At 37.2% G+C, this 141,921-nt stretch overlaps 17 protein-coding genes and 1 long non-coding RNA gene across 30 annotated transcripts in view; 8 read left to right on the top strand and 10 right to left on the bottom strand.

Annotated features, from left to right (window-relative positions):
* Positions 1-17,251: 17,251 nt before the first annotated feature.
* On the top strand, positions 17,252-17,752 carry LOC112199509 (F-box protein SKIP23-like). The gene has a single exon (XM_024340518.1). It carries the CDS (start codon positions 17,252-17,254, stop codon positions 17,750-17,752), a length of 501 nt encoding a protein of 166 aa, XP_024196286.1.
* A 977-nt stretch (positions 17,753-18,729) lies between these two features.
* On the top strand, positions 18,730-20,354 carry LOC112200844 (desiccation-related protein PCC13-62). Its single transcript, XM_024341849.2, has 3 exons — positions 18,730-19,117; positions 19,258-19,483; positions 19,680-20,354. Exons 1-3 carry the CDS (start codon positions 18,783-18,785, stop codon positions 20,055-20,057), a joined length of 939 nt encoding a protein of 312 aa, XP_024197617.1. The 5' UTR covers positions 18,730-18,782; the 3' UTR covers positions 20,058-20,354.
* A 2,783-nt stretch (positions 20,355-23,137) lies between these two features.
* LOC112199508 (pentatricopeptide repeat-containing protein At3g48810-like) lies at positions 23,138-23,714 on the bottom strand. Its single transcript, XM_040517823.1, has one exon. The coding sequence runs from the start codon at positions 23,672-23,674 to the stop codon at positions 23,171-23,173; it is 504 nt and encodes a 167-aa protein (XP_040373757.1). The 5' UTR covers positions 23,675-23,714; the 3' UTR covers positions 23,138-23,170.
* A 6,351-nt stretch (positions 23,715-30,065) lies between these two features.
* Positions 30,066-35,428, bottom strand: LOC112196998. Its single transcript, XM_040518788.1, has 8 exons — positions 35,347-35,428; positions 34,990-35,057; positions 34,484-34,549; positions 34,169-34,399; positions 31,920-32,029; positions 31,558-31,609; positions 31,203-31,237; positions 30,066-30,358 (listed from the first exon to the last, which is right to left on the bottom strand). The coding sequence occupies exons 1-8, from the start codon at positions 35,426-35,428 to the stop codon at positions 30,313-30,315; spliced, it is 690 nt and encodes a 229-aa protein (XP_040374722.1). The 3' UTR covers positions 30,066-30,312.
* Positions 35,429-43,937: 8,509 nt separating this feature from the next.
* On the top strand, positions 43,938-45,393 carry LOC112196996 (desiccation-related protein PCC13-62). The gene is made up of 3 exons (XM_024337515.2): positions 43,938-44,317; positions 44,449-44,674; positions 44,889-45,393. The coding sequence occupies exons 1-3, from the start codon at positions 43,989-43,991 to the stop codon at positions 45,264-45,266; spliced, it is 933 nt and encodes a 310-aa protein (XP_024193283.1). The 5' UTR covers positions 43,938-43,988; the 3' UTR covers positions 45,267-45,393.
* A 148-nt stretch (positions 45,394-45,541) lies between these two features.
* LOC112196994 (pentatricopeptide repeat-containing protein At3g48810) lies at positions 45,542-48,329 on the bottom strand. Of its 2 annotated transcripts, XM_040517822.1 has the most exons (2): positions 47,312-48,329; positions 45,542-47,224 (listed from the first exon to the last, which is right to left on the bottom strand). In XM_040517822.1, exons 1-2 carry the CDS (start codon positions 48,132-48,134, stop codon positions 46,143-46,145), a joined length of 1,905 nt encoding a protein of 634 aa, XP_040373756.1. In that variant the 5' UTR covers positions 48,135-48,329; the 3' UTR covers positions 45,542-46,142. The 2 variants fall into 2 exon arrangements, with proteins under 2 accessions (XP_040373756.1, XP_024193282.1); XM_024337514.2 differs by having other exon boundaries at positions 45,542-48,329.
* Positions 48,330-48,438: 109 nt separating this feature from the next.
* Positions 48,439-50,348, top strand: LOC112196997 (ER membrane protein complex subunit 6). Its single transcript, XM_024337516.2, has 3 exons — positions 48,439-48,506; positions 49,220-49,362; positions 49,800-50,348. Exons 2-3 carry the CDS (start codon positions 49,253-49,255, stop codon positions 50,044-50,046), a joined length of 357 nt encoding a protein of 118 aa, XP_024193284.1. The 5' UTR covers positions 48,439-48,506; positions 49,220-49,252; the 3' UTR covers positions 50,047-50,348.
* Positions 50,349-53,966: 3,618 nt separating this feature from the next.
* Positions 53,967-54,476, bottom strand: LOC112199507 (pectinesterase inhibitor). Its single transcript, XM_024340517.1, has one exon. The coding sequence runs from the start codon at positions 54,474-54,476 to the stop codon at positions 53,967-53,969; it is 510 nt and encodes a 169-aa protein (XP_024196285.1).
* A 1,064-nt stretch (positions 54,477-55,540) lies between these two features.
* LOC112199506 (cell wall / vacuolar inhibitor of fructosidase 1) lies at positions 55,541-56,086 on the top strand. Its single transcript, XM_024340516.1, has one exon. It carries the CDS (start codon positions 55,541-55,543, stop codon positions 56,084-56,086), a length of 546 nt encoding a protein of 181 aa, XP_024196284.1.
* Positions 56,087-57,272: 1,186 nt separating this feature from the next.
* On the bottom strand, positions 57,273-61,895 carry LOC112200135 (protein REDUCED WALL ACETYLATION 2). 2 transcript variants are annotated; one of them, XM_024341149.2, is made up of 16 exons: positions 61,612-61,895; positions 61,433-61,524; positions 61,170-61,307; positions 61,028-61,084; positions 60,864-60,936; positions 60,461-60,619; positions 59,997-60,146; positions 59,656-59,911; positions 59,443-59,558; positions 59,191-59,277; positions 59,021-59,109; positions 58,867-58,929; positions 58,614-58,670; positions 57,999-58,095; positions 57,752-57,910; positions 57,273-57,594 (listed from the first exon to the last, which is right to left on the bottom strand). In XM_024341149.2, exons 1-16 carry the CDS (start codon positions 61,642-61,644, stop codon positions 57,589-57,591), a joined length of 1,632 nt encoding a protein of 543 aa, XP_024196917.1. In that variant the 5' UTR covers positions 61,645-61,895; the 3' UTR covers positions 57,273-57,588. The 2 variants fall into 2 exon arrangements, with proteins under 2 accessions (XP_024196917.1, XP_024196916.1); XM_024341148.2 differs by having other exon boundaries at positions 61,170-61,310; positions 61,612-61,894.
* Positions 61,896-62,374: 479 nt separating this feature from the next.
* Positions 62,375-65,607, bottom strand: LOC112198033 (acidic leucine-rich nuclear phosphoprotein 32-related protein). Of its 3 annotated transcripts, XR_005810392.1 has the most exons (4): positions 65,096-65,607; positions 63,748-64,036; positions 62,770-62,827; positions 62,375-62,671 (listed from the first exon to the last, which is right to left on the bottom strand). XR_005810392.1 is itself a non-coding variant. In XM_024339047.2 (3 exons), exons 1-2 carry the CDS (start codon positions 65,474-65,476, stop codon positions 63,797-63,799), a joined length of 621 nt encoding a protein of 206 aa, XP_024194815.1. In that variant the 5' UTR covers positions 65,477-65,607; the 3' UTR covers positions 63,404-63,663; positions 63,748-63,796. The 3 variants fall into 3 exon arrangements, 2 of the variants coding, with proteins under 2 accessions (XP_024194815.1, XP_024194814.1); XM_024339047.2 differs by lacking the exons at positions 62,375-62,671; positions 62,770-62,827 and adding an exon at positions 63,404-63,663; XM_024339046.2 differs by lacking the exons at positions 62,375-62,671; positions 62,770-62,827 and having other exon boundaries at positions 63,404-64,036.
* Positions 65,608-65,977: 370 nt separating this feature from the next.
* On the bottom strand, positions 65,978-67,926 carry LOC121052957. Its single transcript, XR_005810393.1, has 3 exons — positions 67,847-67,926; positions 67,685-67,728; positions 65,978-66,060 (listed from the first exon to the last, which is right to left on the bottom strand). It is a non-coding gene; the product is annotated as an uncharacterized LOC121052957 (long non-coding RNA).
* Positions 67,927-68,015: 89 nt separating this feature from the next.
* LOC112200979 lies at positions 68,016-71,626 on the top strand. Its single transcript, XM_040519154.1, has 2 exons — positions 68,016-70,093; positions 71,376-71,626. The coding sequence occupies exon 1, from the start codon at positions 68,257-68,259 to the stop codon at positions 68,518-68,520; it is 264 nt and encodes an 87-aa protein (XP_040375088.1). The 5' UTR covers positions 68,016-68,256; the 3' UTR covers positions 68,521-70,093; positions 71,376-71,626.
* Positions 71,627-86,862: 15,236 nt separating this feature from the next.
* LOC112199505 (ras-related protein RABB1c) lies at positions 86,863-97,486 on the bottom strand. 7 transcript variants are annotated; one of them, XR_005809412.1, is made up of 11 exons: positions 96,982-97,484; positions 96,142-96,253; positions 95,680-95,972; positions 94,483-94,590; positions 94,071-94,182; positions 91,632-91,970; positions 91,440-91,525; positions 90,857-91,061; positions 90,694-90,762; positions 89,119-89,178; positions 86,863-87,156 (listed from the first exon to the last, which is right to left on the bottom strand). XR_005809412.1 is itself a non-coding variant. In XM_040517798.1 (6 exons), exons 3-6 carry the CDS (start codon positions 90,986-90,988, stop codon positions 87,151-87,153), a joined length of 267 nt encoding a protein of 88 aa, XP_040373732.1. In that variant the 5' UTR covers positions 90,989-91,061; positions 91,440-91,525; positions 91,632-91,970; the 3' UTR covers positions 86,863-87,150. The 7 variants fall into 7 exon arrangements, 1 of the variants encoding a protein (XP_040373732.1); XR_005809413.1 differs by having other exon boundaries at positions 91,632-91,950; positions 95,680-96,253; positions 96,982-97,486; XR_005809410.1 differs by having other exon boundaries at positions 95,680-96,253; positions 96,982-97,485.
* Positions 97,487-119,071: 21,585 nt separating this feature from the next.
* LOC112201006 (cell wall / vacuolar inhibitor of fructosidase 1) lies at positions 119,072-120,028 on the top strand. Its single transcript, XM_024342012.2, has one exon. It carries the CDS (start codon positions 119,127-119,129, stop codon positions 119,649-119,651), a length of 525 nt encoding a protein of 174 aa, XP_024197780.1. The 5' UTR covers positions 119,072-119,126; the 3' UTR covers positions 119,652-120,028.
* A 545-nt stretch (positions 120,029-120,573) lies between these two features.
* On the bottom strand, positions 120,574-123,440 carry LOC112201005. Its single transcript, XM_024342010.2, has 4 exons — positions 123,099-123,440; positions 121,834-122,708; positions 121,299-121,443; positions 120,574-121,128 (listed from the first exon to the last, which is right to left on the bottom strand). Exons 2-4 carry the CDS (start codon positions 122,378-122,380, stop codon positions 121,068-121,070), a joined length of 753 nt encoding a protein of 250 aa, XP_024197778.1. The 5' UTR covers positions 122,381-122,708; positions 123,099-123,440; the 3' UTR covers positions 120,574-121,067.
* A 4,674-nt stretch (positions 123,441-128,114) lies between these two features.
* LOC112201004 (galactokinase) lies at positions 128,115-132,132 on the bottom strand. Its single transcript, XM_024342009.2, has 13 exons — positions 131,913-132,132; positions 131,642-131,817; positions 131,444-131,490; positions 131,085-131,179; positions 130,892-130,974; positions 130,714-130,782; positions 130,438-130,623; positions 130,028-130,162; positions 129,790-129,924; positions 129,633-129,703; positions 129,020-129,097; positions 128,577-128,718; positions 128,115-128,493 (listed from the first exon to the last, which is right to left on the bottom strand). The coding sequence occupies exons 1-13, from the start codon at positions 132,082-132,084 to the stop codon at positions 128,383-128,385; spliced, it is 1,500 nt and encodes a 499-aa protein (XP_024197777.1). The 5' UTR covers positions 132,085-132,132; the 3' UTR covers positions 128,115-128,382.
* Positions 132,133-138,460: 6,328 nt separating this feature from the next.
* The window catches only part of LOC112197236 (flowering time control protein FCA), a 9,921-nt gene continuing 6,460 nt past the window's right edge, over positions 138,461-141,921 (top strand). For all 3 annotated transcript variants that reach the window (XR_005809820.1, XR_005809819.1, XM_024337854.2), the window contains exons 1-3: positions 138,461-138,981; positions 139,210-139,280; positions 139,365-139,443. Coding sequence is in view for 1 of the 3 variants with exons in the window: in XM_024337854.2 (XP_024193622.1) it covers positions 138,867-138,981; positions 139,210-139,280; positions 139,365-139,443 (265 nt within the window). In the remaining 2 variants the exon portion in view is untranslated. The remainder of the gene's footprint in view (positions 138,982-139,209; positions 139,281-139,364; positions 139,444-141,921) is intronic.

Genomic DNA, 141,921 nt, shown 5'->3' with positions numbered 1-141,921 from the left:
GATAACTAGAAAAACTCTCTCTCATAACTGCTCCACCTGTTCCAAGTAGAACATTTCCAACCATCTGTCCGACATCACCTCATAACAATTCTACTACAGGTATGACATTATAGAAAAGTTCTAAATTCTGTATGTGTCAAATCCTCTAATGGACACATACCTCTAATGGACTATCCAACAACACTAGAAATTTCTCCAAATCTGATCCAAATCTTGACCAACAGGAAAAGAAATTCAACATTTAAAAAGGAAAAATCCTCAGGCTGGAATCTAGTCAGAGGCAACAATCCCAACCAAATTCACAGCATCCCTTGTTGACTCAATAGTTTTAAAGTATAGATATGCCCTCAAGCATTACCAAAAACTCTTAGCCACTGCTAAACAAAAATTCGTAAAAACTCTTTTGCTCAAAACAACCTGGAGAGAAAGTCGAATAAGAGCCCAAATAGAAAAACTCAAAGTCACTTAATTAAACAAATAACACTTTGTGTACCACAGAAACGGAGTCTACTTCCCAAGATAGGAAAATATGATATCGAAGAGGTTCATTGTCTGATGTTACAAGAATCAATGGAAATCAGTTATGTCAAACCACGTTGAACTTGCAAGTACTAAAATATAGCCAACTCTTTTTATTTAACTTAAGGCCAAAACTGATAAACAGCAATTGCCCTTACCAAAAAGAGGATAAGATAACCACAAATCCACTCCTCAATCGACACTTGACTTCTAAAATTTTAGTTACAACAAGGATCTCAATGACTTTCTTGTGCTAACCAAAATTGTACCAAAAACTTTCCAAATCTTTTCACCAAGAATTAATTCAATAACATAACCATAGTAGCTCAACAATTAGTACTTAAATATCTATTGAACCCTTGATAGAACATAAGCCCAATCAATTTATTTCAACTCAACTCCTACTTCCTGTTCAAGTTGTCTTAACTTTAGATAAGTGGTGACCGGATTTCACTCATACCAACAACTTCCTATACATTTCCAATTAAAGGTCACCAGGGTGGCAAAGTTCGCTCAATTCCTCCAAAGAAATCCATTACACATAATTGCTTCAAGCAATAATCAATCCCCCAAGGTAGCTAACACAATTCACAAGATCTTTCCTTTCTATAATTCATAGGACACCCGTCCAACATCTTGTAGCACACCAAGCGATATCCGGATCCGAACGTGGTCCCACCACAATAATGATCCAATTTCCTCAAAGTAATCATCACTGAAGTACATCACTTAAAACAGACTACAATACCTTCCACCCAAGATAACAAGAGTCTTGGTCAAGCCTTAACTTAAAATATTTCCAGAGCCAACAGAAAACTTATTTCCTTTAAGTTATTCCACCATCCACTAATATCATATCACAACCCATTCGTCCGGCAAACTTCCACTAAGAGTCTATCACAATTCAACCTTCAAGGCTCCGTGATTTAAAATTCGAATCAGATTCCGTATCACAAAGTAATTCCGTTTGAACTTCTAAGAACACCGAACTATGTCACTCACTATTCCCCAGATTACGTACAACCGTTTCACTCATAAATGGATAAACAAAAGAATCCGTTTGAATAATACCACATACGAAGAGTTGATTCCAACTCTCCCAATTATTTACCGACCAAAGTCGTAACTCTTTTATAAAACCTTAAGCATTCTTCCAATTCTTGCACTTCAAGCACATATCAACTGTAAAAGCCCATTCTTGTTAATCTCCCTACTCGCTACCATACAAGACTCAGATAGACAAAACTATAAGTCATGGTATCAAAAATCAATCTCTTTTATTTCGAGCAAAGCTATGCTCATACACCTTGGTTAGGTCAACGACCCAAAATGACAATTTCTAAAAATCTCGTCCTACTTATATCTCTCATTTACTGTTATCACTACTCACTTGCCATCATCAGTGACCATAGCTACTTGAAAACACAACCTCTAGACATAACAACCCAGAATAATTATTCAATTTTCTCTGTAAATGGTTTCCAACAATGAGGTTCTCAAAGAACCACCAAAAACTTCCAATAATATTTCAAATGTTACTTAACAACCAATCACATCACAAAACACCTTTCCTGAAACTTGGTTCAAAGTCAAAACCACCATTATTACCAAGTCCATTTCCACCCACAATCCTGATTCCCGAAGCAATCATATCATCTAGAGACAGCCCAAAGCTATTGTCGCTCGTCTCAGACACTCAAACACAACTCGAACTCTGGTTTCCGCACCTTAATCCCTGCCCCAACAAACTTGTTGGCATCAAAGAAAAGACAACCACAACATTTTCCTCGAATCACATTTCGTAGCACAGCTCGAAACTGTAGAGTAGTTTTACTCTACCATCACCAGGGATAGGCACAAGATAGTTAACCAATCGAATACGCAAAGAAAGTCCTAGGAGGTCGGCGTACAAGAGGCATAGCACCAGAAGAAAACCAACTGACTTTGTACCTTACACACTTGATGAATACCACAGCACCGAAGAGTACACGATGGGGAACCGCTGCAGTCGGGCCATCACTCGAGAGGTACTGGGCAACACCAAGCATATAAGGTAACAAAATAGAAACGAGTCTACAGAACCTAACAACCTAAGGCTCTGATACCAAATTGACAGGACCCGCCCCGAATTTCACCCTGAAACCCGAGGTGGCCCTGTGGGGCCCACCTTAGGGATAACTCTACCAAAAATTCGGCAGAGTCACCTCTAAAATGGACTACCCGAAAACCTGTAAAACACACAAAACTCAAATATACAAATCCCAAAGGTTATGCAGAGCAATACTACTATACACAGGGATATAACAGAGGAGTAAAGGATCAAGTGATCCTACACTGCGGAAGTAGTGACAACTATGCCTCAAATGTCATGTACGCCCGACCTCCACTAATTCGCCTGCAAACTGGGCATTAGAAACCGAAAGGCCCAGGGGAAAGTAGACGAAAAACGTTAGCGTGAGTGGACAAAAATAAACAATTTAAAGGAAAAAGGATTTCATACTTTCCCACGTTTATTCTCTTTAATAACCGATGCATGCAACAATTAGAAAAATACATTTAGCTTTAAATCCCAGAATTCCAAAACGATAAATTGACTAGCCTCGCTAGTCACCACATTCGAAAACTATATCGTAAAACCGAAATCTCATTTCTCAAGAAAATAAGACCAGCCCCGCTGGATACAGTGAAAAATCGGACTAGCCCCGCTAGTCAAGCAACAATAAAATAGGGGGAAGAAATTTCACCATACGAAATAAGGGAGCCTCTTAGGCTCGGGTCGGAGTGTCCCACACTCTGGAGCATCCCATGCTCTGCTCTTACTCGCCCACAAACACATAGTAAGTAGGGAGGAGTTCTAATAGGCTAGCTAGCAATAAATATATATATATAACGACCCAGGTATGGTGGGTAAAAACTAATAAAATCCCATAAATCTTTAAGGCTTCCCCATATCCCACGAACAAAGAAAACACGGGTACGATTCCCAACCGTACCCGGAAATTCTCGTAAAGTCGTATAAATTAACAGCGTGTCCCACACGCTAAAGGAATAAATAGGTTGTCAATGAGGCATTCCCAATGCCAAAACCAATGATCAAATAAATAAACAAGAAAATAATTCCATCGAAATCCCATTTCGAAAATCTTTCCAAACATCTCAAATCCACGAATAGGAATATAATAAAAATAGCATAATTCCGGAAATCACCTCGGAAATAATTCGTCGAAAATCAACATCAATTATAAATTCGAATCCGAGCATAACATCTTCATAACCAAAACTCACAACCGGTATAAATCATACTTGTTCATGAGAATTATTATTTAAAAGCAAATCCATAAGATCATTTGCAATCAACTTTATATGCTCGGAAAATAATATGTTGATAAAATAAAACATGCTTTAATAAATAAATGCATGCATCACTTATTTAAAACAAACGTCCACTCACAATGTACGGCTAAGCCTGCCGTCGATCCAAACCCTCCTCGAGGGAATCCTCCTCACGTCCTGTACAATATAATGTTCGTAACTTTAATTACCGGATGGAAAACTAAATTGGGATAATTAAAACCAACCCTAACATCAACTTTAATTGCCCAATTTCTCCCAATCTTCTTCAATAATATTATTCCTTTAATGTATGGCTCAAAGGCCAAACCGAGGAAATCCGATGGATGGATTCCTCGTAATTCGATTAACAATTTCACCATTCTTTGATTAACCATCAAAATTTATATTCAATTCAACTCCAAATCCATTTCCAAGCTACGATTAATAACCTAGACGTATAATTGATTAATTACATTTACAACAGGTCAAAATTCCCGGCCAAAACCCTGTCTCACGCGCCACCTACAGTGGCGGTGCGTGGGTTTCATGCGCCGGTGGCCAACCTCCACCTCCGGCCACCAAATTTCAGATACAACACCTACTCAACACACTGATTCAACTTCATAACTACAACAATTCCAAATAACAACTAGAAACAGTCGAAATCAATCCAAGAACGCAAACCCAGAAAATTTCAAGAACCCTAATTCGATCCGGCCTCTACACTTCAAATCGCGTTACAAGACCATAGGGGAAATGATCAGTGGTAAAAACCAAACCTTCGACGAAGAAATGGGGACCGGAGGTGGCCGAAATTGCCGGGAATCGGCAAAAGTCCCAAACTGCAGCCGGAGTGGTTTAGGCTTCGATCCGTGGTTTTCCGGCCAAATCGTGGAAAACCAAGGCTGCTGGGGTGCTCGGAGGGAGGAGGCGCTCCTCTGGTGACCGGTGGCACGCCCTGTGGTGGCCGGAATCACCGGAAATCGGAGGGGGAAGGAGGAGGCCGAACCGGAGAAGAGAGAGCTCGGGGGGGAGAGGAGAGAGAAAGAGCTGGGGTGGTTTCCGGAAATGGAAACCTACCCGGGTAACTTTCCATTTTTATCAAAAGTTACCATGAACAGTAACTTTACAATTTTGGTCATAACTCTCACATACGAAGTCCGATTTTTACGTACCACATATGCACGCGCTCGGTTTAACGTCCCCTACAACTTTCATGAAGAACATTTTCTCAAATTTTGACCCGAACAAAAAGTCAACTTTTAGAGCCACTAAAAGTACTAAACCCAAAGTAAACGTGAAAGTAAAGGTCGTTTACCGTCCAAATGACTAGTAAACACGTGGATTTAGGTTCGGGACGTTACACTAAGGCTTAGAGGAATATTAGCAATCATTCCAACCTCCATAGGTGTAAATAGAACCTCTAGAAGTGGGACATTCCACTCAAACTCGTTCTAAATAGGTTCCATTGTTAACGCTTAAATGAGTCATTTTGTTTAACAAGACACGAGTCACACGACCTATTTATTAAATGGGTTAAGCGGGTTGGAAACGGGTAACCCATTTAATAAATGAGTTGGGTTTGAGTTTAAATTTTTGACACGATTATTAAATGGGTTGGGTTTGGGTTTATATTTTGCAACACGACAAATACCTTGACCTGACACGAACCCAACCCGACACGACCCATTGACAGCCCTAGGGTATACCACATCCACCCGGATTGTTTCAATCCGTAAAGTGAGTGTTTCAACCTAATTGCAAACGCACTCCGTGGTTTAGAGTCACTTGACTTAGGTAATGTAAGGCCATCAGGCACTTTCATATATATCTCTGAATCTAGATTCCCATAGAGATATGCAGTAACCAAATCCATGAGCTGCATTTCCAGTCCTTCGTTCGGAAACTACTAAGCTAACTAAGTAGCCGAACGTTATAACGTCCATTATGGAAGAGAATGTCTCCTCGTAGTCAATTCTAGGGCGTTGTGAGAAACCTTGCGCCATAAGGCAAGCCTTGTACCTCAGGACTTCATTCTTCTCATTACGTTTTTTGACAAAGACTCATTTATGTCCTGCAGGCTTTACACTTGGTGAGATTAGCACTACCGGACCAAATACCTGTCTCTTTGTCAGAGAATCTAATTCTGCCTGAATTGCTTCTTTTCATTTAGGCCAATCTGCCCTTTGTTGACATTATGCAACAGAGCGTGGTTCGATATCATCGTGCTCTATGATTTCTTGAGCAACAGTGTATGTAAATACATCATCAATGTGTATGGAAGATCTTTCTATCAACTCATACACACTTTCATAATCCATTGAGATTTCTTTGTTCTCTGAAATCATTTCAAACATCGGAGAGTCCTCCAGTATTGATTCATGGACATAACTATAATCAGAGACAATCTCATGAGAGGGATTCTCTACATTGATGATTAATGGATCAGTTTGTGCCTTACTCCCCCTCTTCTTCTTTGGGTGAGTGTCAATCGAACCAAGTGGCCTCCCCCTCTTCCTTTGGGGAGCCACGACCTCAACCACACCTCCACTAAGTGTGGTTGCAGTACCTCTATCTGCGGCACTGTGCCCCTTGTTGGGGACTTCTAACCTTGCAAGAACATTTGCAGCTGGTATATGTGATCTCGTCACTTTTACGATATCAGCAAACACATCAGGCATCAAATCTGCTACGTTCTGAAGATCGATTATTCTTTTCACTTCACTTTCACTTTTGTGAAATGCGGGGATCAAAATGAGATAGAGTGGGGACAAACCACGATAATTCCTGCCGTTCCCTTGGAAAATCCTTTTTCCTATCTCCTCCTAACGATGGGAAGACTGTCTCATCAAAGTGACAATCCGCAAATCTAGCGATAAAGAGATCGTCTGTCAAGGGTTCCAAGTAGCGGATAATTGTTGGGGATTCGTATCCAACATAAATACTTAATCGTCTCTAAGGACCCATTTTGATGCTCTGTGGGGGCACAATAGGCACATATACTGCGCAACCACATATGCATAAGTGTGAAATGTCAGGCTCATATCCAGACCAACTGGTACGTTAAAAATGGTTGGCTAGCAGTGGGTCTAAAACGAATAAGTAAAGTTGCGTGCAATATTGCATAACCCCATGCAAATATAGGCAGGTTGGTGCGCATAACCAATGCCCTAGCTACCATCTGTAGCCTTTTGATGGTGGCTTCTGCGAGACCATTTTGTGTATGCACATGGGGTACAAGATGCTCTACATCGATCCCAATAGACATACAATAATCATCAAATGCTTTTGATGTAAACTCTCCAGCATTATCAAGCCTTATAGACTTGATAGGGTGATCATGGTGGTGAGCCCTTAAATGTATAATTTGTGCTAGGAGTATTGCAAATGCAGCATTTCTTGTGGACAATAAAACGGCATGTGACCAGCGTGTCGAACCATCCACTAGAACCACCAGCATTATCAAGCCTTATAGACTTGATAGGGTGATCATGGTGGTGAGCCTGTATAATCTGTGCTAGGATTTTTGCAAATGCAGCATTTCTTGTGGACAATAAAATGGCATGTGACCAGCGTGTCGAAGCATCCACCAAAACCATAAAGTACTTGATGGTCCGCATTCTGGATGGATAGGTCCACAGATATCTCCTTTTATCCTTTGTAAGAATGGAATGTTTTGTTTTGTGTTTGTAGCATAGGAAGGTCTCGATCCTGTTTTTTCTAAAGAGCAGGCTTTGCAAAACGAGTGATGTGCCTTTGAATTAGTCAATGAGGCATAATGGGAGGTAGTGCTACTGGTACTTCAGAAAGCAATGACTGCATTTGAGCAGTACTAGGACTGACACCTTGCAGTGTGGCGGATTTTTCTTCCATGTTATTTTTCCACTCTAAAGAAGGGATGTCCATATGAGTTCTTTAAAATACGGATCATCATGTCATGACCGGGATGCCTTAGGCGGTCATGCCAAAGCCTATATGAGTCAGTGTCCCACATTTCATTGTTGGTGATAGTATAGGATTCAATGATCCGAATCATAGTGAGGTACAGTCCATTAGATTGACTCATAAGTTCTTCTAAAATGTGTTTCCTTTCACATTTATTAGAGGTAATATAAAGGTATTCAGTTCCATTCTCACAGTGTGTTTTTACATGATAACCGTTGGCACGAATATCTTTGAAACTTAACAAGGTTTGATTAGCTCTTGGTGCATACAGAGCGTTTTTGACTTTAAATATGTCTCATATTCTTTAGAGTATTCTATTTTAGTAGAATGAGAATCTTTTCATTCTAATAATTTTTCTCTAGATGTATTGCTTTACATCTTTATAGTGCTATTTCGAACCATGTAAATATGTGTAGTAAATAAATTTGAATAAATTTAGTGCTTCAGAATAAAATTTGAAATTTATTAATAAGCCAACGATAATCAAATCAAGGTCTTGTTCTAATTCATCAAACCATTATTGAAATAAACTTTAAGACCAAACAATAGTCTAATTAAAAGTGAGGCATTATGCCTTCACATCTGTCTTTGGAAAAATAAATAAAGCAGATCAATCAAAGTTTGAAGCATCCATTGACGGAGCAAGTTCCTTGTTGCCATTGAAGTCTACAATAGTGAGGTTGACATCTGGGTCATGACCTTCTTCTTCCATATAGTGAGCCTCTTGTTCTTTAGACTTCCTATACCTCTTGTAAGTGGCTGTAACTATGTTGCTTGCTTGGCAGTTCTTGTACCAATGCCCAATGACTCCACACCTATAGCATGGTGCATTGCCAACTCTATCCTGTTTGACTGAAGGGTTCTTAGGTGCCCTTTGCACCTTATTGCCATGACCACTAGGGCCAGCACCACCATCTCTGCGCCATACATTGGGAGGGCCTCCACGGCCCATATCACGACCCCCACGTCCCTTGCCACATGGTGCATTGTTGCCACGAGGGTAGGGATCAGCACGTCCAACCCCCTTTGCATTAGGGTTCTTTCTACCTTTCACTTTGTCATAATTAGCCTCGGAAATTTTCTTTGTCCCAACAGGCATGACATTGTTGTTCAAAAGAACCTCATTATGCCTTTCAGCCACTTGCAGTAGGTTGATCAGCTTATTGAATGTTATGATTCTTTTGTTGTCATACTCTAGCCTATACTGGTTTGCTAGTATAATTGTTGAAGTAGGAAAAGTAGAAAGAGTCTTCTGGATCATATCATCTTCTATGAGTTCCTTTCTACAAAAATTTGGACGGTGCCTTGAGGCGCAACATAACCTTGTTGAAGTCATTGACCCTTTTATAGTCAAGCAAGCGGATTTCATTCCACTGAACGGTTAGTTCTGGGAGAAAGGTGTCATGAATGTTCCCAAAACGTTCATTTAAGGGCATCCCACAGTTCTTTGGGTGTCTTCAACTGAAGGTACTCCCAGTGTAGGCTAGGATCAATATGTCGCCTCAAAAACATTTAGGCATTTGCTTTCACCTTATTAGATAGTTCATCATCTTTGGGTTTGGTAATGGTGGCAGTGTAGTCTTTGGCCACAAAGGCAGTTTCTACATCGGAAACCCAACGGTGGTACTCAAGTCCATCTGAGTCCAAAATGTCAAATTCAGGTCGAGTTTGATCAACCATCTACATAAACAACAAGAGAGAAGAAATAAATTACGCAGTTATAAATACATCCACGTGAATTATTTTCCAAACAGATGAATTAGATTCCAAGACCAAGATTTGTAATGGTCACATTTTTTTCCGATGCTATGTGAAAATATTTTATCATGGTAAGTGTGTGTGTGTATAATGCGCATGAATTTTCATTATCATGGCAAAGCGGATTGTATATGTTGCATTCTAGAAATAACAATAGCACATTTAATAATAAATAAAACATAGCATATATAAAAATAAATTACATGGCATGCATGCTCAAAAATCACAAATATACAAAAAAATATATGCTACAAAAAAAAATAATAGCAATAATATATCATGCGTAAAATAAAATCACAAAACATGCTTAAAATTTCATAATAAAATTATAAGCAATAAAATATAAAGCATCTTAAACATAATTATAAATCATGCTTAAATATAATCATAGAAAACATAAATAATAAGGCATGCTTAAAATGATCAAAATTATCTAACTAAACATGCTTAATAACAAAATAAAAGCATAAACAATAAAGTATAAAGCATGCTTAAAAATAGAAAACATAAATAAAATTCAATGCTCGGTTCAAATAGTAAAATAAAAATAAAGAAAACATACTTGATTTCGAGAAAACAAAACGATCCTAGCACACGCGCGTGTTGATACAGGCGTGCGTAGCGATGTTTTTGGGCTTGGAAAAAAAAAACTGGGTCGTTTCCTCTTTCTTTTAAGTAGTGGGCCTTGTTTTTGTTTTTTTTTTTCTTTTCTTTCTTTTCTTTCTTTTCTGCTTTTTTTTTTTTTGGGTCACTCACTTGCTTTGGGCCGGGTCACCTTTTTTTTTTTTTAATTGAGAAATTGTTTTGCTTTGGGCCGGACCTTTTCTTTGGGCCGACTCACTTGTTTTTTTTTTCTTCTTTTCTTTTTGTTTTCCTCTTCTTCTTTTTTCTCGCGTCTTCTTCCTTCTGGGTTTCTGTCTTTCTTCAAGGCCGGAGCCGGACGCCGCAGGTGGGAGGCCGCGCCCAAGACTGAGGATGCGAGGATGCTGGACTGGGCTGGGCTACTGCAGGATGCACGTGGACGCGCGGGGCTGGGCCTGTGATCTATGCAGCAAGTGGGCTGGAAAAGAGGAGGCCGGATGAAGGATATGGAGGTCTGGCCTGATAGGAAGAAGGATCTGGGGGGCTGCAGGAATCGGTGCTGCAAGGATCAGTAATGTAGGTGAGGCTGATGAATAGTGACGAATCTGATCTAGGTCTGAGAAGGACGGCGCCGCTTGGAAAAACCGGCAGGCAGATGCGCGTTGGAGGCTGGCTGATGCGCGCAGACTGGGCTGTAAGGCCAAACGAAGACGCGCGCTTAGGGAGGAGGCTTGGTGAGGTGGCTTTGTGCACGGAGGGAGAGCCGAGGGTGGAGGCTGCTGGCACGGAATTTTTTTTCATTCCTTTTTTTTGGAATCGATGGTGGCGGCAGAAAAGAAGAAAAAGTTTTTTTCTTCCAGGGTTTTGTTTTGTTTTTTTTTTCTACGGAAAGAAACTAGAAAACTAGGTTTTTTTTCTTTGGCTATTTGCTCTGAGCTTGCTGATAACGTGTAAAAGTAAAATGACAATTGGAATTGGTCTACTCATTTCATTTCATAGTCCCTTTATATAGGGAGTGAATTATAACGGAAATATCCATTACAATGATGACATTAAATGATGATTGGTCCGTAATCGTGTTGATTGATGGTAATCACTGATTCCTTGATTCCCTCTCCGTCAGTCGCTTTGACGAAGACACATAATATGTTTTTCCTTTAATAGATGTCTGTTATTTGGCAATGTATCTTCAAAATGAATCCAACAAACTTAACTTAAATTGTATATGTGCTTTTATATGAATACCCTTACATATATATGCCGCAACGTCTTCAATAGCGTGCTTTTATAAACAAGCAATATATTCAAGAGTTTACTTGAATGTATTGATAATCATTGTAAACAAGCAATATATTCCAAAGGTTAGGGACTTCAAATGCTCTTCTTTTCTATTGATAATCATCTGTACTTTGCAATAAATTGATTACACATGCTATCAATTCACCAAGAACTAATTGACAGGGGACAAGGGGAAGACTTGGAAGGATGACGCAGTCGGAAAGATCACCTAGGTTTACAAGCAATAAACCTAAAACAAAGGTTCTTGAGTCCACCAGAGATAAAAGAGAAAACTCTCAAGTTTGATTGAAATTATGATAAAAGATAGGTTCTACAACCGTTTAAGGTTGCATATATATGAGAAAAGAAACTCTATGGCGACTAACAATGAAACCCTAAAGCCCACGGGTAAAAATAAAACAAATCCAAAACAAACTAGGAAACCGAAAATTCTGAAAAACAGTAAATTGCAGTTTTTAGGCCCTAAACAACCCTGAAAGCCCGAAAAAGCCCACACATGGTGGCATAGCAACGAGTTTTGTTCCTAGCGCAATTCCCTTTCCGGAAAGTTATGGCACGATCAAATCGGACACCGAATGCGAAGTTGCAATAGTAACTTGGGTTTTCCTTCTTTTGCACGATCAAACTGTTCTTCAATTTGGACTGTCATTCGTTCTACATCAAAGGAGTTCGTCATAAGTGTATCCACTATACCATCAGCAGTTTTCATTGTACTTTGTGTTGTCTATCTTTGGCAGGAAAGAGGATTGGAAAATGTTCAAGGTACATGGATTGATACTCTTTAATTATAATATAATTTTCTAGGATTACCAACTAAAAGTTATCTATAATTCTAACCTTGCTGCAGATGAAGAAAGAAGCCAGCATGGACTTTTACCTGAATTTTAAACCCCACTGGAGTCACAATCATAGAAGAAGACAAAATGGAAAGTTCTGAAGAACTGTTGTTCATTGATCTAGCTACTATAAGGAAAGCTACCAATGACTTTTTAGATTCAAACAAGCTTGGACAAGGTGGATTGGTGCTGTGTACAAGGTAATATATCTCTTATAGTTCTAGATGGGTGAAGTAATGGTTCATAGTTGGCTGAGTAAGACCAAATGTGTGCAATTTTGGAAGTACTCTCAGGGTTGGCTAGCTGGGAAAGAGGTAGCCGTTAAAGACTATCAAAAATGTCGTGGCAAGGCTTAGAGGAAATTGCTGTAATAGTATACAAAATGAACTTTGGCTTAAATAATTTTTGTACACATAATTTGGCTAAAAAGAAGATGTCATTATTGTGCTAACCATTTCAATTTTCTAATGAACTTTGGCTTAAAAAATTTGGTGTTTAAAAATGAGAAAAACCAATGTTTGTAAGCTGTGTTAGCCTTAGGTCTATTCTAGGTGTTTTTTTATGCAAGATAATTAGTATTTGTCTCCTCAAACTTGCAGTTTAGTTGTAATGTAGATCTTGGCTCTTGCTTTGGCCTCACTGTATAGATTAGTTTTGACGTTTTATCAATATGTACTGTCTGCAAATATATCAAGAACAAGAACATTTTTTTTAAATAATTTGCATTATTATTTCCTGAATTTGTGATCCGCCTTATCAATTCAGTTCATTAGGTAGTTTCTTTCCCTTAAAGTTTTTTTTTATATTTAATTTCTTTTAATTTTTTTTAATGCATTCATACCATAGTGGAATACATATGCTAAATGTAAACATTTGTGGCTGGTGAACAACCGAGTCAGAGAGAGTGAAGCCATTGGATCAAAATCATGTTCAGGAAAGTTCATCCAGGTTCTTCGTGGTCAATTGTACAACTGGATTTCACTTTTGTTTGTTTTTTGTTTCTTCGGTATGTGATTGTAATATATGAATGACTTTATGATGTACTTCAATTGATGCAGGGTAGCAAAAACATCTCCAAAGTTTGCTTATGAGCAACGGGTTACGATTTTTTATTTTTTTTTACAATAAAAAACAATCTAACTACTGTACATTAATCAACTGTGAAACCCGCAGCAAAGCGCGGGCACACTAACTAGTATATAATATAAATTAGGAAACTAATGATAGAGAAAAGTGAGAAATTAGGAATTTTTTTTATTACATTAGTTAGTCTTCTGTGAATTAGTCAAACTCACGACCTCCTATTTACGAATAAGAGATTTAATTATGCCATTAGATCAAATGATAGTAGGCATAAATCAAGGGAATTTTGAGTAATGGTTTTTGTATAAATTTGTTAAATCCCATTGATTTTTTCAAGTAATATATACTAGTCTTCCTCCATATATACTCTGTATGTGAAAAGTAATTATTTCTTTTAGATAATAAAAAAAAAATGTAATGAAAGAAAATAACTATTGTAGAGAGAAGATAGAGGGAGAGAAAAATGGATTGTGGATCAGTGAATATATATTTATTTATTATTTTTTTAATCGAAAGTAAAGAGCCGTCTTTTAGGAATTACAAAGATCCTATTCTAGACAAATATAACTCCACAATCCATGCACTATTCTTCTAACAAAAACCTAAATACTCATAAGCAATGAAATAATGAAACCAACTAAGTATCTGATTTTTGTGATCTCTCTCCAGTCTCCACTCAAAGAAAGAAAAACATAATGACAACTTCTTTCAAAAAAGAAAGAAGAGAAATGCAAAATTAAATAAACAAAGCCCAAATCAACTCAGTCCAACCTAAGCTCGAAGCACAAAGTGGAGCCCAACATCTCAACCTTCCTAAAACCCTATCAGTCGACAGGGACACCCTGCAACAGCCGTCGACATCTCTATTGCCCAACATGGACACATCAACGTCGTCTTGCCTGAACAGAGAAGCTTCCCCGCCAACCCACGAAGTTGAACGGTCTTTGCCAGCGACCATCCAAACCTGCGGCACCAGATCAACAACACCATCATATTTATTTATTCTTTAAAAAATTTATTTTATAATTGTCGTAATTGTCTTTGTGATTTAATTAATTCTAAAAAAAATTTATATATATTTTAGGAACATTTTTGTCAAATTTTTTTATTTTACTAACAACATCTCTTTTCTTCTTAATAGTATAAATAATATATAGTACCCTTATTTGAATTTATGTTTATGTACTCTCTTTTTTTGGTCAACTTATATATACTTTGAATTGTAGCTTGCTGAAAACCTAAATGTGCCGAAACAAGACTAAAATAAAGTGGTGACTACTCTCACCAAGTAGAGATGGTGCTCACACTTATTCTGTAAATAAAAATAATAATTTTTCTATTGGAACCTCCAAATTTACTCACTTGAATCTATGCTTTTTACACCTCTTATCAAATTTTCAAATACTAAATTTACTCACTAAACTTCCTCAAATAACCTTACTCATATAATTTGTAAACAAATTATTATCTTTAAAATAAAAAAGTTAGTCATTTCAATGATTTAATCATTCTATAAATCTTAACTAAATATACATTTCTTAATCAAGCTTGAGTTTCAAAAATTAATGTCTAATCAATAAGAAAATTCCATGAACTATTAGTTTTTAAAAAAAAAAAAATTCTATTTTAGGTATGCAAAAAAAAAAAAATTCATTTCTTTTTATTCTCAAACAAAAAAAATCATTCGTTTTTTAATGTTTATTTTTTTTCTGTATTTTTTGTACCACATGATTAATTATTTAAATACTTTTTTTTTTTGCAAATATAATGGATTGTTTAGATTTAAGTCATAAATCATAAGAGGATTTATTTTGTTTTCCCTCACCAATATGTGTTCAACAAATATATCATATACTTTTATGTCACAGTTTATTAAAAAAAAAAAACTTTTATGTCACATGATCTTAATCATATTTTTAATTCTTATTAAATATATATATATATATATATATATATATATATATATGAATGCTTTAATGAGTAAGTAGTGAAATTGAAAAATGAAAATAGATAAGGAAAATAATAAGGAATACAATCTAATATTATTGAATTAGAAAGTCTACATAAAATAAATATAATATTTTTTTTGGTATAATTATTGTCCTTAATAGTAATTTTATAATAGGTTATATATGTCATTTAATAATTCATAATAGAGTGAGGTCAAGTAAGCAGATTTGGAGGTCCCAATAGAAACTCTCTAAAAAAAAAATAAAAATAAAAAAACGATTTCAGTGTTGCATTATCTATTAAAAGATTTTTACTACGTGCACGACTTTTACAATTAACATCTCCCAAGTGTAACACTTGCTAACACTCTATAGGTAACACTTTTACAATTAGCATTTTTCGATAGATCTGTAGATGGATCGGATTTGAAGAGGATCAATCTAAATTTGAATCCGTTTAGTAATCAAAAATTTCAACCCGATCTGCTCCGTTAACCCGGTGGATCATTGATTGCTCAATCCAAATCCTTATCCGCTAGATTAACTGGTACCCGATCCGCTAATCCGATCCGTTTATAATTACAATTTTTTTTTAAAAATTTTAAATAATAATATTAAATTTTTATCATGATACCTCATAAACTATTAATAAAATATGAAAACAACATGAAGAGTATCACCAAAAGTTGAATTACATTATCAAAATGGAGTTCGAGCCTTGTGAATGGAGCAGCCAGTATTAGAAGAGCTTCCCCCCTAAATGGGGTCTGACCCGGCTCGAGAGGGATTAGTCCTTACCTACGAGTGGGGGATACCTTGATTTAACAAAAAAAAAAAAAAAAGTTGAATTACATTATCAAAATATTTTCTATAACGATAAACTAAGATAATTAAAATACTAAATTTCAAAGTATTCTTAATATTATATATATATATATATATATATATATATATTATCAAAGAGAAATTTCATTCATCAATAAAGACTATTTCCTAGAACCCTAAACTAAGGTAATTAAAATACTTTGGAAAAAAAAAGAGGTAATTAAAATACTAAATTTCAAAGTATTCTTAATATTTTATATTTTATACTTTATATTTTGAAAAATAATAATATATTAATAAAAAATAATATTTTATTATTATAAAAATGGACCGGATCATTAACGGGTCAGATTAATCTAAATCCATGTTTGATCCATAAATAAACAAGTTAAGGATCCAGATCATCCTTTAAAAAAAATAAAAAAAATTTAGCCCACCCACCTTTACATATGCTAGTGAGAATCGAACCTATGGCCTTTACAGTTTTGGATTTATAACTTACTAACAGATTATAACTCATTGGCAACCAAGGATTCAAATTTCGGTTTCAGTACTTCAAATTTAAGGAAATTTTGAAGAAAGTTTTGATTTCGGTGGAAATTTCAGTTAAAAATAAAGAAATCACATTAATTGCATTTATAAAATGATATTTTTTAATGAAACTTTTACATAGACTAAACTAACATATAATAAACCTATTTACAATGTAACCTCAATAGAATTGTGATATTTAATAGGGAAAATTTTGCAAACAGTACACCAAGTAAAGGCCACTAATAATTCTTATACATAAAGTTCCAAACCGAGCATTTCAGTACACGAAATCTAAAGTTCTACCCACTATCCGTACACGCCGTCAATGACGTCGTTAACTTTTATGTAATAATTCATTTATCAAAAGGTAATTTAGTACTCTCTCACTCTGATTTTTTTTTTGGTTAAAAAAAAAACGGATCTCTCCTCTCTCTCTCTCTCTCTCTCCACATACCTAGAAAGCTCTCTATGACCCCGACGACCACCGCATCTCCTCCACCTTCTAAATCCGCACCCACCAAACTCACCCTCATCTCCTCCACCTCGCAGCTCTGAAATTCTCTACCGGCAAACTGAACTGAAAAATCCATGGCGGACTGGTTTCTACTCCCTAAAGAACTCCTGGAGGACATCACCAAATGCCTCGGCAGCTCATTTTATCTCCTCTGTTTCCTATCCCTCTACTCATCCTGGCGATCATCAATCCCTTCCAGACCTCGCCCCTTACCCGGTCGATTCCCCTTCCTCACAAACTACGGCATCTCCGACTCCACCCTCAGTTTCCACCTCTCTAAACGCACCGTTTTCCTCATCGGACAGCCCAAAAGCCCGAATCGGTGGCTGGTCAAGATCCAAGAGGACTTGCCCGGCCGCATGCACTTGCTTAATCCCCTCTCGTGGTTACCGCTGAGTCCTCTGCCGGAGGCTTTCCCAAAGGTAATGGATTTATCGAGGTTTTGGATTTTCGATTTGGGGGAGGAGTATGTTCTTCATTGTGTGAATTTTAGGCCTTTGGTTAATGTTCTGGGCGGTGCTGCTAATTTGTATATGGAAAAGGTGGTGTTTATGTGTTTTGGGAGTTGTTGTTGAACACCGGGATTGGGATTAGAGGGTTCAGCTGGAGATTCTGGAAGAGTGGCTCTGATTTTGGACCTTTTTGTTGGATCTGAGCTTCAATTGGATCGGGATTGGGAGAATTATGGTAATGGTTGTTGATTCAGCAGAGGTGAAAAGCTGTGGATTGATGGTAATGGTTGGAATTGCAGAGGTAATCGAGATTGGGAGGGGGGAAGAGAGATGGGTGCCCAAAGAGAGAAAGGCGGGTTCTCAGAGTGAAAATATGAAGAGATCATATTACCCCTCAAATTAACGGCGTCATTGACGACATGTACGGATAGTGGGTAGGACTTTAGATTTCGTGTACCGAAATGCTCAGTTTGGAACTTTATGTATATGAATTATTAGTGGCCTTTACTTAGTGTACTGTTTGCAAAATTTTCCCTATTTAATATGGACGAGTAATTAACTAGTACTGTAGTAGATTGCTAAACTAGTGTTTTTATCTATGCATGTGTAATTATAAATGTGCACGCTGTATATTGATAATGTGAATATGATTTATTTTTTTAATTTATTTTTTGTTATAGCTGGAACCCAGTGGGAGGCTTGGTCATCACCTCTTTTTCACTAATAATTAGAAATTACAACTCCGTGGGGGATTGGACGTAACCCCGTGAATGAAAATGAACAAGTATAACAAAATAAATATTAAAGCTACTACGATGTGGTTCCTTTATACCTGGATCCTCAGTCTCATTTTTTCTAACTTGCCGCATGCAAAGATAAACTTGCTTTAGAAATTCCACACACATTACACATTTCCATCCTAATCTTCTTCTTTAATCAGCAACTGTTCTAAATCTTCATAAAGAAATTAGAAAACAAGAAGAGAAAGAAAGAAAAAAAAATAACTAAAACTCAGTGTCTCAATCAGGTGGGAAACCCAAGTTTGACTGGGTTACTCTCATTCTGCCACCCTTCCTAGGCCAAAGGCTATAAATCAGAGCAACGCCTTGAATTAGATCACACACCTCAATAGCAAAAACAGTCAAAGCAAAACATGGCACATTTTGCTCATACCAGCACCACCGCTACTCTTGCTTTCCTCATCCTCCTCCTTCTTTACTCTTCTGAGTCCATTTTGAGTGATGAGCATGGCCTTGAGTCCTCACCTGTACCAGATTCAGATGTTGATCTCTTGGAGTTTCCTCTGAACCTTGAGTACTTGGAAGCTGAGTTCTTCCTGTATGGCTCTTTGGGTTTTGGCTTGGACAAAGTCGCTCCAAACTTGACATTGGGAGGTCCAAAACCCCTTGGTGCTAAGAAAGCCAAACTGGACCCTTTCACTAGGGATGTGATAGAACAGTTTGCATGGCAAGAAGTTGGACACTTGAGGTTTTAAATCTTCTATATATGTTTTCATTTTCTTACCTATTTTTGTGTTTGAATATTTTTTTTTTCTTTTTTCTTTTTAATTTTATAGTTGACGGTATTTGGAAAGGGAATTTGAACTCAAGACCTCGTTTTGTTTGCAGAGCTATTAAAAAGACAGTGAAAGGGTTCCCAAGGCCACAATTGGATTTAAGTGCAAAATCATTTGCAGATGTGTTTAATCTTGCATTTGGGCGTGTTTTGAAGCCGCCATTTGATCCTTATGCCAATAGCTTGAACTATCTCCTTGCATCCTATTTGATCCCTTATGTTGGTCTTACTGGTTATGTTGGAGCAAACCCAAAACTCCAAGGCTCTACTTCCAAAAGGGTAATCTTCAAGCCCAATAATGACAACACTTGAACTTCTTGTCAAACAGTTTAACATATTATGTTGTGAGACGTAAAATGGATAATTAATGATTCCGTTGATTTTTTTTTTATATGTGAAATTATATTGACAGTGTAATAACATAATGTTCCTCGAGTATCTAATAGCTAGCTCTAATAGTTTGTATTGTTTTCAGCTTGTTGCAGGTCTTTTGGGTGTGGAATCAGGACAAGATGCAGTGATTCGAACATTGTTGTATGAGCAGGCTTGGATGAAAGTGCATCCATATGATATATCAGTGGCCGAATTCACAAATCGGCTTTCTGATCTGAGGAACAAGCTGGGAAAAGCAGGTTTGAAAGATGAAGGCCTTGTGGTTCCAAAATATCTAGGAGCTGAGGGAAAAATCAGTGGCAATGTTCTTGCCGGAGACGAATATTCAGTTGCATATGACAGGACACCGGAGGAGATACTGAGGATTGTATATGGATCAGGTGATGAACACGTCCCTGGGGGTTTCTATCCGAAAGGAGCTGATGGTCGTATTGCCAAATCTTATCTACAAAATGAATAGAGCTGGAAGAAATTATACATATACTAAAGTAGAATGAGATTTTTACCGTTGAGTGAGCAGTTCTAGAGGGATGAATAATAATACAATAATGCATTGGTGGTGTTAAAGTATCATTTGTAAGAATAATAGATTTCTTCAAAATAAACTAAATACGTGGACCAGTGTCTCAGGATAACGAATCTGCACGATGTTGAGGGAATAAGCTTTTTATATTTAGTAGACGTTAATCAAAGATATTATATATTGTTTTACATATTACATTTTCTGGAATTGTATAAATGGATTTTTACTGTTGAATGAGCAGTTCTACAATGATGAACAATACTACAATGATGCGGTGGTGGTGTTAAAGTATCATTTGTAAGAATAATAGATTCCTTCAAAATAAATTAAATGAGGGGCTCGAGTCTCAAGATAACGAATCCGCACGATGCTGCAGGAAGGAGTTCGTTATATTTAGTAGATGTTAACCAAAGATATTATATATTGTTTTACATATTATGTTTTGTAGAATTGTGAAAAGAGTCTTATTCATGAAAACCCAAACCGTCCATGCGCAATCTCTACTTTCATTTTGATACACAGATGAATAGTAGATTCTGGCATATATACACATTTCATAAAATAGAAGTTTTGACCAGGAGCGAGCGTTATTGACCAAACTTGTCTATTTTTTTTTTTTACAGTTTTTAAGGGAAAAAAAATGCCCCTGAGCTGTGAATTGTTGGTAAGTTATAATCCAACATTATAAAAATCATAGACTCAATTCTCACTAACATATGTAGGGATGAGTAGGCTCAGGGGTTTTATTATCATGTTTATTAAAAAATAAAAAGGTTTCAAATATTTGCAATTAGGGACAGAATGGTCAAAGAGCAAAGCAAATTGGGGGACAAAATGGGAAACACACTATTCATTAGAGAGTCTCTATCTTGAAACATAAATCGTCCAATTTCTATTCATTGAATGGATGGGTCCCAAAAATAAATGATGGGTGTTAAAATATCATTTTCGATCCCAAAATGATATTTGGGGACAATGTCAATGCGGTGACTTTTGTTCTACTCTTTCGTTAATAAGGAAAACGCAAATACGTTCCAAAACCAAGATCAAGCTATACTTGTCCAAATAAAGATAAGATGTCAAATTAGGTGGCGCGTTAGCAATGTTAGAAATATAAAGCATGTATACGTAGGCTGCTAGAACAAGACAGGCCGTGTGCCTGAGGAAGCTTCTCAAGACCAACTTCTCTTCTAAGCAAGGTGGTGTCGTACACGTACATTTGTAATCTCTCTCTCACTCATTTGTGGTTTTTTTTTTTTTTTTTTTTACATTGATTAATATGTATTGGATTTGGAACCTAGAAAAATAGACGAAGAGGTGACCACTTAATCTTTATAATATATATATATATATATATATATAATAATTTAATAAGTTCAATACGCTAATCTACATATATAATCAATTCATCTCATAATGTCAGTAAGTTTTGAATTTAAAAACTTTCACGATACCAATTATTTTAAATAACTGATAAACTACAGCTCACAACATGCTGATTTATAATACGCAATTAAAATAGCCAACTTAACAGCTGTTCACACGAATGTGAACGGCAAGCATGATCCTTAAAGACTAATAATTTCGTCGTGCGTGTTCAAACGAAATAAAAAGGAAAATTGGAACCCATGATTCCCTAAAAAAAAGACTAATAATTTTGCAGCTTCAAAACTTGAAATTGACGGCATTATCCTCATAAACTTTCACAATTGTAACCGGAGTCTATGAGACGAGCCACATGGTTAGACTTTGCTATGCAAAAGGTCACAATCGATTTGATGCATGTCGTCATCGACTGCATCAGCCTGTAGATTGTTGTTAATCACAAGACTTCTTGCAAATGCTGACGATATTCTAACGGGTACAGCACATGTTTCTTGAGGGCTAACAATCCCGTCTATTTCAATCTAGAAAACAACAATCCCATCAGCCCGTCTATTTCAATCTAGAAAACAAACAAAGTCGCTGGAGAGGCAGCCAATTGAAAATCAAATCTTCTAGGAAGGCCACATACATTAGTCTTCAGTCATCTTTTAATTTAACATATCTTTGATGTTGAAAAAAACATGCATGACAGAGTTATCCTTAGTTTGTTCAATGCACTCCCTACAAATTAACAATACTAACTAGTGGTACTAGTTCACAGTTTGTTCTTTCTCTAGACATGCAGAAATAAATGTTCTTAATGATTGTGATGAAGGAATTTGTCTCCAGCTTCATACTGTTCAGACTCCTTGTTTTTTCATTTAAATCACTAATTTAATGAAACAAAGAACAGAAATTAACCAGTAAGATTAAGATGGATACAGACTTAAAACTAGTCCAACGTTAACTCACTCATAGACTGCATGGGGTTCATATTCATATATTAGATAACAAGAAAACATGTAAACTAGATGGAAAGAAGAAGATCGATACAGCAAAAATCCATTACTGTGTTGAATAAATTCCCAAGTTTCTATTACAAACATGATACATACATAATGTGCAGACCACATGCATTACATTTTTGATCCGACAGGAGAGAAAGACCATGTGGATTACAGGAAAGATCGAGAAGTGCATATGACGGTTCCAGTGACCCGTTACCAGGCGCCACAACATGATTTCCTTGACTTTTGCCCTTAAACCAGTAATTTCTGCTGCCGTAACCATTTTGCATCACCATAGTCTACAAGGAGCACAATTGCCATTACAAAGTCACCATAAGGCCAAGCGTCACAGCATGTGAAACTTCTGCAAGCCACGAATCGGCATATGAGCTTCTACTCTAGACGTTCACAGAATCACAGGTAACAGGATTTCAATGTATGAGCACCTTCCAAGCTAGCCTGGTGCATGCACGGGTGCACCGGCCTTTGCACCCTTATGCTGTTCAGTGTTATACCGTGCTGTTAGTCCTCGGGCTTGCTCATGGCATAGGAAAGCAAACAGGATGTCACGGCAGACGCTTATGTTGAGATTAGCATGTGTCATTTCATCAACAGGTTGGATTAAGTGATAAACAGACGATTCCTTACAATAAAATCGGAGATCATGGTTCTTATCTTTCACGAAGAACCTTCACGAAGAATATCATCCAGTATGTAGATTGGCTTCCATGTGCCAATGTTGGGGTAGATACCTTCCCTTATCATCTTATCAAGATAAACCATGGCCTGGTCTAGACCTACCGAGTTACAAATCACACTTAGAAGACTAGTGTAAGCTATTACATCCGGGCACCACTCCTTTGCTGCACCAGTACTGTTGAAAAGCTGAATAGCAGTCTTTATCCTGCCTTGCTTGCAATAGAAATATATCAGTATGTTATATGTAATGGCATCAGGCTTTGTTCCCCTTGTTAGCATGTTGCTAAAAACCTGCATAGCCTCGTTGGTCATCCCAGTGCGACAAAAACCATTCAAAATGGTGTTGTATGTTACCAAATTCAGTTTCAGTCCCTTTTCATCTATCTCCCTGACAAGTCCAAATGCTTCTTCGAATCTGTTCACCTTGAACAGACCATCCGGCCAATAACTCATTATATGTCGTAATGTTGGGCAAACACCCATTTTCTCTCATCTTGTTGAGCACCTTAACAGCCCAATCTACTTCTCCATCTACACACAACCCTTTGATATATAAATGTGTTAAGCGTAACTGTATTTGGTGGACAGCATTTGGTAGTCATATTTTCTACAAGACATTGAGCTCGATTAAACATATGTTTCCTGCACAGAACATCCACCATACAGGTATATGCTATGACATTAGGACAGCAACCATGGGCCATCATATTGTTCCAAGTCTCAGATGGACCAACAAGGTTGCCAGCTTTTGCAAACCCATCAATAAGAGTGACGTGCTATATGTGCTCACATTTGGAGAGCAACCTTTTCTCTCCATCTCATGTAAAACAGATACTGCAGCTTCGTGCATATTCCTAACAGAGCAGAGACCATGTATAATAGTTGTATATGTAACAACATTGGGCCCAAATCCCTCACGAACCATGCGGTTCCACAAGTCCAGAGCTTCACTAACTCTGCCTTCCGTAAAATAACCCTTCATCAAGGAAGTAAAGGTGTGAATGTTAGGCCTACATCCCCTCACAAACGTTTTCGCCAAAACTGCAAGAGCAGACTCAACATTCCTCATATTAGAAAAAGAACTAATAATCGTCGAGTATGTAATGACATTAGGGTCTATTCCCTTACCCGCCATTTCAACCAGCAATGCCAATGCCTCTTCAAATTTGAACTCCTTGCAGATTCAACTGCCACTGAGCCACTTTCGTCTTCACACTAATAAAAAGGCGTATTTTTGGAGGGAAAAACTTTTCTTCCAAAGACAAAATGATCATGACAGTGCAACGTACCCTGCATCTCAGAGAAAATTAGGATCACAAATCCTTATACCTAATACACATTAATGCTAATCTATGGAGGGCAGTAAACAGCCAAGGAGGCTCATAGAACATCTTCAATGCCTGCTCAGCCAACCCAGCTCGCCTATAAGACTTCACCACACTTATAAACAACTCCTCAGAGCAACCAATTCAACCCCCTCCAATTTCATTTGGTGCATCAAGTACTGCACACCATCCATTTCACATTGACTCCCAAGCTTCTCAATCATGGCCTGGTAGGTCAATTGGGTGTGTTTGAAAGCTCTGGAGTTTGCAATGGACCTGAAATATTCCAATGCCAAACCCAATTGGGGCTCATGCTTCAACCATTGCAACACATCTCTCTCTTCCATTTCTCTCTCTCTCTATGTAACAAAGGGAAGAGGCCGTGAGGGTAACATAGTCTAAAAAAAAATAAAAAAAAATAAAAGACTACTTATGGAACACCTCATTAGAGGGTAACATAGTCTCAAAAATAAATAAATAAATAAAAACAAAAAAAGTAAAAGACTGAATTGGGTATTATGGAACACCTCATTAGAGTCTTTATGGGTAAGGGGGGAATTAAAAAAACTTAATGAGGTAAGTGGAAAAAAAATTCATAGAATTAGGATAAATTGACAAATGTTCAAGTAAATCCAGAATATGTGTCTGGCCCAAACTCGAGGTTACTTGCTCTAGCTGAAATAGGGTTTATATTAGAGATATTCTCAGAGAATCTTAGGAGATATCCAATCAATGTACGATTATGTTTCCATGTACAACTCTATCTCTATGCTTGTAATCCTCTATATAAAGAGGCCCCTATTATCAATGAAAGTACGACTCAATTCTTTCCCAATTCAGTTTTCCTTAAACACGTTATCAGCATGAAGCCCTAACCTTGAAACAAATAGCCAAACCCTGATTCAAGAAGCTAAAAACCTTGAATCCGAATACAAAACCTTGAAGCATTTTCTGCCTCCACCTCACACCTTGAAGAATTCGATCCCAGGAGTCCAGAACTGGTGGCCCCACCACAAGAACCGGTCGGAAACCTACTGAACCGGCCACCAGAAGCTCCATACAACTCGCAGCAAATATTCCACCGGTTCACCATCTTCCGGAGCTCCAATTTCCACCAAATTTTGGTAGCAGAAGCCTCTCAAGCTAAAGATTCAGGAATCGGAAGAAAAAGCACAAAAACCAGCCTAAAAGTTGGTGAACCGGCCGACTAAATCTTCTACAGAAAACCGGCAGAAAAGAGAAGAGAAAAAAAAAAAAGAGGAAAAGAAGGAAGCCCAAAAGCTCTGAAGCCCAGAGGCCCACTGACGCAGGGCCACTGACAAGGCCCACTGCCACGTCAGCTTCCAGGACCCACTGCCACGTCAGCATTAGACCCCACTGCCATGTCAACACCCTGGGACCCACTGCCGGTCAGCATCAGGACCCTACTGCCACGTCTGCGACGGTCAGCACCGGCAACGCCGGTTGACCGATTCCTGTCAACTTTCCGGCGACTTTTCCGGGCACTTTTCATGCCATTTTTCACTCGACTTTTTCTAACCAATTTTTCCGGCCACCTATTTCAATGTATTTTTTACTAAAAGTTTCCGTTTTTTTAGTTTTTATTCAATTTCTCTTCTTTTTCTCGGGGACTTACAACATCCCTTCTTCTACCCCCCTTTCTTCATCATAGGGGAGACCAAATTAAGCCGAACTGTGGGGGTTCGTGCTCACTCCAAACTTGGAGCTTGTAGAGTCCTCTAAACTTAGAGTTTGTTGAGATAAAACGATCGACCGCAAACATCATTGTTTCGATCTAATCCAACCCCTCTTGGAATCAAATTTCTTGGAAGCGACTACGCTCGGAAATTTCTAATTTCTTAGAAGCGACTACGCTCAGAAATTTTATTTGTTTTTGTGGTAGCCTTTTCGCTCCGAAACTAACCCTAATTTCTTGTTCTCTTTCAGGATGAGTAACCTGAACAAATTGGACTTTGCTCCATTGAGAACAACTGGCTTTGAATATCACAGGTGGGTTCGTGATGTCCGCCAGCACCTTAAGGCCGATGGAATCCTGGATACGATTCTCAAGCTTAGCCAGGACGTGCTAACTGTTGAGCAAGCTCAAGCTTTGGAAGCAAATAGAGCATCCTTAGAGGCAATTAAGGCTAAAGCCATCATCCTAATGACTATATGGATGATTCGCTCCAGTACGAGTGTATGAATGAAGAAGACCCCAGAAGGCTGTGGGTCTCACTCGAAGAAAGATTTGGCAACGTTCGTGACTCCTTGCTTCCTGACCTAAAAGTGAGATGGCATAGCCTCCGCTTCTGTGATTTCAAGTTAGTTCTTGACTACAACTCGGAAGCACTTTGCATTAAATCCTTAATGAAATTTTGTGGTAAAGAGATCACAGATGCAATGTTGATTGAGAAAACTCTCTCTACCTTCCCCGTCTCTGCATTTATGGTTGCTAAGAACTATCGAATCGATGTTGTTGCAGGATGGATCACAAGGATTTATGAGCTCATTGGAGCTATGAATGTCGCTGAAAAGCATGACAACATCCTTGTGAAGAACTATAATTCGAGATCCGTGGAAATAGAGCATATTCCGGAATCTAATTATAGTCGCGCCCCTAAGAGAAGGCGCCAAGAGCGAAACCCTAATCTTAGGGATACTTCTGGACGTTCTGGTCCATATAATCACTCTACTTGGGAACGTAACCTCCAAAATAGGCGAACACGGAACCGAAGAGGTAAACGTGGAAAGAGAGAGGGAGGCAACGCCTCTGGCCATGTTGGTGGCGCCACTAACACTAAGAGCCATCTAAATGACGCTTTCAAAGCGCCTCAATCAATGGAGTTTGAGCAAAGAGATGTATGTTCTCGATGTGGAGTGTCTGATCATTGGGCACACATTTGTAGAGCTCGTGAAGAACTAGTCACCGCCTACAAAGCATATTGCAAAGCAAGAGAAGCTCACTATGTGGAACAAGAAGATCAAGAAGATGATCTAGAGTGAAGGGTTGAAGACTACAAATCTGGCTGAGATCAATTGATCGCCAATTCTGTTTAAGTCTTTATTTTTCCAAGAGATGTAATAGGCTATTGCCATTTACTTTGTAGTAAATTTCAATGGCTTAGTCTTTCTTCAAAGTAGGCTCACCCAAAGTAAGTGTAATGTCTAGGAAGGTTATGAGATTAGTGGTACTTAAGCATCCTTTCTCCACCGACATCTCTTTACTCACCTGGTCACATTTATTTTGGAATTACCGAAATAAGTTAGACGACTACCATTGTTTTGCATTAGCTAGCATTTTGGATTAGATTTTCTTTGGTTAAAGAGACAATGATGTAACTCTGTTGGCTTATGAATAAAATTTCGAGTTCTTTTCATTATGACTCAATTTTGATTCTAACCATATTACTTTTGTGACTACGATGGCTGGGTCATCAATATTAATTCAAGGACATGGAATAGCCCAAGTTCCCCCTGCCAAATGGCACCTTGATTACTGTCACATAAACTCTCTACGATCTTAGGGTAAATCGTACCCTATGAATAGCCAAAAGATTCCATGCGAAAACGCATGTAGAGAATAGAAATGAGTTCCTTTGCAATAGCTCTAATGATTGCGAACAAAGGCGCATCTTAGAGAAGTTTATGTGTCTCTCTAGTGGACTCTATGTCACTATTCGAGCTATTAAATCCAATAAAGTTATGAGAGAAGATCTCTTGGATTTAGACACATATTGGCTTTGTCACGACAGGATAGGTCATCCTAGTCATGATATGATGATCCATCTACTAAAGACTTCACATGGACATCTTTTCTCTTGAGCGACATGAAGCATGAATCAAAAGTTGATTCCTAGACTAAGTGTGACCGACGCTGCTGCCTAGGGCACCGCCTCCGTCCACCACTAGCCTAGGGCTGGCGCAGTCCCTATCCATAACGCCATGGATGGCGTCCATCATGGTGATGGTTCCCCAGGTGATGGCTCTCCAGGTAATGCTGCAATCACCAACTTGCTTCAAAATAGCATTTCAGACGCTCAGGCCTAACCAAAATTCTCATTGGTTGCTTCTAAAGCCTCTCGCTCATTTTACAAAGCCCGTTCCTTAGGGAAATTAGGACTGAGACCGTCCTATGCAAAGGATATGAAAATACTCATTATGTTCTTACATAGAATCCGTGGGGATTCTGTGGACTAGTTCAACCAACTTGCAAACGCTTAAATATTTCATGATGTTGGTTGACACGCAAACACGCTGATCACGTGTTGTTCCATTGTCCACCTATAAATGCTGCTTATGCTCCACTCCTAGCACATATCATATGACAACGGGCTCACAGATCATCCAATTCAGTTAATTGGATTTGACTATGCTAGAGAGTTTACATCGAAAGACTTTCGATGGATATTGCAATGGGACTGATGTTGGACATCATATTCCCATGTACACACCCAAATGGTCTTGCGGAAACGACTACGATGGTAGTCCGGACATTGGTAATGCGCACCAATCTCCTTATATCCGCTTGGGGTGATGCAATATCGCATGCAGCTATGCTAATTCGTCTACGACCCACCGCCACTCAATGTACCTCTGCGTTACAGCTAGTGACTAGGTACAAGTATCGTACTTACGCATATTTAAGTGAGCCATTTATGTGCCAATTGTGCAGCCACAGCGCTCTATGATGGGTCCTTACAAACGAATGGGCAACTATGTTGGATTTGAGACTCCAACAATCGTCCGCCACTTAATGCCCTTGCAAGGTGATCTCATTACTGCTAGATTTGCGGGTTGTTACTTTGATGAGACAGTCTTCCGGTCATTAAGGGGAGATAAGAACACGGATGTTTAGCAGGAACGACAGGAATTGTCGTGGCCTGTCCCCACTATGTCTCATCTCGATCCCTGTTAAAGTGACGAGATCACACAAATATGTTCCAAACATGCCTGCAAGGGAGTACCACTACAAAAAAGAATTCATTTTGCCACGGCTTTGTGCCGTCGCGGAAAGTCTGTTTGCCGTCGCAAAAGACCAATGGCGACGGCTAGGCGACGGCAATTACACCGTTGTCGTTGGTGGCGTCGCCATTGCTCGTGGCTACGGCAAAACGCCGTCGCAACCGGATTTAGCGACGGCAACGAGAGTAGCAATCATTTGGTCGCTTATTAGGCGACGGCATGTAGCGACTGAAAACGCCGTCGCAAGTAACCTATTTGCTACGGCAGATGCCGTTGTCTGCAATAAACTTTTTTTTTTCATATTTTTTTATTTTTCCAGAAATTTTCTCTCCAAATTTGATTAGAAATAAGTAGGAAATTGATTTTCCCTCTAAAATTGCGACGGCGTCATTGCCGTCGCCACCCCAAGTATTTTTCATATGAAGCTTTAGCAACAGCTAATAACCGTCGCAACCAATTGACCACTCAATTTTTTCAAACCAAAATTTTTTCTGTCATTTTACACACTTAATCAAAAGATATCGTAAAACAATATAAAGCACCAAAATAATTCTTTCAATCATAGCTATCTCACAACTGAAATTATATAATCAAAAGATAAGTGCCAAGTTATATTCCACTACCAAGTACAAACTGAAATTAACCAAACTGCAGTCTTTCATAATTATAATGTCCTACCATACTAGATAACTGAAAGGAAAAGTTGCCAAACGTAATATTGTTCAAAAGCATCCTTGACCACAATACTATTTATCATTTACTAGAGGGGCTTGGTGAGTACTGGAGCATGCTCAATTTCTTGATCACTAGTTGAATGTGGATGAACTCCTTCTCCTATGGACTCCCTTCTAAATTCATGGCCACTGGTTGCATCTTGAACCTATCACATAATGCACAAGTATACAAATATCAAACCGGATTCACATGAAAAATGAAACATGCACAAATCAGATATTGTCACTACACGTAGTTTGAATTCAGAATCTGGGAATGTTTAAGAACTGCTACATGAATGTTATCCTCATTATATTTGTTACATAACATGATGATTTTGGCTTACTCCATACTCACATAACATGCATTTGTAATTATGAAACGAAACACATAACAAATAATACAAAATCATTGAAGCACACAAACACAGCTTCCCTTTCTTTCTTCAAAACTGGGAAAAAAAATTAACTTCCAGCAAGAGTCTCATCTACTGTCATACAATAAGCGAAATTGAAATGATATTAGACTCATACTTTTATCCTCTCAGCCATATCAAAAAGCTAAAGCTAACACAGTTTGTTCATAAACTCAAATCAACAACCAAAACTGCAGCCTAAGTCTTCAACCTATCTGAGCTAGCAATCTCAATATCTACATAGATCGTTTTATACACATTCAATATTTACATAATCATGCATATATACACACAAACATGTATATAAACAAATTTGTCGAAGATAAAAATAATAACGATATAATCATGTCCATTTTTTCCCTTATCAATATCTATGTCAGCTGGAAAAACAGTAACACAAATAGCTAAGTATGAAAATATAAACCAACTATACTAACAATAAATATCTACATTAAATGAACAACGTCACATCAAGCAGAAATAAACAAAACTAACAACGTCACATCAAGCAGAAATAAACAAAAAAGTTAATGGCAAAGAGGCCCATGCAAGTTGTTTCTGGTAACTCAGTTCCTATAAAAATATTATGGCTCACCTCTTCCATATGCTGAGACACATCATGAACCACATCTGCATGACACAATCACATAGCTAGTCAGATGAATATAGCAAGCAAGTCTTTCAAACCAGTCCAATTCCATCACTTTCTTCATTCCAAACTAACAAAATTGAACTAACAAGGAAGATAATTAGATATGATGCAGTACGAGTTTGTCAGTAAAGGCAATTAGATATGAAATGAACTGCTCATCAATCTCATAATTGTAGACTTTTTGTTTTCGTTCAGCTTATAGTAAACACAAATCTTTGGGCATCTCCGTAGACATTTCTGTGGGATCTTGAGAGCTCCTTATGGCAAAAAAAGAATTTGGGAGGTGACTAGTAGGTACCTTAGCAGGAATTAGTGTTCCAGAAGCACCCATCAGATCAATAATATATTCACTGCATGGTATGGCAAACACATTCACTCAGATCAATAACAGTTTCAGAAAATTTTAAAGCATGCATCAACCACCTTAATCTGATGGAAATGTGAATGGAATTGTAGTAGCAAGGCAAAAACAAATTGCATGTACCTTTGATTCTATTATCCTCATTTAAACATGATCGTAAATTCAAATCCTATCAGCTTAAAACTAGACGGGCATCAAATGAACATTAATGCAGAGAATACATGTAAAACAGAAAACTTAATGAATTAGTTTCACCAAAAATTATGCATAAAGAGAGATCAAGAGTTAGAGGACATTACCTTCCAATTCCACTATCAATTTTAATCAAGTTTACAGCTCCATCATCAGTACCCGTGTAGTAGCTACCTTTGACCAGCATACATGGAAGATTTATCTTATCAGCTAGTACCTAAAACCAGAGGCAAAAAAGAATGAACTACGGCAAAAATTCCTTCAAAGGCCTAGAAAACCTTCATTAGATTTAAGCATAAGGTAATAATATAGAAGAAACCAGACCAATCCTAATATATATATATATATATATATGTATGTATGTATATATGTAAAAAAACTTCCTTGATCAGTACTTTCATGTAGGAGGAATATGACAATTTCCTCTATTCCTCCAAAAAAAAAAAAAAAACCAATATATATGAGCTCCTGGAGGCACTGCATCTGATATGTGCCATGCTGCTGGAAGTGCCCCCCAACATGGCAGCTAACATCTTTGATGCAAAGTGCAGAGTGATTAGTAAGACATTCAGGTGGTGGTTGTAAATGTAAAGTGTTCTCGTTTTCTAATTTGATTACTGTTCAATTTTTGTTGGATTTGGATACTATTTGGAGCTATGGTTGTTTGGTTTTATTGCATATTTTGGTCAAACAGTATTTGACTGTATTTCAATTGCAGTTTATCATCGAGTATATTTTATATTCTATTGAAATGAGTATATTTTATCATTGAGTATACTCTTGTGTACAGGGCTTTTGTCAATGGCAAATGCTGGTCCAGACCCCAATGGTTCACAATTCTTCATCACCACTGTGACAACTAGTTGGTAATGTTATGTGTTTTCTTGTTGATGATAGTGACGATATTGATGAACATATTTGATAAACAAATTAATACTTCTGTTAAAGCTACTATCTTCTGCTGCATAATGCATTGGTTTTGTGTTCATACATTCGCACATTCATTTGCTTGATGCATCAAATTCATGAGGTTACGTATCTATATATTTACACTTTTTGTCTATCTACGTGTTAAGTGTTCTAGATCTACTAATGTATGTCTTAATGTTTGATTTAGTGAAATTAGGACTTATTCTGTTTAATCTATTTGATGGACTTGGGCATGTCTTCATATAGGTAACAAGAGCATCAAAGATGTCAAGATCCAATATAAATGTAGGTCAATTCAGAACTGGAGTTTAGTTGTTTTGGGGGAGAGAATGTAATACGTACTGGGTTTTGGGTGTTGTTGATATATTGTTGGACATTTGAACTTTAAGAGTTCAATGGAAAAAATATAAGGATTGTGTGATTACTATTCTATTGTATTATTTAGGGTTTATATCACGTCAAAATTTTATTGTACCGGACAGAATGATACCCAATTTTCAAAAGTGATTAAAGAGATACCTAAACTTATAAAAATTGATCAACTTTCATTAAAAAAAAAAATTATATATATATATATATGTATGTATGTATATATATATAATGTAAAAGACTACCAAACCTAATTGACTGCAGATGTTCAATTCCAACTGAATATTCATGAAATGGTGGCCTACTGCAGATTTTCCCAATTAATGTGAAGGGAGTGGGTGGAAGCTTGGTGGGTTTGTGAACTGGTCTGGTGCTTGGGTAGTTTCCTATACTTACAACTCTCTTATGAACTGGAGTTCCTCAGGTAAGTGTGGTTTCTTTTAGCACCAGTAGACCTGCCAAAAGCTCTTTTGACAGCTAGCAGAAATAGTTAGAAGTGTTTTTCGGGTAGGTAGGTAGAAGCACCTAAGGAAGGATGTCCAAGTGCTTTTAGAGGACACACTTACTGTGAAGTAAATATTGAAATTTTATGTGCATGTAACAAAAAGGCTTCCAGCAAAAACAGTTTACTAAAGAAAATCCCAAACAGGCCCTAAATCGTGTGAACCAAAGTTATTAGTCCAAGTGATTTATATTGTTTCACTACTGAAGTCTGATTCACTATGTACATGAATTTGATCTGCTTTACAGGAACATACTACCTATATGGTGCAGTCTGTGTCTTGACAATCCTATTTGTGGCTAAGGGAGTCCCAGAGACCAAAGAAAAAACTCTACATATCCAAAAAATGCCTTCCCCTTTCTTCCCAACAAAATCGATTATCAAAAATAGTGAATCAACAAAGATGACCAAGAGACTGTAACTTATTCAAGGCATTCTGATTTTAATCATGCATTAGTTCCAATATATAGTGTAGGGAAATAGTTTATAAACTATATCGAAAACATGTTTAGAATATGAACATACCTCAATTTCATGTTTAGAATATGAACATACCTCAATTAACTCTTTACGGGCCCCCTGCAGCTCATCATTATTGCTCCTCTCCTTGAAAATCAGTGGATTGTAAAATTCTGACAGATCAGTAAGCTCCTGCCCCTTCTCCTTTAACGTTTGTTCAAGTGCTTTAATCTTCTTCTGGGCTTCAAAATCCTCATTCACTGCCTGTTTGGCTTGGAGCTGGTCTTTCAACTCAATTATTTCTGAGTGAAGCTTCTCATTTTCTCTCTGCAATTACCAATAAAGCGCAAGAAATATCAGAGATTTATTCATCCAAATCTCAAAGTTTCGAAAAGAAAATAGACTACAAACCTTTCTCTTTTCTGCCTGCGCTATCAGATTTTCTGCTTTCGTCTGCTCTGATTCTGCTCTCTCATTCTTACATAAATAACCACAGTATTAGCTCATATCAAATAACATATGCCGAGAATATAAGCCAATCATATTGTGGCCTTTAGATTACCCAAATGAGAGAACTAAACAAATAAAAGATAAGAAAAATGATTAGAAGAAATTCAAGCATCACTCAATCCATGAAAAACAGATAGATATATATAGATAGAAGAGGACAAGATATATGATGAACGATTTATGACATTTAGATTATATATCCAAATATTCCAATGCAAATCAAAGTTACATAACAAATCAAATATTTACTATTTTTGTTAGTGCGCAAAGCCCAGAAAAACAAATATCCCATTTGATTTGTTGAAATAAAAGACCACTTCCCTGGAGTAAACCCAAGCCAAATCAAATCTTGGTTTTGATTAATTAGCTCCTAAAACATGAAAAGAAGTGAGCTTTGAGCTTCTGACCTGTTTTGAGAGTGGAGATCGACAAGATGCAGTCCACAAAGTGAGAGACAAACAGATCTGATTGATTTCTGGGTATTAGAGTTTAGGATCTGAGCAATGGAGGAGGAAGAAAAATTGGAAGGAGGCGGAGCTGAACTAGCAGATGTCGACTTCGCGGATTGCTACGGTCGACTTCGTGGATTGCTATGGTTGACTTCGTTGTCGGGACTGGATGGAGGGAGCGGGAACAAGAACAATGCTCAGAAACCCAGAGTTTTTGCCGATATGTTTAACTTTGGCACCAATATTCACCCAAAAGTCAACAAAAAAAAACAAACAAAAATGTATAAAATGAAAATAGACGACGGCAGAACCTACCGTAGTTAAAAGTAGAGAAATTTAGCGACGGAAAAAATATGCCGTAGCAATTGAAGGCACATTTATGCGACGGCGACCCCATGCCGTGGCAAATAATTTTTCTCTTTGCGACGCCGCATTTGCCGTAGCGAATTTTTGATCAATGGCGACGGCATTCTAACGCCGACGCTAACTGGTGAAGCTAAATGAATTCTTTTTTGTAGTGTACGTCCCTACAAGAGGACGTAGCGCCACCCTACACGGAGGTAGGCATGATGCCAACGCCAAAGAGAGTGGCACTCTAGCGTTATAGGCCATGGCCCCAGCTAGGATGCTTGGGAGGCCCGTGGGTTCGAAGGACACTTTGGCACATCCCAATCCTTTGATCATCAAGACTCAAAATCTGTCTCATGAGAATCTTCCTGGTTAGTGTTATCGTTGGGGGACGCCTCAACGTTAGAACTTATTCATGAGAATATAGAGCTCTATGAAAATTACACTAGTGTACATGAGACGTGGGATAGAAACTCCATCATAATTGATGATGTAGTCACGCACTTCGTTGCACATGAGTTTGTTGAGTTTGATGATATCGAACCACACTCCGTTGATGAATGAATGCCAACGTAGAGAGATTTGGCCTAAATGGAAAGATGCGATCCAAGTTAAGTTGGATTCTCTAATGAAGAGGAAGGTTTTCGAGCCAATGATGCCAACACCTCCTAACATAAAACCTATTGACTAATGGATCTTCGTTAAAAAGCGTGATGAGAAAAAGAGATTGCAATCTCGCCTTATGGCGCAAGGCTTCTCACAAAACGCCCTGGAATCAACTGCGATGAGACATATTCTCTCGTAATGGATGTCATTGCACTACACTACCTTGTCAGTTTGCACTACACTACCTTGTCAGTTTGGTAGTTTCCGAATAACTGAACATGCAGCTTACAAATGTGGTCACTATGTATCTATATGGGGATCTAGATACGGAATATACATGAAGGTTCATGGTGAACTTCATTTACCTAAGTCAAGTGGCTCTAGACCACGGAGCGCGTTTACAATAAGGTTGGAACGCTCACTAAAGTGACTACTTGATTGGGAAGGGCTATGCCCACGCGTTTCCATAACAAGTTTCAGATTCTATCGCGGTTCATGTTGGACATGATCTTCATTAGAAGCCCTTAACGAGTTAAGGGAAACCGCTGAACACTTGAAATCCGATTTTGAGATGAAGGATTATGGGAGAACACGATTATGTCTCCGTTTGGAACTTGAGCATCATGTCGATAAATGCTTAGGCATTTTGACAAGGTCAAGCCTTCAAGCTCCCCCATGATCGTCCGTAGTCTTGATCCTGAAAATGATCCTTTTCATTGAAAGGATGATAATGAAGATGTGCTAGAAGCAAGAGTGCCTTACTTGAGTACAATAGGCACATTATTGTACTTAGCTCAATGCACAAGACCGGACATCTCATTTGCCATGAACTTGTTAGCTAGATATAGCTCTGCGCCAACGCGACGCCATTGGATTGGTGTAAAATATATTTTTCGATACTTGAGATGTATGATTGATATGGGCTTGTTCTATCCCTACAAAGAGATGATAGATTCGGACCCATCACACACCAGTAACGCCGCCAACACTGGCCTGCGTCCACTATCTCCATCCCAAAACGACATGTGTTTTGGAAGGTTTTGCTGATGTTGGGTATCTCTCTGACCCATACAAAGGTCATTCCCAAAATGGTTAAGTGTTCACCATGAGTAAAGACCGTGATATCTTGGAGGTCTACTGAAATAGACCCTAGTCGCTATATCTTCGAACAATGCAGAGATTATTGCTCTTCACAAAGTGGTTAGTAAATGTATATGGATTGGATCCATAATTACGCATGTTCACACAATTGTGGTTTGAAGTCTACCACAGATGAACCTACATGCTACGTCAAAAGCGACAACACCAAGCATAATCAACAACAACAAACTCTCCTCAAGATCAAAGTGAACTAGGTTCGATCTGAGGACAGTGTGGCAGACTTTCTCACTAAGTCATTGCCTAAATTTCACTTTCGAGAAACATGTTGGTAGCATCTTTTGCGGAAGTTATCCGAACTTCCATGACCGTTGTCGTCAGGGGGAGATGCAGACATCAGGGGGAGATGTCTATATATATGGTCTCGGAACGTGAATGGTGTGTTGTGCTCTTTTTCCCCTTCAACCGAGGTTATTTTTGTCCCACAGAGTTTTTGTTACTCGGCAAGGTTTTTAATAAGACAACGAGAGGAGCACCACGTTTGGGCGACACAAGGGGGAGTGTTCAAGTAAATTCAGAATATGTGTTTGGCCCAAACTCGAGGTTACTTGCTCTAGTTGAAATAGGGTTTATATTAGAGATATTCTCGGAGAATCTTAGGAGATATCCAATCAATGTACGATTATGTTTCCATGTACAACTCTATCTCTATGCTTGTAATCCTCTATATAAAGAGGCCCCTATTATCAATGAAAGTACGACTCAATTTTCTCCCAATTCAGTTTTCCTTAAACAACAAAAACTTTTTTTTCAATGCATTATATTCGAAAAATAAAAAGAATTGTCAGTATGGTAAATTAATAATATATAGGATGCTCGAAACAGCTTCATATAGATCACAATGGGCAATGATATGGGGCCTCAATGAGGACTAAGATTTATAACCTCAAATCTTAGGTGTCATGCCATGTAAGTAAATAAAAATTTATTTTCAATTTCATATAATATATCTTGCCAAATCATACTATTTCAACACTAAATTTACCATTTTATATTTCCTTTTAGATATTAGGGGGTGAATCAATTACATTAATGAATTTAGTTAGGTGACACACAAAAATCAGCTATTAATCATATATTAATTTAAGAGATATGTATACAGATTTTTTGATCAATATTTTTCTTCATTTAATGAAATTCTTTCCTTTAATTTGTCTTCCCAAATGACATTAATATATTGAATTATATGTCAAGAAATAGACGTTAACTTTTCTTTCCAAAATATTGATTAATTTCATCCAAAATAAAAAATTTGTGCATAGTAAATTAATAATTTATAGGATGCTCGAAACAGCTTCATATAGATCATAATGGGCAATGATATGGGGTCTCAATGAGGCCTAAGATTTGTAGCCTCAAATCTTAGGTGTCAAGTCATGTAAGTAAATAAAAATTTATTTTCAATTCCATATAATATATCTTGTCACATCATACTATTTCAACACTAACTTTATCATTTTACATTTCCTTTTGGATGTTAGGGGGTGAATCAATTACATTAATGAATTTAATTAGGTGACAAAAAAAATATAAGCTATTAATAAGAGATATGTCTATAGATTCTTGTATCAATATTTTTCTTCATTTAATTAAATTCTTTCCTTTAATTTTTCTTTCCAGATGTCATTAATATATAGAATTATATGTCAAGAAATAGACGTTAACTTTTCTTTCCAAATGTTGATTAATTTCATCCAAAAAATAAATAAAAAGAATTGTCAGTATAGTAAATTAATAATATATAGGATGCTCGAAATAGCTTCATATAGATCACAATGGGCAATCCATGATATGGGGCATCAATCAAGCCTAAGATTTGTGAGGCTACATCTTAGGTGTCATGCCATGTAAGTAAATAAAAATTTATTTTCAATTCCACATAATATATTTTGCCACATCATACTATTTCAACACTGACTTTACCCTTTTATATTTCCTTTTAGATATTAGGGGGTGAATCAATTACATTAATGAATTTAATTAGGTGACAAAAAAAATCAGCTATTAATTATATATTAATTTAAGAGATATGTCTACAGATTCTTTGATCAATATTTTTCTTCATTTAATTAAATTCTTTTCTTTAATTTTTCTTCCCAAATGGCATTAATATATTGAGTTATATGTCAAGAAATAGTCGTTAAATTTTCTTTCCAAATATTGATTAATTTCATCCAAAAAAAATAAAAAAAATTTGTTAGCATAGTAAATTAATAATATATAGGATGCTCGAAACAGCTTCATATAGGTCATAATGGGCAATGATATGGGGCATCAATGATGCTTAAGATTTGTAGCCTCAAATCTTAGGACAAATCTTAGGTGTCATGCCATGTAAGTAAATAAAAATTTATTTTCAATTCCATATAATATATCTTGCCACATCATACTATTTCAACACTAACTTTACCCTTTTATATTTCATTTTAGATGTTAGGGAGTGAATCAATTACATTAATAAATTTAATTAGGTGACAAAAAAAAATATCAGCTATTAATAAGAGATATGTCCACAGATTCTTTTGTCAATATTTTTCTTCATTTAATTAAATTCTTTCCTTTAATTTTTCTTCCCAAATGGCATTAATATATAGAATTATATGTCAAGAAATAGACGTTAACTTTTCTTTCCAAATATTGATTAATTTCATCCAAACAAAAAATATAGCATTAGTAAATTGAATTTGAGATATACTTATGTCTAAATTAAGAGGTAAGAAAAAATTACACGTTAGCAGCCATTAATTAACATTTACAATCTAAATATAAGGGAAAGACAAATAAAAAATAATAAATTCAGATCTAACGTTTAGACCCTAGCTACATAAAGAGAAAACAATTAACAAAATATGTATATAGTATGAAGTGGTGTTAGTTTGATCCTTCTCCTTGCATCCTATTTTGATCCCTTATATATGTTGGTCTTACTGGTTATGTTGGAGCAAACCCAAAACTCCAAGGCTCTACTTCCAAAAGGGTAATCTTCGAACCCAATAATAACAACACTTGAAAACGTCTTCTTGTCAAACAGTTTAACATATTATGTTGTTAGACGTCAAATGAATCACGATTAATGATTCCGCTGATTATGTTGTTAGCATAGTAAATTAATAATATATAGGATGCTCAAAACAGCTTCATATAGGTCATAATGGGCAATGATATGGGGCATCAATGATGCCTAAGATTTGTAGCCTCAAATCTTAGGACAAATCTTAGGTGTCATGCCATGTAAGTAAATAAAAATTTAGGGTTATTATCACAAATGATACCTGAACTTATCATCTATTTTATCGATGGTACCTAAACTTCAATTTTGATCACAACTAGTACCCGAACTTTTTGATTTCATTTTAAATGGTACCTAGAGCCACTTTCGGTCACTATTCCGGCCAAAAAAGCCAAATCCAAAAAAAAATTAAAAAAATAAAAATAAAAGTTCAAGGAAAGCCTATTACCAAAAAGATCATTGCTATGATCGCAACCCTTGAAATCACTAAAGATCATCATTATGATCGCCTCACATGCCCTTTTTAGTCGGAATAGTGACCTAAGGTGGCTCTAGGTACCATTTAAAATGAAATCGAAAAGTTCGGGTACTAGTTGTGATCAAAATTGAAGTTCAGGTACCATCGATAAAATTGAGGTATAGTTCAGGTACTATTTGTGATTTTTACCCAAAAATTTATTTTCAATTCCATATAATATATCTTGCCACATCATACTATTTCAACACTAACTTTACCATTTTATATTTCCTTTTAGATATTAAGGGGTGAATCAATTACATTAATGAATTTAGTTAGGTGACAAAAAAAAAAATCAGCTATTAATCATATATTAATTTAAGAGATATGTCTACAAATTCTTTGATCAATATTTTTCTTCATTTAATGAAATTCTTTCCTTTAATTTTTCTTCCCAAATGGCATTAATATATTGAATTATATGTCAAGAAATAGACGTTAACTTTTCTTTCCAAATATTGATTAATTTCATCCAAAAAAAATAAAAAGAATTGTCAGCATAGTAAATTAATAATTTATAGGATGCTCGAAACAGCTTCATATAGATCATAATGGGCAATGATATGGGGTCTCAATAAGGCCTAAGATTTGTAGCCTCAAATCTTTAGGTGTCAAGCCATATGTAAGTAAATAAAAATTTATTTTCAATTCCATATAATATATCTTACCACATCATACTATTTCAACACTAACTTTATCCTTTTACATTTCCTTTTGGATATTAGGGGGTGAATCAATTACATTAATGAATTTAATTAGGTGACAAAAAAAATATAAGCTATTAATAAGAGATATGTCTACAGATTCTTGTATCAATATTTTTCTTCATTTAATTAAATTTTTTCCTTTAATTTTTCTTCCCAAATGGAATTAATATATAGAATTATATGTCAAGAAATAGACGTTAACTTTTCTTTCCAAATGTTGATTAATTTCATCCAAAAAATAAATAAAAAGAATTGTCAGTATAGTAAATTAATAATATATAGGATGCTCGAAATAGCTTCATATAGATCACAATGGGCAATGATATGGGGCATCAATGAGGCCTAAGATTTGTGAGACTACATCTTAGGTGTCATGCTATGTAAGTAAATAAAAATTTATTTTCAATTCCATATAATATATCTTGCCATATCATACTATTTCAACACTGACTTTACCCTTTTATATTTCCTTTTAGATATTAGGGGGTGAATCAGTTACATTAATGAATTTAATTAGGTGACAAAAAAATCAGCTATTAATTATATATTAATTTCAGAGATATGTCTACAGATTCTTTGATCAATATTTTTCTTCATTTAATTAAATTCTTTTCTTTAATTTTTCTTCCCAAATGGCATTAATATATTGAGTTATATGTCATGAAATAGACGTTAACTTTTCTTTCCAAATATTGATTAATTTCATCCAAAAAAATAAAAAGAATTGTTAGCATAGTAAGTTAATAATATATAACCACGTGGTGTGGTGTGTTGGTCGAGCTGCCTAGTCTGGAACCCCCAGGTCTAGAGTTCGAATCCCAACTCCATCCCGTGGCCAGCAGATTTGAGGGACCTGGGTTAGTTAAAACACCCAATGGTTCGTGCGTCTGCGGTGCAGTGATTAGTCTGGCTATGCTGGGATACACTGCATGGGTGTGTGTGTTGGTTCTATTGTCGTCTTCCACTCAAAAAAAAAAAAGTTAATAATATATAGGATGCTCGCTTCATATCGGTCATAATGGGCAATGATATGGGGCTTCAATTAAGCCTAAGATTTGTAGTCTCAAATCTTAGGTGTCATGCCATATAAGTAAATAAAAATTTATTTTCGATTCCATATAATATATCTTGCCACATCATACTATTTCAACACTAACTTTATCATTTTACATTTCCTTTTGGATGTTAGGGGGTGAATCAATTACATTAATGAATTTAATTAGGTGACAAAAAAAATATAAGCTATTAATAAGAGATATGTCTATAGATTCTTGTATCAATATTTTTCTTCATTTAATTAAATTATTTCCTTTAATTTTTCTTTCCAAATGTCATTAATATATAGAATTATATGTCAAGAAATAGACGTTAACTTTTCTTTCCAAATATTGATTAATTTCATCCAAACAAAAAATATAGCATTAGTAAATTGAATTTGAGATATTTTTTTTTTCTTTTTTGCTTTTTCTTAAAAGAGGATTTTTTGCTTTTTCTTAAAAGAGGATCAAAAAGTTTCACTCCTGCCCCCATGGTGACTCGAACCCATGACTTCGTACATAGGTAGTGGGTGCTCTAACCACTGAGCTAACACCACTTCGTCAATTTGAGATATACTTATGTCTAAATTAAGAGGTAAGAAAAAATTACACGTTAGCAGCCATTAGTTAACGTTTACAATCTAAATATAAGTTTCCCAAACAAAAAATAATAAATTCAGATCTAACGTTTAGACCCTAGCTACATAAAGAGAAAACAATGAACAAAATATGTATATAGTATGAATATGTGTTTTGCACATTATATTTTCAAAATTTGCAGGAACCCAAGATAGGTTGGATTCATATACATGTGTTATGCAAATCTATTAATCGAATGTACGTGTAAATCTGTTGACTGAATTACATGAAATTTTTTCTACTCTTGATTGAAGAAAAATATTGTTGTTTAAATCTAAGCATGAGTGTAATGAAAATAAAAAATGAAAGAAAGCCAATTTTTTTTTTTTTTAGAAGAAAGCCAAAATAATTTAGAGTCATTAGATTTTAGAAGGATAAGATGGTTTTTTTTTTGTCAAGTAATTCTTGACATGACTTGACAAATTGGTGATGTGTGTACATAACACCTAAAATTGAGACCACAAATCATTTTCCAGATCACAATATCACATCCATCAATGAAGAAACTAGCAAACTTCTCTTTCTTCTAAATATTAATTATGAAATATTCTATAAAAATCTAAACACTAATTATGAAATATCCTCATAAAAATCCAATCGTAGCAACCTTTATACCCGCATCCTCCATCTCATTCTAACTTGCATGCAAAGATAAACTTACTTTAGAAATTTCACACACATTACACATTTCCATCCTAATCTCTTCTTTAATCAGTAACTGTTCTAAATCTTTATAAAGAAAATAGAGAAAAAGAAAAGAGAAGAAAGAAAAGAAAAGAAAAAAAGAAGTAACTAAAAGTCAACCAGGTGGCAAAACCCAAGTTTGACTGGGTTACTCTCCTTGTGCCACCTTTCCTAAGCCAAAGGCTATAAATCAGAGCAAAGCCCTTGAATGAGATCACACACATCTCACTAGCAAAACAGTCTAGCAAAACATGGCACATTTTGCTCATACCAGCACCACCGCTGTTCTTGCTTTCCTCATCCTTCTTTACTCTTCTGAGTCCATTTTGAGTGATGAGTATGGCCTTGAGTCCTCACCTGTAACAGATTCAGATGTTGATCTCTTGGAGTTTCCTCTGAACCTTGAGTACTTGGAAGCTGAGTTCTTCCTGTATGGCTCTTTGGGTTTTGGCTTGGACAAAGTTGCTCCAAACTTGACATTGGGAGGTCCAAAACCCCTTGGTGCTAAGAAAGCCAAACTGGACCCTTTCACTAGGGATGTGATAGAACAGTTTGCATGGCAAGAAGTTGGACACTTGAGGTTTCAAATCTTCTATATATGTTTTCATTTTCTTACCCATTTTTGTGTTCGAGTATATTTTTAATTTTTAATTTTATAGTTGATGGTATTTGGAAATGGAATTTGAACTCAGGACCTCGTTTTGTTTGCAGAGCTATTAAAAAGACAGTGAAAGGGTTCCCAAGGCCACAGTTGGATTTAAGTGCAAAATCATTTGCAAAAGTGTTTAATCTTGCATTTGGGCGTGTTTTGAAGCCACCATTTGATCCTTATGCCAATAGCTTGAACTATCTCCTTGCATCCTATTTGATCCCTTATGTTGGTCTTACTGGTTATGTTGGAGCAAACCCAAAACTCCAAGGCTCTACTTCCAAAAGGGTAATCTTCAAACCCAATAATAACAACACTTGAAAACGTCTTCTTGTCAAACAGTTTAACATAGCATGTTGTTAGACGTCAAATGAACCACGATTAATGATTCCACTGATTTTTTTAATTTTTTCTTTTATATGTGAAATTATATTTGCAGTGAAATAACATAACGTTCCTTGAGTATCTAACAGCTAGCTCTACTAATTTGTATTGTTTTCAGCTTGTTGCGGGTCTTTTGGGTGTGGAATCAGGACAAGATGCAGTGATTCGAACATTGCTGTATAAGCATGCTCTGGTGAAAGTGCATCCATATGATATAACAGTGGCCGAGTTCACAAATCGGCTTTCTGATCTGAGGGACAAGCTGGGACAAGCAGGTTTGAAAGATGAAGGCCTTTTGGTTCCAAAATATAAAGGAGCCGAGGGAAAAATCAGAGGCAATGTTCTTGCCGGAGACGGATATTCAGTTGCATATGACAGAACACCGGAGGAGATACTGAGGATTGTATATGGATCAGGTGATGAACATGTCCCTGGGGGTTTCTATCCGAAAGGAGCTGATGGTCATATTGCCAAATCTCATCTACAAAATGAATAGAACTGGAAGAAATAATACTAGTTCATCTTAGTTTACCTTGTTTAGACAGTTTGTTCTTTCTCTAGACAGAAATAAATGTTCCTAATGATTGTGATCAAGGAATTTGTCTCCAGCTTCGTACTGTTCAGACTCCTTGTTTTTTCATTTCAATCACTAATTTAGTGAAACAAAGAAGACAAATTAACCAGTAAAATTAAGATGGATAGAGACTTAAAACTAGTCCAACGTTAACTCACTCATAGACTGGGGGTTCATATATTAGATAGCGAAGAAGATACAGCAAAAATATATTGTTATACTGTGTTGAATAAATTCCCAAGTTTTCTATTACAAACATGATACATACACAATGTGCAAATCACATGCATTACATTTTCTATCCGACAAGAGCGAAAGAACATGTGGATTACAGGAAAGATAAGTGCATAGGACGGTTCCGGTGACCTGTTACTAGGCGCAACAACATGATTTCCTTGACCTTTGCCCTTAAACCAGTAATTTTTGCTGCCGTAACCATTTTGCATCACCATGGTCTAGAAAAAGCACAATTGCCATTACAGTCATCACAAGGCCAAGCGTCACAGCATGTGAAACTTCTGAAAGCCACGAATCGCCATATGAGCTGCTACTCTAGACGTTCACAGGTAACAGGATTTCACTGTATAAGCACCTTCCAAGCTAGCCTGGTGCACCGGCCTTTGCGCCCATATGTTGTTCAGTGTTGCACCGAGCTGTTAGTCCTCGGGCTTCCTCATGGCATAGGAAAGCAAACAAAATGTCACGGCAGATGATTAAAGTTGGGATTTGCATCTGTCATTTCATCAACAGGTTGGATTAACAGACGATTCCTTACAAGAACATGGGAGATCATGGTTCTTATCCTTCACGAAGAATATCATCCAGTATGTAGATTGGCCCCAAATGACCTAAGCTGCTAAAGAAGCACCGCACCAACACATCCCATGTGCCAATGTTGGGGCAGATACCTTTCCTTATCATCTTATCAAGATGAACCATGGCCTCATCTAGACCTACCGAGTTACAAATCCCCCATAGAAGACTAGTATAAGCTATTACATCCGGGCACCATTCCTTTGCTGCACCAGTGCTGTTGAAAAGCTCAGTAGCAGTCTTTATCCTGCCTTGCTTGCAATAGAAATATATCAGTATGTTATATGTAATGGCATCAGGCTTTATTCCACGTGTTAGCATGTTGCTAAAAACCTGCATAGCCTCTTTGGTCATCCCAGCGCGACAAAAACCATTCAAAATGGTGTTGTATGTTACCAAATTCAGTTTCAGTCCCTTTTCATCAATCTCCTTGACAAGTCCAAATGCTTCTTCAAATCTGTTCACCTTGAACAGACCATCCAGTAACTCATTATATGTCGTAATATTAGGCAAACACCCATTTTCCCTCATCTTGTTGAGCACCTTAACAGCCCAATCTACTTCTCCATCTTCACACAACCCTTTGATAAATGTGTTAAATGTAACTGTATTTGGTGGACAGCCTTCGGCAGTCATATTTTCTAAAAGACATTGAGCTCGATGAAACATATATTTCCTGCACAGAACATCCACCATGCACGTATATGCTATGACATTAGGACGGCAACCACGGCTCATCATATTGTTCCAAGTCTCCGATGCACCAACAAGGTTGCCAGCTTTTGCAAACCCATCAATAAGAGTGCTATATGTGCTCACATTTGGAGAGCAACCTTTTATCTCCATCTCATGTAAAACAGATACAGCTTCACGCATATTCCCAACAGAGCAGAGACCGTGTATAACAGTTGTATATGCAACAACATTGGGCTCAAATCCCTCACGAACCATGCGGTTCCACAAGTCAAGAGCTTCACTAACTCTGCCTTCCATAAAATAACCCTTTATCAAGGAAGTAAAGGTGTGAACGTTAGGCCTACATCCCCTCACAAACATTTTCGCCAAAACAGCAAGAGCAGACTCAACATTCCTCATATCAGAAAAAGAACTAATAATCGTCGAGTATGTAATGACATTAGGGTCTATTCCCTTACCCGCCATTTCAACCAGCAATGCCAATGCCTCTTCAAATTTGGACTCCTTGCACAACCCATTTACCAAAGCATTATAAACAGCCACATTGGGTTCGAATCTACAAGCAAGCTCCCTCGCTTCATCGAACTTCCCAAGCCTGCACAATGCAGACACTACAGTCGTATAGCTCACCGAGTCAGGACAACATCCCTTCTTAGACATTTCCACAAGCAACTTGTGTGCACCATCCACCCTATCATTCTTACACAATGCCTTCAACAGAATGTTATACGTAAACACATTCGGATCCATCCCATCTTTCTTCATGTTACCATATATGGGATTGATCATCTGAAACCTATTCTCGCAAAGCAATGCATCCAACAAGTGATTGTAAATCTTCACAGTGGGTTTGCACCCGAATTCGTTTATCCTATAGAACATCTTCAATGCCAGCTCAGCCAACCCAGCTCGCCTGTAAGACTTCACCACACTTATAAACAACTCCTCAGAGCAACCAACCCCCTCCAATTTCATTTGGTGCATCAAGTACTGCACACCATCCATTTCACATTGGCTCCCAAGCTTCTCAATCATGGCCTGGTAGGTCAATTGGGTGTGTTTGAAAGCTCTGGAGTTGGCAATGGACCTGAAATATTCCAATGCCAAACCCAATTGGGGCTCATGCTTCAACCTCTGCAACACATCAGACTCTTTGAGAATTTGGGTGGGTTCAATTCGGGGTTTAGGGTTTAAGCTGGGAACTGGGTTTGTGCTGAGCACAAGGGGTCTTGTGGGTTTGTGAAGTTTTAGCAGCAAGGAGCATCCTTCTTTCAGATACATTACAAGAATGGGCTGAAATTAGGTCCCGAAATCACCAAAATTCCAAACCCAGCTGAAGCAAAGGTTACGAATTCGATCATGGTGAAGAGAGAAACATCTGAAAGTTGAGAAATTGGTAATGAAAAAGTCGCTGATCAACCAAAGTCGAAGACTTTGGAGGGTTTTAGGGTTGAAGAGAAAGGTTTGAGCCTTTGAGGTGATTTATTGAATTTAAAAAAATATGGGGCAGTACTGAAAATATTGGAAAGTTTTGGGGTGCATGTGAAAATTAATAAAGAGCTATTTGGGTTCAGACTTGAGACCTTTGACCCAAAAAACAAAGCTCGTCGTTTCAACCAGAGAAGGCCTCTGATCGCTTCTGAGTGTAAAGGTCTGAAATTTTCAGCTCCCCAATTCAAATTTCGTATTGCTTGTTCTTGTTTGTGATGAAATTCTGTGTTAAATGCTTTAATCAGTTTAGAAAGTACAGATCTTGTACCGTAATCTGTTGTATATTACACTGAATCTGAAACTTGCGGACCCAGATTTTGTTTTGTTTTAGGTTTTTGATTAGGGATGGAGGTTTAGTTTATTCAAGAATTCCTAGTGAGAATTTGGATTTCTATTGCTGTTTAGTGACACTCCTATGCTCATAATACGTAGAGAAAGGAAACCCAGCTCAATTTCTGCATCAAGATGGGTGATAAGTATGCTTAAGCTAGTTGTGTGCTGTTTATACATGAAATTTTTTGATAATTTGATTTATCATTGTTCTGAAACTGAGTGTTCAATGTGATTGTGAACTTTCATGACAGCCCATTTAACCCTGGCCGCTTTAGTTCTTTCCCATCCGGTGATACTTTTAGATATAATATTCTCTTGAGTTTCGGAGTGCCTAGGAGTTCCGTATGTGATGTGGTGTTCGTGTTTGTTTTCTGCATCATTGCTTCCTATAGAGGAAAGCATGTTTGAGTTCCTGTTCTACAGTCTACATCCTTTGTAGACTCTGTCGTGAACTGCTTTCAGTTACCTATTTCAATGTGATTAGGCTGATGGTTTGTGCAAAATTAAGGGATGGTTCATTGAATTTGGCTTGCTTTGTTCAGATATTGTTTACAAGCTTACAAAAAGCAGAAGCTATGGTTGGACATAATGAGTCATCTGGGAAGAAATCTAGCGAGGCCACAAATGATGTTCCGACCCTGAATGCTGAGAGTTTGCAAAGTAACATGAAAATTATCTACTACAGGTTTGTTTTACCAACCTTTTAGGCCCTGTATTTATTTTACGTTACTATGTATATTTTGGGTGTCAAGCCTCAAAGCCTGCTTTCTACATATATGCTATTGTTTTGGCATAGGAAATCAGTCTTTTGTGTGATAAAGAGAGAGGGTAGACGGGGAGGGGAACAATAAGTGCAGTGTTTCTTGTTGTTTTACTCTTGGAGTTCATTCAAGTTCACCCACCAGTTTGTCATAAAATTTCTCGAGCTCTTGTAAATGTTGGGACAGATTGTGGTTCTATGTCTTACTAAAGGTTGGTTACCAAATGATATCAGGCTAGTATAATACATCATTGTAACACATGAGAAGATGTGACTTTTTAATGACTAGTTAGAAATTACATGCTTATAACCTATTCCAAAGCTCTTATTTAACACAAGTGTTGGTATTTTCCCTTGTGCAGCCGAACATTTATGTCTATCATTGGCGGGGTCATTGCTGGAATTTTGGGGTTCACCGGCCTCTCTGGATTTGTTTTGTATTTTCTTATTATGGCCGTCACTTCGGTTGGACTCATTGCAAAGGCAGGGTTTCAGGTTCATTCGTATTTTGACAGCTGGAACCAGATTATACTCGATGGTGTCCTGGGTGGGCTTCTGTCGTTTGTGCTTTTCTGGACGTTTGCTTATGACATTGTGCATATATTCTGAGGGGGAGTATCTGCGGCATCTCGAACAGAAGAAGTCCCTGTTTTGCTGGTGATTATTTCTATATCGAAAGTGGAGTAAATCTGCTGCTGGTCCCGCAATGTAGTCTTTTGCTGCTCATTTGGAAATGGCTTCAGTTTTTTGTACCAAACCTTGTCATTGTTTAGATTTTGTCCGCTTATATCTTTCCCCATGAATATACTATTTGGCTAAAAGGTTACATTTTTAGGCTTGACAATAGCTACTGAACTTTCTTGTTTAGGTAAATGTTTATGAATGATTACAAAGACAGTTCTTTTAACCAATATGAATGTTGAGCAGAGATAAAGAAATGGAACTTCAAATATTGAGGCAATTCTGTGGAATAGTAAACTTTAAACTGAGCATATTTGGAACATCCCACTTTCATCCTGTTCATTTAACTAGACAGTGTGATACATTGTGGCATGGGTTCCAGATTTATATCCAGGACCTTTGTGCTTCTGAGAAGAAATGGCTCGAACAAAGACGATGGCTCAAGATCCAAGCCCCGATATGAAGACCAAATGTTTTCGTAGTACCCAATCTTGAGCAATTCTCACCACATAAGAAGCAGAGCATAGCAAGTTAGCAACCAAAGCAAGGGGACTGCCACAGATTCACCCGTGGTCCATAGGACATCATCCTTGAGAAATCGAACCAATTCTTATATTCTGAAGCTCGGTAAGAGAAAATAAGAGCAAATGAGAAAGGGACAGTGGAGGAAGTAAACTGGAGTTCAGAGATGTAACACCAGATACAGAGATTGATCAACTCATCAAAGGATGCTAACCTCATTAATCTCCTTGATCCCGTGGAGTCCTTCCACTGGTACCGCTATCTTCTTTGACACTGACTGCTTGTAGATTCAACTGCCACTTAGCCAATTTCGTATTCACACTAATAAAAAGGCATATTTTTGGAGGGAAAAACTTTTCTTCCAAAGACAAAATGATCATGACAGTGCAACCCTGCATCTTAGAGAAAATTAGGATCACAAATCCTTGTACCTAATATACACTAATGCTAATCTATGGAGGACAGTAAACAGCCAAGGAGGCTCATAGATATTAAGACCGATTTAGATCATATATATGTGGCAAAATCATGAATATGATTTCAGCGGAATTTCAGAACCACTAAAACAAGACTTTAGAGAGTGGCTATATCTTTTTTGTCACTTGCTAATGGTGATGGATCAGATATGTCCTCATCAAATCGGTCTTCACACGCATTAAACTTTGTGGAGGCCTCAACTGCTGCAAGGTTTACATTATAGTTACCAGACCTGACCTTCTTTGGCATCCTTGAGAGCAGCAATACGGCCTGTAACATAAACTGTATGCATTCTTCAAGTGAGGATTATATGTTTGCTTCTTCCCCTTGATTATTTGCTGGCTCATAGCATTCGAAAATGTGAAAATCTATAGTGCTCTTGGCCGGCAAGGCTGTGAAGGAAGGACTTGATCACAACAGGATTAGAACTCAGAAAAGTTGAACAGAAAGAGTGACTCGGGACTTTGGTATTGGAGCAAATATCCTCATCTAGCGTAAACGCATAAGATGGAGTAGTGGTAGTTAGAAACAGGAAAGATAGTAGTAGAATGCTAGTTATTAAGAGAGAAGAAGAAGAACAAGGACAAGAAAAAAACAATTTGTGATTTTCTGTGGTTTCAACTACTCAACTGGTATAATTTCATGTACCACTATAGATCATTTGTCATGTTGGAACTTGAAGGTTTTTGAAAGTACTAAATTCATTTCAATGCAGTGGACCAATTACTTTTATTCAGTACGCGATCATCATGGTTGGTTGTAAATCTGAATTGAAAGCAAAGACCATCAGTTTCACTACTTGTGTGAAAGTGAAACGTTAAAGCTAATATTGGCTTGGCTTGAATCACTGAATGACATGGCGAATTATGAGTTGCATGTGTGTAACATTGTTCATAACTAACCATCTTTCACTAAAGGGTTAAAAAAAGGTATAACTCCTAGCTACAAATATTTCAGTTTTCCAAATCAATCCAATACATTCGTTCATAGAGCTATGTATTAGATCACAGACAATTCTGGAACTTAAATCACTTCATAAGGTAGGAAGTAAACTGTAAAAGTGATCACTTTCATATGGCATGACTGCTCATAGGCTTGCATTTCTATATATTCACAATGTTCAGTAGAATCAGGTTTAAGGGGATTTATAATCCTAATTTTATCCTGTGATATAGACATATAGTATGAATTCGATAAAATTATCTTATGCTGCTGTCCTCGGACTACAGCGTGGAGTCCAGTTACTTGAGCAACGTACTGAGGATGATAGGGTGAGTTGAACTAAGATCAAGCACCATGCCAGCATGGACAAGGGAGAGCACTGCTAATATCTAAAAAGAGTGGTTCTAGTTGGACCTCCAAATATACCTCCAACTTTTTTCAATTATTAATAGACTTTGTTAAGTTATGTGAAAACACAAATAAGAACAAAGAGAGAAAAATGAAAGAAAATAAAAAAAATATTCGTCTTACCTCCCCCAAATATAACAATATTCAATTAAATTGTCTTTTTTTTCGGAATTTCCTTATATTGTCTATATAGTTTTATAATTTACCTAAAACAATTAAGTAAAAATAATAATTTCTATAGATGACATATCATTTAATACAAAAATAAATTCAAAACAATATGATTTAGAATTTCCCAAAACTAAATTTATTGAATATTATGATATAGTTATTACTCCATCTTTCAACCCAAAACCCTTGAAATCCTTCTTTTAACAAATTCAAAGGATCAAGATCGAGAACTAGCCCTTTACTTAATTTTGGTGGAGGAGTGACCTACTCATAAGAGAGCAATATCAAGTGATTTTGATTCATTCTTCTTCTCATGGTTGAAGATACAGATAAAAAGTAGAGTAACAAATTGTTGTATTTCATGTTCAACTCTTCAAGGGTGTTTTGGTAAAAATAAAGAGATCTACTTAGCTTTTCAAGTATTCTAAAAAGTAAATTAGAAGTGTACTAAGTATGAGAGGTCAAAATAGCAAATTTAGAGGTCTAACTAGAACCATCCATCCAAAAAATATCAATTAAATTAATTTAACAGGAAATTGTAGGGAAAAAAAAACGAAGAAGGTGAGAATGGCACATGACTTGGTTGAACCAATGCATGCTTATAACATGATCATCAAGATAACATGATCGTGTATGTCCTAGTTTGGTGTGATACCAACAACTAATAAATGGCAACACATGGATCATGAAAAGAAGAAGAAATTATAATTCACTCAAAAAATGAATATATGAGACATTGGGAGAAACTAAGATTTTGGAATTTGCTCACGAATTTTGATAACATTTGGTTGAATGGGAGTACAATCTACCATTGACACAACTACCGAGATATGTTATTGGAATGTTGTTAGCATTTGGAGAAAGTTGCCAAGTTAAGAGAAACTCTCCGGTGAATTGGAGTGAAACATCATTGTTAAACAACCCAAATTTGTAAATCTATGTTTCAGCTAGTTATATGTTTCACTGCTTTTCTTTGATGATCTTAATGATAAAAAAATTAACATGAGGCTGATGGAGCATTAGGCTGATGGAAATCCAATAGATTGTTACTTTCCTGGTGATATTCTTAAATTGTTGCACTCGATCTTCTACTAATTGTGATTATCTCCAATTTATATAAAGATATTGATCTGCCTATTCCATGTCCCGTAAAAAAAGTGAAATGGTCTGGTGTACCGTACAAGCAGGCAGTATTACAGCTAGCAATGCATATAATGAGAAAATAAAGTTCATAATTTTTATACAGCACTATAAAAGCTTATCTATATAAGGATTTGGAAAGATGCACGTACAAATCCTCATTATTCCTCAATACAAATATTGCAAAATCATTTATATGATTTCACCAGAAACTCAGAAACAGCTATAAGAATGCTAGAGATGGCAGCTAATTCACCACTAGTACTGCACAATGGCGATGGGTCAGGTGGCGTGTCCTCGAATTTCTCCTCGCATGCATGAAACTTTACAGAAGCATCAACTACTGCACGTTGTAGTGCAACATAGTCCCCAGACCTGACCTTCTCTTTTGCTTCCTTGAGATCAGTAATGGCTTCACTGTACGGCCTCAGACATAGACTAATTGCATTCTTCAGTTGAGGATCGTCTGTTTGGTTTTGCCACTTGATTATCAGCTGGCTGGTCTTTGTAGCGTTCGAAGATGCGACATCCATAGTGGCCTCAGCGAGGCTGAGAAGGAGGGACTTGATCACAACCGGATTAGAACCCAGAAATTTTGAACAAAAAGAGCGACTCAAGACCTTGGTGTTGGAGCAAATATCTTTGTTTAGGATAAAAGCAGAGGAGGGAGTAGTGCTCATCAGAACCATGAAAGACATTACAGCGATGCAAGCTACTGAGGGAGAAGAAGAAACCATTTTGTGAACTTGTTTTGGACTTAACTAGTTTCTGAACTGATGTGGTTCATGAGTTGAATGATATTATTTCTGGCACTACTAAAAGGGTGTTATATAGTACTAAAATTCACGTTCTATTGTCAAATTGGAATTTGAAGGTATTTCAAAAGACTAAGTTCAGTAAATGCAGTGCAGCAGTTACCATTTGCCTTAATGATTTGCTTTGAACTTTGAATTTGAAAGCCAAAATGATTAGTTGATCGCTTCATCAGCCAAATCGGAACAAAATCTTATCAGAGTTTTCACTTTCAATTCAAACCAAGTATGGTCCAAGTATATCATAATGATGGGTGCTAGAATGATTCACCAAGTATCGAAATGCCAAACTTACTTCTTGGAACTAAAATAAAAATGGATTTGTGATCAACTCTTATGAGAATATATACTACCTATAGGACTATAAAGACAAACGCAAAACAAAGAAAAGAGATCATTAACCACTAAATATATAGTTAATACATTCTATGATCTTGCTGCTCAATTTTTCATGCAAATGCAGGTCGAATGGCTTTAGGGTTTTGAACTTGCCTAGTGTTAGGGCAAGTGATGACTGATGAAGGAAAATGGAAAACTGAGATAACATTAAGCTAAATCGGTCCAATTTCTCCGATATAATCAAAAAGTACAAACCAAAAAAATATACTTGAACTTGAAATCAAAAGCCAAAACATACGGTCAAGTTAAAGTGTCATCAAAACGTCTGACTCCAATTAATTTAGGAAGGCAAATGGTTCAAAGTATTGATTATGTTCATTGAAATGAATATAGTATGATACCTTCAAATTCCATACCGTTGAACTTGCCAAATTTATAAAAATTTCCGACTTTAATTTGTAACTCAATTAGAACCATTTATACATTGTGTTATAGTAGCATGCACATACGCCCTATAAAAAGGACCTAGCTACACCTTAACAAAATCAATATCGTACCTCTTCACACAAGTATACAACCAGAACTTTTTCTAACCCTTTTGTCTTGCAAAGATGAAGATCATTTCAATATCTCTACCACTACTAACCATATTTATCATTCAAAATGTGTTTCTTCCAATAAGCCATTGCAGGGCTGATCTCATTGACCAAACGTGCAAACAAACACCGAACTACAATCTTTGTGTTTCTTCTCTTAAATCTAATCCTCGAAGCTCCGCTGCTGATGTCAAGGGCCTAGCCATCATAATGGTCGAGGTGGTTAAGTCCAAGGCAAATGATACTCTGAACAAAATATGGGCAGAGCTTCTTAGGCATGAAGACCCCGTAATCAGAAATTGCTATGATCATTACGGTTACATGGTGGGAGCTTTTATCCCAGACATCTATGGAGATTTAACTTCAAGAGGTTTAGGTGGTAGGTTTGTACGTTACAACCCTGCACAGGCAGAGCGACGCTTGCACAATGATATTATCCTACGGGTTGATCATTGTCAGAATGGTTTTGGTCAAGGCCGCCGATCTCCATTCGCCAAGGAAAACAAAGCTACCCATGAAGCAGCGGTTGTGGCTGCAGCAATTGTTTGGATATTGATCTGATGCACTTGTAACTATTCGTGTCATATTTTCTGCATATTGTATGTTCTAATCATATTGAAGGGTACTCAGTACTGCATTATTATTGTGTCAGCTCAACAAAATTTTGATTCAAGTCTTCAAGACTCCATGCAACTTGTGTACGCATTTGCTTTGTTCTATTATAATATTGTGTTTGCTTTGTTGATATTTTATCATATTGGTAATTACTTTTTGTTTTTGGTTTGTTTGAAACTTTAAATTTATTTCGTCAGGTTATGGTTTTATTAGCTACTAATTGAAACATTGTGTAAGACCGAGTTATGAATAAGGAGCCATACTTGGTCTTCACGGAGTTAAATAACTTTGGAGCAAAGTTAAAGGAGGCTCAAAAGAAATTGAAATCAGGCAAGAAGTTGAACGACTTTAGATAGCTCAGTGAGGATTAAGTATTTAGGTTTGTTCCCAGTCGGCTAGTCCTATTTAGAAAAGAAAATTGATGGCATTACAAGAGGTATTCCCAGTCGGCTAGTTCTATTGGAAATGGGATGGGATATGATCTTTTTGTGTTCAGTACCATAATGTTACTTGAGTATTAATTAAAGAAATGCACCTTGCGTTTCTTTGTCAATTGAGATTTTATAGTATTTGTAGGGAAGGAAACGCAACAAAATTAAAAGAAATGCATGTATATATTCCAACCGGTCCTCCTCCCATACTTCCAATTCGTTTCACTTATTCTTTGAGTCTGATTTCTCATCATTTTTCACCATTTGGGTTTTGTCATGTCTCTGCTTCATCCGTAACAAATGGCTTAAAGGGAGACACTGGGAACTGATCATAAATCGACCGGTGATCACGCTCCCACGAAATACCTTGGTAAAACATTGGGATTAGTTACCGACTCGCGTTTTTTGTTTTCCCAATACCATTAGGACAAACAGCGTGAGCATCTGAGAAGATTAACTTGGCTAACAAGGGAAGGAGAATACTGAATACCAATTGCCAAGGGTACCTGGATGAGTGACCTGAAATGTCATGAAGCTAGAGGAGGCTACTCATCTTATACCTAGGAGTTGGCAATTAGTAAGCTCTTTTTCTCCTTGAATTTTTGTCACTAGTAATTTTATGTAATAAGAACATTAAAAAGAAAAAAGAATAAAGATATCTGGCAAATTGTAAAAAGTATTAGAATAGCAAATCTGGCACATGTTTTGCAAACTCATGGATGATTTTACTAGTGGTAAAAAGTGAAGTAACAGACTAAGAGTATGGCAAAGGTAATCCCCCTCAATTTGAGGTCATATTAATTACCCACCTTTCCTATACAGATTGTCTCAAATCTAATACAAATACAAGGATTTCTCAGACCAAAAGAATACAAATACAAGGATCTACTTTTCCATTAATAACCCCGTCACAGAAGCAGATGAATTGCCATAACCTCTAATTTAAGGCAAAGTTCATGCAGTGAGACAATCATAAGAGTGGTTTTTTCTATGCTATATCTTCACATATTTGAATTCTCAAACCTGCAAAAGTTTAGAGTATCAACGATAATGCAGAATGAGATGACGAAACATATTGCAACTTTCAACTCTCAGATAATGGATTTGGTGTTCCAAATCAAAATTTTGACTGAACAAATGTCAAAGTTTCAGCTCAAGTCAGTTCAGATGGTACCCTTACCAGCATTTGGGGGATTTTTAGGAAGACAAAAGAGATGAAGTATAATGCACATGAAACAGCTGTGGCTGTAACTATGTTGTTGACAAGGCGCTTGTTATCTTTGCTGGGTACAAATGCTATTTTCAATGTATTTGTCAGGTCAAAAAGTCTGTAAGAGATCTGCAAGCAGGCAAGAATTGGAGCATGAATAAATATGGGAGATTTTCTTTTTGATACAAAAATGCCAGATAAAAATATCTTTACTTACTGCAACATAAATGGAAGAAGTGAGCATGAAGTTCAACATTGGGTAGTCTGGGATCATCGCCAGCAACAACTTTGGCTGACCATCAGGAACAGCTGATCTGCAAGGTTCAATAGAAATCATAATAAGATATATATTTTCCTGCTACCGTATCCATAAATATGTCTACAATGCAACCTTCCCTTGAACCAAAAAAGGAAACTGTAGACTCAAATAAAGCTTGAAGAGTATTTCATTTCTCAATAAGATAATAAACCACTTTTTAGCATTGACTAACAGAAGGTGCTATATGAAACATTTGCATTGTTGATGGGAGACATCGATCAGATCAGAAGTGACCTTACGGTTAACGGGAAATTGATGATCATTTCCACTTCTGCTATTAACATTGAAAAACATTTTCCCATTAAACAAGGATAACCTATTTCAGTGAGCAGCCTACTCTACTCAATTAAACATGTTATCTCACATGTGTGGGGTAATATCGACTAGGTTGAAATTATGTGTGAAGACATAATGTCAAACTAATGTCATCTATCTTTAACAAATGACTGGAGCATACAGTGAATGAGTGAAGGCTTAAAGGTGCTGGAGGAGTAATTATGAGTTTTAGCGTACCTTAACCACACGTGGAATTGCAAGATGTAGGTCTCCAGTGTTATCTTTCCAAGCCATCTTGTTGGGGAAAAGAAAACAGAAGTTTTAAAAATCATGTGAATATGAATTGCACATGATGTAATTTGAACCAAAAACTAAAGACTTAAAGCTACCAGAATCTTTGAGAATACTCCTAATGGTGTCTGCGGCAAGTGATATGCCTCCAATACATGAGAAAAAAGATTAACAAAGACAGATCAAAAGAGTCACTCACGCAAAAAGGGTCAAAGAGTAGCTCCGGAATTGCTGGGTGACATTTCGCAAAGATATATAGACCCTGATCAACAAAAAGGAAATTCTACATTAGTAAAGACAAAAGGTTTTCAAACAGTCTAAATTGTTAACACATTCTGGTAAAGATATCATACGTTATTGGAATCCATGAGGTATAAGGATGATATTTATTGTAAGTGAGCTTGTCCATCTTGTATATATACTCAAACCATAGATATCCCACCTACACGTTTAAACAGCAATCAGACAGCATAGAGATGGAAACTTTGAAACAAGATTTTTCTGAAAATGAGAACTATAATACCGTCAGGGATACTGCAGAAACAGCTGTTTTGATTGACATTCTACGCTTCCAATCTGCTTCCTCCAATTTCTCCATCCACCGCTCAACCTATAAGACTTTGTGCCAATCGGTAAGCTACTAAACTGAAAATAATGATGAAAGGAATGCATCCATATACCACACCCAACAATCAAGTATGAAAATATTGCACTAAAAGATACAATTGCATTGGAAAATAGACAGCTTTTTTCTTTCTTTTTTTTCAAATCTTACCGTTGGATGATAGTAAGCATATATCATTCCAATTATCCATATGTAACGATCAAGGCCAGAGCGGAAATGCCACTCATGCAAGACTGGTAGATTTGGTTTTGCAGGGTCTGTGTAGGCTGCAATTTTTTTTGTTTTTTACATGATTTGGGTCAGTGACCAGAAATTTGTTGAAATAAAAAATGAAAAAGAAGAAGAATTTTAGAAGTTATTTACCAAAGAGGAATGTAAATGGGCTCCAAAGCACTTCAAACACTCCCGGTATTTCCCATATCAAGATAACAACCAAGAAGCAAGCAATGATTTTTAACGCTATCACCGACCCAATCTCATTATACTTGTTCAAGATACCAAGCGCCCCATAAACCATAAGAGTGAATAGAGTGTGCATAGGACAGATGTAGTACAGCACGTAACTGTTGTTGAGGACCACACAGCAAAACAATACCAAGAAATTAAGCCGCCACATCATCTGCTCAATAAGGCACAGAATGTGTTAGATAAATACTTAATATGACAACTCACACGACATCTTTGAGACTTAGGGGATTGCATACCTGTGCGAACCTTGCTAGGCTGAAATCCTTGCGAACATAGTAATAAGAAAAGTTTCCAAATCCAGTCATCCACACATATCCAGCAATGAACACTCGAATTGCATTATAAAATTCTGCTGCAGCAAAATAGTGGTACAACAAAAATAACACCTGCAACATAGAAAAACAGATCAAGACCCTAAAGATGATAATTATACGAGGCCTACAGGGCATGTGTTTAGAAATACGTCCAGGCATTTTAACAGTCGTAGTTTTTATGCTGAAAATAACAGGATTACAAATTGAATGAAAATGCTTCATACCTAGCCAATAAAACTTATAAAAGTAATCCATAACCAAAGATCTTGTTCATCATAAACAAGCCTACTTCATAAAACAATACAAACAGAACAAGCTGCATCCATCTGATCTTATTCCTAATAAACAAGCATACATAACATAATAAACGAGTACAAGTAAAATACCTGCATCCAGCCCTTCCACTCCTCAGTTTGATGCCTATTCAAATATAGAATGGATTTCCCAGTGAGTGGAGACTTCTCATTATGTATCGTGAAAGAAGTAATGGCTGACACTATGATGAGAAGGAAGTACAGAAATATGAAAAGATCCCGGTTGTAACTCTGCACATACAGACAACAGTCAAGAAAATAAGTTTCCTAAAAAAAAAAAAGATACTTGAGCAAAAATCGAGAAGATAATTGATTTTCAACACTTCACTGGTTCTTTCTTATTGTTAAATATTCCATTCACAATTCAAATTAGCTTCCTGTAATCAATTAGGGGTTGGCTTTATTTGAAAGCCAATGGCTTCCAGTGATGAAGAACGAAATGTCTAACATAACAGGGTTAAATTATCAATGTCACCTTTTTAGACGAGTTGAAGAAATCTGTACGATCACACAGGTAGAAGTATGCTAAGAGAACACTAAATTCAGATCTGCAAGAAAAAATGGAAGGCATAGGTCAACATTCTAATAACCATACAAGTATATTTCTCTGATCCATCGATTGCACTAAACTTCACTTACATTGCTCTTAGCGTCAACCGATTTTCAATCAAAAATGCCTCATCCATCAACATGAACCTAAACAGACAAAACAAGAGTAAGCACATAACACAACAAATCATGAATTCACAACTTGTAGTTCAACGATTGCCATTCAGGAAACCTGAAAATCGGCGAGGCGGTAGCCGAAGTTCGAGCTTTGGGAGAGGCAGATTGGAGACCTCCTCCCTCCAACAACACAGCTCTGTCGTCCTCTTTAACCACATCCTTCTCAACTTCAACTAAACTCACCTCAGAGTGCCTACTAGTATCACCAAAAAAAAAAAATCTCATTCAGTCACAAACACACAAGCTTATAACTTCATTGATCACTCTCATACACAAACACATACACTAGAGAGAAAATAAAAAAAAATCAGAACTCACAGTTTGGTGGAGAGTGAATTCTTCTTGTACTCCAAGAACTCAGAGTAAATCCAAGCTCCAATAATAGGTAAAATTCCAAGCAAAATCGAGACCTGCAATCATGAACCAAAATCACAGCGATTCAAAAAGCAAGCACTCAAATCAGAGAAGGATCTAGAAGCGAAGCAGTAGAGGAGTACCTGACCGACAGTTACAGGGCTGAAGATCACCATTTCTGGCAAAGAAGGGGTGAGAGGCGGAGATCAATGAGCGAGCATTTCACAGATCTCGGATTTGCTCAGAATCTAAATCGAGATTCTTGGCGGAATGTAATAAATGTGTGGAAATTTGTACGCTGCCGTAGAGCGTAGACGTATTGATCGGTGAACAAGATGTGGGAAACAAAAACGAGCGCGTTGCACAGAGAGAGAGAGAGAGAGAGAGAGAGACGGTGAGTTAATGAGTGACAACCATATGGGTGATATGGAAATACTCGGCGCTTTTTATTTTTCGAAATATGCGAAAAGAACCTTGTTTTGTTGTGATAGCGCCATTTCTTATAAATTATTCATTTAAATCATCATAAATTACTTTTTTTTTCTTCTGTTTTTTCGATGGAATTTTTATTATTTCCGTCATAAAGAACTGAATATCTGTATTCCAAAAAACAAAAAAGAATTAAGATCTGATGACTGATGATATGGGTGGTTTACCGCATTAGTCAGAACTAAAAACTTAACCAGCCATTGTGGTTACTAAAAGCATTTCTTGTGCAATATGACGAAAAATAGCATTAATCCGATCATATTTGGGTTACTCTTTCAGTTTTCGCCAATATTCACCTAACCGACAACCAAACCGAGTTGAACTGACAATGTAGTTTAGGGTGAGTTCCACTAATCGGTGTTCAACCCTTATCTAGATTTATCAGGCTGACCATTTTCCATTCATCTTAATTTTTCATTACTTAAGCCAAACTCATTGAAGGATGTTGATTTATCTCCTGTTCTTTTGACAATTTTATACGTTAGTTTTCCTTCCACTTCCTTGTTTTCTAAGGAGGAATGATTCCAAAATTCAAAGTGCTTGTGGTCGTGGATAGACATGCCACCTGCGTACTGCCATTTTTTGGTTCCACTGACCAATGCCGGCAAAAATAGTTTTTCATATTTCTCTCATTGAGATTCAAAATGGCTTTCCCAAACTGAAGGGTAGAACGGTAATAATTGACAAAATGCCCTCCCTCTCCCTGCACTTCATCTGCTCAGAGCCACCACAGTAAAATTAAGCTCAGTAAATAATGTCACGTTACCGGAATTAAACTTAACAGTTAAAAACGAATTTCATTTATTACTCACCTCGCGCGGCAATGGGGTGCAGACGTATACAAGGGACCCCTCCCCACCAGGTCGTCATCTGTAACATCATATATTTACGAAAACAACCGAGTTATTTACAGAATAATAATAGCCGACATAGGATGACCGACAGATAAAAATGCAAACACTCCAAGTCGTAAATGACCCGACCCACTATCTTATTTATACGACTTTTATTTACTTTGCCTCACCATTTATGCCCGGTCATTAGTTTACTTTAGTCATACACAACCACATGCTCGCCATTTTCAAACGAAAAAAAAAATGCTCGTCGTTGTTGGACGACAATGATATTTCCATTCCAGAGTGCATTTCATTAGATTGGTAAAATACCACAGTATCCAATTGGAATTTTACCAAACAGGTCCTGTAATTTTTTTTATTTTTTTCTGTTAAAACACCCATTATGAACAAATGCACCCAAAACAAAAATTTAAACGAATATAAATAATTAATAAATAAATAGTTGATGGGCATAACTCAGTAGGGTATTGATGATCCTTTCATTCAAGGATTCATTATGCTGAATTCATAATGAGACATGAGAACTACCAACCAAAATTGAGCTTATCAAAAAAAAAAAAAACAACCAAAATGATGAGCAAAAAGGCCCTACCACTGAAAGCTGCAATCAACCTAATAGATGATGAAAAAAAGAGTATTAAAAGCTACAAAGTTCATCCAAATCCTTTAAACCCTTACATAAATCCTAAACCACCAGACTCTTTCGAATCATCCACATTAACATAACACTAAAGCATTAACAGATGCTGAAACTTCTTATAAACCTAAAAACTATACTGCACCATGATTTGGATAATACAGCAACAAGAACCAGCACAGAATTTAGGAAACACATCCTAATCCTCCTTTCTACAAACAAGACGATCAGATCATGAGTTTTTAAGAGAGAGAGAGAGAGAGAGATGATAGAATGAGAGTGAGAGAGAGATTGACCTAGTTGTTAATGGTCAGTCAGTCCTCAAACCAAGCTTGGGACCCAGCCCTATCGCTTAGAGGGTCTCACATCATCCTCTCCACCATCATCATCGTCATCTGAATCATCCTTGTCTGATCTCTTCCTCTTTGGCGGAGCCTCAACCTTCCCACCAGCGTCATCGTCGTCATCCTCTTCTTCCTCAACATCTTCATCTTCTCCATTCTCTTCAGGTTCAAAATCACTTGCATCTTCCTCATCCTCCGCACGGGCTACTGGCCTAACAAGGTATTCAGTCCCAATGTCATCCTGTAGATTTCAAGGAGTCAGTCAACATTCCACTGACAGATAATCATATATAACAAAACAGATGCATAAATAACAAATGGAAAAAGGGAATCATCAAACAAGTGCACAAATACTCTACAAAAAGCGGTATAAGGAGAAACTACCATTCAAACAGAAAAGTTGGTTGAAGATTGAAGAATTTTGAACATCATTCCAATTTTTCAAATGAGCCAAAAGGACCAGCAGTGAACTAAATGACAAATTTGCAGAAAAGTAAGAACCAGCTTTAGTCCCACTTTAAAACAAAGGAGTAAATTTGTAAGCAACAAAGACGATGAAAAGAAATTAAAATTAATATAAGTTGCAGAGTGTTTTGTTAACAAGAACAATTTCAAGAGTTGGTTTTTGATGTCTGCCAAAGGCGTAAAGCTTCTGACATTCAAAAGGTAACTATTGGCTCTGCAATAACTGTTTGTCATAGTCAAAGTAGTATTAGATCTGAAGCCATAGTCATAAGGTGCTGTATATAAAGCAGTCCTCCAAGGATGATTTTAAGAAATCCCAAACAATTGTTCAGAACAAATAAATACCAAACAAAAACAGTAATATTAATACGCTGAAAACAATTGTTTACAGATCTGTGACTACAGCCAACTGTTTCCAGATCCAGGAAAAGGGAAAAGCAGAATGAACCCTAGTTATAGTTATGAACAGTATCAGAAACATAGATTATCCAAAAATACTATATTCAGATCTTTGTAAATAACAAATTCCTGATCATATTCAGTAACAGGAGGGCCAGAACTGATTGCTATAAATCCAAACAAATCAGATCTGGATAAATATTGAGAATCCACCAAATTCAGGAAGAAAAAAAGAATTGAAATTCAATTTTATGCAGCACCAATTATTTGTTCAAATTTTCAGATCAAAAACCAGTGAAATCAAATCAAATAGTTCTATAGAATTAAAATATTTAAAAAAAAAACGAATAGTACCAGATCTGAAAATTTTCAACCAGAAAGTACTGAAAGCTACTTTAACAAATAAGGAAAAAGAGGAAAAGATTCGGCTAATTACCTCATCCTCGCCCTCGCCGTCGTCGTCATCGTCGTCGTCATCTCCCTCGCCGTCGTCGTCGTCATCGCCTCCTTCAGCGCCTTCCTCGTCTTCTTCGTCCTCATCGTCGTCGTCGTCTATTGACTGAACCGGAGGGCCACCGGAGGACTGTACGACCTCCTGGACGTCGTCGTCGTCATCTTCATCCTCATCGTCGTCATCGTCGTCGTCATCCGCGTCGTCGTCGTCGTCGTCATCCTCGTCTTCGTCGCCGTCCTCTTCCTCGTCTTCGAGGCCGTCGTCGGAGTCGGAGGACTCGGAAACGGACTCGTACTGCTCCAATTCCTCGGCAGTCAAAGGCTTCACTTCGTTTTCCTCCACAACTTCCTCCATAACCTTCATCTTTCACAATTTCACAGAGAATTTTGGTCTTTGTTTTCTGGAAAAACCGAATTGGGGAGTTGGATTATAGAGAGTGAGAGAGAGAGAGAGAGAGAGAGAGAGATGGGCGAGGGAGAGGGGGAGAGAGAGAAGCTTCTTGGTTCGCTTTACCAGTAGCTCTGCAAGCCAGTGATCTCAGCCGTTGAAACGAGCGTTCACGCGGATCGGTGACGTGGCGAGAGATCTGACGGTGCTCGTTGGCTTGTTTGTAATTTTGTGTTTATGGGGCTCCTGCGGCGCTTCACATTCGTTTCCTCATCACCCGGCTACTCACGTGCGAGGGACGCGTGCGACGTTCGAGGTATCTAACCCTAGGGTTTTCTTTATCTCGATAGTGGGTCCACATGTAGTTGGGCTAGGTCGGGTTGATAGCCTGTTATTTACTTCGGGTTGAGACCCAACTCTGACCCAAATAAGAAAAACAACCCTAAATGTCTCGCAACCACTCCAGTTCTTCACATTACCTAATATATGTTGTTCACGACTCTATTTGTACGGTTTTAAAATCACACATTCAGAGGTGTGTTGAGAATGTAAATCCCGCACTGAAAAAAAAGATCTCTCCAACTATTATCAAATGCCTCATGCATTTGTCTAAATCTAGTGAAACTGCATTATTATTCTCCTCGCTAGGTGTCATCCAAACTCATAGTGAGACTATAAATATGGGGAGGATTCAGTGCACCGACGTGCACTTGCACCGACGTAAATGGATGGTTAAATTATATTAAATACACTCTTAGGTTATTAATTATAAATATCAAGGGTTGAGATCATCTTATAAGTGTTGGGTCATTTGCACCGTCGGTGCATAGAATAATTTCCACCATAAATACTTATTTTGAGGATCCACGGCTTGAACTCATTAGTCCCGAGGCCCTCGCTTGGATCCTTGTTCTGTAGTTGAAGCAATTTTCGAGTTTCACCTAGTGCAAACTAATTGATGTGCGCTTGCTTTAAGTAAATGATTACTGACGGAACGCTTCATTAACCTTTTTTAGAAATTTATTATAATCAAGTCGTTGAGATCACCCTAAAAGTGATGAGGGAGGGTTTGGAATTGAATGAAAATGTCCTTCTTCAAAACTACCAATTTCTACCTTCTTTATTCTTATGTCTCCCACTCTCCCTTCAATTGGATTGTTGAATATGTATGAGGAATGAGTCTATTTTTTCAGGATAGTTACCATATCATGCATGAACTCAGTCTATATAATTGAATGGAAATGACTCCATTTCTTTCCACTCGAATGTATTATTGATAAGTTTTCTTTTATGATGAACGACAATACATGTTGCTCTTTGGTTTTGCTCAACATTGGAGGCAAGTAATTTGGCACTACAATAATGACTTCGCCTCAAACGTGAGACCGGATTTGGTTCTTATGGATAAGAAAAGGCATGGTCGCCATTCATATCCTTATGTTGTTTAATATCCATGCATGGTATACTGAATGCGATAAGAATAGTAAAATTAGTGATCGATCAAATACCAATTTAATCAAAAACTCAACCGAGCGGTCCATATATATACATATGTGTGTGTGTGTGTGACATGGGTGTGATATAATGCAATTGAACAGCTCTCATGCTAATAATAGATCGGAAAATTATGCATAAGTTGGGAATACAATAATTGGTCTAAGTTAGATTTGTGGGTTATATCACTTGGGTAGTATGTGGTTTAGAGTCCCTACGAAGCACAAGCTGGTGTTTAAGTCTAGCTAACTCACAAAGCAAATCATCATTCATCACTAATAATTTCTTATGTACATATTCTATATTGTATTAGTCGGTCAAAACTTGACATTTTTATGGAATATTGTATTCATCTGTCGATATTTATTATTAGATCCAGAAAATGAAAATCGTGATCTAGTATGAGATGATGTAGACATAACACTATAGACTCGATTTGATTTAGGCATGTAAAACATGTCACATGTGTTATAGTCGTTTATTTTTTTATTATAAGAAAAAATTAAATAAAATCTACTTGCTTTGAGGTCAAGAAACATGCAATTGTCCATTCAATCCCTAAACTAGAACTTTCAAACTTCATTGTCGAATTACATAAGCTAACCAATAGAAGAACCCAACACGATAACAACTCATTACAAATATCATAGTTTATGTTATATATTTGCCAGAAGAGATCAAATTGCTCACCTAAAAGTCAGCTACCATATGAGCGCCATCAAAATCGACCTTCCCTTCAAAGTTCAAACAATGATTAGCAACTGTTCCAATACTTCCTTTTTAAACTTAATCAATTCACTTCTACCACAATCCAAGCTGTAACTAAAAAGATTGTTTCAACTGCCTATATACCTCCAAATTTTTACCATCACTTTCTGCCAGCTCCGAGCAACTTCCAGCATTGGATTTTAGTCATTTTAGTTTGATATAAAATGGAAAAAAAGAGACGGAGAGAAGGAACTAGATGCTTACCCTATCCCTATATATATGCTTACGGAACCCAACATGAGAAAACAGTAGAATCTGTATCAGTGTATAAAAGTCGATTATGTTAGCACCCGATTGGCAGCTAGGTCAATCATACTTAGCTGGAACACGTGTACTTGCTGATATATATATATATGCCTTTAATCCATATTTCACTATTTCAGCACATTTCTAGCTAAAAAACTCACCAGACGGCATATCCCACTTTCTTCATTCCACAAATCCAACTTTGCGGGATGCTGAGGAGATATTAAGCAGCGGGAAGATCATCGGTCATGGCGGCGTGGTACTCCACAGCTTTCCGGTGGTTGGAGGAGTTAGATTTCTCGTTGCCATCAGCTGGAAGTTTCAGGTGGCCGGGAGTGTTTGATTTCTCCTACTTTACTTCGGGGTGGAACTTGAACTTGTCGAGCTTCAGGATATGGTTCGATTTTTCTATAGTTGATGATGTGCTGTGGACCTTGGTGACTGTGGTGGAGTCCTTAGTTTTGGCTGCCATGCTCTGCTTCTTCTTTCTCTTCTGTGGTTGTACCCTCTGATTCTTTGATCCTTTATGTTTTGTTTTAGCTTCTTAGATGAATAGACATAGACTGTACATGTCTTAGTATTATATAATTTTGGTTTTTTGTGGTGGTGAAATTTGGTAACAGGGTGAAACAGGCACACATTTTATGATTATGGGTTGAGTTAAAAGTGGACTTGATTTTATTTACTGCATTGGCTTTGGAATCTGGAAGAAATCAACATTTTCCGGCTAGCTCTTTAGCAGCTGTGTTCAAATTTGCTTCAGAATTTTGTGAAGGTTTCATAGTTTACTAGAAAAAGATTACATTTCTTGCCATTAATTAGACTTGTTTTGATTCATGACAATGAACGATTAACTTGAACAATGTTAGTTTCTTAAGTTGATTCTGTTAATTGATGATCAGGTTTAGTTCTGGAGGTTTAAGAACAATTTCATTAGACCCTACATTCTGTAATTTTGGGTATGGTGCTTAATTGGCAGTTCTGCAATGGTGGAGGGTCTAATGACAGATGAACTTTCTCTAAAGTTGTAAACTTGTAATGCATGCTCATCATATTACCAAAGCTAATTATAGCAGTCAGTCACACTCAGCCTCCAAAACAGGGGAAAGCTGATAACTTTTCCCTATTTTTGGGTCCAACATGTTAATTGTAATCATAATCTATACTTTGTTTCTCGGGTTAGCTCCAGTGAGTGAGGATTGAAGTTAAGTAGGTCATGAGTTCGATTTCCTTCATTCCAGTGTAATAAGCAAAATAAAGATATAAAAAACACTCCTAATTTATGACACTTTATGAGTGAGGGCCAATTTAATTATTGATCCCTGAGGTTTGTGTATACACTGTATTTTGTTATATGGTATCCAGTAATATGAGTGAAGACTGGAGAGGGATTCAAACTTTGACTTTTGGAAAACTCAATCTACAAATCTGCACAACATAGGAACATTAGATAATAATAATACTAATACGTCATACTTGTGACAATTTTGGCATCCCTCTTAGGCTATGTTTGGGGGGGCTTTTTTGCTCCCCTGCTTATAAGCACCAGAGCAACAAGTGTTTGGTGAGTGAGCTTATGGTCAGCTTTTGGAAAAAGCTGCCCCAGCTTTCCCCAGCTTTTAGAAGCCGACTCCCCCCAGCTTTTAGAAGCCAGAAGCCCGCTGAGTACTGTAGCGGTGATTACTGTTCATTAATGAATTTTTTTAAATCCCGGTTTCTACCCTCCGTTGGCTGAAGCAATTACAATGAACTGCCATCAAACCCTCGATATCGATATCAGTCTCTCGCTCTCCCATCTCCCTCTGCTCGATCCCATCTCCCTCTGCTCGATCACAGAACGCATCCCATCCCATCAAGCAAGCCTCGATCTCCCTCTGCTCGATCTCCCTCTCACAGAACCCATCCAGTCGCCGCCACATCTCGCGCATCCCATTCGATCTCCCTCTAATCACAGAACCCATCGAGTCGCCGCCGCATCTCGATCTCCCTCTAATCACAGAACCCATCAGTCGCCGCATCTCGATCTTGGCCTCACTTGCATCTCATCAGGATTTCGGAAGTGAAATTGAAGCCTCAATCAAGCAAGTCAGTCTCTCTCCCTGCTTCGTTCTTATCTTTAATCTAATTGTTGTTATATTTGTTTTGATTTTCGTAGTTCTTGTTAAAGCTTTTGCATTGTGACTTTCGCAACCTCTTCTAAATCAAAAAACACGCTGGGGTTTGGTAGTGGGTAAGAGTGGATTGGGAAAGTTAAAACATTTTGGTGTGGTGAGTGCTAGTGATCTAGAAGTGTACTACTGATGAGCAAGGTTTGAGTGAATGTTAGTTGGATAGTTCAATTATGTTTGCTTTTCTTGTTTATCGATCCATTTAGGTGTTTCAGAATTTGTTTGTCAGATGAAGTGTATAGGCTTCACAATTATGGATCTGTACTAAGAATAGCTCCTGCAAGATGAGGTGTTTTCGATTTGGTTGGTTTTTTTATATCTATCAGGAAACTAAATGGGAATTGAATTTTTGCTATAAACTGGAGTTGTTCTTCCAGAGTTGCAGTCACTTTTTGTTTGGGGTTTTGAGTAATTAAGTTATAGTTTACTGTATCATTATCATATATGGGAACGAATTCTACAAAGGTTTTCAATCACTGAAGGAACAAGAAAATGGGGATGAATTGAGTAATGATAATAAAAAAGAAAACTAAGAACATGAAGGATGAGAAGATGCTTCTCAGTTTCTTTCCTGTCGGTCACCAACCCTTTAATTCCAATGTGCAGAAGTACTCTTTTTTATTTTTTTTTGAAGGATGCAGAAGTACTCCTTTAAGTTTTCTTTTTCTTATAGCTTTGTTGTTTGTTTCAGCTGTACAAATGGTTGGGGCTGTTCAAGCTACTTTATTCTTTTTCTTATAGCTGCCTTTTTTCTTTGTCTGTTGTTGATGTTTATGTTTTCTTATCACTGCTTTAGTTTCTTGTTATTGCATCTAAAGCTTATCTTCATATCATTGATTATGCATTGGGGTTGGTACTAAAGCTTGGGCTGTAAATTTTTGGCTTTTTATCTGTGCTAGATGGCTGTTTGGAATGATGCTTTAGTAGATGTTTTTTGTGACTTATGTATCAAGGAGGTGGATAACAATAATCGTCCACATACTCATTTTAATCCGGAAGTTGGGTAATAACCGAAATTGATCGATCATGGTTAATAACCGAAAATGATCAATTATACCCCTTTTCTTATTTGGTTCTATGGTTGGGTAATAATAATGAGCTTAGTGTTTGCATTTTTCTTCTGAATACATAATCCAAGCTAGACAATTTTTCTTCTATTTGGTGCAAGTATTAATAGTAAATTGTTGATATGCATGTAGGTTTCCCAGCACAGGAAGCTAGCTAGCAGGTAGCAGAAAAAGAGATCAGATCAGAAAAGTGGTGCAGGTCTCATATTATAGCTAGTCTGGATCATGTGATTCTAGAGTTTAAATGATATATGTGATTCTAGAGTTTAAATGATATCAACTAAATTTTGTGGTGGGCATAGAGCCAGTTTGTAGTACACTTTTATTCAAGTAACTCGATGGATTATCATCAAATCTATATTTTAACAGTTTGATATTTGCTAGCATTGGATGTCAATTAGCTTTTCTGTGGGATTGTAATCCAAACTGAATTTGGTTGGATGACAAAATTTTAGCACCTGACTTCTGATGTAGCAACCAGCAACTAGCAATTCAATTAGTTGACTTTGGACAAAATGGACCACATAATAGGCAGCCTCTTAAAAGAGCTACAATCCTAAACTAGAAATTTATCTAGTATGTGCGGGATGGGAAGGGTCTGCTCTTGATGAATGCGCGTAATAACGTGAACATTTGATGTGAACTAGAAACTATGATTTATAATAATATAGTCACCATGATTTATAATCATATTGTCCAATATTAATCAAATAGTCACCATGCTTTATAAAAATTCAAAGTTAACAAAAATTAATACGGAGATAATAAAGATTAAAAATAATAACAAGATCATTTGAACAATATTGTTTTATATACAATTAATTAAGCAAAATAATCTCTCATGTCCAATTCGGTCATTCCACAAATAAAAAGCACAAGCCAGTTTGATTTACCAAACACTTTGCCACTGCTTCTGCCACTGACAGCCCTTATAAAAAGCTAGTTTACCAAACACTCAGCAGCTTTGCTTTTCAGCCACTTATTCTCAGAAATAAGCAGAAGCCAGCTTTTTCTCAAGGAACAGCTATACCAAACATAGCCTTAGTCATGACATTTCTAGTTTCGAGATCTAAATTAGATTTTATTTAGTTTGTTTTTAATGTCATTGTGAACTTAATACTCTCTTCAATTTGGGAGAGAGTCGTTTGTAGGAAGTGCCATGATAGTAGGAAAATTCGTTTGGATGTGATTGTATTAGGTCATTAAAACATATCCACAAAAAGAATGTTCAGATCTCAGCTCATGGTCAATGTTCAATGAAATATTATATAGTGATATACGGGGGCGGACCGGCGGAGAGAGGCAGGGGCTATTGTGCCTCAGTTTTAATTGTTAGAATGATATATACTATATTAAGTGGGTGAGTGCGAATAAGATTGCCCAGCCCAGTTGTTAGCAAGCGAGACTTCCCACCATTGTTATAGGTTTGATCCCCATATGGCTCTTTATAGATTCTTTTTGTACTTACAGATTTTTATTAAAAATCTAATATCTATTAAAAATATATACGATATCTATACTATTATTAAGAGAAGAGGCTTTGTTAGTTAAAGTGGACTTGAAAAAACGACTTAATCCTTAGACCATAGATTATTTAAAAATATTTTTTAATAAATGGATGTCATAATCGTAATAAACAAAATAATAGAATAAAATTTTAATTTATTTCCCCCTAAAATCTCTCTCTATAACTTCCCACTTCCATAGTTCCACAGCAAAAGAGGAGGAAAAATACAAATACAAATTCCAAAACTCCCCAAGTTTCTCCAATGATTATTTTGTTTTTTTTTTCTTTTAAAAATTAAACCCACACACAAAGTGTGTGTTTTGGTCTAGTTATATTATAGTATCTCTAATTTTTTTTTAAATTTCACATTATACTTAATGATTTCTATTTCCTTTCCTTTGTACTTACAGTTTTCAGGTCCAATACAAATCATTAAAAAATATATATATTAGCACCAATAACAATTCTCAGCCAATTATTTTGTCAATTATAAACATTTTTTACAAATATGTCATAATACTTGAAAATAAAATAGAAAAATTATATGTAATTTGTTAAAAATTAAATCATATCCTGTTATAGAGAAATCTTCGAATATAAATAGCTTATTGAAGTAATTTTTAAAGCTTTTTTATATAGACATAGAAATTTGATATTACATTTTCGTTAGGACTCTATGAACTATTTCGTGCCCCAATAAACTTAAATTTCTGACTCCGTGGTGATATATATGATTAAATGAATAGAAAAGAGGTTACCCAAAACGTTCAAGGACACAGACACACAGTACTATACAACATAGGATTAATTAGAAACTAGCTATTCAGTTTCACATACTAACCATCTCCAACAACACAGGAAAACTATCAACTTCTCAAACCCTTTGATCCTGCCAAAACCGAATCAAAGCAACATAATTAAAGATAAAGCGGCTTAATGTTTGTGGTTTGATTCGATAAATTTCGGTCCGTTGAGCCTTTAATTCATCCAACCAGTTTTCTTAAATATTCAAGCCTCTCTTCTCTCTGGCTTCCACCGATAAGCTCTCCAACCTGACAAAAGCACAACCACAACATATAGTGAGAATAAAGGTATATAACAGTATCAATAAACATGAGACTCGTCTAATTGTCTAAAGCTCATTCACGACCTTTCCCATTACATATAGACATACAATACGATGTCAAATATAACCATGGGAAAATATAGACCATTCTGGACTTAACATGGGAACATATAATGCCACAAATGACATGAAATTAGCTTGAAAGTGGCATGATATACTGAACCTGGACTTTACTGTCAACAGATTAGATTGCTAAACCACAGACAACCTTGGCCCCTTGGGGTTTTAGAATGCTCTTCCTCTGTATCCCTACTATTTTGCAATTTGATTGACCCAAAACATGCATTTTCATGCTTTGTAAAACGCAGTATAACATCATAATTAAAAAAAAACACAAAAAGCAAAAAGCAAAAAACAAATGAAAACATAAAAAAAAGAAAAAAAAGAAAAAGAGTAATGTGGGACAGTGGGACTGAAAAGTGTTCGAGACACATCCAACAACAGTAGTTTATTCTCCAGAATAACTTTAGGCAGCAGTAAATTTCCACAAGAAACTATTCAGAGGACACATGAAATGATTTATCCTTATTACCTGGGGAACCAACATATCCAATTATCCATAGCTACCAGAGTCTTTCCATCATCATTCCAACATATCCATAGCTACCAGAGTCTTTCCATCATCATTCCAACATATCCATAGCTACCAGAGTCTTTCCATCATCATTCCAACATATCCATAGCTACCACAGTCTTTCCATCATCATTTTGCCGCATATAAAATCTCCTGGAAATCGTAAGGTGTATGCAAAGTTTTTTTTTTTTATTGAGAGAAGGAAATGCATTGCATTAAACTGCTAAACGCAATTGAGATACAAGTACAAAGTATAAGTACAGGAAAGTCAAAATGACAATTTATAACCTAATATGAAAGTCAGGAAACAAAAGCGTCATCGCTACTAACTAGCTGCGCTGCCTGTAACTTTCACAAGAAAATGCTTATAACCAGAAAATGGAAGAAGTGGAAAATGTCTTCGCTTCTTCTCTTGAACATAATCTAGAAGTTCTTTGGTTGAAGAACAGAAACAGTGTAGGCCACGTTAAAACCTTGTTTGGATAAAACCCAGTGGGAAAAACTCCAAACCGAGTAAAGAGTACCACCCATACTAAACTTGTTTGAAAGCTCTCTAAAAACAGACACAGCAACCGAAAACACCAAAGCACCATGACTCGTAACAAGAGGAACGAGATTTTGAAGAACAAGATTCAGCAACTACTTCCTTTGGAACCAACAGTAGGCTGAAAAGATTGGGCCTCGGGTCCGAATCTTTTTTGGTTGAAAGGGGCCTGCACTAATAGACTTTTAAGGTGTCTCAACTGCATCGGTTGCTAAGTAACCGTTTCATAACCGAAGGCCTGAACCTCCACTTTTTCCGGTGCCGCCGGAACACCACCTTGAAGGTGGTTAATGGAACTACAAGCGCTGCCGGGAGCAATGTAAGGGTTTGTCGACACGAGTCCTTGCGTCTCCCGTAATTCTCAAGTCATCCACAGTCTCCCGATGAATAGCACAATGAGGGTTGTCCTCGGTCTAAATCCAGCAGCCATGCATAAATGAAATAGAATGCTCTGCTCTCAGTTGTTCTCACTCGATGGCCGTCTTGACGCTAAGAAAACATCCCTGCGATATCGTCTCGTTGTGCTCATCTTGTCGGAAATACAGAATCGAAACTTCCGGCCCGAGTTATGTAGAGCAAATGAGAAGCACCAATTCTTGTGCGTTCAGCCAGATAGAGACAAATTTTCCTCTGAATTGTAGCAATACTTGAGGCCATTTCAGAAACAGAACCTGTAGAACTTTTGAGGAATAGAATACTGAACACTTGAACAAAACAACAGTGTCTAGGATAATCTAGACACTATCTCCCAAAATGATGAGAGAGAACTTGGGGAGGGGGAAACAACGTAGGGATGTGTCCCGTGGACACTAATACCACCAAACTGGCACTTAATCGAACTGCAAACAAAAGAACTGTCTGGTTTGCGGACACCGTAGATCTTTAGAATCATCCATTATGCCCATCTCTAGAGGGTGTGACTTGAAGTAACAAGAAGAATTAATTGATCGCTGTCTTGGAAAGAGCGGTTATTGAATGTGTACCGGAACTTGGCTTTCTTCTCTAATACCTGAACCCACAAATTCACACAATAATAAGAGAATGAGGCACAAAGAGCACAAACCTGGAGACGAACTGTGATTAATCGAAAAAGAAAGAAATACGAAATCGAAATTGCATAATTCAAAGAGAAGAGATAGGAATGGCAGTGAAGATCGTTGGTGAAGATCGATCAAGCCGTTGGATCGTTCATAACGGTGGAGAAATTCGCAGGACGATGATGAGTCGATTCAAACTCCCCTATCGCGCAATATGTTGATCCATTCAATCCTTTGTGTGCAAACCTAAATCTGAGTCAGAGAAGTCTGCCAGTTGCCACTAGCGACAGTCATATGGAGTCACTTCTCTTGGATGTCCCTTTTGTGTGCAAGTCATGGCACAAAGTGACCCTCAATCCATCGTGCTGGAAACATCTTGTATTTCCAGGCAATGAAAAGTTTAATCCTTGGACTTCTATCAATGGACATGAGAGTAGTTGGGGTTTTCAGAACCTTGTGAAGAGATTCGAATGTGAATATGTTTCTGGGTTTGAATCGAGAAGGAAGAGGGACAATATTGCCTTTTTTTTTAATTTCTCTCTCTGTATGAAAAGCTTCAGGACACTAGTTTAGAACTAGAATTAAACGTCAAAATTAGTTTTCCCCTTCTACTGTAATTCCATAAAATGGGAAAAGAGAGAGGAGAGCTCATGCCTTTGGATAGTCCCTGACAATTACTGGGCATCCACTAAATGCCTCTTCAGTTAAATAACGCTCGTGCTCACTCTGCAAATCACATCCCCACTTCACCTAAAAAAAGAAATGACTATCTTGTCAATACTGGGAAAGAATAATACTAAAAATTAAAAGGGTGCGGTTATTGCCACCCTATTATTTTCTTAGTTCACCATACAAACATTTGAATTATTGAAATACTATATTATCAAAATGCAAAATAACTAATAAGTACACTAATTTTCTAAAATTCAAATATGTAAGAAAAAAATAAATATATAAGTAATTAATTAAATACAAAAGGGGTAATTCCCGTTTGCCCAAAATTCTTAGGTATTGTTCCCAAATGCACCAAACCTTCCGTATCTTACTATTTGCTTAGGAAAAGACTAAAAAGGGTTTGTTCCTATGCTATTTTGAATTTTTAGAGCTTTTGCCTCCCTTAGAGATTCTTATTAAAAAACAAAGACGAAAACAAAACTAGCCTTCAACATGCCTAATTTTCTCCTAACGGCTTCCTGCCTAACGGATACTTTAACAGGCGGAATCACTGCTGCTTGTCTCAATCTTAGTTTTAAAACTGGTTTCGTCTGTTTAGCAAAAACTTTTCAATTTTCAAAAGGCAAATAGGAAATGGATGGTGATGTTTGTAGATGGTATGCAGGAATGAGAAATAACTATAGATAGAACAAAGACGTAAAATAGAAGTTTAATAAGAGTTTTTGACAAACCGGGTGGGTATCTCTTATTTATTCAACAGTAATACATGCTAATAATTCAGAGCCTCATTCTTAGGTAAACAGCAAAAACTGTTTAGCTAGCCATAAGGATGAGATCAGATACTTACTTGTAATGAAAACACACTATTGCTGAATGAGAAACACACTGCTACTATGGCTTTCGTACTTCTTGAGTGAAGACTCTTCTCTCAATTTTCTGATGCCTTACAAATGGAACTTAACGCTCTATATATAGAGAGCGGAACTCAAACTAGAATTCAAAACATAAAAATGTACAGGACAGCTCCGTGAACAACTTTTGCTTTTCTAAGTGCTCCTGCTGGTGGAGGTCGGGAAGAGAAAAACAAAAGCAGAGGTGAAAGTTGGTGAGTGAATTGCTTTCCGTCATTTCTTTTGGAAAAGTAGCTTTAACTTTTCTCAAAGTCAAAAGTGCTACAGTATTTTGCTTTTGGACAATTCACCTGTTTTTCACCCGTGATGCTACATGTTTTCGTCTGTTTCTGAATGATAGCCAAAGACAAAGGAGCTGTTGTCCGCCTGGGCCATTCTAACAGTGGTAGCATTGTCTTCAACGTCAGTATCAACATACATCTTATAGTGGTTGTCAATTTCAAGCTTTTCCACCCACCGCATGCATGCCATAGTTGAATCTATCTCTTTTCTGGTGAGAGATAGGAATAGGTCACTGCTGACTACGTCAGGATGATCGTAAGCAGTGATTATTATTTTTTCTCCTGCTGCCAGGAAGGTGTTGCTGATGTCTTCAGAGATGATCTTTTTTATGTATTCTAGAGCCATAGCTTTCATCCAAGGAATGCTTGAATTTGGCTGGCCATTGTATGCTACACAGGCTGGTTGAAGATATTGTCTTTGAATAATTCGCACATAATGGTATGGAGGAATATATTCAACTTCTCCGTTTGCCTTCTGACTCCATTCTGGGGGAGTAGATCTGAACTTCAGCCGAAGTGTACAGTCATTTTTCCGGATGTTCTTGACTGTGTTGACAATAATAGGTGGCAAACCCTTTAGATCATCATTAGTTTTAGTCCACAGATTATGGACAAAACCATTTTCAACAAGCCAAAGCTTGTGTTCTTGAGGATGTTCACTCTGAACATTTACCAAGTATCTTCCAACGTATGGTCCAGCAACAATGAAGAGTGTTGGAGGAACTAGGTCTTCTGAATTGTGCCTTCCTATCAGATTGTGGAATTCATGCCACTCTGATTCATTAAGTGCCATGATAGGGACTTTAGCACTTTCTGGACTTTCGAGGAAGGAAATTTTTTCTTTTCTTACAGCACTCTGCTGCATATGGATTTCTTCAGTTTGTGGTCTAGCATTCTCATAAAGTTCTTCAGCTAAGGCAAAGAGAGCTGGGAACATTAGACCACTGCTTCTTTCTTGAAAGGCAAATAAAAGATTATCCAGGATTGCCTTCTGGTGATAAGCTAGTCTCCTGCCAGTTCTGAACACAGGAGTATCAAAAGTTCTTAATTCATAATTAAAAACATTTATAACTCCACTAGGAGTTGGTCTGCTTTTTGGCAAAGCAGCAGCCATCAACGGTCTTGACGAGCCTTTACCGTCTGCCGTTTGAGACGGGCTAGCCAATCCTTTACCCTGGGATTGATCAGTTGAGGCCAAGCTTTTTGAGCTTAGCAGAAACCTTTTAAGGATTTTTTCTTTGGTTTCTTTTGGATCTTCTTCAGGTTCTTGTTCTTTCCCAGGCCTTTTACTTCTGGGATTACGACCTTCGTCGTCTTCTCTTTGGCTGAACATTGCCAATTCTCTGGTCAATGCGTCTGGGAGATAGTTCTTGTTTCCTGCAATTAATTCAACAGTATAATCATATTGGTTAAGAAATAATTGCCAATTTGCTAATCTTCCTCTGTCAGCAGCTTTATCAAGTTTAAAATTTTTGAAATTCTTTACTCTGGCACAATCGGTGCGAACAGTAAAGGGTTTTCCAAGAAAAGCTGGAGAATTTAAAATCGTTTTCTTGACAGCTGAGATTTCTTTTTCCCCTGTGGGATAATTCAGTTCTGCAGGGCTGAACTTGCCGCTACAAAATTTGCAAATCTTTTCAATGTTGGTTCCAGGCGCTTTCGCCAAAACAACACCAGACCAGTAATTATCACTCGCATCAGTTTGGAGGATAATCTCATCATTCTCTTCTGGTTGTTGGAGAGGAGGGAGGTTTTTGCAGAGATTTTTTATCTGCTTCACGATCTTTTCATCCTCTTCTGTGAAGTTCCATTTTCGTTTGGAGCTTGTCTTGGGAGATAACATTGCTGTTAATCCTGAGATTTTAGGGATGAAATCTCTCCCATAATTTATGACACCAAGGAATCTCTCTAGACTCTTAGCATCAGGAATTCTGTCTGGGAACTTCCAGATCTTTTCAAGAATATGAGGTTGGAGTTTTATCACTCCATTCTTGATGTTTATCCCTAGGAAATCTACCTCATCAAGGATAAAGAAGATTTTCTTTTCTCCTAGGATAATTCCATGCTGAACTATCAGCTTTGTTACCTCATGGAGGTGTTTCATGTGTTCTTCTCTGTTTTTGGAGAAGACCAGGATGTCATCTATATAGACGACGCAGAACTCCGATACATGCTTGAAGATGTTGTCCATCTTTCTTTGGAAGATTGAGGGAGCTTGCTTTAGACCAAAAGGCATTACCAGCCACTCGTAATGACCTTGTGGTGTTCCAAATGCAGTGAGAGGGATACTCTCTGGATGCATCTTGACCTGCCAGAAACCCGACTTTGCATCGAATTTCGAAAAGACTTTAGCTCCTCTGAGCTGGTTGATTAGGACTCTGACTTGAGCGATCTGATATCCGTCTTTGACAGTCTTCTTATTGACATCTCTGTAGTCAATAACCATTCTAGCTTTTCCTCGTAGATTTTCTGCATGATTTCTCACATAGAATGCTGGAGCATGATGAGGGCTAGTGGAATGTTGAATTAATCTCTTTTTCAAGAGATCTTCAATATCACTTCTGAATTCCTTTTGATCTTCCTCTTTATACTGAGGAATGGCTTTGACATGGCAGATAGCGTTCATGTCATGCAATCTTAATTCACAGACCACTGGGTCTTTTTCCCAAAACTTCTGAGGATTTGTGTCTACATTCTGCTCGAGTAGTTTCTTGATTTTGTCAAGAGTGGGAGTTTGTTGAGACTCAAGCTTGTTCTGAAAGTGCTTGAGGTTATGCTCGAGGATGAAACTAGCTTCTTCGTCTTCACTAGTTTCTTCTTTTTCTTCTTCGGAAGATTCTTCAACAAGCAGTTCTTCTTGTTGTTTGATTTGGAGTATAGGCTCAAATTTGGGTTTGTATGGGGTAAGATCACCACTATTCTGTTGCGATCTCTGATAGTGCACCGTAAAACCGGGACCTACCACACTGAATGCATGTGTGAGCCGGTCTGCCCAGAACACCCGTTCTCCTTTTCTGAAGCCTATCGCTTCTTCATCCTGAATGAAACGTTGTTGGAGAATAAAATCATTTCCCAACAAGAAATCAGAGCCTTGGCCTTCAGATTGCCAAACATTCTGGATGATAAATGTTCCTCCACCAATGGTGATATGAACATTTTTTGCTACTTTTTTCATGGTGAGATGGCTTCCATCAAATGTAACACCAGTAGCTGATTTTTTCTTATCTTCTTTCCAGAGTTCATCTGGAATTGCAAATCTCTTTGCAACAGTAAATCCTGATCCATTATCTACAAAGGCATGTAGATGATATTTTTTATGATCAGGGAATTTTAGTCCAATCTCTATGTAGTTGCTGTATTTACTTGTAGAGACGACTTTTGACTGATGAAGCTCATTTTCTTGAGCTTGTTCCGTTGGAATGAATGGTTTACATTCTTCTTTCGGAACATTTTCCTGAGTAGATGACTTATCAATATCATCCCAATCTGTAGGAATTATCTCTTGGTTATCCGAATTTTTGAACCAGGATGGAGGATCATATCTGACTTTATAATCAAACTTGCCTGATGGTTGGCCAAGTAGATCCCATGTGTCAGTAGTCTCCTGTCTTTCCAAGAGATGAACTGTTTCTGGTGGTTTTACCAGTTCAACGTTTTCTGGTATTTCAACGTTTTCTGGTATTTCAACTAGTTCAATATCCTCATCGATTTTTTCTTCATCGATGATTTCTTCCTTTTTCGAGGAAGAAGGTTGTTCCATGGTTTCCCGGAACAGGGTTTCTACTTCTTTTGCCTTTTGTTCGGCAAAATACTCTTCATATTCTTGTTCAACCAGCTGGCTGACAAGACCATTCTTGGTTTTTCTTCTTGCTTCAGCTATGAAGCATTCTTTATGATAAGTCTTCTTAGACTCTTCACAGAACATAGGAAGACCATTCTTTTCGTGACAGAAGCAGTAGTCACAAACGAATGAACCAGGGTTCACCTGATAGGAAGACATGAAGGATTCTGTCTTGCTTTCTTCCCAGTTTTTGATCTTCAAAACATTCATTTGTCTGGATTCGAAGTACTCTACTTCAGAATCATTCTCAGACTCTACTGATGAAGTTTCTTCTTCAGACTCGTCAGACCAGGCAGAATAGACTGACCTGCTATCTTCTTCATCATCAGAATAGGCTATTTCGTAGCCTTTCATATTTGCTACTTCTACTATTTGCTCATATTCTTCAAAGAGAGCTTTAGTAGATCTTTTACCCTTTTCTGGACATTCATTTGCATAGTGTCCTTCGGCTTTGCACAACCAACATCTGCAAGCTTTCTTGCTAGGTTGTTTATGCTGAGAAGAATTCTTCTTTTTCTTGAAGAATTTTTTTTCTAGACCTTCTTTTTGTTGCTTCTGGTAATTGGAACTTTTCTTGAACTTCCAATTCTTCTTCTGATTACTCTTTTTGAATTTTTTAGAGTAATATCTTTCTTTTTTCTTTTTCCTGTGGAATTTGGATTCATGACATCCCCAGTTTGTGGGCATATCAAGTATTCCATAGCAGAAATTTTCAACTCCTTTGAGTTGTTTTTTGGCCATCTTAGCTCTAAGATTGGCTTTGCATTGCTCCTTCAGTAGTTGCCGGATTCTGTCGGCAATTCCTCCAACTGAAAATCTTTCAATTGGTTTTTCAGCTATGCTTTCTCTCACAACTGTTCTCCATGGTTCAGGGAGCTTTCTGTGCAACAGGTTGACTAGATCAGTATTCTCTAGTTCACCAATAGTACAGTAATATTCCTGAAACTCATTCAGGTATTCTTCAAAATATCTCATGTCACAGATTTTGAGAGCATAGATATTTGATTTCGCCGTTTCTTTAGCTTTATCACTCAGATTTGAGAGATCTCCACAGAACTGATCGTACATGGGTACTGCAAAATCATACGGAGATTTTGAATTTTTTATCTCTTCAAGCCAGTCTCTTCCTCTGGCAGTTTCTTTGAAGGATAGGTAATACTTTTTTGCTACTCCAGTGAGAGTAGTTTCATAGTACACCTGCAAATCTGGTGCTTCAAATTTTCCAAGGGTGAGTGCAGAAGCCATCATCAGGCTGTCTACCCATTGGTCAATAGTTTTTCTTTTGTCTAGACTCTTGTCTAGATTCAACCAGATTCCGTAGTTTGTGATAGGAACTCTGGGCAGATTGTCTTCTGGGACAAATCTTTGAGAATTTCTTTCTCCTTTTTTACCCGTGGGGGCTTTTTGGAATGGGAGTTTTGTTTCCCTTGTTTCTTTTTTGATGAAAGTTCTGGAGCTTTCTCCATCTTCCATTTCAATATCTTGATAAGGAAAGACTTTTCTTGTCTTTCTGAATTTGAATTCTTTCATTTCTTCGATTAGTTTTTCTAATCGTTCAGGATTTTCACAATTCTCAGCTTCTTCATAAAGATCATAGAGTCTTTTGGCTCTAAACATATGGACTGGTCTGTTTAGATCAGCTTCCAGATCTTCTTCTGATATTGGCTCTTCTATAGTGGGTTTTGTACCACTGATACTTGCTTCTCTGGTGCTGTAGCTTCTTCTCAGAAGATTGCTGTTTATCCTGAGGTTCTCAGGACAGACATCACTTTTTCTGTGATTGTCGAAGTTGAGGCTGATTTCTCCAGTTCTTCTACTCTCGTAGATTTTTGCTTTTGCTCCTTCCGGTTGCTTTTTTGGACCGGATAGTTTCCATTCAAGAGGAAATGTTACTTCATTCCAAGTAACTTTGTGGATCTGCTGTGAATGGTTCTTCTGATTGGTGAGGAATCCAGTAGTAAGACCTGGGATATTTGTAATCCGTGTCTTAGGGGCTACTGTAGTACTCATCAATTTATAGTATATCCTGTATACTATTGCTAGTTCTTGCATATCTTCTTTCATGGATATGCCATCTGTCTTGACTCTCAGTCTGAGACAATGAGCTGCATCTTTCAAGCTGGTGGTGAAGTTGGGGAAGCAGTTGAAATATGCCACTTGATCACATAAAGATGCTTCGAGTGTTCCTAACAGACTAGCTTGGAAGTCTGTTAACCTGTTGTCCTGTAGCACACAGAGGACTGAACAGTTTATACCTTCTCGAGCAAGCAGATTTATGCCTACTTGGACTGCTCCAATATGCATAAATTGATATTTTTTTGCTTGTGCTCTGGCAACTTCTGCTAGAGTGATCAGTAGAAGATCAGTCTCTCCACCGGCGGTTGCTGGGGTTGTAATCTCCAGTAGTTTAAAATAATGGCTGTCCATTAGATCAAACTTTCCTCTTTTGTAGATCTGTTTGAAATCTAACTTTGGGATTGAAGAATTTTTTACTTCTTGTTCAATCTCATTGAACTCAAATTCTTCGGCATTTAGAAGTTGAACTCCTTTCTTTTTCCAAAGATGCTTAACATCTTCATTTCTCTTTTTTCCGGGTTTTCATACCGGATACTAGTCTGACTAGTATATGGTTCCAGAAAAATCATGTTTGGAACACGATTTGTGTCTGGTTTTTCTAATGGTTTGAATCCATTAGTCTTCTTTTTTACTGTAGGCAATTTCTTGTCCTTCAGTATAGAATCCAGCGTTTTTTGCTGTTCTTTGATTTTTCTACTAACACTTGTTAGTTTTTCTTCTTCCGTTTTTGGAAGCTCTTTGATATAATCCAGTTTGTTTTCCAATCTTTCCAATTGGTGGATTATAGCAGGAAATTTTTCTAGAGTCGACTGACATCTAGATATTTCTAGTAACAACTTCTGATATTTCTCATCAGAAGATTTCAGTAGAGAATTTATTTTCTCTAGTAACAATTCTGACATTGTCCCCATTAAGGAGGGGTTCTCCTTGAGCTATTTTACAAGCTTTGATACCAGTGATGTGCGGATCTAACCAATGCTCAAATAATCAAGAGGTTTTTGTTCCTCTTTCAGAACATCTAAGAGATTATCTATCTCTTCTTCTATTTGATAGATTCTAGTCTGTAGTCTATAGATAATATCCCAATAGTTAGGTGATTCTCTATCAAGATTATCTCTATAGGCTTTTAGTTTTCTCAATTTTTCTCTTTCCTTTTGCAGTTCTTTGCTTGTAATTTTGCAGATGGCTATTAATTCGAGTCTGTCAACAATCGGAATTATGAATAGTAAAGTGTACTGTTTACCTTTAGGATAGAGGATGAATTCGTATCATGCTTCTGTTTAAATAAAATAAAAAATGGGCCCACCACGTTTCATCAAAGATTTTGAAAAAAAAAAAAGGAAACAGAACGTACTATGCAAAAGATATCTTAAAGGATATGATCGGGAGAGAAAAGGAAGAGTTGGGTGAGAAGGAATGAAAAGGACAGAAGTCTGGGTGGAGAGGAACAAAAATAGTTTAGTGGGGTTTTTGGGAAGTATTTTATCAGAAACCGGGTGTATGAGCATTATCCCTAAATACAAAGACTACGTAATTTCTCATTGGATAACATTAATCTTCATTTTCTCCACCCAAATTTGAATTTATTACTATTTTTTTGTCTTTTTGTTGCCTCCTCATCGTTAATTCATTATTCAATTCACAAAACCATTACCTTTAACTTCATCAAAATCTTTGCAATATTCTTTGTGAACACTGAAAGTAAAAATTTAAAACACGAAGAAAAAAAAATCAATCTCTTCTTCATTGATCATAGTTGTAAATTTACTTATCTTTTTACATAGATTGAAATAGAGAGCATTGAAATTGAAAGAAAAAATTTTTAAAATGGGAGTAAATCAGATTATGATTTTATTATGAAACCTTAATAAATTTTAATTTTTTATGAGTATAAATTAAATGAGAGATTTTCGTTAAAAATATTTATTTTTTAATTGGATATGTCATATAAGGATATTCTTGGAAAAAGAAATTGGTTAAATAAGTAAATTTAATAACTAAATTAAAATGTAGGGTGTAATAAGTAAGGAGGGTGATAATAGCCGCACCCAAATTAAAATGGCATGCTCAGCATTTTCTGAATTTGTAAAATTGTGTTTATTAGCATTCACCGACTTTATTTGGCCATTGCATATTTGCATTGCAATATTCCACATAATATAATATAAGCATCTTATTACTTAGGTAAATGTCATCAACTTGAACTTAAAAAACATGTTAATGACCAATAAACGATTCATTTAACAATTTATAATAAGTGGAGACTCCCAACATTGAAGTTTCTTTTAGTGCTAATTTCAAATGCAACCTTAAATGCTTATCTGTTTCTCCAAAACATAATTCCAAACTCATCCACACAAATTCTTCCAATCTGGTAGACTGGCATTAAAAGCCATTTTTTGTTCTTGATTTTAGCATTGGAGCAATTTGGATGTTGAAACATGTTGTAAAGAGATGGCATGGTGACCAAACCTAAAGCTCTTGTCACCATTAGAGTAGAAATGAAGGGTGGTAGTTTTTAAAGAAATTTGATGACGATGTTAAACAGGTTAGGTGTCTGAATTGAGCATCAAGTTGTGATTGAAGCCTAGTCCCGTTTGTCATATATTCAGCATATATAGACACTCTAGTTTGGTCATATCAAGTACTTACACTAACTTTCTAGAAGTTGGAATAAGCAAAATAGAAGTTTTTTACCACCAAATGCATTACAGATTATCTGCATGTGTGCAAGTTTAACCTAGAAGTTTTTTATACATATCTATATTCAGAAAGTAATTTATACACTAGTTCTATACAATGAAAGTAATTTAAACTTGATTTCTCCAAGGAACACACACAATTTCTATTTCCATGTATGGAATAGATTGACAACAAGATTAAGAAATTCTATACATGGACATGCTAGGATTTAGCTTGTAATCAAGGTGGTCTTGAACAATTGCACATGTCCCATGCACCTGCCCTCTTTTGCTCCCTTACTAAGATGTATCCGGCAAGCCATCGTCAGTACTCAGTAACCACCAAAAATTAAAATAAAGCGATGCTAGGAAAAACTTCAAAATTTCTGACATCTCCAAAAATTTTCCATTCAACATGGCAGTAAGGTTCCGATAAAAAATAAAAAAATAAAATATGGCAGCTAGACATGTCAGAGACAAGAACATTAGTAACAGCTAGAAAAGTAACAAACTATCAACAAAAAGCTAGTGCTCGAACATCATAAGCTAGTAGCATATAGGTAACTCGAAAATAACAGTAATCGAGACCACATTTGATGCCAACAGAGCTGGTATCGTCCATTTTGGTTCCAATTGCACAGAGCTCAATCCTCTTCAAGCCTGCAAATGTATAGAGATACTAACATCAAATAATAAAATGACAAGGAGGGTGAGGATCCAGAGGAATTGAAAGGAGTATTAGCATATTACTAAATCACACATACAAATATTCAAAATTTGGTTAAATGCATTCATTATCAGTCGAGACAAAGGGCTGCAATTTTGGGATTTTAATTTCTAGAATAAGAAATGGTCTCTCAGAAATTACCATTGAATTAATGCATTATACCCTATTGTCACTATCTCGACAATTGAGTTCCTTCACTTCATGGCATTACAGAATTTTTTCTCTCGAGTTAATGAACTCATTGGTTAAGCTTGCATTTTAAATCGAGGAACGGTTTTAATACCCTGTCCACCTATCAATTGACATAAACCAGAGAATATTCTACCCAGCAATAATGAAAAACCTGTCCGTGAAAATATATTTTCAAGTTTCCATAAGATCACTTCCGAAAACCTGTTATGCCCCTTCTAGATCTGAAGTATTAAAACTCGAAGTTCACCATTTTTAATTAAGCTTTTAAATACTACAATACTTATATTCTTGTTTCTCAAGTTAAATACATGTTTTTACACATAGTACAACAAAACAGTTAAAAATTATTAGAAGCCACAGTACAATCGTATTATGATCCATGGAAAAACTATAAATATACAAAGTAGCCTACTATATCATACAAAAGAGTAGATTATAAATGCTAGTATGATATATTGTCATCCTGTTTGTACCCACATTTGCATGGCCACTAGGACATAACTAATGTGCATAGTCATTTCTAATTACAATGAGCCGCTCTACAAGTAATTTGGGCCGGTAGCTAGAAATGTTGGCCGATGAATAAGTGGACACTTCAGTTGGTCCAACATGAGTCAGACGAAGCTAGGTTATTGGTTATCGGCTGGCCCGTAGTCATTGGTTTATTGTCTAAAAGCCCGTTGGCCAATACTCTAATTGGTTTCCAATCCGAACTCAACTTAGAAAGATAATGGCCGATTGCCAGAAGAGGCCGATAAGCGATAAAGATGAAATTTGATCAAGTAGTATTTCAATCGACTTGAAGTTCATGTCAGCCGATGAGGAGAGTTCAATCCAAGATAAGCCTACTTCAAGATTAATTGTAGCCGTTGATGACGTCCATCAAAGCCAATCCAGATAGAGTCCAGCGTCAAGTCAGCCGACGATAAGTATTGAAGCCGAATCAAGATAGAGTCACTGAGGCAAGAGGAGGCCGAATTCCACTCAACTTCAAAGAGTCAAGAGATCAGTTCAAGTCATAAAGCAGCCGATATAAATAGAAGCATCGACAGAAGACAAACAGACACAACTCCAGAAACTCAAGCCATCAAGCTTTTCTTATTTCGTCTTACCGTTTGCGTGGGTAGAATTTCCGTCTGTTTCCTTAGTTTATTTGCTCTGCTAGTTACAATCTCAGTTACTTTACCTTTCTTGTAGCCTAGTATTGATTTTGAATTGTTCTCTTTGTTTTCTTTCAAACAATAGTTAATGATTTGCGGCCATTCCAGTTTTTAGTTTCGTTGTTATTATGTTTATTTGCTCCTTATTGTCTTTATGCTTTACTTGTTTGATCGTGCTATTTACTATTTGTAGTCGCATAAGTAGCTATTAATCTTATATTTACTCATACTCTCACAACCGCACCTAACTCGCCCGACCTTCAGCCACCAAGTCCTTAATCTAGAGGCATCGAACCGCAGCCGAGAATAAGTTCCTTCCTCGGCTAACGATTGCTTGATAAGTCAGATCTACATCCACTACACCTACAGTTGCACACTTGGCCTTCTGGCCGTGTGCTGGCACGCTCCGCATCTATTCATCAAGAAGGACATTTGTTCCTTGATCCCTCGGCTGTATAGGCCGAGGTGATTTTCAGAGGCAACGCATCCAGTATAAACCACACATACTAATAAACAAATATATAACATGGCAAATGAAATTACTTGGTTGAAAGGTCGGCCAAGATTATACTCATGCTGGAGAAAACGCACAAGTAGTAGTACCTACAATAAGAGTGAAACAGCAAGTTAAAGAAACATAGAGTACTTGTTGAATTATTTGCATTTTTCTTACCAGCAAATATGTCTAAAAATAAAATCAAAGACCTGACTAAAAGAATAAGCAAGCAACTTTCAAAATGCAAAACTATATCATGCAATGCACCACTAAGAGAGAGCAACAGGTTAGTAGAGCCATTTGAACTGAAGGCTCCAAGTTACTTAAATTGCTCGAGTAGATTTGACATGTTCATGCTTCCTAAAAATGAGTAGGGAATTAAATGACACTTCATGCGTAGCCAAGGGCTGGTTCTAATTTATATTCAACTTTCTAAACCAAAGAAAAACTCTCCAATTCACACATAGCACTTGGCTCCCCAACTTCATATTTTTTTTCTCAGCTACCAATTACATTTGCTTTTCAACTAGAATATGTGAACTTAAAAATCCTTTCCAAGTAGAATATGCCCTATCCCCAACTGAATAAGTACGTATCACAAAGACAATGCTTAGGTTCTGTACAAACTCGTGATATAATATTTACAGCCTAGTCAAATAGGTTATCAGTTCCATAGAGAATGAAATTTTCAGGCTTCAGCCATCCTAGTTCCCTTTGTTCCTGGTCTTTGAAATCAACTCAAGATGGACATAACTTTGCGAGCCTATTCTCAGTCAGAATTGTAAAGCAATACAAGAGACTTAAATATAAATCAAGCTGCAGTATCATTTCCCTCTTTGCAACCACAAAAGTGGTTAATAGACTAGCTTGCTCAACTTTGTCAAAAATTGGTGATTGATGAAGCATGACCGTAACTAAAGTCTCTATGACTGATCAGAAAGCTACAATCTCTGAGATAAACCCTCAATGATTTGGTACCTTTTTGTGGCAACACATCTAATTGTATGAGTTGATACATCAAGTCCACTATTGACCAGCAAAAGATTAAGTATTAAAGCAAAGAGTGTGTGTGTGTGTGTTTTTTTTTTTTTTTTTTGGAAGGAAGGAAGAAAAGTATACTTTGATGAAGCATAAATTTCAGTCAATATTTACAGTTTAAAAAAATATAAATAAACATTAAGGGCTACGGTGAGGGCTACGGTAACAGTTCAAGATCATGGAAATCTCAACTGTTTTTACAGAGTCAACACATACTGTGAGCCAAAACCCGTCATCGTCCTTGTATAACAAAGACAACAGGATATGAGATATTTCAAATGAGAGCTTTACCTATTATAGTTGCTGACCACTAATTGAGTATATTCTAAGCAATGAAAATAACCAATCAAGTAAAAATCTAATGTGAAGCCACTTGTTATAAAATGCAATCACAAAATGGCTCTGTAGTAACATAAAGTCGATCATTCTTCTAGACATTTACAAAAGCAAGTTTTCAATCGAAAACATGGCACTGCTGACACCCTACATAAACTGCAGTAACCTCCTACATGTTTTCTTATAATGTCAACTACAAGATGTATGAGGACCTATACTGCAAGATATGCAGAAACAGAAAAACAAACCTCATTTAATACATCAAAAACGCCATCTTGAATCTTCTTGTATATGGTTGCAGCAGTTTTTATGAATGCCTGGAACGAACCAAAAAAGTATTCAGTACTAATAAAGGAAAGATCAAAGATCATGAAGACCATGATTTTGTATGAATAAGTCCATGTGGGTCACCTCCTCAACATTCTGAGCAGTTTTAGCAGAGGCCTCCATGAAGATCAATCCATGTTCCGTTGCAAATTGCTCCCCTTCCTGTGTGCTCACAGCTAGTCTATGAGCAAGATCACACTTATTACCAATTAACATTATGGTCACGTTTGCATTTGCATGCTGCCTCTCATCCTCTAGCCAGCTAGCCAATTGATTAAAAGTTTCTCTCCTAAGAGTAAACGCAAATGCCATCTTATCAGTACCAGTGGCTTAGCATGCCATAAATGCATAGAACTGAGTGGAAGATAGCAACAAATAGAAATCAAAAAAGCGTATTCATGCTCTTTACTAGAGTTGTATACTATGATTGGGTCTGGATTGGGGTTGTTACCGAGCCTTATTAAGCCCAACCCCACTGGATTGATAAATTATGAGTTGTGCCCAGTGAATGTTATAAAAACACCATCTCCAAAAATGACTTAAATTAGACCAAAAAGAACACCTGCAAACTTGTCAAGAGAACAAAGGCATTCTGGAATATATGAAAGAATAGTGCGACGGTCCAAGATAATCCAGTGTGGTTGAATCATTGAAATTGAAAGCGTACCTGGTGATGACATAGACAAGCAAAGCGCCAGCGGCTCCTCTTCTATAGTAGGATCGTGTAATGGATCTGAATGACTCTTGACCAGCCTGATAAATTCATATTTGATTGAGAATAGAATAGCTTCAGAATTCCATGTATATATATTCCAAAAAAAAAAAAATGAAAATTAAAGCATGAAGGAAGGTGACAAACCGTGGAGCTTGATTGGTTTGTTATCGATGGTGATCATCCTAGCTCCAAACCCAACACACCAATAGTCAAATCGTGCACGGACTGGAAGCCCTCTATAACAATCTCAACCAGTGCGTCCAGAAGCTTCTTGGATCTAGCATCCACACCAGCAGAACGTTCAAGAAAAAAATCCGAGCTTGCTTGAGAAAGCTTGCTACAACCTCAACCCCATAGAACAAAACTTTGAGCCATCAAATTCACTTGATTTAGCAACACTCCAAGAGATATGGCAGGAATTGCCATTTGCAGTAGTGGACTCTACAGATGAAGAGAGATGGATCTGGCAGGGTTCATCAGACTCTGTAAGCCAAATTATGCTATTAATGTCCATAAAGATTCAGTCAAAAAAATCAAAAGTATCATAAACAAAACGGCACTATCTGATATCTTATATCCAAAAAAATCAAATTTTACATTACAAAATGGTAAGCTATTTAACAGCAACACTTGAGCAAACACATGTAACCTGAAGTAAAAAGTATCTACACTCCTCACAGTCACTTTTGCAAGACTCAGAGTCTGATTAAACCAAACAGCACTATCAAATATCTTATATCCTTCTTTCACACATTTCCTCCTCAGTAACAAAGAGTGCACATTATGACTGAATAAAAGCTTTACAACAGCAACACTCAAATAAACACATGTAACTGAAAAAGATCTAAAATTCTCATAGTCGCATTCACAGGACTCAAAAGTCTGTTTAAACCAAAGTGAACATAATCAAATGTCTTATATCCTTCTCTTTCAGCCATTTTCTCAGTAACCAAAGGTGCACGTTTGAATGCATCAAAATCTTCATAACAGCAACACTTATCCAAACATAATCCAAGCAACAAATTATACATAGGTGTAGTTGAACATCAAATGATTAAGTCAATTAGGGACATGTGGTATAAGCAACAAATTTTTTTTTTTTTTAATAAAATTTGAGAACCCTTCAGTTTCATCCTTGCAATAACCAAAAAAACAAAAAACAAAAAAAATTAAATCAGTGCACTTCCAAACACTTTGTTTTTCCTTCATCACATTTATAAACAATGTAAATGTGCTTGCAGTCATATAATCTAAAGCACCAGCAGTATACAGCGCTGATTCTAAATTTACCTACAGAGACATACAGTATTTTCAGGAGTATATCATCACAATACAGTATATCCAAAAAGCTGGATTTAGCAAAGATTTGTGACCCATAATCAAGTTCAGCTCTTATTGCTCATAATAACATATACCACATACAGAAACACAGTAATAGGCGAATTCCATGTCTATTAACTTCTTAAAAAACTCATGCTTCACATTGATCTAGTTACCTAGTGTAAAATGCCCCATAACCATGGCCGCCATACTGGGAAGAAAAGGTTTATAGGACTATATCAGCTCAGCATTAAGAAATGTCTAAATTGGATACCTACTATTACTAAGTCCCAAAACAAGAGGTCTTATCATTCAAGCTTGATCGGACAATTACTGCACTTCTACAATAAGAGTTCAAATAGGCATTGGTTCACAAAACGTGCTTCGGACTCGAGGGCTGAACACCAAAAACATAGCCGGATCCCTAGCAAGAGACACACAACCAGCATTTTGGCTTTTGCTGAAAGAAGTTCAGCAATCTGGTCCAACTCTTCAGGCACAGAGTGGAAATCCTCTATAACAATCTTCTTCTTTTTTTGCGGTACATTGGGGGCCAATGGCCCACAAAGAAAAGCAAAAAAGAGCCTAGCTCAGACTGCTAGAAAACATTCTGGGGTGAGCTACAGCAGCAATTTCATCAAGTAAGGTACTGGTGACCATTGCAGGAGGTCTTCGGAGGAGACAAAATCCAGGAGAGTTAGAGACACTGACCTTGGCAAGAATATCAGCTGCCATCAATCTTTGATTCTTAGGTTCGACTAGTTTTACTTCTTTTTCTCTATTACAAATTGAAATGACCGGTACAACATCCTTATTTTAACAGAGTTCTTAAGATTAAGTGATACTATTTCTACAAAAGCAGTTCCTGACCTTAGTCAGTTCGATAAACGATCATTTAAACCATGCAACTATGTGTTCCACCAAATCCAGCAGGAAAAAAAAAAAATTATCCAGCAGAAAAACTATGCACTACGAATGATTTGCTTATACGTAGGGTTCTATGAACACCCCAAAATCATATTATTTTGTACAACTATTATCAACATTTCCTTGCTGCACACACTTTTAGGAATTTTATCTTAGTCAGACAGATTAGAAAGATAAGCACGACAACAAATTAGGCAAACTAGTTGGTGGATAGATACGGGTGTTAGTTGTGGACTGCCACTATGTATGAGTCTTTAGATAGAATAAATGTGAGTACTATAAATTCGGAATGATACACAAATGACCCAGATATGTAATCGAGATGTATAAACTTACAGGAATTTTGGTCCATGAACTAGAATGTTATGTTGTTGACCACCAGATTATGTTTTGCTGCCCCGAAATCTAGGACCCAGTACACAACCATGGACATGTTAACCTCTTGGACCTAAAGGCATCAAAAATGAAGTTCATGATGTCATGAGAATCTGAATGACGCTACGATTTCAAGTACCAAAACCCTTGGTGCACGTAGGTTCAAACATGTAGTTACAACAGGTAAGTAGAAAGGCTGCAAGTTACCTACTGCAAGGTGTAGAGAAGTTTATTTTAAAATACCTAACTAATGCATTTCTCAAGTAGAAGAAAAACATGTAGTAACCCATTATTTTCCTAACTATGAAGATGCAATGGACAAATAAAAGCAATTTCTAACAGGAAATTTAAAGCTTAGATGATTTTAACATACTTAGGAGACTTGGAACCAGGTCCATCCGGGGCAGTTGATGACAGATTTAGGTAGAATTGAAATTAGATCCTTCAAAGCCTACAGTTGAGCTTCTACTAGATGAAATTCCTGCACAGAAAAGGCAATAAAATGTGAATTGACCATACCAAAGAAACACCAGGAAAAGATCGAAGATATAGAAAGTCTTGGGCTGGATATAACTGTTAAAGACATGGTAAAGGATATACTAGCATGTGTTGACTACAACATGCTATGTAAAATTTATTTTTCAGGACTGATCAAGAGAAATGCTAGATCATGGCACCAATCCCATCCAAAATTGCTACTTTCAGTTTCAAATAGTTTAAACAGATTTAATAAAATAGGGAGTGTGAATTTCACTCCCCATAAAGGGTTAAACAGTGATATATAGTTACTTCCTAACTAAAATAACGTGAGGTGAAATTTTTTCTGTTCTGCCTTGAACTAACCATAAAAAAGTTGGAACAAAACCAAAACCAACTAAATTTAGCATCTAAATATACAATGTAATAAAGGAAGCTACACAAGCAAAGAACTTGAAAAGAGCCGCTACTAACTGTCTACTTAGAGACAGATGCACCACATCTTCTGTCTGATTGTATGCAGGCTCTATGAACACTATGCACTGTCTAAACCAATGATCATCATAAGGATACATCACTTCCTTGTTCCTCCCGACAAAAAACTAGCGCACAGCAACAAGGAAGGAAGTTAGCTACAACTAAAACTTGAGGTTTCTGAACCCCAAGTCCATCAAGGACACTCCTGAATTCATAAAATCACCATGAAATCCAGCTTCAGAGTCAGTTCTCTAAAAGCTCCTGTAAAAAGATCAGTGGATGATGCAAGAATAGGGGTATTTCAGGTCTTGTGTCAGGATGAATGTCACAAAGGAAAACTAAGAACGGACAGTTTGAAACAGTTCAGTAGAGATCTGATTTGGATAATGCAGTCATCTATTACAACAGCCACATACCTTCTAGATGGACAACAGAGTAACAAAAGGCATGACCAAATTATAGAACAAAGGATACATCAGAAAACCTAGTACTCTGTTTCAATATCTTGACACAAAATGGAAGCTGAAATATGAGAGCCAAAAACAGGACTTGAGCACAAAAGCAGACACAAATTCAAACTAAACTCTAGTAAAACATGATTGATGTAAATACTCACAGCAATTTATGTGCAAATAGACAACGCATGAATGCCATTATACAACTCCAACAGGGCATAAGAAACTAGAACTTCCACGGTGCTGTCCATTGTAGTAGGATTTGAATATTCATGTTAAATCAGATTCTCCACCTTGGAAACTAAGGGAAATCTTTGGCTCTTCACATAAATTCATGTATACACAGTCCAGAAAGACATATATTCTGTCGGACAGGACACCGTGCAATAAGCCACACAAACCTTTCCCTCACTAGCCAGTACCTCAAGCATATGGAGCATAGAAAACAACCAACCTGTCCATTAATGACGAAGCCAATGCCCCATTAATGAATTTAGAATTTGTTGCATAATGCTCCAAACTCAGCAACACAATTACTTGTTTCGCCCAAGCGCCATAGCGCAGGTTCTTCAAGTTTCCAACTTGGCTGCTTGAAGAACAGACAATCTGACGTGCATACAAACCTGCTGCTAAGTTTCTTCAGCATTGCCTGGTACTTCTCTTTAGTCAGTCATTCTTACGTTAACGAGACCCTCAGAAGTATCCATAACAGCAGAACTTTCATCAGGTGTATGCCTGAATAAAAGTTACATAGAGATGAAAAATACAAGCAAAATATATCAAAAATGAGAACATCGTAACTGAAGCACAGCACCTAACCAAGAGAGAATCAAGCAACACTAAAAATTGCAAGGGTGGAGTTCCAAATAAGCATCTAAACAAAAGCCTTGAACTCCTTCCGGGTTCTAACAATACTTATAGTACCTACACAAATATAGGAATCTAATTTTCACCTCAAACTTCTAAAATATTGCTTCGAACTCAAGAATTAGTTTCTATGCAGGAGTATCAAGCATAGCACTTTAGTATGACCTGAGAATTAGTTTCTATGCAGGAGTATCAGGCCTTAATACAACTGCCATGAAGAACTGAAGACTAATCTCAACATTTTTGTTACAGTCTGACCCGATAACCCCAGAACTCACATAATCAAAAGAGAAAACAACAAAACCAAAGTACACTATTTGAAAAACCAAATTATGAAAATAAAAAGTGGAATATATCCATGACGAGAGAAACTTCTTCCCCACCAACCCCAATTGGTCTGTAGCTGCTCTGTGTATCACTTCAGCTAAGACAGTAGACACCACAAGTGAAATCCAAACGATACAAACAATTACTAAGAAGAAAAATTGAATCAAAATTTCCACTTGCAACTTACAAGATTCCTATTTCCAGATTCAAAATTCCCAGAACAAAAAACTGTCATGAATCATTATGGAGTATGAATGAGCGACACAAACCTTTCCCCACTGGCATGAACCTCAAGCCTAAGAGTCTCATCAAGTACTTCATCAACTTTGTTACCAATCTGCACTTAACAGTAGAAAAATAAACCATCCCATGAGGTAGTAAGTGAAAATAAAGAAGAAGCATGAATGGAATTCAAATTGCAAAAATAACCAACAATGATGAGATTGCAAAAATAACCAAAAAATGATAATCACACTTGGAAGAGCCACTGGTTCTGATTGGAACGTTTACTATCAAAACTAGGGATACTAAACAGAGCATCATTTCAGTAAAGAGAGAGTCCTGCAATTAATCTAAAGCAACACTAATCAATCTAAATGAAATGAATGTACAGGGCAAGTCGAGTTCTGCATTTATGAGCTAGGTGAAATATTGTAGAAAGCATCACTAATCAAATGCAATTGAAGTTCTTTGACCCTCTAAACCATCAGATTAAACTGATCAAAGGGATCTGCAGACCCGGTGTGGAACCCCCACACCCGGGTTCGAATCCCGGCGACGCTTATTGGAGTTAAATCTCAATATATTCTTGGTGGCCAGGGGGGAGGAAGCGTTCTGACAAGATCCCCCGAGCACGGATTAGTCTCTGGGCCTAGGAAGCCTTTGAGGACACCGTGTGATTGACAAATCAAAAAAAAAAAAAAAAAAAGGATCTGCAGACTTAACTAAGAAACTAAGAATCTGAAACCTTCAAAATAAATTGAAAACTCAAAACAAAAAGGGAATTCAAACCTTCAAAATAAATTGAAAACTCAAAACAAAAAGGGAATTCATTTAACGCAGTAGAAAAAGTACAATTTGCTTTCCAAAATGTGAGTTTTCCATACACGGATTCTTCAGATACTAGAGAATAACTGAAAACCTATGATGCACGGAAAAGCGAAAATGCCCACATATCCCGTATTGAAAAGGGAAACGGGTCGGAAATGCGTATCCGGAATTGGAAACGTTTTGGATATGTCCGTATCCAATGCGGAAACGCCATAATGTAAACAAATAAGAAATGTGGGGGTAATACTGACTTTTTACTTTGCTAAAATTGAAAAAAAAAAAAAAAAAAAAAAAAAAAGACCTAGATCGAGAGAGAGACGCGACCTCAGCCAAAGCATCGTTCTGCAAAAACGAGACCCAGATCGAGCGATTCTCTTTCGTCGTTCGGTCGTTCCTCTTCTACTCGGAATCTTTTCTGCTCAAGACTTCTCCTCTTCTGTTTCATATTTTTTTTCTTCTAATTATATATATATATATATATATATATATTTAATTGGCGTTTCCTTCACGTTTCCGTTTCCTATTACATTTAAGATTTGCCGTTTCCACGTATCCGATCATATCGTATCCAGGTACTCGTATCCGTATCGGTGCTTCTTAGCTGAAAACTCAAAACCAAAGTCATCATACTGCTTCACTAAGATAAGTTATGCGTCCAGCAAGTCTACCCATCCTCTTCACGAATTTTCCCCTCATCTTTCCCTCCACCGGCCTTTCGTGTAGTACGAGACTCCAAAGTACTTACTTCCTCCTCCTCCTCCTCATTCCACTCACGTACGGCTTCAAGCATAGACTTAGCAATCAAAGGATTGTCGTCAACTATTGGCTCAGATGGTTTCCACGGTTTCTCAGCTAGTTTTGAAAGTTCCATCACAGCATGTGACATGTGCGGCCTCCTGTTGAGTTCCCTTTCGGTGCAGTGGATGGCAAGTTCTGCCACAGAACAAAAGCAAGAAACAATCTCATCTTCCATGGAATTAATCTCCCCATCAATCGCCTTGGCTAGTGTTGCTTTATCAATCTGAACCACACTACCATCATTAGTCAGCAATTTCCGAAACCAATTCACCAAATTCACATCCTCTTATGTCCAGTGACTGCCAATTACTCTCTTTCCCGTGATCAACTCCATTAATATTACCCCAAAGCTGTAAACATCTGCTTTATCAATTACGCTTCCAGCCAAACATTCTGGAGCCCAATATCCAGGAGTTCTAGCTGGCTGTGAAAGCGGAGACGATGACCTATTTCTTGAAGAACACAGAAGGACAAGACCGAAGTCAGCAACTTCGGCAGTAAAGTCCTCTCCAAGTAGAACGTTTGCGGGCTTGAAATCTCTGCGGACAAGCTTTTGATTGGCATATTTATGAATGGGCCTTTTGCTGGATTTTTTTGACTCCTTCCCGAATTTCCAACATGTTAGACTCTCTCACAATAATCTGGACGGGTCTCTTCCTAAAACTTTTGTTAGTTCTGGGATTGAAACATTGCTGCTTGACAATCAAGCATCGGGTTTAACCGGGACAATTGAAGTTGTAGCTGAAATGAGGCAGTTGACCCAAGATGCAATATGTTACTTGTTACATATTGTTGTACACAGGCTCCTAACTTCCTAAGATGAAATATGTTTTCATCCTAACATCAGTAACATGAATCATGAACGGATATGCAATCTTTGCCTTTAACGAGTTTGACTGGGGATTTAATAACTAGAAGAGAAAAGAAAATAGGCATCATTGATAGATAGCAACAATCACAAACTTAATGACGAAATAGGCACCATTGATAGATAGCAACAAAACATGATTAGCTAACTACTACTGATAAATCAAAGTCTGAAATACGTTAAAGACTCAAATCACCCAAAACAACCATAGTATAGTTGAACAAAAACACCCAAAACAAAGAGTCTGAAATCACCAAAACACAGCAAATTGAAATCAATCTTAAACCCAAAATTTTCCCCAAATTGAATCAATTGAATTGAACAAATTGAAATACATACTTAAAATTTCTTTGGAAGAAGAAGAGTAGAAGATGAAGGTTTTTTGGAAGAAGAATATTAGAAGACTAGAAGACGAAGTCCTTGATGTCTCGGCAAGATGGCTGCAAATACCAATCGCAGTGTCGCACTGAGGGAGTGAGGTCTGAGAGTTCGACTTCGGGTAATCGGGTGGGCTTAACCAAGACACAATACATTTACAATAACAAAAAATAGCATATATATAGTTTTTTTTTTCTCATCCCACAATTCTTGGTATGGCTTGAGCTCTACCAAGAAAGGCTTGGATCCGCCCCTAGTGACCTTCATCAAGGCGTTTAGGCTTGGAGGGAGAGAGCCGGACAGAGCCTTAGAGGCCATGTTGATGGACACAACTCTATGATTAGAGTCACACTCCACCCCATCCCACATGCAGTGGTCACTGGCTGACCAGCCACTAGGCTTATGCTTCAGGCCGTCACGAAGCCTCAACATGACGAATGCATAGTCTCCGGCAGTGCTGGCGAGAAAGAGCAGAGAATGAGGCATTTCTGGGTTGGTGTCGTGGAAGCATGCTGAAGATGGTGAGAGAAAAATGCAGTCATGGTTTGTGGGATTTGAAATGACGGATTTGAATAGCCATTGCCATTCTAAGTCTCCTCCCTCTTCGCCACAGTACAATGTTGATAGCGGCATTCAACTCATAACGGGAACCCTCCATTGGCCGCTGTGCAGAGAGTTCAGAGGCTTGTCGATAGGAAAAGCAGAGTTAACATATTTCAAGAAAGCAAAAAAAAAAAACTAAAATGTTAGTGATTACAAATCACTAATAGGACTGATTTAAAAAGATAATTAATTAATAAATAAACGCATAAAAGGAGTGTTTTCTATAAGTGTAATTAGCTTGTCACTAGGTTCAATAATAGTTCAGGTACCGTGTGAGGATTCTTCCCTAAATAAAAACATAATTATGTGAAAGTATTTTGCAAGTACAAATCAAATTATGTATAACAAAAAAAAATTAAATTGAACACGGGCTTTCAATTTCTAACATCCAAAACTGAATCAAAGCAACTTAATTAGATAAAACGACTTAATTTTTACGGTTTGATTCGATCTATTGCGTCACCGTAATTCGGTTTGTTGGCAACCCTTTTTAGCCCATGCTTGGGATAAGGCATCAAGCAATATTGTAACAAAAAGCATAGGTAGATGTACTCTTGCTAATCTCTCTCCGTGTAGTGTTCATGTTTAATTTATTTTTATACTAAAAGCTCTCCATGCAGGTTGAGAACTAAATCTACCAAATTACTTTTAATTTTACTCAGCAATGGATTTGAGTTTACTTTTGGTATGGTTTAGTAGGGAGCGCACTAGTTTGCCAGCAACTAATGTGGGTGATTGGCTAGAAGGGTATAAGTTTGGAAAAACTAGTATCTCCGGAATAACTTGTAGGAGAAGAGAAGAGAAGCAGGTTATAGGTGGGTTCTAGATCGAGGAACTCGAAGAATGAGCCCAGCATCTATTCAAAGTCAATCTATTTGTTTGTTTCCTTTCTTCCTTTCCGTTCAAGTGGTGGCGAGCCTATGCGACAGACTCGAAAAGTATTTTTCACGCCCTCCAATTGAACGAATACGTACGTATTGTATTTCATCCTTGTCTTTTTAAAAAGTCAACAGCCAAATGGCTAATTGATTAGTTGAGATCCATGGATAATTGGATATGGATAAATTACATTTGCACATTAACATGGATAATAAATAGATCGATTAGATTAATGGTATTTTCCTACATGTTTCTTCAACTACATGTTTCTTCAAGGAGGCCAATGTCAATCACAAGAAAAATCTTTTTTGGTCGGCTTCTTAGATTAACCAAATGCAATACCATATTTAAAAAGGTTGTTTCCAACGAGATTTTGAGGACTTAGGATTTGATGATTTAGTTGATGATCGATGTGAGGGAAAATTTCAAGAAACAGCATCTAAACAAAAGGTTAATACCTCACGTTATAAAACATTTACAATGGTACCTCAAGTTCTAAATACAACTAACTAACAGTGCCTACAATCAATTCTGTTGTTAACACTTATGGTGCGTGACATATTTTCATTAGTATTTTAAACTCATATCTACATCCAATGAGGCCTTAATCTGATATGGGCACCCAGCAAATACATCTCTCTCTCAAACTCATAAAGTGGCCGCTTCGATTAGATTTGTGATAGATGAAAGTGAAATGCTCTTCTTGCTTGAAGATGAAGAGCAAAGCTGCTAGTCTCGAGCTAAGGGAGAGAGAGAAATATATAACTGAAGATGGGGAGAGAGAAAGTAGATAGATATATCTCTCCTTCGTCACCTTGCTGAATTGCATAATAGATGTAAAAAAAAATATATACTTTTGTACGAACATTGTTTTGGAATTATAAAGTAGTGATATGAGATTCCAAAATGTGAAAATGTCTTAATTCTCGTCATATCCCCAACTCTCAAAATTGTGATCCATAAAAGTGCAAACCTCGTCATGAAAAGGCCAAAAGACAATTAATCTAACAGAAAGTATTGATCAATTAAGTACACAATACGTTTCTTATCAAGAGTAAGCAAAAAGAATTTTTAAATACACCCACTTTAATTACTTATTGCATACCCATTATATTTTTTTGTCTCACTAAGGGAGTGAGGTCTGAGAGTTCGACTTCGGGTAATCGGGTGGGCTTAACCAATAGACAATACATTTACAATAACAAAAAATAACATATATATAGTTTTTTTTTCATCCCACAATTCTCAGTAGGGCTTGAGCCCTGCCAAGAAAAACTTGGATCCGCCCCTGGAAGTGACCTTCGTCAGGGCGTTTAGGTTTGTGGGGGAGAGAGTCAGACAGAGCATTAGAGGCCATGTTGATGGACACAACTCTATGATTAGAGTCACACTCTAGCCCATCCAACATGCAGTGGTCACTGGCTGACCAGCCACTAGGCTTGGGCTTCAGGCCATCACGAAGCCTCAACATGACGGATGCGTCGTCTCCGGCAGAGCAGGCGACAAGGAACACGGCGAGAAAGAATAGAGAATGAGGCATTTCTGGGTTCGTGTTGTGGAAGCAAGCTAAAGATGGTGAGAGAAAAATGCAGTCTTGGTTTGTGGGATTTGAAATGAGGGGTTTGAACAGCCATTGTCATTCTAAGTCTCCTCCCTCTCCGCCACAATACAATGTTGATAGCAACATTCAACTCCCTAAATAAAAACATAATTATGTGAAAGTACTTTGCAAGTACAAATCAAATTATTTATAACAAAAAAATAAATAAATTGAACACGGGCTTCCAATTTCTAACATCCAAAACCGAATCAAAGCAACTTAATTAGATAAAACAACTTAATTTTTACAGTTTGATTTGATCTATTTCGTCACCGTAATTCGGTTTGTTGGCAAACCTTTTTTAGCCCATGCTTGGGATAAGTCATCAAGCAATGTTGTAACAAAAAAGCATAGGTAGATGTACTCTTGCTAGTCTCTCTCCGTGCAGTTTTTTTATTTTTTTATACTAAAAGCTCTCCATGCAGGTTGAGAATTAAATTTACCAAATTACTTTTAATAAGTTATAGGTGGGTTCTAGAGGAACTCGAAGAATGTGCCCACCATATTTTCAAAGTCAATTTATTTGTTTGTTTCCTTTCTTCCTTTCCGTTCAAGTGGTGACAAGCCTATGCCTATGCCTATGCCTATGCGGCAGACTCAAAAAGCACTTTTCACGCCCTCCAATTGAACGAATACATACGTATTGTATTTCATCCTTGTCTTCTTAAAAAGACAACAACCAAATGGCTAATTGATTAGTTGAGATCCATGGATAATTGGATATGGATAAATTACACTTGCACATTAACATGGATAATAAATAGATCGATGAGATTAATGGTCTTTTCCTACATGTTTCTTCAAGGAGGCCAATCTCAATCACAAGAAAAATCTTTTTTGGTCAGCTTCTTAGATTAACCAAATGCAATACCATATTTAAAAAGGTTGTTTCCAACGAGATTTTGAGGACTTAGGATTTGAATCATTTGATGATTTAGTTGATGATTGATATGAGAGAAAATTTCAAGAAACAACATCTAAACAAAAGGTTAATACCTCACGTTATAAAACATTAACAATGGTACCTCAAGTTCTAAATACCACTGACTAACCGTGTCTACAGTCAATTCCGTTGTTAACACTTATGCCGCGTGACATATTTTCATTAGTATTTTAGACTCATATCTACATCCAATGAGGCCTTAATCTGATATGGGCACCCAGCAGATACATCTCTCTCTCTCTCTCTCTCAAACTCATAAAGTGGCCGCTTCAATTAGATTTGTGATAGATAAAAGTGAAATGCTCTTCTTGCTTGAAGATGAAGAGCAAAGCTGCTAGTCTCGAGCAAAAAGAGAGAGAGAAATATATAACTGAAGATGGGGAGAGAGAAAGTAGATAGATATCTCTCTCCTTCGTCACCTTGCTCAATTGCATAATAGATGTCAAAAAAAAAAACTTTTGTACGAACATTGTTTGGGAATTATAAAGTAATGATATGAGATTCCAAAATGTGAAAATGTCTTAATTCTCATCATATCCCCAACTCTCCAAATTGTGATCCATAAAAGTGCAAACCTCGTCATGAAAAGGCCAAAAGACAATTAATCTAACATAAAGTATTGATCAATTAAGTACTTGATAGTTTCTTATCAAGAGTTAGCAAAAAGAATTTTTAAATACACCCCCTTTAATTACTTATTGCACACCCATTATATTTGTTTGTCTCATTTTTTCAGCAAACTTCTATTTATGCTACTCCTCATTAAATAAATAAATAAAATAAAATAATTAGGTTTGCTATGTATCATAAATTTCTATTTAATACATTTTTTTACTATAATTTTTTAATTTATTGTGAAATTAATTGCTAATTAATTCCGGCACATATCAATATGATAATATTACCTTTCTCCTTTCTCACATCAATGAGGTAAGTATATCGCTAGAAATTGAATAACTTAACTTTCTTACCTTTGTTGTTCTTCAAGTTGAAAAACTTGTTGCCCCTAAGATTTTAAAGGATTCAATATATGTCAATATCTTCATGATCCATATAGTCGTGGTCAATATTAAAATGGGTAAAGAAAGAGCCATGGTGGTTGTTTTGCAAACAAAGTGATTGATGCTAATGTATTTATGTATCCAAGATATTTTTGATGGTTTTATAACCCCTTTCAATATGTTTCAACCAATTTGGTCGCTTGCTAATTCTTCAATTGTAGTTATCTGCCATTGATGTTCACGTATTATCTTGAAGAAACGTCGAATATATCATGAAGATGAGGAGAAAGTGTAACCTATAAGAAAAAAAAAACTCATATACAACAACTAGTCTATTGTGAGTCGAACTCATGATCTCTCACTTATAAAGAGAAGACTTATGCCACTAGACCGAACAATACTATGATATAAGAAAATATTTAATTAATATTTTGATATACAAAGTTTTTGTTTTTTTTGTATTCTTCTTTGTTTTTATTTTTATTTATTTATTATATATTTATTAATGAGGAGCAGTATAGATGACAGTTTGATGACAAAAAAAATATAGGAAATGTGCATGATAAGGTTATGGTATGTTAATATTTCTCATACATCAATTATTTTTACCACTTTAAGGACTCATTTTACCACTGAAGGACTCATGTGGTATCTAAGAAAATTTACCACTTTAAGGACTTATGTTTCCACTTTGAGGACTAATATTACTATTTTGAAAACTCATTTTTACCACTTTAAAGCAATTGTACGCATGTCATACGTTACCTGTGGTCAATTTTATTTACATGGCTAGCGATGACGCTAACCGAGATGGTACGCTATTTTCTCTTTCTTCATATATCTGTGTGTTCCAAAGCTTCGTTGACTATAATTATTTTGGTTTGCAGGAGTTCTGAGATCATATTCAGATTCACCACCAAGTCATTATAGTTTGAAAGTAAAATCTTTTTCGATAATGACTGAACTTTCGGTGGATGGATATGAAGCGGAGGTGTTCGAAGGTGGAGGGTACAAATGGTAAATTTCCTCAATATCAATTTTTCTGTATTACTAAACCATGTACAGAGTCTGCGGACTGCGGATGAGTTATATTTACATGAGGCATGTTCTAGGGAGGACACTTAAAACTTGTATTTCATAACTTCCACCGTTTCCTTTTCTAACCGATTGATACACAATTTAACAATTAGAACGGTTCATTCTTTAGGTTCACATCTCCTAGCCAAATCCATGTGATCTCGTTTGGATATCGAAACTGTGCTAACAAACGTAGTTTGTTAGTAAAATTGGAATGGAAATTATGGTAATCCAATGGCTAAATGGTTTTCCATTTGGCCGAGTGTTGCTACTATCTATTCCTCACATGTTGAACATATGAGGTCCTGAAATCTCAAGTAGTTTGAAGGAGTTCTTTTTAGAACCTCCCTGTATGTTCTGTATGGATTTGCACATTATAATACGTATAACTTTGCTCATAGGAAACTGGTAATCTACCCAAATGGAAACAAGAAAAGAAATGTGGCAGACCATATCTCCCTCTACTTGGAACTGGCTGGAGTAAATTCACTACAGAGTGATTGCGAAATATATGCTGATTTCAGATTCTTTTTACTTGATCGGAAAAAGGACAAGTACTTAGTTGTTGAAGGTATTATCTATCTAAACCAGTTCAATTAAATATTAATCAATAGAGATATGTGGACTATTGGTTACTTTCTGATTGTTCTCCTTTTCTTTTTTTCTTTTCGAATGTTGCATTACTTTGATGCTTTTGCAAAGGAAATTTGCTTTCATCGGAGGATGTTTCACTCGCCCAGCTTTGATAAGCTCTTATGCCTCTTAAAGAATTTACTGATTCCTCGAATGGATATCTCATTGACGACACCTGCGTGCTTGCATGGAGCTGAGGTTTTCGTTTGTAAAGAAAGAACAAAAGGCAAAAGAGAGTATTTATCAAAGATAAATGATGCCTTTATCTGCAAGCAGGTCTGGAAGGTTAAGAATTTTTCAAAGTTGACATGTGAACCATTCGATGCTGGAGACCAGAAACGGTATCTCTCTTTATAAGAAATTCGTCCTTCTTTTCAACAAAAACAGAGGAGAAATGCTTATGTTTTGAACTAGAAATGTGTGTGTGTGTGTGTGTTTGTAATTTGACATATAACTTTTTCATTACACTAACAAAACGAAAGAATTAATTAGCAATTGCAAAACTAATGGAAGAAATAGCTCTGTATTTGAACTTTTGAATTGCATTGTTGTTTGTAGGCGGATAAAGCTCTATCCCAAGGGATTTGGCAAAGGAAATGGTACTTATCTTTCTATTTTCTTGGCATTGGCTGATTGGAAACCAATTCCTCCTGTGTCCAAAATATTTGTAGCGTTTACCCTGCGCATAGTAGGCCAAATGCATGCCAAGCACAAGTCTTGGACGGGTAAATATATAGACCCTTTTCTTTCTGAACAACTCTACATAATGCCCTATAACAGTAATGACAGTATATTTGCCGCAGTCTTAATTTTCCAGGTAAACACTGTTTCGGTGCCAAGTCGTTGTCGTGGGTTTGGCTCAGTTCATTAGTCTAAGCATTTTGGAGGCGGAGAAAGAGTTTTTGATGAAGAATACTTGCATTGTGGAGGCAGAGGTCATTGTCCTTGGAGTTTCTAAGGTATTATAGATTAATAGCTAGCAGTTAAAGTACTTGTCCTCAAACCTAGTTTCAGGGTACAATTGTGTCATAAAATGTGTTAAAAGAGCCATCGACCTAATATGAACTCTTTTCATTGATGCTAGTAGCTCGGTTTCTTGCTCATCAACAATAAAAAATATAAAAAATTATATTAGAGAATATCACAAATGATCACTCAACTTTTACTTATTCGACACTTTGGTCACTCACATTTTAAATATATCACTTTAGTTACTCAACTTTAAGTCTGTTATTCACTTTAGTCACTTAATTAATTTTTTTCATTAAAAAAAATTATTTGCCACTATATTAATGATATTTTCATCAAATCAATTGTGAAAAATTGATAAATCTGTGTTAAAATGATTGGAAGAAGTGATTAAAGCAATGTTCTAAAAATCGGCCTAGGCGCTGGGCACAGCCTCCCCTATCCGATTATGGCCTGGTCGATGCTGGTAGGCGGTGGGCTCCTTGGCGGCCGCCTAGGCGGCGACTAGAAGATCTAGGCGTGTGATATTGGGTGCTGGGCGCTAGGCGCTGGAGCGTTTTGGCGTTCTAATCGTCGTCAAAACGACGACTTCGTCTCAAGTCTCAACACAAACGAGACTCTCATACTCTCAGATTCTCTCTCTCCAACTATCAGACTCACTCTCCCCTAATCTCCTCCACAGATGACGGTCGACGGCACTGGCACGGTGGGCTAGCGACACATCAATCTTCTCTCAGTCTATCCTCGAATCTGATTCCGATCCACCCTCTCCTTGAATCCAATCTGGCCATCAATGACTTGTCCTCTCTCTCTCTCTCTCTCTCTCTCTCTCTCTCTCTCTCTCTCTCTCTCTCTCCTCAAAACTCAATATGTTTGAAAATCTGAAACCTGAAACCCAGTTCTTGGTATCTCAATTTCCCCAGTTAAGTACTTATTTCACTTTAATCAAAATTGAAATTGTGTAGGCTGTGTGTACTTCTGTGTAGAAATAGTGGTGTTTGTCATGTTCTTGTTTCGATTCGGTTTGGTGGAAATAGTTTAGTGTTGTTTATTATGTTCTTTGAGAATCAATGTTCTGGGTTACCGGGACACTGATGTATTGTTCTAGTAAAACATTTCAACTCCAATTCTTCAAAATTGAAAAGTCAGATCAGCTTGATTCATAGCTTTGTTATGAGGGAGTTGGCATAATTGGAATTCTTGGACTTTGTAGTTGTGAAAATATGAATTTCAGTTTCTTGCTCTTGGAAAGCAATGGAGTTGGGAATAATTTGTGAAATTTATGTAGTTTTGCCAGAAACTTATTGTTTCTTTTCTTCTAGAAATTTAGGCTGAACAAGAAACAAATGAAGTTTATGAGCATACGAGTACACTACTGGTGTGGTGGAAATAAGTCAGTTACTGGGAGGAGATTGATGGTGCTTAGATGCTAACTGACTACGGGATATTAGTTTAGAAGGGATATTAGTTTAGAAATATTTTTGTGGCTGTGATGAATTAGTATATAACTATATATGCTAACTAATTATGGAAAACAATACATTTTATATTTTTATTATATAATTATATGTTATTAAAATTAAAATAAAATTTAAAATAAGAAAACCGCCTAGTCCCCTGGGCGCTAGGCCCCAGGGCACCGCCCAACCAGCGCCTAGCGTTTTTTAGAACCTTGGATTAAAGTGAGATCAAATGTTATTTGGGTGACTAAAGTGATTGACAGAGTAATAGTTGAGTGACGTCCAAAGTGATATATTTGAAAGGTAAGTGACCAAAGTGTCGAATGAGTCATTGAAAGGTGAGTGACCAAAGTGTCGAATAAGTCATAGTTGAGTGACCATTTGTAGAATTCTCCCTTTATATTATGGCAGCTGGTTCATTACCTCCAACTATTTACTTATTTAGTAGGTTGCGTGACATTCATCTTCACTGCATAAAGTTGTGCAGACAAAGAAGGGTTATTTGGTAAATGACACCTGCCTTTCTCAAGTTTTTGGTGTGTAATTCATTTCTTACCATGGTTGACAGGATGTGTGATTACTAGTAACTTGTTTCGAAGGGGTTTACTTAGATATCTCTCTCATATGTCACCTTGTTGAATTGCATAATAGATTACCTATTCGGGTTGTAGGAACATTTTTTGGGACTTTTCTTGGTTAATAATAAGTGATATGAGACTCCAAAATGCGAAAATGTCTTAATTCTCATCATATCCCCAACTCTCCATATTGTGATCCATAAAAGTGCAAATCTCATCATGAAAGGCCAAAGGACAATCTATTCCAAAAAAAAAAAAAAAAGAGGCCAAAAGACAATTAATCTAACTAAACAATACGTTCGTGATACATTCTTATCAAGAGTGAGACGTTCCCTTGGTTAAAAATTACAACCGGGACGATTGTTTTGCAAAGAATATTGCTGATTTATCAGTGATTATGCAATAGTGCAACATATAAAAGAAAAAAGGAAGAAGTATTTTTTTTTTTTTTGAATATAAATTGATATCATTAGAATCAATAGTCAAAGGCTAGAGTTTGCAAACACTCAACAAGAAATCCGACAAGAAAATCTGGTATAACTTATCTAAGCAAATGCAAACCATTACGTTCTAAGGGACGCTCGATTTAAGCAAGCCTATACAAGAAAGGATTACCTCGTCTTCTAAGGAAAGGAAATCATTCAACTAGCTCTCACCTATCAATCACGCATTTGTAGTACAAGCAAGTAATTAAAAGCGTTTTAGAAAACTCATAGAGTTCTTCCAACTCACACAGACTTAATATCCTAGGGAAAAAATAAAATCAAACAACAGCAAGCTCCTTCCCCTTAGGGTTAGAGTTTGGTCCATCAGCTGCACCATCCAGCTTTTCCAACAAATTGCTCTATACTTTCTTCTTTTTCCCAACTGCACGCACCTTTAGGCTTCAAAACCTTCTTTTGCCAGCAGTTAAGGGAGTTTGTTTCGACTCCCCACTGACCTCCCCCTCTCTTCTTCACACAATTACAGAATTACTGTCAGCCTGCATCAATGGAACGAGTCACAATTTGAAGACTCCAAATTCTTCTTACCCACAACTAAGCTTAGCTTCAATTTCTTTGGAGAGATGGTAACCTCAGCCTCCACCCTAGATCATCATTTACTTGTCATGGTTTCCACAATTAATTGTATCAACTTCCTCAAGCTCCCAAATTGTCACCTTCTGACGTGGCTTTTGAATGAGATAAGCTGGGTTGTGCAGCAATTTCTCCGGCATAGAATTTGGAACTTTGGTTCTGAAAACTAGGGTTTGGCCATTGATAAAAATCCTAGCTTGAAGACTCGCGTTGACCATGCTGCAACTCGCCGAACTAGTCGCAAATTTAGACCCTAACAACACTGGTCCAGATTTCGACTGCCTCCTTGCTGGTCTATCCAAAACTGTATGCTCCGCCCTCACGTCCTCTTTGTTCAAGGTCGGCCCGGAGCACAATAATCCAACATGGTTGATTAGCCCGCATATACCATATCGATCAAATAGTTTTTCGTACCTGAACTTGCACAAAAATTCCACTTCATTCTCCACCCAATACCAGCGCTGAAAAGACAACGACCTGGCCAAAGGAATCTCCACCCGGATAAGGTACTTGCCAACACATCGACTTGGCGAACTCATGAAAATCACCTATTATGTACTCTCAGATCTGAAAGCATGTGATATTCCCTGCAGTGTAATCCAGTACGATGACTTCACCAAAGGCGCCTTCTCTATCGAAGAAACCCTGTCATATTCAACTAATGCAACCGAAGCCTGGTTGAAACCCCATGAAGCCCCCTTCCAAATACGAACCTTCTCCGCAGGATATGAGAAAGTGAATAGCACATGTTGTCCTTCTGCCTCCTAAACCTGCTGAGTACCATTAACCCTCCAAGCATTCCGAAACATACCCAAATGAATGAATCTTGAATTCCCTTGCAGTGAGAAGGTTTCCAACCATTAAAACCTCCAATTGCCGCAAACCTTTCCCTTGTGACGGATGCAGATCCACAGATGCATATCCACCTGCCTCTTCCCCTCCGCAATGCAAGAGAAGAAGCCAGACGGGCAGTCATGACATCAACAGAACTCATGGTGATTCAGTTGAAGGTTGCACATAAACCCTAACCCCAGTATTTTTAATTATTTTTTAGAGAGTGGCGGGGCTTTAGACTTGTTTTTTCAAAGCTTGGATGAAGGTTAATAAAGCAAAGAGTGAGATATTTATTATTGGGTGAAATAATTTAAAACAAAATGCAGGAACATATCAACCCAATTGCCCAACCCACTAGCCGCAACCGCAATGTTTTCAACATCTCTGTTCTAGTATAGAAGAGCTACCATTAAAAGCTTCCTCACATTGTTGATGTCATAATTTGGTTCAACAAATACTTTTGACTTTTCAACCCATTCCACGTGGTACGCGTTGAAATGTCAAAGAGTCCACGTAGGACCCTGACCTTTCAACGCACTTAAACCCTTCATCGAGAAAGAAAAGATAATCCTAAGATGAAAATAACCATGACTAGTAAGATGCCTAACCATGGTATGTCGAGTCTTTAACCTTGGACCTCCACCTCTTAGGTCTTGGACAGTCACCATATTATTGACTTGTCACCTTGGACGGCGAGGTCAAAGCATATCGTGACCTAGCTATTAGAATAGCATAGTCCGATGGAATCAAGAGCCTCAACCCCCAAGGCCAAGAATTCAACTCCCAAGGCTTAGAAGCCTCAACCTCTAAGGATCATGACCACGACTTCCAAGCCTAAAGCCTCGACCTTTAGGCTCACACTTGGACGCAGTCAAGGAGACATGGTAGTACACATCAAGGACCAATTCTCACCAACTTTTCCACGTGTCAAGCTCCGACATCCAGTATGGCTCCCTTGTCATGTCAACAGTGATTCGAGGACAAAGGGTGGTTTACGTGACAACACCTGTCCCTAACCTTTCACCAACCATATCGGACCACATGGTGGTGACATCTGTCACGTACCAACTCTGTCAACCCATCCCGGAGTGTCAGTAGGCAGAGAGTGGGAGGCTGACACCCCAATTTTATGGGATTGAGCCATGCCTTTCCCTTTCCACGTCAACTCTCTTCTCCTATAAATACCCAACCTTCACAAGGCTGAAGGGGGGACTTCAACTTTCTCTTCTCTCTGAAAGTTATGCCAAAATGCATAGTCCTTTCCATAGAGCTCTGCCAACTCGAGGTGGTGGAAGCCCAACATCAGATGGAGGAAGCCCGACGTGAGGCCATCAGTTCCACCCAAGAAAGGAGCTTGGAAGCCCAACACCAGGTGGAGGAAGCTCAACACCAGGTGAAGGAAGTCCGAGATGAGACTATCAGCTTCACCTAACAAGGAGCTTGGAAGCCCAACAGCAGGTGAAGGAAGTCCGAGACGAGACTATCAGCTTCACCCAATAAGGAGCTTGGAAGCCCAACACGAGGTGAAGGAAGTCCGAGATGAGACTATCAGCTTCACCCAACAAGGAGCTTGGAAGCCCAACACGAGGTGGAGGAAGCTCAACATCAGGTGAAGGAAGTCCGAGACGAGACTATTAGCTTCATCCAACAAGGAGCTTGGAAGCCCAACACGAGGTGGAGGAAGCCCAACACGAAGTGGAGAAAGCCCGGCGTGAAGCCATCAGTTCCACCCAATAAAGGAGCTTGGAAGCCCAACACCAGGTGAAGGAAGTCCGAGACAAGACTATCAGTTTCACCAAACAAGGTAGCTTGGAGGCCCAGGATCAGGTGAAGGAAGCCGGAGGCCATACCTTCAGTCACAAGAGGTGAACGACCAAGGCTAGGCACAGGACTACCAGGGCATACCTTCAGTCACAAGTGGACGACCAGGGCTACTCACGTAGCCAAACTAATCGAAGGAAAAGATAGGCCCACTTGAAGAAAACAACCCCACCACTTTACACTTGGATTTCAACGGAACCTCCGTTGACTCGTTGATGCCAAAATTGGCACCAACACACATAAAAGTACATATTCATAGACGAGATATATGAGCGTCTTTGTCATACTAAAGTAGCGCCTTCGAATTTGTTTCTTGGACCTTTGGATATAATTTTCTCAACATTTGTGGTAAGTATTGCTACAATCTGCAAACACTATATTTGTCCCGTTTGGTCCAAGCATCTCACCAATTTTGTTCATAGTACTATTTACTTTGGCTGCAACTACTTTGATTATTGTATAGGCTCACACTGTGACATTTGCTGCAAAGCTGCTTCTATTAGGGTTCGATCCACACAAAGATTGTAGTCTGTTGTTTCTCTGCATGTTTCCTCAATGAGATTGGGCTCAATCGGCAATAAAACAATTTTTGGTCGACTTGTTAGAAGATGCAAAAGTATAACCAAAAACAATACTATAAGAAGAAGACACAAAAGTGTAGCAACCGGATCATACTTTTGAGGACTTAGTTTCATTCGTCATCTTTTGACCAAGGACTTAGGGTTTGATAATTTAAATCTTTCACTGGTATGGTGGGGGTGGAGGAAATTCTGGAAAAATGGTGAAGAGAGTAGATTTAAATCTTTCACTGGTATGGTGGGGGTGGAGGAAATTCTCGAAAAATGGTGAAGAGAGTAGATTTTAAATTATAAGTAGACTAAATGTAATATAAATTATAAAATATTGCGGCTATTGCCACCCTACTATTTTCTTAGTTCACCCTACAAACATTTGAATTATTGAAAGACTATAGTACGTACCCAAGTGCAAAATGACTAATAAGTACATTAATTTTCTAAAATGTAAATATGTAAGAAAAAAAAATATATATAATTAATTAATTAAATACAAAGACTACGTAATTTCTCATTGGATAATATTAATCTTTATCTTCTCCACCAAAATTTGAATTTATTACTATTTTTTTGTCTTTTTTTTGCCTCCTCATCGTTAATTCGTTATTCAATTCACAAAACTATTACCTTTAACTTCATCAAAATCTTTGCAATATTCTTTGTGAACACTGAAAGTAAAAATTTAAAACACGAAGAAAAAAAAATCATTCTCTTCTTCATTGATCATAGTTGTAAATTTACTAATCTTTTTACATAGATTGAAATAGAGAACATTGAAATTGAAAGAAAAAAATTAAAAAATGGGAGTAAATCAGATTATGATTTTATTAGGAAACTTCAATAAATTTTAATTTTTATGAGTATATTAGGGATTTTGTCCATTTACACCATTTTTAGAGATTTTTTTCCCACTTACCCCATTAAGTTTTTTTAATTCTCTCTTACTCAAAACACTCTAAGAGGTCTTCCCTAATACCCCATTAAGATTTTTTTGTTTTTGTTTTTTTAATTATTTTTAATACCATTTTACCCTAACCCTTTTGTTACTTAGAGAGAGAGAGAGAGAGACCATAGGAGACTTTGCGGGAGCCCGGTCACTGGCCGTCGGATTCCGGTCACCGACCACCACCCACCCGACTTTTCTGAAAAGCTCACCGGAAAGGTTTATTGCCCCTAATAGACATCTATTGCCCCCCAATAGAGGGGCAATATGACAGGACCCGACCCCACCCCGAAACCCGAGTATGAGCCTGTGGGACCCACTTTAAGTGAAATCCTACCAAAAAATCGGCAAAACCTCCCCTAAAGTAGGCAACCCAAAATTCACAAAACCTGGACATGATTAAAATTAAGCTCCTACTTAAATACACATTCCAAGTGTATATGTTACATTCAGGAAGTACGAATTCCACCTTAACTTCAATACGATAACATATTCTCAAACATTAACATTCTCCAAAATAAAGGGTTATCAGAGCAGTGCTACATAACTAAGCCGATATCATACATGGTAGTCAAAACGGAAGCGATGATTCCTATGCCTCAAGTTCCTGGACGCGATCTCGGCCAATCTGAAATCTAGGCATTTGAAACCAAAGGGCCCAGGGGAAAACATTTAAAAACCGTTAGAGTGAGTGGACAAAACTGAAACAAGTTATGACACAATTAATTGAATGCTTCCCCAATTCTCTTGTTAACAAAACCGACATACAGCGAGATTTCACAACGTTTCCAACTCAATCCTCTTTTTTTTTTTGAAAATATCCTTTTTAAGAATCCTCGTTTGATGACTAGAGAGGACTGCTATCTAGTCATCTCATGCCATTTGGAGGGGATTGCCGCCCAGATGACGCATCGGAAGGGACTGCCGACCGGATTTAGGAGGCGGTGGTTAGAAGGGACTGTCGACTAACCACAGGTAGTTAGAAGGGACTGCCGACCAACTACCTCATGTCACCTGGAAGGAACTGCCGACCAGGTGACTCATCGAAAGGGACTGCCGACCAGGATGTAGTCTGGAAGGGACTGCCGACCAGACTATTACCTAGAAGGGACTGCCGACTAGGTAATGTACGCACACGCCAAAGATAGCCTCCTTGCCAACTCCTTTCTTTAAATCCATTTCTTTCCATGAAACCACATTTACTCAAATAGTATTCCATTAAAAACTTAATACCGTGCTGTATGCATTATTTAAATAAAATAAAAGTCCACTCACAGGTGAGTCTCGCAACTAATCCTACTGCCTGCCCGTGTCCTCCTCGCTCGAGGGATCAGTACGTCCTGTGCAAATGGATAGGATAACATTAACCTCGATAAAAAATTAATCTAAGAGTCAAAGCTTAATCCTTTGGAAATTAATACTCATTACTCAAAAGAAATTTCCTCTAACAACCAATTCTTCAATTTAGGATTCAACTCTTGAATTTCAGAATTCCTTACAATTTCAATGCTCTCAAAACTCTAATCTTCACAAGGATCGTTCCGATAACTTAACCAATTTAATTCCAATTTCTTAACCAAAACTAACCACCAAATTATAAAATAATTCTCTTTCCAAAATCTCCAAATTCGCTCTTAATTTTTCCTTTTCAAAACACAATCTCCTCTCTAATTTCCCAACAAAATAATTCAACAATAGCCTTTTACCAAGAGATTTAACCCATAACATTTATAAACCATAATAATCAAACAACCATATTCAATATCAAACTCCAACGAAATCTCAATACCCAACAACCTCAAGTCTAACACAAAACTCAAAGATTAAATCCAATTTCGGTCAACCTTTTTAGCTCAAAATCATCTCCACAACACACCCAACAATCTCTATACCTGCAACAACAACCAATATCAAGCAGAAATGGTCGGAAAAATCAAACAAAAACCAAGAACTCGACAGTTACTGTTCACACTCTCAAACACCTTCAAATCTTCCTCCACCGATCAAAACAAGCTGCAACAAGGTTAGGAACACGTTCAACACCTCACCAACAACCAAAACCCTCAAAGAATCCGGCCAGAAACCGGAGATCAAAGCAAATCCCTATTTTTCCAATTTCTGAAAATTTCCTCTTCAAATCTCAAAAATCAAAACTACCCAAGGTGAAAAGCTTACATGACTAGGTAGAGAAGGAGGAGAGGATCACGCCATGCCAAGCAGTTCGTCCTGGGGTGGCCGAACAGCGACAAAATCGCCGGAAAACCAGAAACGGCGCAAAGGAGAAGAAAAGAGGAGGGGGAGGTCGGGTCTGTCCCTTCTTTGGCTGCTTTGACTTCTCTCTCCTCTATCCTAAAATAGAAATTCTTTTAAAACAAGTAAACAACATCTATGAATAGTAACTTTCCATTTTTGTCTTAACTTTCCCGAAAAACTCCGATTTAGACAAAGGACGTGTCCACAAACTTTATTTTTCGTATACTACTTCATTCTCGAGAAAATTCCCAACTTAACAAACAAAATAAAAAGTCAACTCCTCAGTCAAAACCGGTAAATGTAACTAGTAAAGATTTTAAGGCACGGAGCATTACACAATAGACCTCTATTGCTCCCCAATAGACGTATATTGCCCCCCAATAAATGTCTATCAGCTATGTATTGCCCCCCAATAGATGTCTATTGCCCCCCAATAAGACTTTCAGTTGCCAGAATGGGAACTAATCTCTCTAAATTTAGACAAATAAAACTTTGATTACATAAAAAAAAACAAGGAGACTACATCAATTCAAAATGTCTATTGCCCCCCAATAGATAGTTAACAAGCCTCTATTGCCCCAATAGAATCTTTCTTTCTTTTTTTGTTTTTCTTTCATTTTGGCTTCTGACCCAATTTACTGCAAAAAAAAATGAAAAATTTGATTTGGGCACCCAGTACAGGTCTCCCTTCGCTGGTTGCAAACCTGTACTGCGTATATCTGCAAGGAGGAAGAACCGGGTTGATGACTCGGTGAAAAAAAAAAGCAGCAGAAAAAACCAAATAGTTACCCCTCTCTCTCTAACTTTCTCTCTCTAAAAAGACTAAAACCCTTTTTCTTCGTCTCTGCTAGATTTTCTTTCCTTGTTTGCCAAACTCATCATCTCTATCCTTTATGGATCTACCATTTCCCATGGCTCTGAAGCTTTGCTAAATCGCCGGAATTCGAATCGAGATTTGATAGCTGAAGACGAAGAAGAAGAAGGTGCACGCTGCTGAGTTGACTAGAACCTCCATCGAATTGTGGAACAAAAGATCGGCCAGGAACTCGACCAGGTCTGGGTTCGACGGCACCGCAACACAGTCGGACTCCGAGAGAGAGAGTTTTCTCTGATATGCTTGAGAGAGAGAGAGAGAGAGAGAGAGAGAGAGAGAGAGAAGGGGAGAGTCTGGAGAGAGAGAGAGAGAGAGACATAGAGGAGAGAGAGATAGAGTACCAATAGCTGTAGTTATTTAATTAGAAAGTGGGTAGAATAGTCATTTTAATTTAAATTGGGTTAGTGGGAATAAAAATCTGTTGCTAGGGTAAGTGGGATAATTTTAGCTCATTTTGAGGCTTTTGGTCAAGAACCCATATTTAATAACTAAAATTAAAATGTAGGGTGTAATGAGCAAGTAAAGTGAACAAAGAAAATGGTAAGTGGCAATAGCCGCACCCAATAAAAATTTCATCTTATCAATATATTTTAAAGGCAAAATGCTTATATGGTGGCACTCACATAATTTAGAATCTAAATTTTGTATAAAAATTTGAGATCTCAAATATTTTTCAATTTATATAAGGTAAAAGGAGAGAGAATTTCATCTGACAAATAAAAGGTAATCAAGTACATAGGTATGTTTGGATTCGATCCAGCGGATCGACTCAAAAGTCCAATTGGTTCCATAAGGGTCTTCTCTATGGCTTCCCCTCTTGACAAGAACGTACGGCCTACCCGGTCCAATGTTTTACTTTTGCTTACCACCTTTGTTTCTTAGTTTCTGGTTTTTTCTGCTTGTTGTTTTTGCTTCCTCTTTGTCCATGTCTATGTCCATTAATTACATATATCCAATTTCCTTTCAATTTTTCCCATTATTTTCACAAATAGGATCTTCGCAAAGTGATGCAACCTGTAGTCATGTGAACTCAAAATCAAAATGAAGACGCAATTCAAGATCACAGCACATGGTTTTTTAGGCAATGCACAAAGTGGTAGTACATGGAGTTTGTATATATACCAGAATCAGAAAAACCAAATCACACCCAATTCAACTTCTCCAATTTTCTTCCTTCTTCCCAATCTTCGACTCCCAGAAAATGAACTACTCAATCCAAACCCCCCTTCTTCTTCTTCTTGTTCATATTGTTTTCTTCAATGTGCAAACCCAATCCCAAAGCACTGATCTAATATCCAAAACATGCAAGAAAACACCCCACTTTGACCTTTGTCTCTCGTCTCTCCAATCAAGCCCTCAGAGCTCAAACTCAGACATTTCAGGCTTGGCTCACATAATGGCTGATCTTGTTCTGTCCAATGCAACTGATACACTGGATTACATCCATGGCCTACTCAAGCAATCCCCAGAAGCAGATTTGCAGAAGCCTTTGGCAAACTGTGCAGAGTTGTACATTCCAGTGGTGAAGTACACTCTCCCACAGTCAATTGATGCTCTCAGTAATGGCCATTATGGGTTTGCCAACTACGGCATTTCTGATGCTGCAAAGGAAGCTGAGGCTTGTGAGAAGGGGTTTTCCGGGGAGTCGCCGTTGACAGATAGGAACACTCTTGTGAGCAGCCTCGCTGAAGTAGCTGTGGCTATCATCAAGTTAGTGCAGGGATGATTTTGGCCGTGGCAGATCAGCATATGTTCGTTAGTCATCAATATCATGTACTAGTATTTATTGCTTTCCTTGTGTAATCTTAGTTCAGATATTTGTACTCGTAGCCGAAGTTTCAGCCACTGAAATTAGAGTTTCTGATCTCTTTATGTTTTCTGAGGGTAGGGATTGGTTTCTGGGCCATATCAACCTTGTCATAGCTTCTCATTTGGGAAGGGTCCCAAAATGTCTGAAAGAGGATTCTCTATCTATTTTTCTCACTAAAAAGAGTGTCATTTTGGTGTTTAAGGTTGAGCGTTTGAGTTTAGAATTTGGAGGACAGAATTGTAACAACTCAAGGTTTCAAATAAAAGTGCTAGCCGGAGTTGGTTTTAGTTTCACAGACCTTGTTACCTCGATTACCAATTTGGAATTCTGGATATCACAATCTCCTCTCCCTAAATCTTCGCATCACTCTTGTAACGAAGGAGCATCCACCTTTGTGGGTAGTATATACAGAAGTTCTATAATCTCAGAACTGTTGGGAAGTCAAGACTGCTTAATGTATGCATGTGAGGCATATGTTAGCTTGTGATAAATTGGGACCCCTTATATTTAATTACATATAGCGAAAGCTCTAGAAAGACAGGTGACATGGGGTGGTCTATTCCCTAGTCTCAATTCTCATGCATAGCTGACTACAGTCTACAACCATAAGCCAATACCATGTGAGACCACATGTTAACTGTTAAAGCCAATGCATCCGGGTGTTAGAAGCACAATCTGGTTCAAAGCATATTCCTAAAGAAAAGATAAAGAAAATGCAGGCACATATCACCTGGGAATGCCCCAACTGGTCCTGCATAACCAGAAAAGAAAAATAGCTAAGAAAATCTTTTCCTTTCTCCACAGACCATTTTCCAGCCACAAAGAAAATCTCTGCATAGTTAAGGAACCCCAACATTTTATTTCGTTGAAGGAAAGTGGCATATAGAACACATGCTGCATATACATTGTATATTACAAACTGGCAATGGTTTCCATAAATCACTTCCAAAATGAAAAGAAAAGCGGGCAGAGTTGGGTGACTAGATTTCCTACAGATTTTATAAAGGGGTTTTCTTTCTCTTGGCTCTGGAAAGGGAACAAACTCAAATTCCAAAATTTGGAAATTAAACCGGTAAACTTATTTGCAAAGTGTGCATTTGACAACAACTACAAAACACACTAAAAACTGTATGGTGCTCTCTATCTCTCTCCCTCGCTCTCTCTCGCCTTCTCCCCCGCTTTCATTAATGTACATAGAGGGGATAAACTACCCGGCCTGTTCAAGCTGCAGTAGATGCTTACAAAAAGTGCAAGCAGCAATGGCTTGCATGAGGATCCAACGCATCATGGAAAATTGTTCTTCAAGGCAGACTAGGCAACAAGATTAATATATCATCGTGCCCATCTTTGCAGCTTCTCCTGCTGATCTGAACCAGCAACCTGCTCTACCATACTGCAAGGTATAGAAAAGTTTATTTTAGAATACCTAACTAATACATTTCTCAAGTAGAAGGAAAATATAAAGCAATCCATTATTTTCCTAACTATGAAGATGTAATAGACAAATAAAAGAAATTGCTAACAGGATATTTCATATTTGAAGCTAAGATGAATTTAACATACTTGGGAGACTCGGAACCAGGTCCATTCGGGGCAGTTGATGACGGATTTGGGTAGAACTGAATTGAGATCAAACTGCCCTCCGTTCTTCCTGCAGACAAAGGAGATCCCTCAAAGCCTCCAGTTGAGCTTCTGCTAGATGAAATTCCTGCACAGAAATGGCAATAGAATGTAAATTGACCATTACCAAAGAAACATCAGGAAAAATGGAAGATATAGGAAGCCTTGGGCTGGATATAACTGTTAAAGACATGATGAAGGCATATACTAGTGAGTATTGACTACAACATGATATTTATTTATCAGGACTGACCAAAAGAAACGCTAGATCATGGCTACCGATCCCATCCAAAATTGCTATTTGTTCAGTTTGCTGTAGTTTAAACACATTAAACAAACAGTGACATATAGTTCTCACTTCCTAACTAAAATAACATGAGGTGAAATTTTTTCTGTTCTGCCTTAAACTAACCACAAAAAAGTTAACCACTATCAATTTGGTAAATGAAACCTCAAGCTCAATGACAAAAGATATTACCTTGGAAGAGTAGCACTACACAAAAGAGAACCGTGAACACCATTGCATATATATTGGTATTGGATGATGATGCCTTAGCAGCTTTCATCTTCTTCAAGGCTTTCATCCTCTCAACCCTTGCACGTTTCCACATTGCGATCTCAGAGAGTTCCTTGATTAGCTTCTGGTCAGCGGCATCCAATGACGGGCCTCTTGGAGGTCTGGGAGGTTTAGGGGCCTTTTTATTGCTCATTTTTTTCCGCTTATCTTTCGGCCGAGTCTTCTCTTCACGATCCATACCACCATTTCCCTCCAGTGTCTTGTTTGTTGCCAACTTCAAATTCTCGGGGCAGACCCCATTGGAGTTGAAACCATTGCCACACAAACCAACCCTCTCTTCAGCATTAACTGATCCATCCGAAAATCCGCCATAAACCTTTGCTAGCAGCGTCTTTGCCTGTTTTTTAACACTCGAAACAGAGCTATCACTTGAATCCTCTTCACTAACTACCACCCCGCTCTCAAGATCGATTTCAAAATCTTTATCTCTCAGACCCTTATGATCCATAACAACCAACCAAACCCAAGTCAATCTCCGATCCCCTCTCCAGGCTCCAAATGAACAAAGCCACAATAGTTCCACCCAAATTTGAATCTTCCAATTCAACCCATCACAAAAAACAACCTCTTTGCACTATATATTAGATTCACAGGCGAAACTTGACCACAAATACATCTAGCTTCATCAAGTAAACAACACTTTCCTATTTAACTTGCAATCAAATCGAAGACAGGCTCATTCCAATCTATCTTGTTCTACACGGCTCGCACCGCCTCCCCCAACCAATAATGGTTCACTAAACAACAAGCTTCCTCCTTTCTTTCCCCCTTCACTCCTGTCAATCAACAAAACCCCTCAACCATTTAACACCAACACAAGCAAAAAAACCAATACAAAATACACACTTAACACCGAACGAAACAATGCATCAAAACGTGTTGATAATCAAGAAACCGAAAAAGGAATAATCGATAATGCAGCAGCTTTCACATGTTTAGCATACCAACAACACAGAGGTGGAAAAAAAGAAACAAGAATGTAAAATCAACGCAAACCCAAAACTTAAAGTTGAAAACTTTACAGAGCAAAAACCAAACCCTTTAATAAGCGTCACAGGTAAAGCAACAGTCTTTATAGAAAAGAAAGAAAAACCCAAAAACCGAAACCTTGAAAAAAATCTGAAAACTTGGACCCAAGAAATGAAAAGAGAAAATGGGAAAGAAACCTTCAAACGGAAGCGAAGAAACCCCAGATCCGATGCGGAGAAAGAACCTTACAGCGAAGCAAAGCAGCGTCAAATAGGGAGGCAGAGAGGAGGTGCTAATATTAGAGAGGTGTGAATGGACGGACACGAGGGGTTTCAGGAGAAAGTGGGATTGATTCAAAGATTTAATAATGACCGAATGGCGCTATATCTTCGTCGGATAAATAGGCACCGCAAATGGTGGGAATCTGAGGTCTGTTGTTGTTGTTGGCTTCGCTGAACAAGCAATTAAGGAAGAGGAAGAAGAAGCTTCACCGACACAGGCACGGTGGCATTTCAGTCTTTGACTTTGATGGGTTTTTTTTTTTATATTTGGGTTTTCTAGATTTTTCTTTCTTGTTGAAATGAAAAATGTTATGTTTTTGGATTTGGCTACTGTGTGTTGGAATCGGCCGGTTAAGGTTGGCCAGATGGACTTTTGTGGTTGGCTACTCGGGAGATGGCTCTTATTTGAATTTTAGTTTAGGTTTGTTAAATTGTCCTAAACCGGGGGTATATGCTATGTGATGCATTGACGTTGTGGAATATTCTTAATTTTTGTCATATTGAAAATATGTGAAAATTAATTAACGTTTGGACAGTCAAATTGTTTGAGTTGGGAATGCACATTAATTGCATAACTAATTGTCTGGTAAAATAAACTGTTACAGTAAGATGATAAGTTTGATTTTCGTTGGTCAGTGTGATAATACCGATTTCTGAATTTAGATACAGTCAAAATTGCGTCTAATTTTCATTTTATTTTACAGATTTATGATTGTATTTGTTATGACGGTTTCACGTAAGTAATGTTCGTTTACGAAAACATAATAACTTAAATGAATCAGGCAACAACAAAAACTAATTTTGATAAGAAAAGCTACAAGGATATTTGGTAAGATGTTGAATTTAGTCTTATTTTATGGAATTATGATCGTGTCTGTAACATCTGGTGACATAATACTTCTCCTCAAATAATATTTATTTATGAAAATATGAAAACTCAGCCAGAATAAAAATACTTATTTTAGAAAGAAAGGCAACAAACACCCATTATAAGATGTTGGTATTCGCATCTTTGAAAACCCATTAGTGGACTTTTATGCAACAAATTGCCATGTCAAATTTTTTTTTCTTCAAATCATATAATTAAATATTTGGAATAACCCAATCTAGGACTCAATCATGCTTCACGCGTCAGGTACCAAATCTCCAAACCCTTTGAGAATATAGAACTCGGCACATCGTGAGGCCAATAAACTTGAATTTTAAGAGATCTTTTAGTAGAGTTGGTTACATATGCTCGAAAGAAAACTATTCTTGTACTTACAATGATTCAACGATTCATGGGTTTCAGTTTAGATTCATTTAGAATGTAGTAGATGACTGTCTCTTTGTTACAATAATCGGATGATATGTAGCTATTAATGTGAAAATATTTTTTTAGTCAATATATTAATGTTATTATTGAAGTAAAAATTACAAAAAATAACTCAAGTGAAAGACATGACATACAGAGTCATTACTCAAGTAATTTCACTTTTTTTTGAGTTAGAGGCGATAACCTCGTAATAAAGTAACTGACTCAAATGACATTAATGTTACTGATGTCCTTTCTATTAGTGAGATCAAACCATGACATCACCCTATTGACAACGATTCGTGCAACCGCATGTTGGAACTCAGACCGAAGTCACTCCGCCGAACCACAGAGCCACAAAGAAGCTCCACCCCCTTTGAATCCAAAAGGAGAAAGGCACCACCACCTCAGCTCCATCAATCTTGCTATACACCAGACATAATAAGTGGTCACAGCCACAACATCAAGCCACGAACGCCATCGCTATTGCCATCGGGGCTAAATGAGTTAGATCCACATGGCTGAAAGCTAGCATGACTAAAATCAAGAGGCCAAAACACTTCCGTCAATTGGTTTAAAATTATTACAATTGATGAAATTAGCATCATGAACTTGGCATAAATTGTCGATTAACTCATTTCCATTAATTCGCATCATTTCCATCAATTTTTTTTTTTTTTTTTTAATTCATCTTATCCCAACCATATTCTAATTTCCTTTCAACAAAACAACTGTCCTGATTGCAAGTGATATGGTCCTCTTCACAAATAACTAGCTCAATGACAAATCCATTTAATTTCAAATTTTCAATGTCCTTAAATTCCACCGAGAGAATAATGTCACTCTCAAATTTGCTTTCACTAAAGCAAAAAAAAGAAACACATTATCAACAAGCTCTCTTTCTTGCTTATCAAGATTCCTTTGGACAAACATTTCCCTTCATTTTCGTGAATGGCATAGTTTGTACAATAATAATCCACGCCCGAAAAAAGTTAATCAAATTCCAAACATCATTACTATACAAACAAAATTGGTCCAAAATTTTTTTCAACAAGCTCATCAAGGTCTCCATCCTCGATTACATTGTTCAAGACAGGAATAGTCATTGTCTTGCTGGATTGTGACTCCAGTTTACTGCTCCTCCTCCCCTCCATACCATTCAAAATCTCTGTGACCAGAAATTCATGAACATAAAAGACGAAATTGATGGGGTAGGTCCAAACCCACATACCCACTCTGCCACTCACCCCACATTCCACGTGAATAGAATGGTGAAGATCTTTATATCTATTGGAAATTTGATTTAGGGTTTGAGCTGCTCTGCTGGTGGGAAACTTGTGTGGGAATCCACTTATTTATGCATGAAGTTGATTTGCTTCTTTTTGTGCTAATAATAGGACGTTGATGCTGATGATTCGATTAACAGAATATGCATTATTAGATTGTGTTTCTCTTGGTAGTGCATGCATTTATATTTAGATTCAGACAAGATTCTAAATATCTTCAAAGCAACTTATTTTGAAATTTCCTTGATCACTTAATTTATATGAGTAATGCTAATTGAACTATTTTTTTAGGTACCACTCACATCTCACCTTACATGACAGTTGATGTAGCAAAAAAACCAATCTATCACAGAATTTCCTAAAAAACGTGACTGTGTCATTTCAATTATCACATAAGGTGGGATGCAGGTGGTACCCAAAAAGGTGATTCACCTACCCTTATTTAATTTATGTTTGAAGATAATTTGTCTAATAGATATTAACCATTTCCCTTCTCTCTCTTTATGTGGAAGCGAAGAAGGAGATCCGCTCTCTCTCTCTCTCTCTCTCTCTCTCTCTGTACTCGAGCAATGCTAATCTGTGCTAGAAGAAGCAAACACCTAGTTCGGAACCAACACGTAATAGCACAGGTGGTGGACTGTGCAATTATGTAAAACACCGAAAGGCAAAATTGTCTTTTTATGACTGGCTTGACTTGAGCCGATACTGTTACTAATTAGTCGAGCCAATACTATTCCTAAGCTACAGTACTAAACCCTTATGTAGCTACTATTCGAAATATATGATCTTGGTACCTAATTTAATTTAAGAGTTCATTATGTTTAGTCCCATGTTGTGTTGATCGAACTGCTCAAAGTCCATGGCACCTAATTTAATTGGTTACAAAGCCACTTCATCTGTAGTAGTTGATCAAGTATATGTTTTGATGTTAGGTCAATCTTGTGTTTTTTTTAGAGCTTGTGCTGTTGTAGTTCATCTGCATTGGTTGGTTTGAAGTCGTTGTTGGAGATAGTTACAGCTTTTGGACTTGTATACATGATAAGCTTAAAAACTGAAGCAGTTCTTTACCAAGGAAGTTATGGAAACTTAAAATATGAGGTTGTGGATAGGTACAAATTCAGATAATATATAGTTAAGAGGACAGGCGGAAATGCCTATTTCCTAATTAATGTTCGTGTTCTTCTAAAAGGGCACACTCCCTCACTGTAGGCGCAAGAACAAGAGAGAGTTTACCCAGTTTTTGAGTCTTCAGGCTGAAACCCTAAAATCCATGCCATCCTTCATCAAAGAGTTAATAAGAGAATATGGTGACAATATCTTGAACCGCCGCTAAGCAAGAGATATTTATAGAGAAATTAATGGTGTTGAATGCTAATTAGTTTTAAACGGTTTTTATTCGATAAATTGGTTTGTTAAGTACTTTTAGATTTATCCAAGATGCTCGATGTCGAAATTTTTAATATTTTCATATGTCATATTTTGTACTGTTTTGACTTGACTGATAATATAAATGTAAACACATAGTCTAGTTGTGTCTTAACTTGGGTGAGTTAACGATCAATTTCAAGTTTAAATTCATAATAAAGTACTGAACGTTCACTTCACTTGTGATTACGGAATTACCTTCTTGCAGACAAATTGCTTCTAAACAATTACCTTCTTGCAGACAAATTGCTTCTAAACAACAAGATGGCACACAAACAAAAAAAGATATGAAATGATATGTCCTCCGATCTCAACCTAGCTTAACCAACTTATGTACCTGGATGTTTTTTTTTCTCTTTATGAGCTGGAGTTTGTTAAGCAGCATGAAAAGAAATGAAATGAAAATAAGGCACGAAGGTTGCTCTCAGTCTCGGTGTGTGTGTAAAATGAGATGGGACCATGATAAGATTCTTGGGCGGAGTACCGAAAATTCTGCATGCCCACATTTTCGCATATGAGTCTGGACCCCACAATGCCACACGTCACGTACTCTGCATCTTCACTTGTCATCTACACCGCTGGGACCTTCACTTCACTGCCAGCGATTGAGAGCCGTGTCATCTTCGCTTTCAAATTTAAGAAATATTCATTTTAAAAACATATTTTTGGTCCAATCTTCAATTGATCAATTCTGTTGAATACTAACGTGGCTTTTATAACTATTTTCTTTTAGTTCCTTTAGGAAAGCCTTTTTAACCCACTTTACTGCATCTCCTCTGACAAAGGTGTAGGAATGAACAGAATGCGTGCACAAGAAAGTACACCCTTGGCTGTACCAAGCCATGAGTATGATCGATGTGATAAATGTCTTACATGACTTTATGACACTAGTACTTCAACCATGCATCACATCCAGAAAGATTCAGATTCGGAAGGAACATCCTAATTTGCTCCTCAATCTGTAAACTCGAATGCTAAAATTTACAGAAAATACATCACAAGGTCCACAATCTCCATGAGAGAAACTGATGATTCTAGTATTGGATACATTTAACTATGAGACCTTAGGCATAGGTTTATTTTTGAAGACAAGTTTGATATGGTTCGATGACATAAATTAAGCTAAATCACGAGGGGAGCATCTTTACAATGGTTCAGGCCCGAGTTACAGAGGGGCTGAACAAGTTGACATACGCTAAAACTTGAAAATAGCAGCGCCACTTGAAGGCTTGGAAGCAAAAACATACAAGCCGAGATCGTTATTGTTTATGACACCTCTATGAATCCTTGACTGGTAGAACCGTTCCTGATAAGATAGAAGAACCATAAGGACATTTGTATTCAACAACTCAATTGTTAGTGTCGGAAAGTATAGGCCCACCAATTTACCTTTAAATTGAGGATGAACTGTGGGACAATACTATCTTTTACCAATGCAACTGCACAGCCACCCCACCCGGCTCCTGTCAGCCTTGCCCCAAGAGCACCATTCTCTTTACAGATATTTACAAGTTCTTCCAACTCCGGACAACTAGTCATGTGAAACAAAGTATAGGTAGTAAATAAAACTGAGGGTAAGAAACGCCAACTAAAGTTCTGAATTCAGAAACCAGTACTACAATCATCCTTCATTGGCTTTCACGAGGTCATACAAAAAGGTTTCAGATTCAATATTAAAAACAGTTTATTTTGTTTAGGTCTAGGAATTTATAGCTGCATTCAAACTGCAACTCCAATGTCTATCACCTAAGTTTTGGGAAGCTTTTGGTTTTTAATCAGAATATATGAAATTCATTGTCACACATAAGTCATAATGTTGCAACAATTTATACCTGCACTCATATAAAACACTGCAGCTATAGTGACTCGCATTCATTAGATCACCAAGATTCTTCAGCTTAGCCTCGTCACTGCAAAAATACAACAGCATTAATAAAACACTGGTATTGTCTACATCGTACCAATCTAGCTTCAAAAAATAAGGCAACAATGCAAATAGTAAGATACCAGAACTATATGTGCAAAATGCAGAAGGTAATTGCTACAAATGAATTGTTTACGATGCAAAATGCCATTGACAAAAGTTCAGCTATTGCAATAAAACTACATGTAGTACTGATTTGACAGCATACTTCATTCATGCTTCAAAGGAACATCCACATATCGTGGTGACCATCTATGTAAAAGCACAGCAACATGTTAAGTTAAAGTTTCTCATTTTCTGACAGATCTAAGATCCTACGGATCAGTTTTTAGTTTCTTAATGAAAAGATTTCTTCTCCATCTTTAATCAATGTACTTCTAATGCATCATGGGGAACGAGGGGGATATGGCATGCTCTAGCAGCAAAAGTTATTTGCCTCCCTGTCTTAAAGCCCTAAGAGGAGAAAGATTATTCCCATCCTTAAAGCCTGAAATTACCATTTCCTCAACTAATAAATATACCTTAAATCTGATGATACAGTGTCCTTGAACGCATGCACCCGCTTGGCTTCAGAGTACACATGGGAGGCTCTCTGGTAAATAAGACTTTGTTAGAATTAAAAGAAAAGAATCAACAGATTTAGTGATGATTGGATAAAGCAGAAAACAGAACAAGTACCTGACATAACTTGAAGTGTTTTGCAGCCTTCAACACATCCAGAGAAGATGCAGAATTTCGAAAGATAGATTCTAGATTTTCCCCAGTGATTTTCTCAATTTCGTCAACTGTATAAGGTTCTTCCTTCAAAAATTCCTGTAACAAAGCCGAAAGTGATATTATGAACTGCATGTGACAAACTGTGCATCAACCACTAGTTGATAAATAAAAAATGTGGGCAGAAAATGAAAGAACATACCTTTACAGCCAGGTTAGGATCTGAAGACCCACGGGTACTAGCATATGACATGCACAACCCTTCAACATCAGAAAGAGTTTTGACATTTGAAATTGCATCTTGTGGCTTCATTCCCAACTTTATAGCAAGTAGAATCTGAAGTACAAGATCACATTGTGAGTAGAGACCATCTCAGACAAAAATGTATCGTAGTCATCTTAAATTCTATAATAACTTTATATTCAGACAGCTATCCAACTTGTGTAAAAAACATTTTCAGCTGCCCATCCACTTGTCAGTAACATTCATAAAACAGACACTGTCTGTACTAGGACCTAGGACCTCAACAAATTTAAACTTTGATGCACATTTAGGACTCAGCCTATGTCCAATATAAAAATTCATGATATTATAATATATATCAAACTTACTGAAGCCAGACGACATTCAACAACTCTGTTGTTGTAATTGGTAGCAGCAGTTACTGCTTTCTGAGAGTCTGCCAAGGAATGGGCTACAACAAAAGTTCCACCATCTGGAAGTTGCACATCAGTAGCACGAATAGGGTTGAAATCAATTAGTTCTGCAAAACCAGGCTTAGCCATTACAGAGATTGCCTGCATGTTGAATCAATATTAGGGCAACTGCATATACAGGGATATCCAAATCAAAAGTCAATGATCGGCAATAAGGAAATCATCAATCACCTGATCCATTCCACCAGATTGTGTACCAATGTGTCGCTCACAATCACATGTAAGTTGAGCAATTTCTTGCTGTTCACAAGGAAGGAATGTTATCATTTAAAAGAGGTGATTCCACTCAGGAGGTCCCCTGAAGTACATTATCTATATAGTCAATAAACTATTGGTAGAGACAGTATACCTTGGGAAAATTCTCCTCGAAAGCAGCCATAATAGCAATGGTAGAAGCACAAACTAATGCTGCAGAGCTTGATAATCCAGACCCTACATGACACGAATAAATGAATAAATAATGTCTGGGAGTTTACTCCACCATACCAGAAGACAGTCTTATACAATTAACGCGTAGTAAAGTAAATTGATGGAAACTTTACCTGTAGGAACTGTTCCATCGATAAGAACATCGAGTCCCACTGGTTCACCCAGATCTATTCCTCGGGATCTGGCAAATTCATAGAAACCTTTGTACCTAAAGAATGCAAACAATCAGTTTCTCACATGCAATTGGAAATAGTACTTTTAAACTCAACAGCAACAAAAATAAACCAAATACATGTTCCCACAATATACAGAACAGAGAACACGAAGAGAAGACGGTAAACAAATGTGTAGCACCAACTGATTTCACTTGGCAGTTCAAAAGAACACTCGATTATTACTCGAGGTGAACTAAAGTAATGTCACAACATAACAGAGACCGAAACAACAATCAAGCAAAATCTCGAGTTCTCACCCACAAATGAAATAATGGCCCCATTTGTGATTCTTCAAATCAATTTCCTGTTAAAAAAAATATATATATATATATATATATATATATATATATATATATATATACAAAATTGACCGTATAAGCATACGAGCAAGTCGAACATTTTATAGCAACAATCAAACTTGAAAAAAAAATCCAGAAAATTCAAATATATTGGACCTGGTTAGGATCAGCAGGATAAGTACACATTTCATACTTATCGTTAACATTCGCAATTCTCAGAACCTTCTCTCCTTCGTTCCTCCTTATCGCCACAATAGTATCCTGCCGTATCGCCATCGGCAACACCGAGTATCCCTCATAGTCTATATGCTCTCCGATCAAGTTCACTCTCCCTGCCGCCACCGCCGTCCGATCACAAAATCAAAATCAATTCAATCACGTAAAACCAAACCAAACCACAAAGAGATAAGAGAGATGAATAACAAACCTGGAGAGCGAGCGCAGAGTTGAGGAAGGTGCCCGAAGACGTTGTGGAACTTGGTCTTGAGGCGGTGGAAGCGGAGCTGGGCCTCCTCGAGTTGCGAGGAATCGCCGTAGACTTCGTCGAGAGCGGAGTGGATTGGGATCGGGAGTTCTTCGTGCCTCATCATTTGAGCCATCCGTAACCAACTCTCGCAAACCGAATCTTCTTTTTATATATATTTACAAAGTTTCAATCACACACTCTGGAAAGCACCGTTTTCGATGATGATGACAGGATGATGACGACGACAGTGAGTGGTGATTGTGCAATATATAGTATTTTATTTTCCCTCTCCTTTGGGCTTTCCGGAATTTTGGGCCAGGTTGGAATTAACCGCCGGTTAAGGATAAGAGAGGTTTATCCGTTCCGATCTTGGTTCGGATAATTTTTAGTGCAGAAGAAGAAGAAGAGTCCGGGTTGTACAGTGCCGGTTAATACGGGATTGACAGCTAAATTCGCTGCACCGTTTTATCCGATTAGATTCAACTTCAACCGGTATGTTAGGGTTACATCTGTCTTTTTACTGCTTGGGAATTTACTGGCGACGAAGGAGGAGAGGGTGACACGTATGGGTAATAGTTGACGGACACGTCAGGGATTTCAAACTGGGTCACGGAAGGAGGGAGGAGGTGGGGAATAAATTCCAACATGGGATTCTTTTACATAAATGTACCTTTTTTTCTTTTTCGTGACAGACGGTCCACATTTAGTGGTGGATGAGGTACGAAGATGCTCAGCGATACTGTACTTGCGTGCCACTCATGAAGTGGTCATTTTTGGTCACTAAATTCTCCGTAGTAATTTCATTTTCCACTTCATTTTTTTCCGCGATAATCTTAGTCATGATCGGGCGCATGAACGAGAACATAAAACATTTTGCAGATAATGAAAAGTCAGTTTGCAAATATGTAACCATATGCATTACAATGATGTTTTCTATAAAGTTATTCGCTTTTATCATCGTTATTATGGTAATTAACTTAGGCTCTATTTGGGATTGCTTCGCTTTAAAAAAAAAATAAGTTTTTGTTCAAAATTTTAAATTTTATTGTGTTTGGTAAATAAATAAAAAACAGCTTTAATTGAAAGTTATAGGTCACTAGCAGCAGATTTTAGAAGCAGCCTAGAGGTTGATTTTAAAAGCTGTTGTGGATCAAAACACACTTTGCAATTGTTTTATGTACTGACAACATTTTTAAATATAATATTTACCAAACACGAAATTATTTTAATTCACAGCTGATTATTCTCACAACACAGCAACAGCAGTTTTTTTTTTTAAATCACAGCAATCCCAAACTAGCTCTTAGGCTCAAAGTCTCAAAACACCTGACAAGTGGGATTCGCAAGTGATGGTTCTCAAGTATTCATACCAACAAACTTAAAATTAAAATTATAATGGTGATGAAAAGCAATTTCTTTTGCTACGAATATTTTCTCCATTTCAGACACATAAAGCATCTTTACATTATGCTAGCTATTTTTTAGTCAAATTTTAGTTAAAGTAGCTAAAAAGTCATTTTAGCTATCCACCTTAGAAATTTTTCTACATCAGTGCTTTCTATTTTAGCTAGTTTTTTATTTTTTAAATGAAAATTAAATAGTTTAAATATATTTATAAATTATATAAAATAACTCAAAAGGAATATATATATATATATATATTTTTTTTTTTAATAAAAGGATGGTGCTGCAGCCCTCAAACATTTATTAATGAAACGCAAAGGGGGGACGTTTAGCTTAAACCCCTAATTACAATAAGCATCTAGAGTATGTCCTGAAATGATTTTAGGAATCTCTACAGAAGACATGTATTCTAACAAGCACCAGTTAGCAAAAAGTGTTATACTGGTTACTCCATTTGCTTTGACACATCGGTGACATAAATGAAAGATAACTCAATATGTAACTCGATTACAACGTAGCATAATTACTAAAAGGAATGTTTTAAATTATAGAAAGTTTTATCTCGCTCTCTATATTTAGAAGCAAGATAGCTAAAAGTTATAATAGAGAGTCACTTAGGAGTCTGGTGCAGCTGCTAAAATTGATAAAAAGTTAATCATGCTCTCTAAGATAGCTAAGGCCATCTCCAACCAAAAGAGCTAAAAATAACCCTGGGGCTAAATTTTAGCCCTGAATTCTGTACTATTCATCGATGTGACATCAACTGTCTCCAACCCATCAAGGCTAAATTATAGCCCTAAAATATATTTTAACATTTTGGATATGTTATACACACACACACACACACACATATATATATATATATGTGTATGTTCTTATTTTTTATCAGCAATTTACTTATAGTAATTGAAATCATTTTTATGAAAAAAATATTTGTTCGTTGTATTTTTTTTTTAGATAATAAAAAATATCTTTAGCTGATTTTAAAATGGAATAAAACTAATTTCGAAACTGAATAAAGCTGATTTCGAAATGAAATAAAGCTGATTTCGAAATGAAATAAAGTTGAATTCTAAATGGAATCATATTTTCAATATTTATTTTATTCATGACAAAAAAAAAAACTCAACGGCCAGCTGATTTCAGCAACGGCTGTTACTGACGTCATGCTTATGTCACATTCCACTACAACCCGTGGGCCACAGCTTTCTGATCTCATTTGTTTAAAAAGGCTATGTTTAGGGCTAGATTTAGCCCTCTCTACTCACCTTTAGCCATAACTTTTAACACTTTGATCCTTAGTTTGATGGGTTGAGTTAAAAAATGGCCCTTTAGCACTTTGGTTTGTTGGGTTGGAGGTGGCCTAATGAGTCAAAATAGAGAGTCTACTAAATATGCTCTTAGGTCTCATTTGATTTGTGGAATTAAAATATTGGGAAAGAAAACTCAATCATTTAATGTTTGAGATGCACAATAAAATAAAACACTTTCTTGAAAGAATGAAAAATATGAGAAAAATTTATTCATTTCATGCTCCAAAGTGATTCATCCTTGCATTTATCATCATTTTCTTGCAATAATTAAAAATTTCTTAACAATCTTTCTAATGGTACCAAACACTAGTGAAAATTAATGGGAATTTTAATTTCCTGTTTCAAGGAAATTAAAAGCTAAAGGATTTTTTTTTTTTTTCTGCGAACCAAAAGAGAACTTAATACACACAACTCTAGGGGAAATTATAACATAGTCCTGGTACACATGGCGGTCCGAGTTGATGCTATTGGGTCATATGACTTGTAGTTATTTTTGATTAGTCTATTAATTTGCATTTATTTTTTTCACCCCTGCATAATCCTCACCAAATTCGAGTGATATTATTAGCTTGAACCACCGCATGGCAGTGTCAAATGGTAGTTCAGGACCACATAATAATTCCTCCAACTGTAGATAGTTTGGTACTTTTTGCGTTTTAAATTATCTTCTCAAGATAATTTTCTGAACCCTTTCTGGACTACGGAGCTCAAGAGCCCATCACTCGTTGGGTTTATCTCCACTACGCCCAATACTGACTCCGTTTATTGGATCCGATCCGAAATAAAGGCCCAGTTTGGGATTGATTTTGGAGATGCTTTTGAACCTGCTTCTGCTTTTGGGCTTATGCTATGCTGTTTGGTAAAATGTCTAGAAGTGGCTTTTGGTCCAAATTGCTTCTCCTAGAAGCTGAAATTGAGAAGCAACCAAGTACCAGCTTTGGAAAGCTGCTTCTGTGGAAACACGGAGTGAACAGGGATTGATTAAATGAAATTGACTCTTTTTTCCTATTATGTCCTCATCTTTTCTAACACTTTACCTTGACCCAGATAGGGTTTTGTTATGCTCAGCTTCTCTCTTCCCAGCCTCCTCTTCCGTCAAAACTCAAAACACATCTTCCCATCGATCGATCTCTCCTTTGTCTTCAAAACCCGATTCCATCGCTCCTCCGCCACACGCCCCAAACCCAAAGCATTCCCGCATAAGAACCATTCTCCACATCTTCCTTGTTTTTCCTCCTCCCAGCATATATTATCCCATTCGTGGACTTGATATTTGTGATCCTGATATTTGTGGACTGAGATTTTCCGTTTTATGGTTGTCTAGGTATCTGTCTATGTGTAGTTGTTTATTGCATTTGGATTTGTGGGAGTTTTGGTTTTGGGGTTGTTTGTGAATTCACTTTTGTGGACTTTTTTTTCGTTTTATGGTTGCAAGCTTCGATTCACTGCGCTTCTTATTGTTTGTCCCCTCTAAAGTTCTTAATTTTCCCCATATGCGTCACCTGCATAACAAGTAGCAACAGATCGAAACAACTAGCTTCGGCTCTGTTTATAGAGTTGGTCAATTTGTGGTATTTTGGGCACCAAATTTCTGCACACAGAGACGGGGTAAGTAAGGTTCTCACACTTTTCAATTCAATTCCAGTTCCTCCAATTATTTCACCTTTTGATTTCATTTCTTTGATTATGATGCTACCTGATTTTTTTTTTTTTGGCTACTGGTTCTTTTATATGTATATATTTCAACCTTTGCATACTAGTGTGAAATTGATATATTCTAGTCCCTAGCTCTTTATTGAATCCTACTGGTGCTTGTAGGAGAACGTTTAGATTGTCAGAATACCCAAGTTCCTTGTGAAGTAAATTTAAGCAGCTTTGCCTTTGTGTGTTTAAATTCAAGATGGCTAAAAAGGGGTTACGGGGTTAATAAATAAAACTGAGGTTATGGAACTAGTTAGTGCATATGCAAGAATATTCAAGCCTTTCCTCTTCACTAGCTGTGGTCATACATCATACTGCATATATCTATGAACTACAAACCTGGTCACTATCCTTGAAAAGCTAAATATGTCCACTTTTGTCACCTTTGTGCAATTACTCTGAATTCAATCATGCACTCTTATTTCTTAATTTAATCATTTTACATCTAGGAAGCTTGACGTGGTATGATTATATTGAGTTCTGGGAAGTTTCCCAGATACAATAAATATGATCGACAATTCTACCTTGAAGATTTACAGCATTTTCTGACTTTTGATCATCATATTCTACTTGGTTTGTATTTTTATTATTTTTTTTCCCTTTTGAAATAAGCAAAGATATCCAGGACTAGATTCTCTGCCTGCTCTCTGATGGATATGATGCTGAAGTGTTTATGTTAATGTACGATCATCAAGGTTCGAGTTATTTTTCATCATCAAGATGAAGTTCTGCATCAGCATTCAAAACCATTTAAAAACTCTTTAGGTGACGCTGACTAACAGTTGTAGTTTCAGAAGTCCACTAAGAGTTTATGATAGCTGAGGATTCCCAGAGATTGCAAGTTCGAGAAGCATTTAAGTGAAACAGATATTTTGATTAATGAGGAAGCGGGATGTATTATTGAACTAGTAATATATGGTGCTGATGAAGTTGTCTTAGCTGTTAGATTTCATTATATACTAGACAATGAAATTCAATAGGACCTGTAAACCGGCATTGTGACAATTACCATGGTTATCAGTATCAATTACCATGGTTACCAGTATCAACTGGTAATATATCAATGTATGTATGTTGTTGTAGTAAAATTTCATATAGTTACTTGTGAAACCTACAATAGTTGCTCACATGGTAAGTGGGTGAAGAAATTGACTGCTTAATTTATCTATTGAACTGAAAGTAAAGTCCTTTGCTTTATGAAAGGGAAATCAGGAATGTAAAAAATAATAATTGGATCTTCAAGGCTAGCTAGGAAAGCAAATTCTAAGAGAGGCACGATATATCCAATCACCAATGTGGTGTGAAAGTTGATTTTGATTCAAGGCATAAAAGAAAATATTCAGTGTATGAATTTATCAAAATCCAAACAAATCTTACTAATACAATATATTCGAATTTGTATAAATCCATATGGAGTTAAAATAATCCGTGGATTCTGTAGAATTCACGAGAATCCATGGATTATAAGAAGTCAGACAGAATCATTTAAAATCTAGATTGAATACACCCCTCTAAATTTTTTTTCCCAGAATTACACAAATAATAACTTATAATCTTTTATTTTGTGTAATAGTAAAACATAATATGCATATTGAAGAGTTTAAAGTAAATCTTTTATTCGGTCCAACCAAGGGTACAAGAATAATACATGAGAAATTTTTTTATTTGGTATAGTTACATAATCAAATAACAAAATTATGTATTTTAGTAAAATATCTTAGCATGTATGCCCATTTTGGTAATTATATCCAGCCAAAGCACTTTTGCCTTGCAACTTACCAAACACATACAAATTACTTTTCGTTCTCACAGCACTTTTAAAAACAGTTTACCAAACAGCTCAGCTGCTTTCTCTCACACAGCAAGTTCGGAAGTGTTTCCTCTCACAACAAGTTCGGAAGTGCTTCATCTCACAGCAAGTTCGAAAGTGCTTCATCTCACAGCAAGTTCGAAAGTGCTTCCTCTCACAGCACAGCAATCCCAAACTAAGCCAAAGTCGATTTTATTCGGACCCCACGGCCCAGACCCAGACCCGGGACCTTCCCATTCATAATGTTCTTTTGTTTTTTAACCCCAACGTCGCGACGCAGAGAGAGAGAGAGAGAAAGCAACACAAATTTTTACTTCTCCCTGCTCCTTCTCTCTCTTTCTTTCTCACTCACAACCGGGGTACGAACGAAGACTTCACTTTGGTCTTCAACCTCCCCAAAGTCCTTCCCAACCGAAATTCAAAGCCCCCTTCCAGGCTTCCCCTCTCAATTAGGGTTAGGGTTTCCCAAACTCCGCCAAGCTGGATAGGTACAGAGTAGACCGCTATGGCCACAACAACAACGACGACGCCCCTGACTACCGTCGTCCCTCTCTCTTCTCCGACGCCCCCGTCAACCCTCAGCCCCACCTCCCTCGCCGCAGCCCCCCTAACTACCGCGGCGCCGGCGCCGCCCGTGGCTTCGACAGTCCGCCTCTTCACTCTCCCGCAGGAGGATTCCAGCCATTGATGCCCGCCGGACCCGCTGCCGGTGCCGGAGGGTTTCGCCCTTCCCACCCCGACCCTCCGCCGCTCTCCGGTCAGAAACGAGGCCATCCTTTCTCTGCCCGTGGTGGCTCTCCAGGTCTGTGAGAATAAAATTTATCTCTGCTGCTTCTGTTAACCATGGTTGCGTTTACTTAGTTACTCAAATTTAAGATAGGTTATATATTACTGCAGTAAATGCTAGGATAGTTAATCTCATTGACTCGACTCGTTGACAATCCTACTTAATACATTGAATGCTTGTTTTCCTTTGTATAGAATCTTGCTGCAAGTTTGTGCTTATGTATTGCATTGCATTGCATTTCAGATCGTTTTGATAGAGGAGGGTTTGCCAAGCTTTTTGTTGGATCAGTTCCGAGGACAGCCACTGAGGGAGAGGTAAGTCGGTCTAGATATTGTAGTTTACAGACCTTTTGATCAAGGAATTGTGTATGATTAACTCTAGACTTTTATCTAATGTAGATTCGCCCTTTGTTTGAAGAACATGGAGAAGTGGTAGAGGTTGCGCTGATCAAAGACAAGAAAACTGGACTGCAGCAAGGTATGTGACTGTGGTAACTTTGTGATGTTATGGTGATTGGTAATATCTTATTTCAGGTACTCTGAGAGGCAGATGGGAACAACTGAAAGCTCATCTTTCATCTCAGTTTGTTTTTGCAACAAGTTTCAGACTTGTTGGTTTTGGTTGCAACCTTTTTATCATGTCCTTCCTCTCAAAGACGAAGAAAGACAAGACATGTAAACCCACTAGAAACCAGTTTTGGAATAGCAGTTGGGATCTTGGAAGGCACTTAGGTCCTGCCCTTGGGATAGCGGCTGCAGAAGTGGGGGCATTACCCAGCAAATTATTTGTAATGGGAGTGTCTGTTGCCAACTGTAGCTTGTTTCTGTTAGGATGTTTAGGGAGTGCCTCTGTTGTACAAAAAATGACTCAGCAAATACATGGATTATTGCTTTTGAATAGTATTAATCACAATGTAATTTGGAGCATCTTTTTGGTTCGTTCCTTATCTGGTTGAACCTGGGAGAGCTTTGTTTGAATGACTTGGAATGTCATGTGTCACTTTATGAGATTAACAGTATGTGATGGATCTAAAGTTGGATGGCCTGTGAGAGATGGATGATTATTGGATGAATGGATGTTGTGAGTTTGTTAGTTTTATGCCTTTCACTATCTGAGTTTCACTTATTGTTGTGATGCTCGTACAATGGGTATTTCTATATGGTGAATGTATGCCTCCGTCTTTGTATACATTCAGTTAAGTTAGTTTAGTCTTTTTGCTTGGCTATGATGTGGCACTGGCTTTTTCTGGTACATGGTCCCAGGTGATAGAGTTTGGAAACTTACATCCTTTCTTTTGGAGCCGGCTCACATTGAGACTGTTATGTTGAAGGACTTGACTCCTTTATGATACTGATGAACGACCAACCGTACCAAAAATGTGATTGTGTGTTAATCTTTTTTGAACTGGAAACTCCTGTATTCATGCAGAATATGCATTGGATAACCGTGCTAGTGTACCCTTACTTGAGTAATGAATGCTGAGTCATTTTCAGTACGGGATTATGCTTGTGTTGGCTTGCGTGTGGTTATTGATACATAGAACGTGCACTGGCAAAAGCATTTTATTTGGTCTTGTTAGTTTCTTTATTGGTTTTGTGTCTTTTCTTGTAGTGCAACTCGATGGAAGTTTGAGATTTCAGGTTAAAGTTTAACTGGGTTGTCTAGGTTCTGGAATCCTGTCTAGTTGGTTGTTTACAGTTCCCTAACTTATTGTGCGCCTGATCCCAGGTGGTAGAGGCCACCGACCAAGTATGGTCTGTGTTTATAGTTTTCTTACAGTGGCTTCTCTTATCTTGATGCTTACATCTCTTGTATAAATGTATGCAAATGTTGATAGAACTTTCTTTCAGTGTTGAATGTTGCTCATAATTGTCCTTTTTGATGGTGGTTATCTTGAGTTGAAGTGTCTTTTGTTTTTTCCCTTCTGTTTATGGGATGTGAAGTATAAGGATTTCGGCGTATGGGTGAATATATATTTTGTTTTCTTTGTTTGCCAATCTTCAGCTATGTGAATCAGGCTGATTTATGTGAAAGCCTATGTGATATTTGGTGAAATTAGTGATGGAGATGTAGCTGGTGGTATCTGTCTTGTATGACGTATCTGACCACTTTTGGTGGTTAATGGTGGCATCATTGTGTTAAGTTCTTTTCAGGGGAGATAGTTAGTTGTCTATTTTATCTTCAATTATTATTATCATCGATTTATGTCAAGGATTACCACCTAGAATAGTAGGATAGAGGAGCCTTGTTGGCTTAACTCAGAGATCTGACTGGTTATGTGAGCTGGGAGGTGGCAGTTTCAAAATACACCCTCAAGTTTCTGCTACATAAGTTTGGCTACCATCAGGTACCCTTGAGGTAGAGTGGGAAAACCTGTGTTTGTTGAGCCCTGTGATGATTGTTTTAGACTCTTCCTTGTAGAGTGCCTCATCTTGGATCAGGACTTGTTCCCCTCAGTTGGGAATTTTACATCTCTTTTCTCAGTGTTTATGTTGATAGATAGTTTTGGGCAAACTAAGTGTGATATAAGCAGTTGTATTTATGATTGGGTGCTCTTCTGAGGTCAAAGTTTTACTGATTTGATGAATTTAATTAGGTGTAGTATGGTTTGTCACATGAAACTGCTTAGTTATAAGTCTAGCTGGTGTAGGCAACAACTGTGGTTGGCTGTTTTCTTGGGATATTCTTTCTAGGGTTGCCTTTTGCAGTGAAATGGGTGTGATTTGATGTTCATCCATCTCACGTAACCTTTTGGATAATGGGGTGTTTTGATTATACATGTTGGTTTGATGTATATGCAGGTATTTATTCTGACTAGAGGACAATGATCTTGGAATCAAAGTAAACTGTATAGTGATTTGTTTAGCATTTTGGTCTTTTTTTTGGCTATCAAGCTTCCCATTATGAGCCAAACGAGGAAGCTTATGGTAGATTATGTCGTCAGAATCCTTGTAT

This window comes from Rosa chinensis, chromosome 4 (assembly GCF_002994745.2).
Source record: "Rosa chinensis cultivar Old Blush chromosome 4, RchiOBHm-V2, whole genome shotgun sequence".
In the NCBI taxonomy this organism is placed as follows: Eukaryota; Viridiplantae; Streptophyta; class Magnoliopsida; order Rosales; family Rosaceae; genus Rosa; species Rosa chinensis.
Note: the sequence above shows the minus strand (reverse complement) of the source record. Positions and strands in the feature narration are given on the sequence as shown.

Coding starts and splice junctions, on each gene's coding strand:
- LOC112199505 (XM_040517798.1), bottom strand. CDS start 90,988: ATGTTAATTGGTAATAAGTGTGATCTTGCTCATAGACTAGCTGTGAGC. Junction 90,763..90,856: donor CTGCTCAGAATGTTGAGGAG/GTGACCCACATG, acceptor GGTTCGTTCCAG/GCATTCATAAAAACTGCTGC. Junction 89,179..90,693: donor TTTTTGATGTATTAAATGAG/GTTTGTTTTTCT, acceptor CTCTTATTGTAG/GTACTACTACTTGTGCGTTT.
- LOC112201004 (XM_024342009.2), bottom strand. CDS start 132,084: ATGGCTCAAATGATGAGGCACGAAGAACTCCCGATCCCAATCCACTCC. Junction 130,975..131,084: donor CGATGGAACAGTTCCTACAG/GTAAAGTTTCCA, acceptor CGTGTCATGTAG/GGTCTGGATTATCAAGCTCT. Junction 128,494..128,576: donor AGTTCATCCTCAATTTAAAG/GTAAATTGGTGG, acceptor CTATCTTATCAG/GAACGGTTCTACCAGTCAAG.
- LOC112200844 (XM_024341849.2), top strand. CDS start 18,783: ATGGCACATTTTGCTCATACCAGCACCACCGCTACTCTTGCTTTCCTC. Junction 19,118..19,257: donor CAAGAAGTTGGACACTTGAG/GTTTTAAATCTT, acceptor TTTTGTTTGCAG/AGCTATTAAAAAGACAGTGA. Junction 19,484..19,679: donor AAGGCTCTACTTCCAAAAGG/GTAATCTTCAAG, acceptor TATTGTTTTCAG/CTTGTTGCAGGTCTTTTGGG.
- LOC112199507 (XM_024340517.1), bottom strand. CDS start 54,476: ATGTCTTTCATGGTTCTGATGAGCACTACTCCCTCCTCTGCTTTTATC.
- LOC112201005 (XM_024342010.2), bottom strand. CDS start 122,380: ATGGATCATAAGGGTCTGAGAGATAAAGATTTTGAAATCGATCTTGAG. Junction 121,444..121,833: donor TGTAGTGCTACTCTTCCAAG/GTAATATCTTTT, acceptor ATTTCTGTGCAG/GAATTTCATCTAGCAGAAGC. Junction 121,129..121,298: donor CCTGGTTCCGAGTCTCCCAA/GTATGTTAAATT, acceptor TATACCTTGCAG/TATGGTAGAGCAGGTTGCTG.
- LOC112196994 (XM_024337514.2), bottom strand. CDS start 48,134: ATGTATCTGAAAGAAGGATGCTCCTTGCTGCTAAAACTTCACAAACCC.
- LOC112199506 (XM_024340516.1), top strand. CDS start 55,541: ATGAAGATCATTTCAATATCTCTACCACTACTAACCATATTTATCATT.
- LOC112200135 (XM_024341148.2), bottom strand. CDS start 61,644: ATGGTGATCTTCAGCCCTGTAACTGTCGGTCAG. Junction 58,671..58,866: donor TACTCTTTGACCCTTTTTGC/GTGAGTGACTCT, acceptor TTCCCCAACAAG/ATGGCTTGGAAAGATAACAC. Junction 58,096..58,613: donor CAATTCCACGTGTGGTTAAG/GTACGCTAAAAC, acceptor TGAACCTTGCAG/ATCAGCTGTTCCTGATGGTC.
- LOC112196996 (XM_024337515.2), top strand. CDS start 43,989: ATGGCACATTTTGCTCATACCAGCACCACCGCTGTTCTTGCTTTCCTC. Junction 44,318..44,448: donor CAAGAAGTTGGACACTTGAG/GTTTCAAATCTT, acceptor TTTTGTTTGCAG/AGCTATTAAAAAGACAGTGA. Junction 44,675..44,888: donor AAGGCTCTACTTCCAAAAGG/GTAATCTTCAAA, acceptor TATTGTTTTCAG/CTTGTTGCGGGTCTTTTGGG.
- LOC112196998 (XM_040518788.1), bottom strand. CDS start 35,428: ATGGGGTCGCCGTCGCATAAATGTGCCTTCAATTGCTACGGCATATTT. Junction 34,550..34,989: donor GATCTCCACTCTCAAAACAG/GTCAGAAGCTCA, acceptor TATTTATGTAAG/AATGAGAGAGCAGAATCAGA. Junction 31,610..31,919: donor ATTGATAGTGGAATTGGAAG/GTAATGTCCTCT, acceptor CATACCATGCAG/TGAATATATTATTGATCTGA.
- LOC112198033 (XM_024339046.2), bottom strand. CDS start 65,476: ATGAAGGTTATGGAGGAAGTTGTGGAGGAAAACGAAGTGAAGCCTTTG. Junction 64,037..65,095: donor ACGGCGAGGGCGAGGATGAG/GTAATTAGCCGA, acceptor TGAAATCTACAG/GATGACATTGGGACTGAATA.
- LOC112199508 (XM_040517823.1), bottom strand. CDS start 23,674: ATGGGTGTTTGCCCAACATTACGACATATAATGAGTTATTGGCCGGAT.
- LOC112200979 (XM_040519154.1), top strand. CDS start 68,257: ATGGCGGCGTGGTACTCCACAGCTTTCCGGTGGTTGGAGGAGTTAGAT.
- LOC112196997 (XM_024337516.2), top strand. CDS start 49,253: ATGGTTGGACATAATGAGTCATCTGGGAAGAAATCTAGCGAGGCCACA. Junction 49,363..49,799: donor ATGAAAATTATCTACTACAG/GTTTGTTTTACC, acceptor TCCCTTGTGCAG/CCGAACATTTATGTCTATCA.
- LOC112199509 (XM_024340518.1), top strand. CDS start 17,252: ATGGCGGACTGGTTTCTACTCCCTAAAGAACTCCTGGAGGACATCACC.
- LOC112201006 (XM_024342012.2), top strand. CDS start 119,127: ATGAACTACTCAATCCAAACCCCCCTTCTTCTTCTTCTTGTTCATATT.